The 102,245-nt window shown below is 37.7% G+C and overlaps 23 protein-coding genes and 2 non-coding genes across 36 annotated transcripts; 13 read left to right on the top strand and 12 right to left on the bottom strand.

The window, feature by feature from the left end:
- Window positions 1-5,401: 5,401 nt before the first annotated feature.
- On the bottom strand, window positions 5,402-9,160 carry LOC130495105 (uncharacterized). The gene is made up of 2 exons (XM_056986216.1): window positions 8,683-9,160; window positions 5,402-7,739 (listed from the first exon to the last, which is right to left on the bottom strand). Exon 2 carries the CDS (start codon window positions 7,737-7,739, stop codon window positions 5,418-5,420), a length of 2,322 nt encoding a protein of 773 aa, XP_056842196.1. The 5' UTR covers window positions 8,683-9,160; the 3' UTR covers window positions 5,402-5,417.
- A 1,800-nt stretch (window positions 9,161-10,960) lies between these two features.
- LOC108858988 (receptor-like protein 46) lies at window positions 10,961-13,520 on the top strand. The gene has a single exon (XM_018632825.2). The coding sequence runs from the start codon at window positions 11,003-11,005 to the stop codon at window positions 13,439-13,441; it is 2,439 nt and encodes an 812-aa protein (XP_018488327.2). The 5' UTR covers window positions 10,961-11,002; the 3' UTR covers window positions 13,442-13,520.
- Window positions 13,521-13,779: 259 nt separating this feature from the next.
- On the bottom strand, window positions 13,780-15,826 carry LOC108861581 (5'-adenylylsulfate reductase-like 5). Its single transcript, XM_018635483.2, has 4 exons — window positions 15,474-15,826; window positions 15,126-15,310; window positions 14,614-14,738; window positions 13,780-14,494 (listed from the first exon to the last, which is right to left on the bottom strand). Exons 1-4 carry the CDS (start codon window positions 15,645-15,647, stop codon window positions 14,070-14,072), a joined length of 909 nt encoding a protein of 302 aa, XP_018490985.1. The 5' UTR covers window positions 15,648-15,826; the 3' UTR covers window positions 13,780-14,069.
- On the bottom strand, window positions 15,825-15,896 carry TRNAW-CCA (transfer RNA tryptophan (anticodon CCA)). The gene has a single exon. It is a non-coding gene; the product is annotated as a tRNA-Trp (tRNA).
- A 5,514-nt stretch (window positions 15,897-21,410) lies between these two features.
- LOC108856816 (protein EMBRYO SAC DEVELOPMENT ARREST 30) lies at window positions 21,411-25,799 on the top strand. 3 transcript variants are annotated; one of them, XM_018630708.2, is made up of 11 exons: window positions 21,411-21,702; window positions 21,808-22,013; window positions 22,114-22,198; window positions 22,451-22,521; window positions 22,614-22,702; window positions 22,832-23,078; window positions 23,290-23,402; window positions 23,706-23,796; window positions 23,938-24,066; window positions 24,295-24,848; window positions 24,977-25,799. In XM_018630708.2, exons 2-11 carry the CDS (start codon window positions 21,846-21,848, stop codon window positions 25,404-25,406), a joined length of 1,977 nt encoding a protein of 658 aa, XP_018486210.2. In that variant the 5' UTR covers window positions 21,411-21,702; window positions 21,808-21,845; the 3' UTR covers window positions 25,407-25,799. The 3 variants fall into 3 exon arrangements, with proteins under 3 accessions (XP_018486210.2, XP_018486212.2, XP_056866773.1); XM_018630710.2 differs by having other exon boundaries at window positions 22,835-23,078; XM_057010793.1 differs by having other exon boundaries at window positions 21,819-22,013.
- A 257-nt stretch (window positions 25,800-26,056) lies between these two features.
- LOC108863130 (5-methyltetrahydropteroyltriglutamate--homocysteine methyltransferase 2) lies at window positions 26,057-30,242 on the bottom strand. Of its 2 annotated transcripts, none has more exons than XM_018637449.2 (11): window positions 30,095-30,242; window positions 29,237-29,613; window positions 28,904-28,991; window positions 28,695-28,822; window positions 28,089-28,480; window positions 27,852-28,015; window positions 27,691-27,771; window positions 27,444-27,610; window positions 27,264-27,369; window positions 26,738-27,190; window positions 26,057-26,661 (listed from the first exon to the last, which is right to left on the bottom strand). In XM_018637449.2, the coding sequence occupies exons 2-11, from the start codon at window positions 29,584-29,586 to the stop codon at window positions 26,293-26,295; spliced, it is 2,298 nt and encodes a 765-aa protein (XP_018492951.1). In that variant the 5' UTR covers window positions 29,587-29,613; window positions 30,095-30,242; the 3' UTR covers window positions 26,057-26,292. The 2 variants fall into 2 exon arrangements, with proteins under 2 accessions (XP_018492951.1, XP_018492952.1); XM_018637450.2 differs by lacking the exon at window positions 30,095-30,242 and adding an exon at window positions 29,941-30,078.
- A 3,083-nt stretch (window positions 30,243-33,325) lies between these two features.
- LOC108863007 (probable inactive leucine-rich repeat receptor-like protein kinase At3g03770) lies at window positions 33,326-37,120 on the top strand. 3 transcript variants are annotated; one of them, XM_056985971.1, is made up of 10 exons: window positions 33,326-33,506; window positions 33,593-33,629; window positions 33,882-35,277; window positions 35,377-35,510; window positions 35,591-35,831; window positions 35,924-36,129; window positions 36,206-36,249; window positions 36,327-36,438; window positions 36,572-36,884; window positions 36,992-37,120. In XM_056985971.1, the coding sequence occupies exons 3-10, from the start codon at window positions 33,912-33,914 to the stop codon at window positions 37,012-37,014; spliced, it is 2,439 nt and encodes an 812-aa protein (XP_056841951.1). In that variant the 5' UTR covers window positions 33,326-33,506; window positions 33,593-33,629; window positions 33,882-33,911; the 3' UTR covers window positions 37,015-37,120. The 3 variants fall into 3 exon arrangements, with proteins under 3 accessions (XP_056841951.1, XP_018492796.1, XP_018492798.1); XM_018637294.2 differs by lacking the exon at window positions 33,593-33,629 and having other exon boundaries at window positions 33,326-33,561; XM_018637296.2 differs by lacking the exon at window positions 33,593-33,629.
- A 9-nt stretch (window positions 37,121-37,129) lies between these two features.
- LOC108863009 (LOB domain-containing protein 20-like) lies at window positions 37,130-38,258 on the bottom strand. Its single transcript, XM_018637298.2, has 2 exons — window positions 37,958-38,258; window positions 37,130-37,627 (listed from the first exon to the last, which is right to left on the bottom strand). The coding sequence occupies exons 1-2, from the start codon at window positions 38,255-38,257 to the stop codon at window positions 37,235-37,237; spliced, it is 693 nt and encodes a 230-aa protein (XP_018492800.2). The 5' UTR covers window position 38,258; the 3' UTR covers window positions 37,130-37,234.
- Window positions 38,259-44,975: 6,717 nt separating this feature from the next.
- On the bottom strand, window positions 44,976-50,329 carry LOC108805250 (polyribonucleotide nucleotidyltransferase 1, chloroplastic). Its single transcript, XM_018577247.2, has 23 exons — window positions 49,948-50,329; window positions 49,744-49,812; window positions 49,519-49,625; window positions 49,396-49,438; window positions 49,235-49,318; window positions 49,002-49,066; window positions 48,745-48,901; window positions 48,601-48,657; window positions 48,303-48,416; window positions 47,947-48,210; window positions 47,756-47,830; window positions 47,563-47,676; window positions 47,358-47,450; window positions 47,015-47,193; window positions 46,754-46,937; window positions 46,620-46,667; window positions 46,444-46,516; window positions 46,295-46,368; window positions 46,111-46,218; window positions 45,941-46,035; window positions 45,753-45,870; window positions 45,629-45,670; window positions 44,976-45,547 (listed from the first exon to the last, which is right to left on the bottom strand). Exons 1-23 carry the CDS (start codon window positions 50,206-50,208, stop codon window positions 45,251-45,253), a joined length of 2,721 nt encoding a protein of 906 aa, XP_018432749.1. The 5' UTR covers window positions 50,209-50,329; the 3' UTR covers window positions 44,976-45,250.
- A 2,144-nt stretch (window positions 50,330-52,473) lies between these two features.
- LOC108862910 (peroxidase 28) lies at window positions 52,474-54,884 on the top strand. The gene is made up of 3 exons (XM_018637176.2): window positions 52,474-52,748; window positions 53,175-53,641; window positions 54,411-54,884. The coding sequence occupies exons 1-3, from the start codon at window positions 52,545-52,547 to the stop codon at window positions 54,709-54,711; spliced, it is 972 nt and encodes a 323-aa protein (XP_018492678.2). The 5' UTR covers window positions 52,474-52,544; the 3' UTR covers window positions 54,712-54,884.
- A 172-nt stretch (window positions 54,885-55,056) lies between these two features.
- On the top strand, window positions 55,057-55,951 carry LOC108857792 (ribosomal protein S2, mitochondrial). The gene has a single exon (XM_018631805.2). It carries the CDS (start codon window positions 55,160-55,162, stop codon window positions 55,820-55,822), a length of 663 nt encoding a protein of 220 aa, XP_018487307.1. The 5' UTR covers window positions 55,057-55,159; the 3' UTR covers window positions 55,823-55,951.
- A 29-nt stretch (window positions 55,952-55,980) lies between these two features.
- On the bottom strand, window positions 55,981-59,693 carry LOC108857791 (uncharacterized). Its single transcript, XM_018631804.2, has 10 exons — window positions 59,410-59,693; window positions 58,916-59,303; window positions 58,191-58,385; window positions 57,895-58,098; window positions 57,736-57,802; window positions 57,442-57,660; window positions 57,077-57,168; window positions 56,791-56,973; window positions 56,566-56,702; window positions 55,981-56,329 (listed from the first exon to the last, which is right to left on the bottom strand). Exons 1-10 carry the CDS (start codon window positions 59,526-59,528, stop codon window positions 56,131-56,133), a joined length of 1,803 nt encoding a protein of 600 aa, XP_018487306.1. The 5' UTR covers window positions 59,529-59,693; the 3' UTR covers window positions 55,981-56,130.
- A 666-nt stretch (window positions 59,694-60,359) lies between these two features.
- Window positions 60,360-63,896, top strand: LOC108857227 (uncharacterized). 4 transcript variants are annotated; one of them, XM_018631182.2, is made up of 19 exons: window positions 60,360-60,750; window positions 60,874-60,961; window positions 61,035-61,115; window positions 61,188-61,247; window positions 61,323-61,427; window positions 61,490-61,600; window positions 61,678-61,719; window positions 61,813-61,914; window positions 62,039-62,190; window positions 62,269-62,402; window positions 62,476-62,582; window positions 62,659-62,701; window positions 62,771-62,862; window positions 62,934-62,982; window positions 63,072-63,142; window positions 63,226-63,345; window positions 63,439-63,524; window positions 63,611-63,656; window positions 63,734-63,896. In XM_018631182.2, the coding sequence occupies exons 1-19, from the start codon at window positions 60,698-60,700 to the stop codon at window positions 63,764-63,766; spliced, it is 1,575 nt and encodes a 524-aa protein (XP_018486684.1). In that variant the 5' UTR covers window positions 60,360-60,697; the 3' UTR covers window positions 63,767-63,896. The 4 variants fall into 4 exon arrangements, with proteins under 4 accessions (XP_018486684.1, XP_018486685.1, XP_018486686.1 ...); XM_018631183.2 differs by having other exon boundaries at window positions 60,361-60,750; window positions 61,816-61,914; XM_018631184.2 differs by having other exon boundaries at window positions 60,361-60,750; window positions 61,038-61,115.
- A 734-nt stretch (window positions 63,897-64,630) lies between these two features.
- Window positions 64,631-65,923, top strand: LOC108861409 (RING-H2 finger protein ATL51). The gene has a single exon (XM_018635265.2). It carries the CDS (start codon window positions 64,728-64,730, stop codon window positions 65,730-65,732), a length of 1,005 nt encoding a protein of 334 aa, XP_018490767.1. The 5' UTR covers window positions 64,631-64,727; the 3' UTR covers window positions 65,733-65,923.
- Window positions 65,924-66,082: 159 nt separating this feature from the next.
- Window positions 66,083-67,686, top strand: LOC108857320 (peroxisome biogenesis protein 19-1). Of its 3 annotated transcripts, none has more exons than XM_057011265.1 (5): window positions 66,083-66,268; window positions 66,397-66,436; window positions 66,706-66,997; window positions 67,108-67,424; window positions 67,520-67,686. In XM_057011265.1, exons 1-5 carry the CDS (start codon window positions 66,226-66,228, stop codon window positions 67,563-67,565), a joined length of 738 nt encoding a protein of 245 aa, XP_056867245.1. In that variant the 5' UTR covers window positions 66,083-66,225; the 3' UTR covers window positions 67,566-67,686. The 3 variants fall into 3 exon arrangements, with proteins under 3 accessions (XP_056867245.1, XP_018486795.1, XP_018486796.1); XM_018631293.2 differs by having other exon boundaries at window positions 66,110-66,268; window positions 66,694-66,997; XM_018631294.2 differs by having other exon boundaries at window positions 66,111-66,268; window positions 66,697-66,997.
- A 938-nt stretch (window positions 67,687-68,624) lies between these two features.
- LOC108857099 (cytochrome P450 89A9) lies at window positions 68,625-70,508 on the top strand. The gene is made up of 2 exons (XM_018631031.2): window positions 68,625-69,862; window positions 70,073-70,508. The coding sequence occupies exons 1-2, from the start codon at window positions 68,695-68,697 to the stop codon at window positions 70,414-70,416; spliced, it is 1,512 nt and encodes a 503-aa protein (XP_018486533.1). The 5' UTR covers window positions 68,625-68,694; the 3' UTR covers window positions 70,417-70,508.
- Window positions 70,509-70,582: 74 nt separating this feature from the next.
- TRNAE-CUC (transfer RNA glutamic acid (anticodon CUC)) lies at window positions 70,583-70,655 on the bottom strand. Its single transcript has one exon. It is a non-coding gene; the product is annotated as a tRNA-Glu (tRNA).
- Window positions 70,656-70,724: 69 nt separating this feature from the next.
- LOC108860571 (polcalcin Bra n 2) lies at window positions 70,725-71,253 on the bottom strand. Its single transcript, XM_018634436.2, has one exon. It carries the CDS (start codon window positions 71,140-71,142, stop codon window positions 70,891-70,893), a length of 252 nt encoding a protein of 83 aa, XP_018489938.1. The 5' UTR covers window positions 71,143-71,253; the 3' UTR covers window positions 70,725-70,890.
- Window positions 71,254-72,971: 1,718 nt separating this feature from the next.
- Window positions 72,972-73,479, top strand: LOC108861180 (uncharacterized). The gene has a single exon (XM_018635006.2). It carries the CDS (start codon window positions 73,081-73,083, stop codon window positions 73,462-73,464), a length of 384 nt encoding a protein of 127 aa, XP_018490508.1. The 5' UTR covers window positions 72,972-73,080; the 3' UTR covers window positions 73,465-73,479.
- A 151-nt stretch (window positions 73,480-73,630) lies between these two features.
- On the bottom strand, window positions 73,631-75,596 carry LOC108860927 (protein OXIDATIVE STRESS 3 LIKE 3-like). The gene is made up of 2 exons (XM_018634767.2): window positions 74,345-75,596; window positions 73,631-74,113 (listed from the first exon to the last, which is right to left on the bottom strand). The coding sequence occupies exons 1-2, from the start codon at window positions 74,500-74,502 to the stop codon at window positions 73,813-73,815; spliced, it is 459 nt and encodes a 152-aa protein (XP_018490269.1). The 5' UTR covers window positions 74,503-75,596; the 3' UTR covers window positions 73,631-73,812.
- Window positions 75,597-75,735: 139 nt separating this feature from the next.
- On the bottom strand, window positions 75,736-76,348 carry LOC108863139 (uncharacterized). The gene has a single exon (XM_018637462.2). The coding sequence runs from the start codon at window positions 76,253-76,255 to the stop codon at window positions 75,863-75,865; it is 393 nt and encodes a 130-aa protein (XP_018492964.2). The 5' UTR covers window positions 76,256-76,348; the 3' UTR covers window positions 75,736-75,862.
- A 245-nt stretch (window positions 76,349-76,593) lies between these two features.
- On the top strand, window positions 76,594-78,509 carry LOC108863140 (late embryogenesis abundant protein At5g17165-like). Its single transcript, XM_018637463.2, has 2 exons — window positions 76,594-76,794; window positions 78,136-78,509. The coding sequence occupies exons 1-2, from the start codon at window positions 76,691-76,693 to the stop codon at window positions 78,383-78,385; spliced, it is 354 nt and encodes a 117-aa protein (XP_018492965.1). The 5' UTR covers window positions 76,594-76,690; the 3' UTR covers window positions 78,386-78,509.
- Window positions 78,510-79,758: 1,249 nt separating this feature from the next.
- LOC108863137 (D-xylose-proton symporter-like 1) lies at window positions 79,759-88,288 on the top strand. 2 transcript variants are annotated; one of them, XM_018637460.2, is made up of 14 exons: window positions 79,759-80,046; window positions 80,414-80,514; window positions 80,706-80,784; window positions 80,959-81,018; window positions 81,132-81,198; window positions 81,292-81,416; window positions 81,547-81,648; window positions 86,578-86,946; window positions 87,024-87,071; window positions 87,163-87,225; window positions 87,297-87,377; window positions 87,478-87,576; window positions 87,655-87,792; window positions 87,861-88,288. In XM_018637460.2, exons 1-14 carry the CDS (start codon window positions 80,002-80,004, stop codon window positions 87,990-87,992), a joined length of 1,509 nt encoding a protein of 502 aa, XP_018492962.2. In that variant the 5' UTR covers window positions 79,759-80,001; the 3' UTR covers window positions 87,993-88,288. The 2 variants fall into 2 exon arrangements, with proteins under 2 accessions (XP_018492962.2, XP_056866790.1); XM_057010810.1 differs by lacking the exon at window positions 79,759-80,046 and adding an exon at window positions 80,157-80,275.
- Window positions 84,706-85,561, bottom strand: LOC130512633 (uncharacterized). The gene is made up of 2 exons (XM_057010811.1): window positions 85,106-85,561; window positions 84,706-84,815 (listed from the first exon to the last, which is right to left on the bottom strand). Exons 1-2 carry the CDS (start codon window positions 85,557-85,559, stop codon window positions 84,781-84,783), a joined length of 489 nt encoding a protein of 162 aa, XP_056866791.1. The 5' UTR covers window positions 85,560-85,561; the 3' UTR covers window positions 84,706-84,780.
- Window positions 88,289-89,676: 1,388 nt separating the features above from the next.
- Window positions 89,677-93,898, top strand: LOC108862230 (D-xylose-proton symporter-like 1). Its single transcript, XM_018636293.2, has 14 exons — window positions 89,677-89,990; window positions 90,713-90,813; window positions 90,977-91,055; window positions 91,283-91,342; window positions 91,463-91,529; window positions 91,621-91,745; window positions 91,900-92,001; window positions 92,111-92,479; window positions 92,562-92,609; window positions 92,701-92,763; window positions 92,928-93,008; window positions 93,091-93,189; window positions 93,271-93,408; window positions 93,481-93,898. The coding sequence occupies exons 1-14, from the start codon at window positions 89,946-89,948 to the stop codon at window positions 93,610-93,612; spliced, it is 1,509 nt and encodes a 502-aa protein (XP_018491795.2). The 5' UTR covers window positions 89,677-89,945; the 3' UTR covers window positions 93,613-93,898.
- Window positions 93,899-102,245: the final 8,347 nt, after the last annotated feature.

The raw sequence follows: 102,245 nt of genomic DNA on the forward strand, positions 1-102,245 counted from the left end.
CCCTAGCGCCGCCGATTCCTCTAAACCTAGCGCCCCCCTTCCACTATTTCCGAACAAACGTCGCCCTCGCCACCGTGCTCACCAACGTTCTCACCGCCCGCTTACTCTAAACACTAGCTAGCACCGCCGTTTTCTTCTCAAACCCTAGCGCCGCCGCTTCTTCTCTGTAAACCGTAGCGCCGTTTCTCTGTAAACCCTAACGCCGGTAAGTCATCAAACTCTGAAAAGATGAACATAAAACGTTGTCTCTTTCAATTTACTCATTCTCACCGTTTCACGTTTATTTTTTCAATCTATAACCACCAATGACGTTACTCGAACTCCTTCTGCGACTAATCAGGTCCGCTTGAAATTTTTTCTACTGGAGACTTTAAGTAAGTCGTCTGGAAAGTCTTCAACCTGGACGACTTAGTACGTCCATTTGGAAGACTTTCCAGACGACTTAATATAAGTCGTCAACTAAGTCGTCCCAGTTGGACGACTTTCTAGACGACTTATATTTAAGTCGTCTACTAAGTCGTCTGGAGTAACAATTAAGGCGTGATTGATTTAGCTTGTTTCTGACTTCTATTGTTGTCTTTGATTATTTTTGCAGACAAAAGGATGGATATTCCAGAACTCCCCCGTAGGTTATTACACATTAGGGGAAGAGCCAGAACCCCACAATAGCATTTCGTATCATACGGATAACACGAAGTTGCATACTGCTCTCTAGGGAAGCTCTCACTGATGCTGAATTTGAAGAGCTCAAGGAGTCGAGATTGGGAGTTTTCATCAAGTTCAAGGAGCAGGGATTGGTTGGGCTTCAAGGCTGGTTCACCATTTGCTCGGTTTAAAGCTGGACATTAAGAAGAAGTACGAGATGTGGTGTCTCGTTGGTCCAGAACCTGCGAGTTTTCACTGTTAGAGTTTGAAAACATCACTGGTCTAAACTGCGACTACATCGAGACCTTGAGACACCAGAATGTGAAGTTACCCCACAGATGGTTTCTTTCTGGGAGATGATGGGAGTTCATCGGAAGCTGGGCCAAGTACTGATCAGATAATAGCAGCACTGAAAGATGCGGGATTGGTCCAGGGAAGATCGCAAGCGACTCGCGTACCTTTCCATCTTCACTGGATTCATTGAAGGGAAAAAGTTCTCAAGCGCTACACGAGCTACTCTCGCAAGGCTAGTGATGGATTTAGAAAGGTTGAGAATTATCCATGGGGAGAGTCGCGTTTTAAGTGCTGATGGACTCTTTGTGGAACAAAGATATTACTGGCTGTTACACCGTGGATGCTTTATACAAGTTCTTCAGGTCTGGGCGTATACGAAGCTATTCCGGGATTGGGTGCTAGTATTGGTCTACCCAGAGCAAACAGTCCGTCTCCACCGATTCTGGCTTACGACGGCAGCAGAGCCGCAGATTCATGAAAGCTGCTATCTTGAGTCAGGTACCTTTCCATCTTCACTTAATTAAGTCGTCCGGAAGTCTTCCAGCTGGACGACTTAGTAGACGACTTATTATAAGTCGTCTGGAAGGTCTTCCAGCTGGACGACTTAGTAGACGACTTATTATAAGTCGTCTGGAAGTCTTTCCAGCTGGACGACTTAGTAGACGACTTATATAAGTCGTCTGGAAGGTCTTCCCGGACGACTTAGTAGACGACTTATTATAAGTCGTCTGGAAGGTCTTCCAGCTGGACGACTTAGTAGACGACTTATTATAAGTCGTCTGGAAGGTCGTCCAGCTGGACGACTTAGTAGACGACTTATAATAAGTCGTCTGAAGGTCGTCCAGCTGGACGACTTAGTTGACGACTTATAATTAAGTCGTCTATTTAGTATTTTGTTTCAAATATCTAACTCGATTCTTCTTCTATTTACTGCAGACCCGCGTGATCAACTTTGTTGAGAAGGACATTAGTGAATGTGGCCAAAATGGGACTCTGAGGTTGATGACGCCCCCGGAGAACATCATTAAATGATGTATGATCGGAGACCGTGGAAGTGGACCATGGATTGCTGGGAAGTCACTGGTACAAAACCAAGTTTGTGACTCCATCGAAAAGAGCCAAAGAGATGTTGTGGAGGAGGTGGAGGAAGACAATCAGAGACTCGGAAGAAAGCTCGTAAAGAGCTCCTAAAGAGGCTCCTAAAGAGGCTAGAGAAGAGGGCTCCTACAGAGGCTACAGAAGAGGCTACAGAAGAGGCTAGAGAAAGGCTAGTTGGGTGACCAGAGGAGTTAGAAAACATGTTCAGGACTTAGGTGACATGATGAAAGAGGGGTTTAAGAAGTGCATCAGGAGATTAGGAAGATCTCCGATAGATTGGGAAGCTGTGGAGAAGAAGGTGTGTCACCAATCAGGCTACCCCTCAAGCCCCAGAAACCGGGTTAGTAAAAAACACCCTACCCCCAAGCCCAGAAACCGGGGCTAGTAACAAACAGACTACTCCTCAAAAGGATCAGCCTCCACTTCAAACCAATCATCCTACTCCTCCCACCAGACAGCCTGCTCCTCAAAAGGCAAAGCCTACTCCTCAAAGGCGAAACAGCCTGCTCCTCAAACTAAACAGCCTGCTCCTCAAACTAAACAGCCTCTCCTCAAACGAAACAGCCTGCTCCTCAAACTAAACAGCCTGCTCCTCAGACGAAACAGCCTGCTCCTCAAACGAAAACCTTCTCCACAAAGAAACAGCCTTCTCCTCTGCCCAAAGAGGTTAATATCAAATCTTTAAGTCGTCTGGTCTTTGTGATAGATTTGTAAATATATAAGTCGTCTGGAAGGTTTTCCAGCTGGACGACTTACAAATAAGTCGTCTGAAGTTTTTCCAGCTGAAAAACCTTCCAGACGACTTATTTGTAAGTCGTCCAGCTGGAAACTTCCAGAAGACTTACAAATAAGTCGTCTGAACTCCAGCTGAAACCAAATCCTCTCCCAACTTTTATTTAAGTCGTCCAGGGTTAACTTGTTCTCTTTTATTGCAGAGATTGTTGCCGGAGGATACAGCAGATGAGGCGATCTCGGTATATAAGATCTTGCCGGAGGATAAAGCAGATGGTGTCACCTCCAAAGAGATTGTTCCTCTCACTTCCACTGACCAACCGAGCTTCGCTTCCAACGATCAACAACCGAGCTTCGCTTCCACCGATCCAGCTTCAGCTTCAGAACCGAGCCTGTTTATTGGACCAAACAGCTCCCACTGCTTCTGTGTGCAAGGAGTGAAACGAAGAACCTGCTCCCACGCAGATATCTCCTTATACGGCAGAGAGAAGGAAACTCCTTTAGAGTGGAAAGTATAATCCATTTCCCACACTAAACAGACCTAAGATGAAGGAGCTCGCTGATTGGTTGAAAACTGATCCGTAAGTGATTGCTTTACCCATAATAGCTTGATTTAGTCTACCCAAAACTGATTGCTTTTTTGTTTGCAGTGATTATTTCACTAAGGAAGGAGGACAAACCACGTACATCACCAACTTGGTGGTATCAAAAACTCCGGACATCCAAAGCATGGCTGGAAGACGTAGTAAGTCTTCTGCTTATTTAAGTCGTCTGGTAACTTCTTTGTATAGATTGTAAATATATAAGTCGTCTGGAAGTTTTTCCAGCTGGACGACTTATTTGTAAGTCGTCCAGCTGGAAACCTTCCAGAAGACTTACAAATAAGTCGTCTGGTAACTTGTCTTTGTATAGATTTTAAAATATATAAGTCGTCTGGAAGGTTTTCCAGCTGGACGACTTACAAATAAGTCGTCTGGAAGGTTTTCGAGCTGAAAACCTTCCAGACGACTTATTTGTAAGTCGTCCAGCTGGAAAACCTTCCAGACGACTTATGTAAGTCGTCTGGAAGGTTCTAACTTGTATTATTTTATATGCAGCATATAGATGCTTGGATGAATGTGCTGAGGCAGAGGTATAAGGAGAACCCACCAATGTTTCCGGAGCGCCAGCGAATGTGCTTTCCTGGATCACAACTTTACCCAGTCTTGAGAGAACAGTATCTGGTCTTCAAAACATCGTCGTCTGATCACAATGGTTTAGGAAAAATGCTACCTAGTGGGGCGGCGAGTTTGTATGACGGATCAATGCCTTCATTTTGCCAATCAAACAAGAAGTGGGGGAGGACATTATGATATCTATGCGCCACTGAACTTGGACAACAAACATTGGGTGCTATTTGGAATCGATCCCTAAGAGGCACATAGTCGTCTGGGACAGCATACCTTCAACTACCATACCAGAAAGATGGGATGAGATAATGGAGCCTTTTCTCGAGATGGTCCCTTATCTGATTGTGGAGTGCGGAGACCAGATGCATGGGTTGGAGCGATACACTTATGAGAGACTCCTCAAAGATGTACCCACGGCCAACAATGGTGATTGTGGCGTGTACGCTGCAAAGTACATTGACTGTCATCTTTGGGGTCCCTTTAGCCCTAAAGACTTTGCTAGGTCCAATGCGAAGACTATGAGGGATACTATGGCTTTGCATATGGACGGAGCTTGTTGATCAGCATCTGAAAGATAATGAGGATGGTGGTATGTTGTAGCATGTATGATTTAGATACACAAATCAATTTGTATAGATTTTTAACTTGTATAGATTTTTTAACTTGTATAGATTTTTTAATTGTATAGATACACAAATCAATTTGTATATTTGAACTATTTGTTACACAAATCTATTTGTATATTTGAACTATTTGTTTACACAAATCTATTGTATGTGTGGGCATGTATGATTTATTTGATTTCTAACTTGTATAGATTTTCTAACTTACAAATAAGTCGTCTGGAAGGTTTTCCAGCTGGACGACTTACAAATAAGTCGTCTGGAAGGTTTTCCAGCTGGACGACTTACAAATAAGTCGTCTGGAAGGTTTTCCAGCTGGACGACTTACAAATAAGTCGTCTGGAAGGTTTTCCAGCTGGACGACTTACAAATAAGGTCGTCTAAAAAAAAAATAGGTAGTCTAAAAATAAAATACACTGGACGACTTACAAATAAGGTCGTCTAAAAAAATAAGGTAGTCTAAAAATAAAATACACTGGACGACTTCGTAAAAGGTCGTCTAAAAAAAAATACACTTGAAGGGATAGTAGAAGGTAGTCTAAACACTGGACGACTTAAATACACTGGACGACTTAAATACACTGGCGACTTCGTAAAAGGTCGTCTAAAAAAAAATACACTTTGAAGGGATAGTAGAAGTAGTCTCTAATACACTGGAACGACTTCGTAGGTAGACGAAACACTGGACGACTTAGAAATTAGTCGTCTGACGGGTAATCAAGACTGGACGACTTATATTTAGGTCGTCTGGACAACTAGTCAACTGGTTGTGTACATTGTTTCGTCTATGGCCAGTTTCCTTGCAGTTTGAGCATCTCCGTGCCCTGTGTTCTTCCTGGGTTTGTGTCCCCTCATCCTAGATAGCTCCAACCAAGATTGCCATCTTTGATTTCTTCTGTCTCCCCGGACCACGCTTTACGTTTGGAGGAAAGCATTCTCGTTCCTCAATATGTTGTGACACGATAGGATATATATTCTCTGAGTATCCTGCATACAGATGATTCTTTGAGTAAAGTGGACATACAAGTGTGTCGATATGCACACCAGCATGTGTTCCAGCTGCTATAGCATGAGAGCAAGGTATTTTCTCCACTCCATAGACACCACAACCACACTTTACATGTTCCAAATCAACCGCACAGTCCATTTTGCCACCTTTGACAAAGAAACGCCATCCATCAATTGGTTCGACCGTCATCGTATCCGCTATCTCTGATCGAACAGCAAGCAAGTATTCAACACCCCGGCTATGTACAGTTGGGAGACTCAAAGCATCTTGTCTCCTTTTCCAATACCATTTTCCTAACTTCTGCCTTATGAACTCCAGCAGGAACGGAATCGGAAATCCTCTTGCTCGCTTCAGTGCGGAATTAATAGATTCAGCGATGTTGCTTGTTTTTATGTTGAACCTGTTCCCCTTACAATAAACCCTTGACCATAGCTTGGCGTCGGCCTTCTCCAAATACGTTGCAAGTTCCGGGTTTGCACTCCGTATCTCAGCCATGTACCGGTTAAAATCGTGAACCGTGTGCGCATAAGCAGCCCCTTTCACCAAGTACATGAGATGTTTCCCTTTAAACTTTTTGACAATGTTATCTTGAAGGTGATAATAACATATTCCTCGGGTTGCCCAAGGAAACACCTTCTCACACGCACTTTTAATGGCCGCGTGCCGGTCAGAGACTATCACCAGAGGCTTGTCATGAGATATACAACTAGCCAATTTTGTGAAAAACCATTCCCAAGAAGGTTCATCTTCAGCATCCACGATCCCAAAAGCCAATGGGAATATCTGAAAATTGCCATCTTGTGCGGCTGCAACTAACATAACACCTCCATACTTTCCACTTAGGTGAGTTCCATCCACCACAATGACCCTTCTCTGATACTTAAAACCTTTGATAGAAGCTCCAAAAGAGAGAAATAGATACTTAAATCTTTTCTCAGAATCAAGTTCTATAGCCGTGATAGAATCAGGATTTGCAATGGAGATTTGCTCGAGATATGAAGGCAGACGCGAATACCCTTCTTCTGCTGATCCTCTCACCAATTTCTGTGCATATAACAGTGCTCTGTATGAAGTGGTGTAATCAAGCGTCATGCCAAACATGTTCTTCATTGCATCAGTGATATGCTGTGGAGTTATCCCATCAATGATCCCAACACGATCAATGAAAAGACTACCAACATACTTTGGAGTACAGTGTCTCCGCTGAGCGATTCGGTCTCCAATTGAGCATAAATGTTTTTCCACATACTTTGTTACCCAAAACGTGTTTGACCCATGTTTCACACTCGCTCTGATCTTCCATCCACAACCGCTAACCCGACATATTGCCACAAGGAGAGTTTTTGTTGATTTGTATATTCTGAAAGAAAACCTACCCCTCACTGCTGTCAACCGCAGCTCTGAAAGCAGTGCATCCTTGCTAACAAAACTCTGGTTGACATAGATGCTGGTACAATCCGATTTTCCTCCTTCGATAGCATTTGTCTTAGCATATGTCTTTTCAATTTCTTCAAAACAAATATTATCATCATCTTCCTCGTCCTCATCTAGAACCTTTCCATAAAGACTGTAATCCCCACCATTCTGATCCGTTTCACCAACAATAGTGTTATCAGCATCCTCCTCCCCATTTTCCTCCTCCCCATTTTCCTCCTCCCCATCTTGATTTTCATCTTCAACAGACTCATTATCACCAACATCTTCAAAACATTCATCAGCCTCATCATTATCACCAACATCTTCTTCCCATTCACCAGCTTCATCATTATCACCAACATCTTCTTCCCATTCACCAGCTTCATCATTATCACCAGCTTCTTCTCTTTTCTCTGAAACCGTTTCCACCTTGCTGCGGCTTGATACACAAAGACATACTCTATGCGTTTTGAGTATCTCGAGCAAGTTTCGAACTTGTCTATCACTTGTAACATGAATGGGAGGACTGCTTGGAGTCATCATCATTTCTGCTGGTAATGAGTAGCTAATCTCCACAGTCACTGATCTCATGTCCAGGTTATAATCTTCTTGAGCCATTGCAACAAGTTCAGCATGTGTTGAATCTTCATTCAATAAAAACAATCTTGCTCCTTTGAGATCATCAACCACAAAATCCCAACGGAAATCTCTCAACAACCATTCTCCATACACTGCATGTAACTTAAAAATCATCTGCAAATATTCAAAATAAAACACATTAGTAAACATAGAGAAAATGAAGAAGTTCAACAAACATTATCGCAGACGACTTAGATTTAAGTCGTCCAGAAGACTTAAAGGTAAGTCGTCTAAAGAGGTCACTTTTGCAATTGAAAATTAAAAGGGACGACTTAATTCTAAGTCGTCCGGCTTTGTTTGTTAAAAAAAAAATTCAGACGACTTATATATAAGTCGTCTACGAAAAACGGGCTAGTTTTGCATTTGACCGAATCGTGTCAGATCTTTGACTATTTCTGGACGACTTATAAATCAGTCGTCTCTGGAAAGTAAAAATTTCAATATTTTATTCAAACTAGACGACTTACACGTAAGTCGTCCCAGGTTAGTTTTGTAATTGAAAAATAAAACTTGAAATTTAACTTTCTCCAGACGACTTAACTAAAAGTCGTCCAGCTAGACGACTTAATTTAAGGTCGTCCGGGATAAGCAAGGTTTGGACGACTTAATTGGGAAAAATTCTGGACGACTTTGCTTTCCCCGGACGACTTTAAATTAAGTCTTCTGACGGGACGACTTTATATTATGTCGTCTGGTAAAAATTAAATTATGAAGTTTTATTTTTCAACTACAAAACTAACCTAAGACGACTTACACGTAAGTCGTCTAGTTTAATAAAATATTGAAATTTTAACTTTCCGAGAGACGACTGAATTATAAGTCGTCCAGAAATAGTCAAAGATCTGACACGATTCGGTCAAATGCAAAACTAGCCTGTTTCTCGTAGACGACTTATATATAAGTCGTCTGGACTGTTTTTTTTCACCAAACAAAGCTGGACGACTTAGTTTAAGTCGTCCGTTTGACCAGAAGACTCATCAGTAAGTCTTCTACATACAGATGACTTACTTGTAAGTCTTCTACGCGAACAGATTTTGAAAAAAATTCAAATTCGTACCTTCAACTAGGTGAGATGACTTTGTTTGCACACAGGGTCTTCTCCAACCACCCAGAACCTCAAACGAAAGCAACCGTAAGTCAAAACGAAAGAAATATGGCTCCAAACAATTTTGAATCAAAAGCTTCAGTTTTTTGGATGAATATGGAGAGAAAGTGAAAGAAATGTTGTTTTTAGTTCATAACAATTGAAACAGAGAGAGTGTAAAGAGATTTACGTGCATTAAAGGGCATTAAAAGCTCCAAACAGTTCGTACAAGGTTGTTCCCACTATTCATGGCAGTGGCAATATTGTAAATACTTGAAGAAAATGAGGTTGAGACAGTAAAGAAGCCATTTTCGAAAAAAAAAAAAAAAAAGGGTTAATGGCATTTTCGTAGATAAAATGCAGATGTGGGGTTAAAAACTCAAAAAAAAAATGAGTCAAAAGAAAAGGTTAGTTTTCTGTTTGAATTCAAGTTTTGAGTCACTTTTGCAATAAGCCCAAAAAATTTAAGAAACCCAAAATAGTTTTAGCCATAATGGTGCTATGAGAGTCTTATCACAATGAGTTTGAGTTTGAAGGAAATCATGAAGCCTTGAAACCTAAGAATAACAAATCAAATTCAACCATTTGGAGTCTATAACTTATGTTCAAAAGCCACTAAGAATAAAAAGTTCTGTTCACATTTGAGCTCTTGTATTTTCAACCAAACACATTTAAATTTGTTAATATCATTTATATAGTAAACAATTCATTTCTTTTTTTCCTGTCAACAATGGTAAACAATTGATTTTTTTGTTAAAATAAATTAAAGGGAACCGCTGAAATTTTATATAATGGTTTGTAAATGTAATCAGTTTCTACATACAAGATTTAACTGATTTTCTTACCCAGTAAAATTACACATACTAATAATCTATCTTATTAAATCAGAAACATTAAAACTTCTTCTAGGTGGATTTTAAAAGGTGGACCTCATATATTTAAATTAAATGTCTCATTCTTTATATATAATACATACCATAGTTTAATTTTACATTGATGTATTTCCTTAAATACAATTCCTCTCTTTGTCCATATTCCATATATGACTTTCACTTTTATTACATGTCGATTTAAATAAGATAGATACTAAGAATACTAAAAAATTAATCGTACTAGAGTTACTCTATACAATTCATTTTAAGTTGATCAGTATACTTTCATTGGCCATATTGATTTTATTTGCACGGATAACATTAGGTAGATAAGTCATAGACACATACATAAAGATATGACTATTCTTTAACTATGTTGAGTCTAATCTACTTTTTAAAACAAACAACACATAGCTTTATATATTGTATAGAATATAGTAATATTGTATAGTATTATACTTATACAATAATACTAAAAACAAACCAAACTGAAATATAATATATATCGAAAATGCTTTGAACCATTACACACAAAATATATTACACCTCAGAGATAAAATTCACTTTGAAATTATGTAATAATTAGTTTTAAAAACTAAACTTCGTAATGTAAAAAACATAAGTTTTATATCAAATTTTGTGTTACAATAAAAAGACACAATTCGCGCTTGCAAAGTGTTATTTTTACATACGAAAGACAGTTTTGATATTGTTTTTTAAACACAAAATTGAATTATACAAACTCGATACTACATAAAACTAAACAATATAGAATACATTTTAAAAATAAAACCCGTGCGGGTGCGCATGGCCTTTGCGAAAATCGTAGATATGTTTATATAATATATAAATATATTATATTACAAATATTTTCATATAAATAATACCCCAATATAAGTTTTATATGATAAATGTTGAAAATACAAAATATATAGCACTATATATTTTAAATAATATATTAAAAATCTACTTTACGTTATCATAAAGTTTAAAAATCAAATTTAGTAATTAAACACATTGCTTGTTTAAACACATTAGTACATACTGTTATTTATCAAAATTTTATATTAATACACATTACAATCATGAATCATGTATAATATTTAGTAAAAAAAATAAAATAAAAATGATTTCCGATCGGTCGAGCGGGTCATGATCCAGTAGAAACTTTAAAACCTAAGCAGAGTCACCAACTTGAGGTCGGTAAGGTGAAAATTCAACTGTTTATTTTAAGGATACAGACAGAAAGAAAGACCTTAAAAGTCAACTCGTTTTCTCACTTAGTGCGTACAAAAAGATTCCACAATGAACAGAAACATTGTCGATAAGCTAAAGTCTTTTAAGCAGTATCTCTTGTATTGTAATTTGTAACTATAAAACAAGACATGAAGAAGAGTGAGTGACACAATTCAAAAAAAAAAATGCAGAAATCATGTCTCCTCTCCTGCTTCCTCTTCTTCTTCTTCTTCTTGATTCCACAACTATCTTTCTCTTGCCCACCAGACCAAAGACAATCCCTTCTCGAGTTCAAGAACTTACTTACTCAGGCCATCAAGAACCACTCCACAGCAGACTTGGGAGGTTTAAAGACCTGGAGGCCAAACTCAGATTGTTGCAAATGGCAGCTTGTGAGATGCAACACTCGTTCACTACAAGTGATTGAGCTGAACCTGAACTCCCTTGTTCTCTCTGGCTCAGTGAGCTCAAGCCTTCTGAGACCTGTTATGCGTATAAACTCTCTTGCAACGCTAGATGTCTCGTCTAATTACATGCAAGGAGAGATTCCCGGTGATGGTTTTGCCAACTTGACCAGGTTGATCTCTCTTGACATGAGCCGTAACAGCTTCAACGGCTCTATCCCTCCTCGGCTTTTCTCCTTGAAGACTCTTGAGCGCCTTGACTTGAGCATGAATGTTATTGGTGGTACGTTGAGTGGTGAAATCAAAGAGCTCAAAAATCTGCATGAACTTGTCTTAGAGGAGAATCTCATTGAAGGAGAGATTCCTCCAGAGATAGGTAGTCTCACTGAACTGAGGAAACTATCATTGAAGAACAACAAGTTCTCTGGTCCTATACCTTTGTCCTTGTCAAAGTTAACGAATCTTGAAGTGCTTGATCTTCAGAGCAACTCTATCTCCTTTGGGATTCCGGAGGGTATTGGGAGCTTGGTCAATCTCTCAACTCTGTCCCTGAGCAGGAACAACTTGTCTGGTGGCATTCCATCGTCCTTTCAAAAGCTGGCTAATCTCAAGACCCTTGAGCTTGAGAATAACCATGGCTTGTCAGGTGAGATACCCACATGGCTGTTTAGCCTTGAGAAGCTGAAGATACTGCGGCTAGGAGGTAACAAACTCCAGTGGAACAAGAACGGCTCTGTCTCTGCACTCTCTAAGTTGACACATCTGTCACTTAGATCATGTGGCTTAGAAGGGAACATTCCTGATTGGCTCAAGAACCAAACATCTCTTCTGTTCCTGGATTTGAGCATGAACAGACTTGAAGGAAGTTTCCCAAAGTGGTTGGCTGATCTGAAAATTGGAACCATAATCATGTCAGACAACAGGCTCTCAGGCTCACTGCCTCCTAGTTTGTTTCAGACTTTCAATCTGTCAGTTCTTTCCCTATCAAGAAACAACTTCTCTGGTCAGATCCCTGATACTATAGGCGAAACCGCGGTCATGATACTGATGCTGTCTGAAAACAACTTCTCAGGACCGGTACCAAAGTCTATTACAATGGTCTACAGGCTGCTATTACTGGACTTGTCAAAGAACAAGCTATCAGGTGAGTTCCCAAGATTTAGCCCCCTTTCATTGCTCGCGGTTCTCGACATATCTTCAAACGAGTTCTCAGGGGATGTCCCAGCTTCCTTTGGCGTTACCACCATAATGCTCTCCATGAGTCAGAACAACTTCAGCGGCGAGTTCCCTCAGGACTTCAAAAATCTCCCATTCTTGATGCATCTTGACCTTCACGACAACAGAATCTCTGGTGGCATCCCATCAGGGCTATCTCCATCACTAGAGGTGCTTAGCCTGAGAAACAACTCCATCAAAGGTTCAATACCAGAAGACATATCAAACCTCACAAGCCTCAAGGTCTTGGATCTCTCTGACAACGAGCTTGATGGGTCTCTCCCTTCATCTCTTGGGAATCTCCCAGGGATGATAGTATCTCCCACAAGCAACTCTTCCTCTTTTAGTTTCGTACTCAGCTTCAGTATCGAGATACAAGACTTGGCGGTGAACTGGAAGAACTCAAAGCAAGGTCTTTCCAACAGAAACCTCTACCTCTACACACTCTTAGACCTCTCCAAGAACAAGCTACAAGGAGAACTCCCAGCTTCTCTAGGCAATCTCAGAAGCTTAAAGCTTTTAAACCTCTCTTACAACGACATCTCTGGATTGATCCCAAAGAGCTTTGGAGGTCTTGAGAAGATAGAGGTCTTAGACCTTTCACACAACAACCTCTCTGGAGAGATCCCAAAAACTTTATCCAATCTCGGTGAGCTGAATACTTTGGGGTTGAGTAACAACAAGCTTACAGGTCCAATCCCTGAGAGTCCTCAGCTAGACAGGCTAAATGATCCAAATATTTATGCAAACAACAGCAAACTATGTGGAATGCAAATCCAAGTACCATGTTTTAATAATGCAACATTGACAGAACCAGCAGAGGAAGAAGAGGAAGATGAATCATTCTTCTCATGGAAAGCTGCACTCATAGGTTGTCCATGTGGGTTTCTTGTGGCGGTTTCGGTAATGTATCTGGTTGGCTATTTCAGCAGACCACCACCACCTCCACGGAGATCTCTCAAGAACAGAGAAGGGTTTAAGAAAATGAAAACTTCGTCTCCTTGAGACCCAATGTGAAATTACTATTCTGGTGTTGTAGTATTCAAAAAAGTACGAAATAAAACAGTTTATGTGAGCAATGAAATCTGCTGCTTATCCAACCAGCAGCAAGAATTGAATCTGTTTGAGCTTTAAGTTCTTGTTCGGTTTAAATGCCAAACCAAACAGCTGTGTCCTAAGTTTCAATAATATTTGAAAAATGGTTCAGGCTTGTAGTAAACCATGAAACATTCATAAAATGCTACGCGATATCCTCTGTAGTGTAGCATGCACATGATAATGGCTTACCATACCATATGTAACTATCATCGAGCCAACACAACTCATCAAACATTATAATAAGATTCAGAGAAATGTTAGCTGAAATAATCAAAATTATTCTCGAGTCAGAGAAATGAGGTCAAAACAGATATCTCAGATTTATAAAAACAAAACAAAAAAACAAAAAACAAAAAAGAGAGAAAGATATTCACAAACAGGAGCGAAGCTGTTCCTGGATTTACATGCTTTGGTTGCAGACAAGTTAACTCAAAAGTCAGTATAACATACTATGTAAGGGAACTTTTCCAGAACACACTTTAAAGCTTGTCTCTTTCAAATGCTGACAAGATAACTAGAAGGATCTCTCAAGGGATCAGGATTGGTCTGATGAAGTTTGGCCCAGAGAGACAGACGCGAGAGATGAAGCCCAAGCTTGTGCGTTCTTCGCCCTTTCATGGAAGTTCCTTGTTTTGACGAGTCTTAGTTTCAACCATAGCCTCCTCACATCGACCATGTGAAGAGCACGGCTGAACACTTGGCTTACCTCTCCAAATCTTTCCAGGTTCAGATTGGGAACATAAGAAGCCCATAATGCTTTCATGCGTGATTCTGCTATTGGGAAGACGAGGATCGCCATTCGTAAACAGAGAAACAGCAGAGAGAGTACCAAGAACGGATCTCGTTTGAATATTTCACTAATAGATGCCCCATTGTGTAACCATGTGATCAGGTTGTCATTGGTAGTGTCTAAGGTGGTTGCTGGTTCCGCTTCAGCCACGTACTGGACAGGTTTGAGACCTGTAAAACCATAATAATCATCAGTTAATATTTTGATTGATTTTTTTTCAAACAGAGATGTGCCAGCCAAAGATTCGACTGGAATATAACACACGCAAATACGTGGTGTGGTGAATCACCTGTTGATTCTTCATAGAACTCAATCAGGGAAGTAAGATCCTTCCGACCACGGTATCGCGCCTTAAAAGTTTGGTTTACCATCACGATTGAAGGTAAGCTATGGATACCATACCTTGAAAATACACTGCAACAAATCAATTAATAAAACCAGTTAATAAACAAAGGCAAAGCCCAAAAAAAAACATGATGAGACCTATAAGTAAACGGAAGAGGCAGCCACTAATGAGACAATTACACAAGTAAGACAGGGTAATGATGTATAGCAAACCTAAATTCATGATCAAGAAATACAAATCAAATGAGTGTTTATCAAGGGAATGTAAGATAAAGTAACAGCAAACACACATAGCCTTGTAAGTAAAGACACTGATCCTATCTCAACAGAAAAGGCAAACTATGAGTCAGTCATTCAATCCATTTCCTTTCTATACTAAGTAGAATAGCTGATGGAATAACATAACTATGTAGTGCTTTCAACAAGGAAGAGTAGTAAGTAAACAAGGCTGCTTACGATGGTAGTGCTTGAGAATGCTCAACAGATAGGTGCTGTATCTGAGGGAACATGGAACTCAACACATCAAACTTAGGTCGCACAGCACGTGAGAAGGGGCACCAAGAAGCATAAAAGAGCACAGACATAAAAGCATTTCCATCGTGGTTCAAAGCCATTAACCTGTCCAGCGAGTCCCCATCTACCTGTCGTATTGAAAAATCAAAACTTTAAGATCCAATTTGTAATTTTGCAACATCATATTTCAGGACAGAGATATTAGACAACAATTGGTGACGCTTTATTACACAAACTCAATTAATCTAACTCATGAAAGCCAATACAAACCCTAGAAGTAAGTCACAATACCTTTATAGGAGGGCTTGGATGGAGAGAAAGAGGGCATTTCGAGTGTAGATCGAACCGAAACAGCTCGAATTCGTGATTGCAGACGGAGAAGTCAACGGGAGATGAAGCGAACCCAGAAGGAAAGCATGAGACAGCTATCACACAGAAGAAGAGAATTGGAACATGGAGATCCATGGAGCTTTGATTGCAATTCAAAGAGCGAGGAGAAACAAAGGTAGGATGGAATCGAAGGATTGAGATAAGATCAAAACCTAATTTCTCAAGAATCAGAACATCTATTAGGACAATTTGGGGCAAATCGTAGATTCGAAAAGGTTAAAAAAAATTGTTCCGGAGATATTTTCGGGGTTTTGAACCCGACGTGAATCGAACACGCAACCTTCTGATCTGGAGTCAGACGCGCTACCATTGCGCCACGGATCCGGATGTTTCTATTGCCTTTACGACGTAATTAACTTTATAACTTTATCTAAATCGGATCTAAGGATGACGGACCGTTGACCAAAAAAAAAGGATGACCGACCGTCAGTAGAAAACGATGAAGAAAATAAAATTCAAGATAAAAACTTTTTATTGTATATAGATTTACAAAAAATTTGTTCCATGACATAAGATATTTTGATGTGAATACTAGTTTTTGGTCTAAATGTTAAGAAATTCTTAAAATTTTATGTGTTTATTAATTATTAACAATTAATATACTATCCAAAACAACAATTAATCTCTATATACTAAAGCACAAGTCACTTGGTCAATCAAATCTTGACATGTGGCATGTGATTCATAATTTTTTTTTTTTAAAAAAAGAAAAACAAAAATTTTAATTGCAAAAACAGTTTCGTAATTCTATTTATTGTTTTCTACAAAAAGAAAAACACTAATATTTCTCAACTATGTCCACTATCTAATCGATCTAATTGTAACTGATAACAGTTTTCAAAATAACTCACACTACTATAAATTTACGTTTGTTTTTCTACTAATTACAGCCAAAATTGTGAATTCCTAAATTCTTTGTAACTACTTCAAACTTCTAAATGATGGTATCCACACACTGCCGAATCTACAATTCTAGATCCAGATAGAAATACTTTTGTGTCAGAAAAAATTCTTTCAGTGACAATGAAATGAGCACAAGAAGAACACACGTATGCTACGATTGATATTTACTTCAAAGATAGCAGATGAAGGTTAAAGCTCAGGTTAGAGAAACTAAAAACGCTTATTCTTTTTGCTCAATAAAATTATTTTAACCTATTTGTAATCTAATTATATCTTTTTCATTTATGCTCTCTAGAAATGGCAAAAACTGCATATTGCGTCCTGGAAAAAAGTAAAGGTAAACCAAAAATGTTAGTAACATTTTCAAAATGGTTTAATAACTTTGATTAATTCTCAATTTGCTTCACTATGTTTCATTTGTTGTCGTGGTGATAGTTCAGGAAATAAGCATAATAGAGTCTCACCCAAAGAGTAAGAAGAACACGTACAAAGCCCCCACAAAACTTGAAAGCATCACAAGACGAGAAAAAAGAAAGAAAGAAAATGTCACCTAATAAAGTAAGCTTCCTTATTGTTTATTTATGTTTGTATGGAAATATGGTGATTTTTTTTTTGCTTTCACATCAATATATATAGGCTTTTGATTTTGTAATTTTTATTTGTAGATACTAGATACTGTTGGAATTAATTTAGTTGATCAAATATAGCATTAGAAATAAAGAAATGTAAGAGAATATCACAAAAATATAAATATACATAAAAAGAAAGATGCAAAAGATATTAACGTCCATTATCTACAAAATTAAGGTTAGTATTTTATTGTACTATGCTTTCCCCCAGTTTGATATTTCATATATAACGAGTTTTTTTTGGTTTGGTAAAGATAATTAATAAATTAAGGTCGTTTTGTGTTTATATTGGACTGTTATAAGATATAAAGTAATAATAATATAATCTTCAAAATATAAGATATTAATTATTAACAATTAATATACTATCCAAAACAACAATTAATTATTTATAAACCGATGAATATCTAAAGAAAAGCCAGTAATCTTCAACATCATATAGTTAGTTACTAGGGCGAGCCCGCGCTACGCGCGGGATTTGGTGTTCCGATAATATAAACATAAAATCATTGTAAACTTATCTCTATTTCAGTTGGCTGTGAGTGCAAGTATGTGAAATGATTAGTTTTGTCAATACCACATCCCAAATAAATAAGCTTAAATAATATGAGGACATTCTCGGTATTGTGTATGATTGTATATTGTTATAACACTCATAAATCGATCTAATTTATATGAGATTTTGTTTTTTTAGTATTTTTATGGGTTTCGCTCTTTTGATTGGGGGTATTTAATATAGGGAGAATGAGGTGCTTAAAATTTCAGTATTATTTGTTTTTAACAATTGTTATTGTTTTTGATATTTATGTCATTCTTGAAAATGATCGGTTAAAACCAGAAGTTAGAAACACTATTTATATCATATTTGAAGATGACCGGCTAAAATCAGAAGATAGAAACACTTAGGGAATCTCTAACAATGATATCAAATTTGGTGTAGTGTTTTGGTATCAAATTTGTTTTTGTCATTTCCAACAATAACACTAAATTCTACACCAGAAATAATATTATATTATTTGATATTTTCAATTTTAGTATTAATGTTTATATTTTTATTATATGTGATTAACAAATAATTATTTTGTGAAATTTAGATATTAAATTTTTGTACTTTGATGTTTTATAAAATTTATTTACATTTATATTTTTGTTTTAACAATATTATATTTTATGTATATATTAATAAAATATTAGTTATATTCAAAATTACAGACTATTAAATATCAAAAGCACATAACAAAATAATATATTTATTTAATAAAATTTTGTATTAGTTTGTGATATAATTTTAACTATATTATAAAATAAATATAAAAAAAAATATTTTATGTTTGATACATTTAGTAGTATTACATTTTTAATATGCATTTTTGTTAATTATTATTCACTATTGAAAATAAAATTTAATATGCTTTTATAATCTTATCCAGATTATAGTATTAATTTATCCTTTTTATAAAATACTAATTAAAATTTTATACTATTGAAGATAAAATATAAAAAGTTTATGATATTTTATTTTTTACAATATGACTTAAATGATACTCCCTTCGTTTTCTTTTATAATTCGTTTTAGAGGAAATTTTTTGTTCCAAATTATGTGACGTTTTCGGTTTTTATGTAAAATTTATTAACAGTTAACCTTGTATGACCAATGATAATATGTCTTTTATTTTTCCATTGGTTGATTTGTGGTTATGTAAATAATTAATGATGTTTTTGTTTAGAAAATATAAGAAATTTATGGTTTTCTTAATCTATATGTAAGATTTTAAAATGACTTATAAAAGAAAACGGAGGGAGTAATGTTTAGTGAGTGAATTATAGCTATTGTAGCTGTTGTATGCATTCATTATATTATAACATAGTTTTTGGGGTCGTTTTGTTTTTATATATTATGTAGTCGTTTTGTTTTTATATATAATGTAATGTCACATGACCTGGTGGGATGAAGGCATCGTACTGTGAGAATCTATATAACACGCGAATATGAGACTGAGCCCAATTATAACACGCGAAGCCCACTAACGAACGGAATAAATGAAACGATGCGCTTCATATAAATGGACAGGTGTCGCGATGTCAGAGCTCGAATTTCTTAGGTGGAATCCTAGGTGTCAGCAGGTGGGATACATCTTTCTTTTATAGATATAGATACTGTTTATTATAACACCAAACCGATGAATATCTAAAGAATTATGTCGGATATGGAATCTCTATCTACATCTTTCAATTTTTGTATATTTTCGTTCGTTCCAAAAGAATAGAATGGGCGGTCGACGCTTTGACAAAAACCTACCTTTGTAACTAGAACTCTTCACAGGTGTAGATCCTTTAGCTTTTATAATAAATGAATTGTTCCTTAAAACAAAATATTTCTCTGAGTTTTCTTTTTTTTTTTTTGGCTAAAATTTGGGATTTCTCTATGAGTTTTCTCAAAACAATATAGAAATGTAATATTATATAAATGAACACAACCAATGTCTCATAATTTTTTTTTATCAGTATCTCTTATCAGTTCCATTGCACACAAACATGAAGAATCAGCATATACAAACACAACGAATAACTAGCTGAATGGGAATACAGCTCACATGACACCCTTCCCTACACTGAAAGTCTTGTGGTTTCACAACTTGCGGAGAAGCTTCATAATGCACCACAGGAGTTTGCTCCGGTAACAGACGATTTGCCTCAACACTTTGAATTGTTATAGCAAATATCACTACAATACCAAAAGTAATATATTGTCATATATATAAACATGTAGAACAATTTATTTCTTTCATACAATAAAACTTACAGCATGCAACAGCTAAAAGGGCAACGAAAGCAAACTTTACTGATAGCTTCACCATTGTTTTACTTGTAGAGAATAGTATTACAACAGGTGTTGGATATGTATAAGAGGATGGATGTTTTAGCTTTTGTGAACATTTTATAGAATAGATAATGGTGTATCGAGCGTTTCAGTCAATATTTATCAAGTCAAGGTCAATGTAACCGATTATAAGGAATAAAATCATACTAATTTATTAGCACTTTTGTTTGATAAAATTTATTACCAATTTGAACAGAATCAAATCTGATATCCATCCAAATTCTAGTAGATAATAAGACCAAATTAACGTTTACCAAACTTAATAAATATATTTGTTTATTTTCATTTTTCTAACCAATATAGACTAACAGGATAGAAACTTAGATGTGAATGAAAAAACTTAGATGTGAATGAAAAAAAAAACTTAGATGTGAATGCCATTTTGGTGTAACTAATAATTACAATTACATAATGAATTCGGATTCAAATGCACTACACTACACTTTCAATTTGCGACCACCCGAATATGAAATCATTTGGGACTTCATTTGAATAGTCAGAATAAGAGTATATTTGTGGACTGCACATCTCCTTATAAACTTTAAAAAACAATTACAGTGACATATTGCATGAGTTTTGCATGGTGACTCTTTAGCACGAACCAGTAAAGCAACTTCAGCACTAAAAATGTTTCTTGCGGTGCACGTCACTAAGAGCCATTGGAAGCAGACATATATTGCGCCAAACTCGTACTTGACCCAGCCTTGCTTTTCAGATTTATCTCAGTAGGGCTGAAAAGGTTTGGATTTGATCATCAAACTAGAGATGCATAGTTATTACGTGAATATATTTTTAATGCTACTCGTTTCTTATTGAAAAAAGACCAATGGATCGGAAATTTCAATGTAAATGATAATTAATTTTGCGTAACAGAGACCAAATCAGTACAAGTTGCAAAAGCTTGTTTGCTGAAAGATAAAAAAAAATTCAATGTAAATGCATATATATATTTTGTGTAGTGAAAGATGGATTCAAACAAACAATATATAACTTTTTTTTTTCAAATCAGATTTGTTTATTAAGAGTTATATACTACAAAATCCAAAACATTTGTTTCCACAGAATTAGAGAATCATGATAAAATAAATACCCAAACCGGGTTTAAATACATAAACCACCACATCGTGTGGATTTAACAAAAGTAACAGCCGGTATATTTGGGTTATTAGGGAAAATATATCGGTTTCTTACAAACTTTCCGACGAAACTAATTGAACCGGGAAAACAATTTGGGCTCCAATTCCAGGATTGTTTGTTTATCGGTTCAAACCGTAGAGAACCGAAGTCCAAAACTGAGAACAATGTTTAAGTGATACGATTGGATATTGGTATGCAGCTTAAACCGAGAATAGTAAACCGAAATCTAAGCCGGTTAGTAGAACTGTTCTTTGTCTGTTAAGAAAGCAACCATCCGTCCTCTCTCTGGCAGCAAAATATTTTTTCTACGTCTTCGAATTCTGGGAATGTGTCAGTGAGTTGTCTCCTAGAGCTCTCTCTCTCGATCTGACTCTCATTTAATTCGAACTACTTCTTCTCCCTGCTTCCACGCACGCTCGACGTTGCTTGTTTGCTTTCTCCATGGGAAGTTCGATTCGAGAAATCACATCGCTCTGATCAGATCCTAAACGCTCTTCGTTTTCTCGTGCATTGCGTTGCTGTTGCAGCGACTAATCTTCCTCGATTGAACCTGGATCTCGTCTTGAATTCGTCGTATTGAGTATGTAATTATAAAAAAATAAAATAAGGAGAAGAAGCTCGTTCGTTTGTTTGTTCGTTATCAGTGTTTGAGATTCCAAATTGATGTTGTGAATTTTGAATTTAGGGGTTGTTTAGCTAGGGGGGAAGGAGCTCGATTATCGGATGGTGTTCAGATCGAGGATAAAATGGATAGCGCTGTTGGTGCTCATATTATCAGTAGGATCTCTCGTTGTTCATCTTTCGATTACAAAGTCTTCAGGTGTACAGTTGGCTTCTTATGCAAGAGATTCTTCCCTTTGGCAAGGTTTTGATTCGTTGTTAGGTGCAAAGGTAGAAAGAAAAAACGAATTTTAATTTGTTTCTTTTTTAATTTGAAGAATATTGTTTTAACTTTTGTTTGGTCTTCTCTTTGATTTCTTCACTGTTGCAGGATTTTAGAAATAAGCACTTATGGCGGCCTGTCAAAGCACTAGAGACCTTGCAGCCATATGCCAATCCAAGAACTAGTTATCCTGGTACTAACTCTATCTTTGTTTGTTTGTGATATGTTATCTGTTCTGCATTTTGATCATTGCTGTCTATAAGATGCTCAATCATTTTCAAGTTAGAGAGATTAATCTGCAGCACTGTTTTTTTTTTCCATTTTTGCATCAAACCATTGGGAGCCATTATTGATGTGTTCGTTTGTGTTGGATACTTACTTGTTTGAGCATGAAAAAGCCTCTTGGGGTCTTTCGTAATTTTTTTTTGGTACTGTGTCTTTGCAGCGCCCAGTTCAAAAAACAATGGATTCATTTATGCAAAGATATTTGGAGGATTTGACAAGATCAGATCTTCTGTATGTATCACTTGACTTGATAGTTTAAAATTCGTTTTTTTCTTTCTTTCTTTCTTTTATTCATGTTGATAACATATTTGCACATTTTCTAGATATGTGACCTTGTCACCATATCCAGGCTTCTAAATGCTACTCTTATCATTCCAGAGCTTCAAGACAGTCTTCGCTCAAAAGGCATTAGGTACGCCTAACTCTATCCACTACGTGGTTCGTTACAGTTTTTCACGTTTCTTCATTATCTTCCCTTAAACCATGTTTCTTTGCCTTGGTATCAGACTCGTATTTACTCTAGTGCATTTTTATATGCTAGCAGCAACAAGTTCAAGAGTTTCTCCTATCTTTACGATGAAGAGCAGTTTATATCCTTTCTTAAAAATGATGTTATCATTGCCAAGGTCCTCCCTGAGAACTTGAAAGCCGCAAGGAAAAGGAATGAGTTTCCTCTGTTTAAGCCCAAAAACTCTGCATCACCAAATTTTTACCTCGAGGATGTATTGCCAAAGTTAAAGAAAGCTAATGTTATTGGATTGATCGTCTCTGACGGGGGATGCTTGCAGGTAATGCGTGTTTTTTCCCTCTCCTTTAGAGTGATATAGCTTGTACGCAGTAACTTCGAAATCTGTAGAGATCTTTGGCTAGATATCTTTCTGCTTGAAAAATACCATCACTTGTTATATCACAGTTTGGTTATTATACGTTTAAATGTAATAAGTTATTATGTGAGTTAAACAATGCGCTTTATCCTCAACAAAGTTGTATTGTTTTCAGTCAACTTTGCCTGCTTCAATGCTTGAACTTCAAAGACTAAGGTGTAGAGTTTCTTTCCACGCCCTCCAGCTTCGTTCAGAAATCCAGGTGCTTGGCAAGAAGATGGTGGACAGGTACTTGTGATACTTTCAAATTAAAAATTAAGTTGGCGAAAACAGGAGATAGTTATGGCTTTCGATTGTTAAGGGAGGGAAACAACATTGCATGCTAAGCTTTTGTTTCTTTAATGATAGAGTACTTAGCTGAGAAGTCTAAGAAATAAGTGGCCGGGGTTGCTCTTTTTTAATCTAGCTTGGGATCTCTAGGTGGAGTACTATGCAACTAAAAATGATTTACGTATAGTCACGATTTGTCTATCAACCCCTAATAATCGTACGTCCTTGACATAATTGAGTTACGTATTTTACCTTTGTCAGGTTACGTAAATCAGGTCAACCCTTCCTAGCTTATCATCCTGGCTTAGTGAGGGATAAATTGGCATATCATGGTTGTGCTGAGCTTTTCCAGGTAAAAGTTTCCAACCTTCTCCATCCGTATTCTTTTATTAAACAACCAGATATGCTTTTTCCCTGTATAACCAATGTGCTCGAGTTACATGGAGAAGAAGTTTCAACTGTCTGACTCTATTCTTCGTTTCAATCCTTAAAGGATCTTCACAGTGAACTTATTCAGTATCGGCGGGCCCAGATGATTAAGCAGAGGTTTATTTCAGAAGAACTGATTGTAGACTCGCGCTTGCGCAGGGACAAAGGTCTATGTCCACTGATGCCAGAAGAGGTAGAACCCAAAGCTTTCTCAAAAATTGCTTATATGGTCACATTTTTATATCACGATAAGTTTTTTACATTTATGTGTAATTCTGATGTAACACACTGTTTACAAGCCTGAACACCCCTTATGCTGACATTCTAATACACCAATTGGATCGCTTCCCTATTGCTGTTCCTATGGAACTGCATTAGCTTTTGTGATGCTTAAGAGTTTATTGGTACTGAAATTTCGCAGGTTGGAATTCTTCTGAAAGCACTGGGTTACTCTCAAAAAGCGATTATATACTTAGCTGGTTCTGAAATGTTTGGCGGCCAACGTGTTTTGATCGCTCTGCGTGCCATGTTCCCTAATTTAGTGGATCGAACTTCTTTATGCAGCACGGAAGAATTATCAGAATTGGTTGGTCCTGAGACACCTCTTCCAGAAAACACATTTGAAATGCCTCCTCGAAAAAGCGATAAGCAGCTCAAAGAAGAGTGGAACAAGGCAGGTACTCGGCCTAGACCTCTCCCTCCTCCTCCAGACAGACCTATCTACCAGCACGAAAAAGAAGGGTGGTATGGTTGGCTTACAGAGAATGATACAGAACCAACCCCTTCACCCATGGATCTTAGGAACCAAGCACACAGGTTACTGTGGGATGCACTTGACTTTGTTGTATCTGTAGAAGCTGATGTGTTTTTCCCTGGTTTCAACAACGATGGTAGTGGACAGCCAGATTTTTCAAGTTTGGTAATGGGTCAGAGGCTCTATGAAAGACCGTCCTCACGAACATATAGACCAGACAGGTAAGAAAGTTTATTACTCGACATTGAATGAAACCCTATCTAGAGCTTGTTGGCATTACCTCACTACTCCATGGAGCATCTTTGTCGCAGATTAATCACTGGCTGTTTACTGATTTTTTCTCAAACAGGAAAGTTATTCAAGAAGTTTTCAACATTACCCGTGAGGACATGTACCATCCCGACCGTAACTGGACTTTTCGTGTGAGAAAACATCTCAACTCAAGTTTGGGTGAGAGTGGGCTTATCAGGCAGTCAATGCTGTCGAAACCCAGGTTGTTTCTTTCGCATCCACTTCCTGAATGCTCATGCAGAACATCGGCCCTCGAGGATTCCAGACAAATACGAAGTGATGATGGCAGATTTCTATATGGAGGTGAGGATGAATGCCCTAAGTGGATAAAATCAGCTGGGGTTGAAGAGAGTAAAACTGATGATGGTGATCAGGCTGATTATGAACATGACCTTCTCACTGAACAGTCAGAAACTGAAGAAGAGTTTGCTAAAAGTAAGGTAGCTTCAGCTTTTGACCAGGATGAAGAATGGGATCCCAATGACTAGCATTGTGACAACGATGCAGATTCTGCCGTCAAGTGTCATTTGATTGTTCTATAGTTACCGGCTTTTCTTTTCTTTTCTGAGAATAAGTTTTTTTTTTTAAGTTTCATTCTTTTAGTTGCATACTCTTTATACGTCAAAAGCCTTCCGCCTCCAAAGCGCCCTTATGCAGCAAAGGACGACCGTTATGGTTCATCCTTCTCTAAGGTCTCCCGTGAAGCTGGAGGTATCTTTTTTTTTTTCTTTTTTTTCCACATCATTGTAAATCTGATAAAGGTTCATTCAGATTCTTTTTCTCGAATAGTTTTTTTTTCCTGTATTTGTTTGGACATACTACAGATACGAAAGATAAAAAAAAGTAAATTTCAATCAGAGTTTCAATATTCATTTTCTGTCTCCTGATTCTCTCCACATTCGTATTCATCTAGACTGGGATGCTCACTGAAATGGTATTAGAGTTTGGCCCGTTGTATAATAGTTATACATAATTTTCATAGTGACATTGAAAGGATGTCGTTTGATACAATTTATACTCGTGTATACAGAAGCAGGGCAGAGAGAAGTGAACCCTTAGAACTATGTTTCTGTGTCCATGGTTTGAGAACAGAGACAACGGTAATGATGATGATGATAAGAAGATTGAGTATGTCAAATACACAACAATTTCCTTGAATATAAAAATCGCCATTCTCATTCAAGTGGCCAGAGAAAACAAAGATACGTACATAATATAACATTGCAAAAGAAAAAAAAAACATTGCAAAAGAAAAACAGAGAGGTACATATTTCATCAAAACCTAATTTTGGCTACTATATTTTCTTGGAAGAAAAGTTATTGAAATCAAGCAAAAACACAAACCATGAAATATAATGTCTTCTTCAAGCCTCTTCACTTGGCACTGGAGAGCTGGGAGCGGATAAGCTTGGCCGCATCAACCATGTTCTTAAGTGCTGGCTTAACCTCAGTGTACTTCCTCGTCTTCAGACCACAGTCAGGGTTAACCCACAAGACGTTCTTCTCAAGAACCGCAAGCATCTTGTTGACCCTGTCTGCAATCTCATCCGCGGATGGGATTCTCGGCGAGTGGATGTCGTAAACACCAGGACCAATACCTGCACCGTACTTCACTCCTTCACGGAACACAGAGAGAAGCTTCTCATCTGAACGAGAGTTCTCAATGGTGATAACATCAGCGTCCATGTCAATGATGGAGTGGATGATGTCATTGAAGTGTGAGTAGCACATGTGAGTGTGGATCTAAAGAAAGACAAAAACAACCCATTAGTAGTTAGTTACAGAAACACTCAACACTGTTTGAGATAAAGATCTTTACCTGAGTGCTGTCTTGAACACCACAGTTAGTGATTCTGAAAGAATGAACAGCCCAGTCCAAGTAGAAAGAGTGTTCTGCTTTCCTAAGAGGCAACCCTTCTCTGAGCGCAGCTTCATCGATCTGAATCACTCCAATACCGCCTTTCTCTAGGTCTTCCACTTCATCTTTGATAGCCAAAGCGATCTGGTAACACGTCTCGTGCCTAGGCTGGTCGTTTCTGACAAAAGACCAGTTCAGAATCGTGACTGGTCCTGTAAGCATACCCTTCATGGGACGTTTGGTCATGCTCTGTGCTGTTGAAGACCAGAAGACTGTCATTGGTTTGGGACGGCTCACGTCACCGTAGATGATCGGTGGCTTCACACAACGAGATCCGTAGGATTGCACCCATCCGTTTGCTGTGAATGCAAAACCTGACAACTGCTCTCCAAAGTACTCAACCATGTCGTTTCTCTACAATGTTGTTAAAAACAGAGTAAGAGACAGAACGTGTCATGATTAGTTGATTAAGTGTTAGACGACTCACCTCAGGCTCTCCATGGACAAGAACATCGATATCAAGATCCTCTTGGATGTCAACAACTTTCTTGATCTCTTCCTTGATGGCCTTGACGTAATCCTCTTCAGAGATTCTAGTACAAGAGAGGCAGTTAGCAAACTACTTAAAAATGAACAATGCTCAACTGGTTTAGTTCAAGAGACTAACTTCTTGGCCTTGTACTCACGGCGAACCCTCCTGAGTTCCACGGTCTGTGGGAAGGAACCAATGGTTGTGGTTGGGAGGATTGGTAGGTTAAGCTTCTTCTGCTGAGCATCTAGTCTTGCGGTAACTTCAGTAGCACGGCGATGGTCTGATCCCTTCAAATCAGCAGCCTGGGATTAAAAGAATCACAAATCATCAAATACAAATACAAACATGACCGTTCAAAGGACACTGAGTGTGAAGAGCTTACAGCCTTCTGGACAGACTGGTTGGTGACTCTTGGAGAAGACCTCCTTGAAGACAAAGCCTCTGCGTTGGCAGAGAAGAAGCTCTGAAAGAGTGTGTGAAGTGTTAGAGAGCTGTAGTGTTTAGGGTTTCACTAGAGAAACAAGTTTATTTTTGTTGCAATACCTGATTAGTCTGACCAGCCAAAGCCTTGGCCAATGCATCAACTTCAACGACCTTCTGAGCAGCGAATGCTAGCCAAGACTTGATTTCAGCATCAAGCTTAGTCTCGTTAATAAGGTCAACAGCAGTGTGAAGAAGAGAGCAAGAGGTTGAGACAACAAGCTTGTCTGCACCAAATGTACAAAGAACATAACCAACGAGTTAAAAAAAACACACTTCTAAGTGAGTGGTTGACAATACCTTTACCAACAACACCCTCAAGTGACTGCAAGGTGATGAGAGAGGCAGCAAGGTCATTGGCCCAGATGTTCCTTCCATCAACAACACCAGCAAAGAGGTACTTGCCCTGGGGGAAACCAGACTTGATCAAGTCAATGGTCTTGGTTCCACGAATCAAATCAAATCCAAAGGCAGTCACACCCTTCAAGGAAGTAAGGGTCTTGAATGCTTCAGCAGGGACATCAGCGAAGTAAGTCTCCACAAGAACATTCAGACCAGAGAGAGTTGATTCAAGCTCAGCATAGGCACCGCTGAAAGCCTGGAGTTTGTGACCCTCTAGATCCATGACAAAAAGAGGCTCATCAAACTGAATCCATGTGGCACCAGCTCCCTTAAGCTCCTCAATGACTTCCCTGAGCACAAAGGCATGTCAGAAACACATTTCATAGCCTCAAATAGAGCACTTGATTAAAGTTGTGAACCGCCTAAATATAGAATTAGATAAGAAGCAACGTAAAATAAACCAAATTTGGTATCCCGCTGTTCTAGCTAATTTTCCATCATTTACAAATTTGATTATTATATTATGTATGGTCGTGCCAAAAGGCATATAGATTAATTACTTACTTGTAGATTGGGAGGATTTTGGGGAGAAGGGAGAGAAGATCAAACGACTTGTCTGCACCCTTTGCAAGCTTGGAAAGAAGCAAGTAAGAGACAGGACCAACAAGTACAGGAACGGTCTCAACACCAAGCTGCACAAACAACACCGCATAGTACTCTCAAATATCAGAATAAAAGAAGCCTATATTCAAATAGGGAGTAACGGTACGTACAGCTTTGGCCTCCTTGTACTCATTCACAGCCTTGTGAGATGCATAAGAAAACTTCACGTCAGGACCCAACTCAGGGACAATGTAATGGCTGCAACAAAATATTTTATAAGGTTATGAACATTTTTTAGATTAGTCTTAATAAAAAAATATGACAGTAAAGACCTAAAATTCCTAATAATAAACCAAAATATTTGAGGTTATAGAACCTATGCATAATAGCTCTTTAAAATTTAGGGAACATGGGCAAGGACAATACGAATGTTTCATCCAGATGTGCCCATAACCGGTCCTAAATATGTTACATTGGAGAAGAGAAAGGAGTAGAGAACTCACTAGTTGGTGTCAAACCACTTGGTCATTTCCATGGCTGGAACAGAGGCGTTACCTCTAGCCATGGAGAAGTAAACATCAAAACCAATCTCACCACTGTTCCATCCGTATCTAGGAGGAACAGCACCGAGCATAGCGGTGGTGTCTAGCACCTGGTCATAGTAAGCAAAAGTGTTGCTTGGGATGTACTTAATCCCAGCTGCAGACATCTGTTTCCAGATGTCTGACCTGAGATCAGCAGACACCTTCTTCAAATCCTCGGCAGTGGTCTTGCCATCCCAGAAAGATTCCAACGCGAACTTGAGCTCTCTCTTAGGTCCCATACGAGGGTATCCAACAATGTGTGATGCCATTTTCTTTGTTCTTTTTTTTTTTTAAAACTACATTCAACCAAAAAAATCAAAATCAGACACAAAATCAAACATAGTCTTAAAACTGCAAGTCTTGTACTTATAAAGTACAATGCTATAATAGAAAATAATAAAAAGGTAAATAACTTTTGCAGGTTTTGTCGTATGTATAGAGACAAAAGAAACAGAGTGTATAAGAGTTTGAAATATCAAACAAACGATGTCCGAATCATAGGTAACATGATTCGATCATTAGAAGATGTCAGTGAGAATCATAAGTACTCAAACAGAGATCCAAGAATCTGTAAACATGAAATAACTGAAGATGTGTGTATTGTATTATAGAAACTCACTCACAGGATTAGATGATCTGAGTATTAAAAACACAAGGCGAAGAAACGAACTTCAAGAATTCAAAGACGAAAAGAAAAGGGACGAAAGCTAAATAAGAGAGTGGGAAGGCAAAGGACAGGAATAGTCATGAGGAGGCCATGGAAACTCGGAGGCGTACCTTACGGAGAGACGTGGAACAAGTGTTTAGAAATGAGTGAAGGAGATGGCAAGAGACGCGACGATGGAGAGTGCCTCTGTTACCTTATTTATAGCCATAAAACATTTATTATACATTTTTCCTTTCTCTCACACTCTACGGTGGTGGCTGATTATTTTAAACTCTGTTTTCTTACAAAATTAAATTTAAATAAATATTGAGTGATACACATGTTGATTAGTGTATAATAATATCATTATATGGATTTATATTAGTCTAATATAGAAAGTAATATACGTATTTCCATGTATTCCGCACGTTTTAACTCTGCTCCTCTAACTGTTAGCTTGAAACTTTCAAATTCATTAAGGGCATGGTCAAGTTTGTACAACTTTTGACATTTATAATTTAACTCTGCTCCTCTAACTGTTATAATAAAACAAATGTATTTACGGCGTGTCACTATGTTACTTGGGTAAATTAGTGTACTATAGTAATTAATTTAAAGGGTTAACTAAGGCATTAAAACGTGAGGGGAGAAGGAGAGTTGGTGTGTCTACATTGAGGAGAATGGAGGAAGCGGGACTGGTGGGTGGGATCCTACAATGGGGTTGGTGGAAAGATTCACAATTAAAGTTTGTTTTTCCAGCAATACAACGTCGTTTTTTTGGGGTCAGTATCACACTGTGCCACACAAACCAACGGAGAAAATTTATTTGGTAAACAAAGTAGGTGAATGATTATGATATGATATCCACGTCCTCTAGTAGATGAAAAGCACTTATTTCAATAGATTTTAAATACAAGTAGTATTTGTCCAAAAAAAAAATACAAGTAGTATATTGTGTTAGATCGTATAATCACAAGCTTCACACATTAGCGGGCCTACACATTGGTGAGAGCAACAAATGAAACTGAACCGTTTAAAAAGATGCCCTTTAGCCCAACATACTAATGTGATGTTCCTTAGCCCGACATTCTTTCTAAATTCCTGGATCATACATAACAGAGGGCACTTGTGAAAACAAGTATGTGTAGATATCAATAAGAATTAAGAGAACCTCTACCTCAGCAAGAAAGCATGACTAAAACGTTTCTGAGACCTATCTTCCAAACCTCAGGTAACTTATAAAATGGTTGCATCTTTTTTTACATACCGATAAAAACTCAAAGCAGTGATGGCTTGCTAGGAGCTTCAGTTATCAAGAGGGTGGGGAAGCTTGCTATTATAGCTCTTATCATTCCAAGGGAGGGAATGACACTTACTGACACAATCTTCACATATAGCTCCATAACTTATATAGATAACATCACAGAGATCCATAACTTATAAAGAAATCAAGTATTCATTCAGAAAGGGGAAAGTTCTATATAGCCTATACAAAGTTACAAACAACTCCCACAGCTAGAGATTTCGTTTCACCATTTTGGCATTTTGTTGTAATAATTTAAGCTAGCTACTAAAATAATTAAAACAAGAACAATACAGACAAAACATCTGTCATGGTTTGTAACGAATCATAGACCAATAATAACACATGCATGCTATTTGCGACAGTTGCACACAAAACGTGATATGTATATTTAAATTTCTTTCGATTTTTTTAATGGCTATCATGTACAATATAACACTTTGGATTATACCACAAAATGAAAAAAATAAATTAAAGATCGATGTGGTTGATAACTTAGTAGATGGTCACTTGACAATTACGACTCACAACTATAGACCATATTAATCTAAAGCGCTGAACGAACCATCTAACCTAATTTATTACAACACAAGGCGAAAATGACCTCACCTCTAACGTACGTCTTACTTAACCTAATGTATCTTACATGTTACTCTCTCTTGCTTTCTACTAATCATTTTATATTTATTATTTTTGATCTAACTGTTAAGAATCATTTTAGATATGTACTAATCTTTTAAAAGCAGACGCAGTTAGCAAATACTAGATAACTCGTATCTAATTTGTTATAGTATTTCTTCAAAAAGAAAGAAAATTAAAGGTAGAACGTAGAAGATGGAAGGGTGGAATTCACATGTGTCACTTTACAAAAAGTCTGATGTGACCCTTCTGATGGATGCCATCGTGCGAAAAATACATAACAGTCTGTGCCACAACCTCACTTTTTAATTTTCATCTTAATAAACTATTTTCATCTTGATAATTTATGGTTTGGATCTATCTGGTTTGTTTCGGTTTGGTTGCTTCTGATAAAAATCACACGTGATTGTAATGCCATTTTGGTTAATTTAATTCACTTTACATTGATTTACAAGTTTTTTATTTCCAAATTTTCCATTCCTTTGTGGCCTAGTAGTAAAAAAGTGTTTAGTAGACATTCACACATTCGAATTCAATTCTTGTTGAAAAAAGTGTTTTTGATAAATAGATGAAACCCATCTTTTCTTTATCAAAAAAATCTCTAAAAATAGTATTTACATAGTTTTTTGTAAGAAGACTATTTCAATAATTTTATTCAGCGTATTTAAACATTTACATCAAAAATTTATCAACTAAAATATTTCACTACATATATTTATATTTAGTTTTAGAGTATCTAAAAATTAATAAATTTATGTCAAAAAGTGATGCTTTTAGTTATTTTTTGTTGAGCATAGCCCATTAACAGAAAACTAGATATAGAGACTTTTGTCAGTAAAGTTAATATGCACATGAAATTTTAGAATATAACATTGAAGACTTTTAGTATTGGTAAATGGTAGACCACACCCTAAAGCTCTAAAGAATATTTTCTTTATTTACTTTTTATCCCCTTTTTTGCCACAGCTTTGGCCCGAGTGGGTTCTGTCTTTCGTGCTTGTTTTTTTTTTTTTTTTGAAAGTGATGATAAAATATGAACAATATTTAGAGCTGAGAAAATAATATTGACGGTGATTCAAAAAGACAGTGATTCAATCCAAAAATAAAGTAAACAGAACAAACTGTCGGGCAGAGCTGGTGGGATTCGATATTTGATAGTAATGCATGTGATCAATTTCAATATTATTGTTTTCTTAATTCTATTTTTACTACATTCTACTCTTCGTAATAATCTTTTAAAATTCTTCTTGTTGTCTTCTTCTCGTGATAGAGACTAGAGAGAAGGACCAGACTCACTGTCGTCAGCTAGTGACAGTTTACTCAATTGTATGGTTGCTATAATGTTTTCTTTACATTGATTTTCACAACTTTTTGTTGTCTTAAAAATATATATATTTTGTAGGGTTTTATATTGTTCTCATAGTATACTCTGTTTTTTTATCCTTACAAAAAACACAACCACTCACTCTGTGAAAAAATCTTGAATGTTTTCATAACTCCTTGAGGAACTTTCCTCTGTTTCAGGGGATTTTCTTGGGAACTCTCTTATAAAAAAAATAAAATCAATATTCGTTTCACAGTTGCTTCATAAGTTTGCAAAGGTATTTCTTCATCTAAAAGGAAACTGATTTTTTCCAGGAAAATAAAATTCCAAAGGTAAACATCTCTTTGGCTCAATTTTTTTCAGCATTTCCTCTTCCTGAGGATAATCTATAACACAGGTGGTGAGTTCTTCCTGTCTCTCAGGAATCCACATGCAAAAAAGTATATATATTATTGTTGTTATCTGTCAAATGATCGCTTCACTTAGCCTTAAATTTAGAAAATGTGTATTTCTAACTTATCTACTGTTGTGTATATACTCTGAATGAGAAAAGAGTAAGAATCAGATGTCTAGATTCAATTTTTTCTCTCTCTGTTTCTCAGTACTTTGTCTATAAATGTGATTCATGAAGTTATTGTGTCCCTCTTTGCAGGTGTGTGATGATCTTTGCCTAAGTAGTTGTATGTGTTTTATGGCCTTGTGTGTGGCTATGGAGAAACACTTTTGTGGCTTGCCATTACTGCTTCTGGTTCTGCTTTTAGCCTCCATCGACGGATCAACACAGCTTCAATCATCTCAATCTCAAACCCTTTTGAGGCTGCAAGAGTTTCTCCACTATCCAAATGTCTTAAGCAGCTGGAACAACTTCACAGATTTCTGCAACTCAGAGCCAAATGCCTCTTTAACCGTTGAATGTTATGAAGATAGTGTAACGCAGCTCCACATTATAGGAGACAGAAAATCCCATATGTTACCGAGGAGTTTCTCATTAGACTCATTCGTTACCACTCTTGTTAAGCTCCCTGATGTTAAGGTTCTCACCTTAGTGTCCCTCGGTTTATGGGGTCGGTTACCTGAGAAAATCAACCGTTTGTACTCATTAGAGATTCTCAATGTGAGTTCTAACTTCCTCTTTGGACCCATTCCTCATGAACTCTCGTCTCTTTCCAGCCTTCAGACACTCATACTCGATGAGAATATGTTTTCTGGTCTGTTACCGGATTGGATTGGTTCTTTACCGAGTTTAGCTGTGTTGAGCTTGAGAAAAAATGCATTCAATGGCTCATTGCCTTCTTCACTGAGTACCTTGTCAGGTCTTAGAGTACTAACTCTGGCTAATAACCGGTTTGATGGAGCTTTACCTGATCTAAGCCATTTGAGAAATCTTCAAGTGCTTGACCTTGAAGGAAACTCTTTTGGACCGTTGTTTCCTCGGTTAAGTCACAAGTTGGTTACTCTTATACTCAGCAAGAACAGGTTTAGGTCTGCAGTATCATCTCAAGAAGTGACTTCTTTGTATCAGCTTCAACATTTGGATCTTTCATTCAACACATTTGTTGGTCCCTTTCCTACTTCATTGATATCTCTCCCTTCAATCACTTACTTGAACATTTCACACAACAAACTCACCGGGCGGCTTTCGACAAATCTTTCTTGCAACTCACAGCTGATGTCTGTGGATCTCTCATCAAATCTTCTTACAGGAAGCTTGCCTGATTGTCTTAAACCGAGTTCCGGAACTAGCAGAGATGTTGTCTATGCAGGTAATTGTTTAGCTACTGCAAATGAAGACCAGCGCCCAGTTTCTTATTGTAGCAACGAAGCTCTTGCTGTTGGAATCATACCACAGACTAGGAGAAACAGAGTTTCCAAGTTGAGTATTGCCTTAGGAGTAACCGCAGGCCTTCTCGGGTTGATTCTCCTTGCTGGTGCATCGTTTGTGGTTCTCAGGAGAGTTAATGCTAAGAGAAGAGCAACGAAAGCTTCACCAAGATTAATCAAAGAGAATGCTTCATTTGGATACACATCAAAGCTACTCTCAGATGCAAGTAAGAAGATCAAAACATCTCTCATATATTGTCACACATTTAACATATCCAATGAGTTAAGTATTGGTTGCTTGTGGCTTACGGCAAATACTTTTATAGGGTATATCTCGCAGACAATGAAGCTAGGAGCACTAGGTCTTCCATCTTACAGGACATTCTCACTGGAAGAACTTGAGTATGCTACAAACAACTTTGAATCCTCTGCTTTCATGGGTGAAGGTTCTCAAGGACAGGTAATAAACTTCACGCTCTCTTATGTGTTTTCAAGTTCTGAAAAATGTGATTTCTCATCTTTTTTTCTTGGTCTATTCAGATTTATAGAGGGAGGTTGAAAGATGGATCATTTGTGGCAATTAGATGTATGAAAATGAAGAAAAGTTGCAGCACTCAAAACCTGATGCATCACATTGAGCTCATAGCTAAACTGAGACACCGTCATTTAGTTAGTGTGCTTGGACACTGCTTTGAGTGCTACTTAGATGACTCAACAGTCAGCAGAATGTTCTTCGTCTTTGAGTATGTCCCAAATGGAGAACTTAGGAGCTGGATCTCAGGTATAAAACTGAAACATGATGTCCCAAGGATCATCATTATTATATCTTTTGATAACTTCACCAGAAAGTTATTGTTCTTTTCTATTTTTAAGATGGGCATATGGGAAGATTGCTTACTTGGGAACAACGCATAAGCATAGCCATAGGTGTAGCAAAAGGGATCCAGTTCTTGCATACTGGTATTGTGCCTGGTGTTTATGATAACAACCTGAGAATAACAGACGTTTTGCTTGATAATAACCTCGCTGCAAAAATCAGTAGCTATAACCTTCCATTACTTATGGAAGGTCTGGGAAAGGTAAATGATGTTACACTCTAAACCTTGTTTGTTTCTTGAATGCTTTTGTTGAATCTGTTTTACCTTCCTTTTAAAGGTGGGGCAAGTAGTATATCGAACCTGTCCCAAAGGCACTCCAAGGTGTGTTTAAATCTTCTTCGTTAGATAATTTATCTTAAACCAACTTACATGGTTTAGTTCTTTGTCTCTCTCATCAGCGTCAAAGAAGATGATAAAATAGATATCTATAACTTTGGAGTGATCTTGCTTGAGCTAATAGTTGGAAGACCTTTGAGAGCAAAGGGTCAAGTCGATGTTCTAAAAGAGCAGGTAACACCATTGAATATATGTTGATTATGTACCACCGGTTTGAGTTTCCAAATTGGTGACTAATTCAGAGTAGTATAATTATTACTGGCCCCAAAAAAATAAACTGTATATCTTTTCTCATTATATTTTGTAGTTACAAGCAAGCATCTCAGCGGATGATGGAGCGCGTAGGAGCATGGTGGATCCAACGGTCCACAAAACTTGTTCAGACCAATCACTAAAGACAATGATGGAGATATGTGTAAGGTGTCTCATCAAAGACCCTTTAGAGCGGCCTTCCATTGAAGATGTCCTGTGGAATCTTCAGTTTGCTTCTCAAGTCCAAGAAGGTTGGCTACAAAATAGCAATCCTCCGAGCATTCGCGGCTCGCCTTCTCCTGCAGCTTCCTCTCTTCCTCCTCCTTCTCGTTTGCACATAACAACAATCGAATCTCCCCGAGATTCAGGTACTTTTAAATCGACACTGCACCACCTTTTATGAACAACTGGTGAGATTGAATGAGTTTCTTGATGTGAGATTCATATTTTGTTTGTGTGTGGCTGTTTATTGCAGGATATGAAGAACATGAGAGATAGGGAGACAAGAGTTTTGGTTTGGTTAGTTGCGTGCTCTTTCTATGTAGAGGAACCTAACAATAAACTGGTTATCGCATTAAAAAAATAAACTACCGAACTCTACATATATCTTGGTATACCGTATACTGTTGATTACTATATATATTATTCTCCTTTTTCCAATATTATTGAAAAGGAGATATATAAAATTATAAATTAAAGACAAGGCCTAGTTATATATTCATATCCGGTGAAAACCCTCCGCAGCCACCGTCGTCGAACCAACAGCCACCGAAAAATCAGTACCGTTCTCTTGCTCATCATCCTCATGATGATTTATTGTAACTTGCTGATGCCGTGGCATAGGCTGCAACGAATGTTTTAAGTTAGCGGGAACCATGACGTCATAGCTAACGGCCGCTGCTGCTGTCGCGGTGAAGCTGTTCATGGTTGATCCGGCAAGAGTGGTGGAGGCGGATGAGTTGTTGGAGTATTCGGTTTGTTGCATAACGACTAATTGTTGTTGTTGGTGGTGGCTTTGTTGTTGTTGTTGTTGCATAACGTTGGCCATTGCGACTCTACTATTGATTAGTTGTGATTGCACCAGCGATAACTCAGCTTGTAGCGAGGCCACCTGATATATTCATGGTTACAAAATCACTTCTATTTATTGTTACATTTGTAAACTAACTTATGATTTTCTTAGCTAACAAAAGAACTTGAGAAATATTTATCAAAAATAAGAATTGATGTACATGAATTTACAGGTCTACAAAACATGTATATTTCATTTCCTAACAAAAAAAATATCATTAATTAATAGTAATTAAAAATGTATAGTAAAAATCTAAAATAAATTTAATTGTAAAAAATTATTATAGTTTAATAAGCGTGAATATTATAGAAATTCTGGATGAAATATGTATTTTATGTAAAATAAACATAATTAAAAGAATTAGTTCACCTGTTGTTGGAGGGCAAGGATAGTTGAGACGCAGCCATACACAGGATCAGAGAGCCTAGCCTGAGCCTCATATGAAATCGTAACCACTGCGTCGTGACGACGGTTCACCGGAATATGATGCAACAGTTTAGACACGTTGCTGGCTCCAAACACCTTATGGACCGCCGCGAACCTAGCCGCTCCTTGGTCCGACCCGAAATGTGGAGCGAAAATGCATCCACTCGCACACTTCCTTCTCAAGAACTTGCAAGCCCCACAAGGCGAGGCCGTTCCTGTCCCCGTCGTTGCAGTGGCCGCCATGGCTCCTATTGTTTCAACGCTTGTGTATGAACCAAAGATTATAAGAACTCTCTTCTTATTGCTTAAGAAACTTACTCAAAACTTAAGCTATTACAAACCCTCAATCACCACACCAATGCCATTAACTCGACAATGGTATATATAAGACTACACTTACCCTAATCCTGATAACAACACAATTATTTAGATAACTCCTAAATAAACTCATCTTTATCTCTTAATAAAAACATAAACTCTTTTAGGATTAGGATGTCTTATTTCTTCAGTCTTCTTTCAAGCTTACTTCAACAGTCTCCTCCTTAAGCTTGAACTTCATATCCTTTAAGTCTTGAACTCCAATCAAGTCTCTCATCTCCTTGTATTTTAATCTTCCCAAGGCCTTAGTCAAGATGTCTGCCTTCTGCTTGCTTCCCGGTACATGCACCACTTCAATTATCTCTCTCTCAACACACTCTCTTATGAAGTGATACCTTGAGTGTATGTGCTTACTACGTCCATGAAATACTGGATTCTTTGAGAGTGCAATCGCAGACTGGTTATCTATCTTTATGACTGTTCGATCATATGACTTCCCAAAGATTTCGCCAAGAAGATCTCTCAGCCAGATAGCCTGCCTTGCTGCCTCAGTTCCAGCCATGAACTCAGCCTCACAGGAGCTTAATGCAACTGTGTCCTGCTTTTGTGAGCTCCATGTTATTGGACTGTCGCCAAGATAAAAAATATGACCCGTTACACTTCTGCCATCGTCTAGATCAGTATTGTAAGAACTATCACTGTAACCAACCAGTTTAGTTCTCTCCTTCGATCGTCCGAAAGTAAGTCCAAATGATGTAGTCCCCTGCAAATAGCGTAAGCACTGTTTTATCGCAACTCCATGCGACTCCTTTGGATTAGCCATGTATCTACTCAGAACTCCAATACAATAGGACAGATCCGGCCTAGTGTGTAGCAAGTAACGAAAACACCCAATAATCTTCCTGTAAGCAGTTGCATCAATATCTCTTTCAGCCTCTGACTTTGATAACTTAAGTCCTGCATCCATCGGTATCTGAACAGAGTTGCAATGCTCCATTCCAGCTTCCTCCAGTATCCTCAATGCATACCGATTCTGACACAGAGTTATACCTTCCGCATGCTGATTTACTTCAATACCAAGATAGTAACTGAGCCTTCCCAAGTCACTCATCTCAAACCTCAATGCCATCTCCTCCTTAAATTCTTTGATCATCTTCAAGCTTGTGCCGGTAATGAAAAGATCATCTACGTACACTGCAATAACCAGAAGATTCTCTCTCACAGCTCTACGATATACAGACGGCTCTTTCATACATCTCACAAATCCCAACTCCATCAGACATGTGTTTAGCTTATGGTTCCACGCTCTAGGCGCCTGCTTAAGCCCGTATAGTGCTTTCTTCAACTTATAGACTTTGTTCTCGCTTCCTTTTACAACGAAACCTTCAGGCTGCGTAACATACACTGTCTCCTTGAGCTCTCCGTGCAGGAACGCCGTCTTAACGTCTAAGTGGTGGACTTCCCAATCATTTGAAGCTGCGAGGTTGATCAAGAGTCGAATAGTCTCAATTCTCGCTACAGGCGCGAATACTTCTTCAAAATCTATCCCATACTGTTGCACATAGCCTTTTGCAACCAAACGAGCCTTGTATTTATTGATACTCCCATCTGCATTGCGTTTGATTTTGAATATCCATTTTAAACCAATCGGTTTAACTCCGTGTGGAAGATCAACAAGGGTCCATGAGTCAAGCTTGGTAATAGATCGTATCTCCTCTTCACAAGCAAGTATCCATTCCTTAAGCTCCTTTGCTTCTTCGAAGTTTCTAGGCTCACTGTTCAAACTCAACAGTAGCTGTTCTCCTTCGAACTCTGCAAGCAAAACGTAGTCGTCAAGATAAGACGGCTTTGTACTCTGTCGTTGTGACCTTCTCAGCATTTGGTGATCACCATTATCTGTAGACACTGATTCTTCTTCACTGTCTGTATCATCTTCTTCCTTCACAACAATCTCTTCCTTTGGAACTTTATTATCTTCCTGTTGCTCTGTTCCGCCTTGTTCTGTTTCCTGCAATCCATGATTACCAGTCTCTCCATATATGACTTTAAAGCTCCCAACTTGATTCTTCTCGGTAATAGATTGCTTCCAATTCCATCCTTTAGCCTCATCAAATATAACATCGCGACTGACAATTATCTTTTGGCTCTGTGGATCAAACAAACGATATGCTTTAGATCCTGGTTCTGTTCCAAGATGAACTAACATCCGTGACCTATCATCAAGCTTTTTTAACATCTTTGAATCTATCTTTGCATAACAGATGCAGCCGAAAGTTCGCAGATGAGAAATATTAGGCTTCTTTCCTCGGTACGCTTCATATGGAGTTCGATCATTTAGAGTTCTAGTGGCCACTCGGTTTAGCAAATACGTGGAGTGTCTTACTCCTTCTCCCCAAAGATAGTTTGGAACAGACATGTGCTTTAGACAGCTTCTGGTCATCTCCATTAGAGTTCGGTTTCGTCGCTCAACAACACCATTCTGTTGAGGACTGTAAGGCGCCGTGAGATGCCTCTTAATACCCTCTGATTCACAGAAGGCGTTGAAAGCTCTTGATGTAAACTCTCCTCCTCTATCTGTTCTAAACGTCTGTATTTTCATCTTCGCCTCTGCTTCTACTCTGCTTTTGAACGCTTTGAACTTCTCAAATGCTTCGCCCTTCTCCTTCATTAACACAGTCCACATATACCTGGAGCAGTCATCAATCAACACAAATATATATTTGTTTCCAGCGCTTGTACTTGGAGTCAAAGGGCCACATAAATCTCCATGTACAAGTTCAAGCAGTGTTGAAGCTCTGTAAGATGTTGCTTGAGGAAACGATTTCCTCGCTTGCTTCCCCATCAAGCAAGAACCACACACGCTTTTCTCTATGCTCATTTTAGGAATTCCAACTACTAGTCCTCGTAGCACCATAGATCTCATTGTCTCAGGATTGATATGTCCCAATCTTGCATGCCATCTGCTGGATTCACTTGTCGTTGTGGTAAGCAAAGTCATCACATCTTTAACCTTCATGCGTACTTTATACAGTCGGTTCTTTGATCTAACAGCCTTTGCTATTAACTTCCCATCTTTGTCATGCATCGTTAAATACTCACCCTTCATTCTGACATCACATCCTGACTCAGTGGCCTGTCCCAGTGATATGATATTGCTTCTCAAGTCCGGTATAAAGTATACATCTAGTATCTTTCTCGGTTCTCCGTTTCTGTCAATGAACTCAATAGTCCCTTTTCCCTTTATATCAATACGTGAGTCATCTCCGAATCTGACTTTTCCTGTAACAGACTCATCAATAGCCGAGAAATATCTCTGATCTCCACTCATGTGGTTGCTAGCACCATTGTCGAGATACCAGATGTTATCTTCTTTATTATCAGCTTCAAACGTGGCTGGAACAACCTTCTCCTCATTTAGATATACTATCTCATGAAGCATGAGTTCATCTGCCTCTTGAGTATCAACATTCTCAGTCTGCTCTTGTGTTTCCTGTAACTTGAGGAGCCTATCAGGACAGTCAGAGGCATAGTGTCCTACACGATCACATCTATAGCACGTAACCTTCGATATATCACGAGGAGTGTTGTATCTTCCTCTACCTCGTCCCCTGTTAAGGTATCTTCCGCCACGACCTCTGCCTCTGTTCTCACCGTTAAAGCCACGGTTTGATTGTGACTCTGCAGTAGCATACATCAGCTTGCTCTGATCTTCCTGAGCTTCTTCCTCATCTTCAACTCGTTCCTCATATACCTTTAAACGACCTACTATATCTTCAAAAGTAGTCGTTTTAAGATCTAAAACCTGTTCCAAAGCTGCTACTATATGAATATATTTCCTCCGAGGCAAGCACTTCAGAAACTTTTTAACCAGCTTTGCTTCTTCAATATCTTCTCCTAGGGCACTTGACTTTGAAGATATCTCAGATAACTTACCAGAGAAGTCATCTATTGTTTCTGTCTCCTTCATCCTAAGTCGGTCAAAATCTGCCATAAGAGTCTGGAGTCGAGCTTCTTTTACTCTCTCTGCTCCCACATATCTTGTCCTTATTGCGTCCCAGACCTTCTTTGCCGTACTCAGTTCTCCTACTTGCAAAGTCAAACTCTCAGGTATAGATTGCAGAATTAACGCCATAGCCATATCGTTTCGTTCATCATTCTCTGCCTCAGTCTCAACGATTTCCCAAACTTTGTGAACCCTAAGCAGAATCCTCATCCTCATAGCCCACACAGTATAATTTGTCGCGGTTAGCAGTGGGCACTTGATGGAGGAAGATCCTCCTTCCTTTGTTATCGGTTTCGCTGCAACAATGTCAGTCATGGTATCCAGATCTCGAAAAGAACTCAAGCTCTGATACCAAATATTGTTTCAACGCTTGTGTATGAACCAAAGATTATAAGAACTCTCTTCTTATTGCTTAAGAAACTTACTCAAAACTTAAGCTATTACAAACCCTCAATCACCACACCAATGCCATTAACTCGACAATGGTATATATAAGACTACACTTACCCTAATCCTGATAACAACACAATTATTTAGATAACTCCTAAATAAACTCATCTTTATCTCTTAATAAAAACATAAACTCTTTTAGGATTAGGATGTCTTATTTCTTCAGTCTTCTTTCAAGCTTACTTCAACAGCTCCTCCTCCTCCGGAAGAAAATGATGATGTTGTAGTACGTTGTGAGGTTCGTTTCCCGGCTGCTGATTTGCGACGAGAATCTGAGGTGTTGTGGTTTCGTTGCTGATCAGCCATAACTAAACAAGTATTAATTAATTAGGTTTAGTTGATGAGAGTTTCTTGTGAACAAATGATATCTATAAATGTATTTTGTTATGAGTATATATGTACATGTGTGCATGTGGGTATATAAGTAAAGAAAAACGGAGGAGGCCACGTTTGTTTCATGAAGGAGGTCGCTAGGTAAAATGTGGTAATCTTTTCTTTTTCCCCATTTCTTATTCAATATTTTCTCTTCTTCGGAATACTTTCAAAATTAACATGATATAATTATAGCAATATTGCCATATTATCGGTTTAATATTTCTGTTTTTCAAATTCTTTGTCTACCAAACGGTAGATAAACATTGTACACGTACACGTTTTGTTATATCATTTCTAAAGTTCAATATGGTTGCATCTGATAGCTTTTCATAAACTTTACAGGGAGTACATTTTAAGTCTTTCACCGATCTACTCATAACTAAAATTTATAACGTTTAGAATAGTCAACGCGAAAAAAACGAGTATAAAACATTGTTGACCGATGAAAACGAAGTATTTAGTTTTAACTACAAAAATGTAGTCTAGTAGTACAACGGACTTGAAATAGTGTTAAGTATCATGGGTTCAAAATATACCGTCTCAGATATGTCCGCTTGTGTGATACGATATGTATATTTTCTTTTTGCGAAGAAAAGTAATAAAAAACGAAGTAGTATATTGCTCATACCTTATAATATACATTGGTAGCAAAAATCACATTATTAATTAATAGAACAATGGTAAAAGTACTAGAGTATGGTAGCTAGTTCTTATTACATATTTTACAAGGTGTGATGTTGAGTTGCACGTGTACATGCAAAAGAGAATGTCTTGTCCAGCTAATATTCATTTTCTATTACTGGTGGTAGTATTTTCTTACGTTTAATATATACTTTATTTTCTTACATCGTCTCTGTACGCATAGATTATGCTTAATATATATATTTATACCATAAAAGATGAGCAATAAAATACGTTTCCAAAAAGGGAAAACTTTTGGAAGTTTTTTTTTTTTTTTTTGAAACTAAAAAACTTTTCGAAGTTAACATGAGATGCATGGCTGGGGCTAATTAATTATGGGGATTGCTTACGTATATTAAATTAAGTAATTCTAACCCAAAAGTATACTCAATTGCTAGGAAAAGAGTATAGAAATAGACTTCTATTTCATTGAAAATACATGAAGTACACGATATCATTTTGTAAACAATCAATCATACATCAATTTGGATACGTACATGTTCTAATTATGTTAGGTTCGTTAATAGTTGATATAGTACTATATATAAAAGAATCTTTTTCGACGAGTAGTAACACCATCTGATTAAATATCGTATTCGTCTAGCCGTCTAGATACCTACGTATGTATGATGTATATATGTTTATGTCTGAGGGAGGAGAGGCACAAGAATCGTGTTGACCATTTCGTGTGGAGTTCTTTGGAAGCTAACCAACCTTCATGTCTCTCGTGCTCCTTTTCTTCACAACATTCCACTTCCCTTTTTATTTAATTTCCTAACTTTCTCAAAATTTATTTATATAATTTTATGAATCTTAAGGTATATGTATCTTATACTAACATTAATTTAAACAATTCTATAAGGCTACTAATTAATTACCTAGATATGTATCAAGACAATTCGACTAAAAGAGCGTAAGAGAAGGATTGTGTTGACCTGAGTTTGTCGTAGATATTTTGACGTCTACGTTCTTCCTCTGTTGTCATCAGCTCACCAAAGCTCGTGCTGAGACCTTGTTACTTAGTGTTTCCATGGTCAGATGTCGTGGATGAACAGACCAGAAACAATGATCCTAGGAACGGTCTAGTGTTTGTTGTTTTCTTTTTTGTGTAGGTAATAATCGGATTCATTAGGATAAACTTAAACACTCATCATCAAATATAAGACAACAAAAAAAAGAAAGAATTTCATGTCTGAGAATCTCCCAACAAAATGTTATACTCCTCCACACTGACTTGCCAACATATATATCTATAAAACATTAAGAAAAGCTATCTGCTACTAGCGTCACACCTTGCAGTTCCCAAACAAAAACAAGAATCAAGATTCATCAAGTCTCACTTGTGGTTATGTTGGAATAAACTCTTATCACAAAGAAACAGATATGGATAGTGATCCTGTCTGCATTTACTAGCTGATTGTAGCTTCCCCATTGACTAAGCTGCCTCTATCTTCTTCATTACTACTGCTTTTCATTGGCTTTTCACCACCCGATGCCCTCCTGACATCTTTCTTCTTCCAGACAAGTTCATCCCCAGATGCAGCTGCACGGTCACGGTCCTTCGACGAAGGATTTACATATTTCCTCGGTGAACCCTTGGCAGAATCACCAGTTGGGGTTGGTGGTTGTTTCTGACCGTCTTTGTCTGACTCTGATTCCGGAAGTAAAGCTCGTACACTAAGCCGAAGCTGACCTTTTTCATTCACCTGCATTACCAATGTCTCTTTTGTTCAACAACTCATTCAGTTATAAAATGTCTCCCTGAGTTACAGAGACGCATGACTGACCTCTATTAGTTTGACATCAATGCGGTCTCCGATATTATAGGCCTGAAAAGGTCACACGATTAACGGGGAATATAAAAGATGATACTTTCTACAAAAGGCAAGGGATCAAATGTGTTATGCTCACATCTTCTGGTTTTGCAAGCCATTCAGCACTTAGCTCACTGACATGGCAAAGTCCTTCTCTCCCAGGTGCAATCTCTACGAAGGCACCATAAGGAGCCATTGATTTGATTTCACAATTCCTGATAAAGAAAAAAATAAAAATGAGACTCCAAATGCAGATTCCTAACAAGGTGAAGAAAAAAGACATGCCTATAGATATCACCAACGGCTGGAACCATTGTCAATCCACTGATAATCGCTTTGGCCCTCTCCAGACTCGCTATATCGTTTGCCATAATTTTGACCTTGACAAAAATGGAAGGTTAAGATGATGATGAAATGAAACACCCATAAAGAAGAATAAAATCCTGAAATCTTACAGTTCCATCATCTTGCATATCAATGGCTTCAACACCTGATTCTTCAATGATGCTCTTTACTTTCTTCCCACCAGAACCAATAAGAGAGTATACTTTGCTTGGATGGACCTACACCACATGAAAAAAGCCAACAATCTTTTTAGTTCAGGACAATCTTTAGACTTAGGGTCAAGCCACAACAAACCTTCATAATATGTATCAACGGAGCGTATTTTGAGAGACTCAACATAGGAGGTGGTGAGCACTTTGCCATTTCAGCTGCATACAGAGTACAAAAATTAGTAAAATTACATCTTCAGAAAAAAAAAAAAGAACTTTCTAGAAATTTCTTACCAAGAATATGGCGACGCCCAGCTTTTGCTTGCATCAGAGCTTTTTCCATTATCTCTAAAGTGATTCCTCCTACCTATTTCATGATTACAGAAAGAAAAAAGACACACTAGAAAGTTACTAACATACTCATCTATTCAAAACTATTCAGTAGTGAAAACTGAGAAAGGGATAATAACCTTAATGTCCATCTGAAACGCGGTGACACCATCTTCATTCCCAGCAACCTATTGTCAAACAAGTCAGCATTCAAGTTCAATGCAAGGACCTTGAAGAATGAATGAATCCTTTATAATTTTTTTTTTATTCTGACCTTAAAGTCCATATCACCAGATGCATCTTCAGCTCCAGTGATGTCAGAAAGGATAAGAGGAGATCCATCACCGCCAAATTCTTCTGTATCCCAAACCATTCCCATTGCTATGCCAGCAACAGAGCATTTGACTGGAACTCCAGCATCTTGCAAAGCCAAGCAACCGCCACAAACAGATGCCATGCTGTTTATAGCAAGCAAAAATCAATCACTGAGACAAACTTGGCACATGCAGCCAAGGAAAGAAAGATAAAAGCTGACCTTGAAGAACCATTGCTTTCAAGTATTGTACTCTCAACGCGTATAGTGTAAGGAAAATCATCATCACTAGGTAATATGGTCTCCAAAGCTCGCTCTGCTAGTGTCCCATGACCTATTTCTCTTCTACCAGGTGCTCCAATTCTTCCAACTTCACCAACTGACGATGGAGGAAAAGTGTACTGAAACATCAAAAGGAAAATCTCTTTAAGCTCAACAAGAAAATGAAAAAAAAAGAGACTACCCATTGAAAATTCTCAAAATATTTATGTTAGATGCTATGTATTGTTCTGTAAATAATATTTAACAAGAGTGAAAAAGAAGGTTAAAATATTGAAGAAGAGACCTGAAGATAAAACCTCTTGTATTCATCAGAACCCTCAAGGTTGTCAATTCTCTGTGCCATCTGTTTATCACCAAGAGTAACAACTGCCAGCGCCTGAAAGAATCATAATAAAAAAATTGTTCCTTGCCTCAAGCATATGAGAATAACCAACTTCCTTAGACATAAATTATAAGCCATGCAGGAATACAACATCCCTCTTTTTTACCTGTGTTTCACCACGTGTGAAAAGAGAGCTGCCATGTGCCCTTGGAAGCAGCCCACATCTAGAGTTAATTGGCCGAATCCCATCCAGAGTTCGACCATCACTTCTTTTACCTCCCTATGGACAAGAAAGAAATTAAAATTGAATAAAAAAATGTAAATTTATTAGCAGAGATACCACCAAATCAGATGTATACCTCAACAATTCGCCTACGCAGGAGCTTTGATGACACTTCTTTGAAGACCAGCTTCACATCTACTTCCGAAAACAGCTACACAATGGCAATCACATGTTTGTTAGTAGCATAAAAGAAAGAAAGAAACATGAATAAGATTTAAAAAAAGCTCAGTTTCAAGCTACCATGTAGAAAAATGTTAAGTGACTCACCAAAGGAATAGGTTTCCGAGGGATGGGCCTTATATGAACATCGCCTTGGTCTACCTCACCTTCAGGAACAACTTCCTCGTCCTCGTCTTCGTCCTCCAACAGTTCCGGTTGCGCTTCTGTGGTTCCAAATGCTGCCTCATCAACGACATATCCCTTCTCGGTCAGTATCGTCAAGACCTTTTCTTCCAGTGAAGTTATTGCTTTCCTTCTTGGTATTTTGCTCTTAATCTGTAGCGCTTTGGACAATTCCTCACCAGCAAGTTCCTGTGTGCGGAAAACAATCGATTTGAACACTAAATTTACAAGCTAACATCACTGCAATCACATTCTTGAAAAACAAAACAGAAACAACATACTTTCACATGCTTGTATAGCTCAGGAGGTGGTAATCTTATAGCGTCAACCATTTTCGCTTTTCCATATTTCTTTGCCAAAGCTTCAATAGCAGTGCATGTAGCTTGTACTGCATCCTGGTAAAAAAAAATAGAAAATCCTCACATTCAGTACCAATCCAGCAATCTGGGCACAGCCGTATGAAGCATTGACCTTGGCCGCCAAAAATTTTAAAGGTTATATACATAGGCATAGGCTCCCAAAATTATTTAAAAAAAAATATTAAAGTTCAACTTTAATCACAAATATAAACTGAACTACCTGTCCAACTTTAACAGCTTTGACCAGCATTTCCTCAGGAAGAAAATTACTATATCCCTGCAATGAGCAAGAGCTAAGTCAAGACAAAACCAAACCGGAGAAAATGTGCAGATCTTGCAATCTCAGGCATAGATTGAACTTGACCTCTATAGTTAAGATTGCAGTATCTGTACCAGCTAGAAACAAATCTAGCTGTGATTCTTCCATCTCCTTAACAGTTGGATTGACAATGAATTCGCCTCCAATAAGACCCACCCGAACTGCTGCAACAGCCTTTGAATTTGGGACTTCTGAAAGAGCTCTGTGGTAATTAATTCATTACAAAGCTATGTTAATGTCGCCAAACAAAAAAAAAACAGCTTCACTAATATTAAAAACGGAAGCAAGATGATCCAACATACACAGCTATTCCAGCAGATGTAACAGCCAAAGCATCAGGTGCGTGTAGCCCATCGTAGCTCAAAACCTGAAACCACAAACAAGTAACGAGTCAATTACAAACAATACAGAATCCAATGAAACGAATACATTCATCTTCCTATATGGTCTAAGTAGTAATAACGATGCAAGTCATTATCATGAAAAAAAAAATCACAAAACAAGAGAAACCATCATAGAGAGCAGAGGAGCATACCCAGGATAATATCTGAGTTTCGTTGTAGAAACCTTTGGGCATAGTGGGGCGTAGAGGTCTATCGATCAACCTACAAATCAGAACCTGGATAAACCCCAAAGTAGAAACACGTTAACAAGGATGAAGAAAGCAACCATCATTTAGCATTAGAAAGTAAATACCTCGTGATCTTTGGTTCTCCCTTCTCGCTTAAAAAATCCACCACTGTACCATAAGAAGTTTCATTTACGCTATGATCTTTAGTACGTGACTCAAAGATTACAAAGGATTGAAAAAAGGCTTACCTAGTACGGCCAACAGCAGAGAAACGCTCCTGATAGTGAACATAAAGGGGAAGAAAATCTGATGGCTCACTAGGTACATCAGCTAGACAAACGGATGTGTAGACAATCTAAACAGTAACAAGTAAGACACAGTCAAAGAAGCTAAACACAGAAGATTATAAAATGGACAAAATAGTGAAAAGAGTATATCAAACTTTGGCATTTGAACGAAAGAAACAGACTTACAGTTTCTCCATCTGTAACCGTAACTGCAGAACTCGCTTGTCTCCCCATAAGACCAGTCTCAACCAAAATCTACACATTACCCACACAAAAAAAGGAGCGAGCTTTGCTTATCAATTATAGAGAGATAAGGGTCTCAAATACTATAAAGTCTCTCACTTTACACGACAAATCATCTCCTAATCACAAAAAGGAAGAGACTTTTACCTCTCTGTTTCCGAAAGGGATTTTGACAGAAACGTGGTTAGGAAACGGCAGGCCGTCCTCGGAAGCATCTGGTCCAGCTAGAGCTCTCACGCTTAATCTTCTCGCGCCACTTCTTGCGGAGAGGAGAGAGAGCGAGCAGGAGTTTCCTCCGCCGGAGTGGGAACGAGGGAAATTCCGGGAACGGAGAAGAAGCCTGCTCCGGCGAATAGGCAAGAAGTGTGGAGTACTACTGTGAAGCGCGTTACTGGGACTCGTCAGCATCTTCACACCCAACGATAGAGAGAGAGAGAGAGAGAGGGAGAGAGAGGGAGAGAGGGAGAGAGGGACTTTATCCGTTCTTTTACAGACGCGGGAGCGACTCTCTGTGACTGTGTTTAGCTTTCAGGCGTAGCTACTTTGCGAGTCTTTGTTTAAACCAAACCGGTTTATTGTACCAATTTGATTTTTTTACATTAAATGCGGTTTAACCGGATATTATACCGGTTTGATACCGGTTCGAGAGGCATAACAACAAAACAAAAACACTCTTCACCAATCGTTGCAGGTGTGGCCACGTAACATACTAATAGCTTCTCTTTGTGTCACTTATTGGCCGAGACAGGAAGAAATTCCACTCACATGTTTCTGCTTAGATACGCATTTCAGTGTTCTATCCATTCCATATGGCGGGAAAGGAATGGCAGAAAACATGGTGAGACGCATCAATCATCGAAAGCTTTGCTTAAGTTCATTGATAAAGGAGTGAGAAACCGCATCTCTTTTCTGCGAATGGGAGGAAGAAGAAGCTTTTCCAGAACTTTAATGGTCTGGTTTGATACGAGAAGTTAGTGGAGGGTTAAGTTGATTCTTTTCTCAATTTATACTTACACAAACTCAAAAACAAAGGCGCACTTGTTGTAAAAACGTTTTTTTTATTTAAATAAATCTAACATTCTTAAAAAAAAAAAAACTTATCTTTGTGATGGTGGAATCCCTTGCCTAATAAACGGATCACTACCCTTATAAAATGCAACTTTACATGAGGTAGGGAGAAACGAGTATCCACATTCATTTCTTAACTTGACTTTTTGGCATATGAACACAGTTGAATTTTGCTTTCCTATCAATAGCATGTATAGTCTTGCTTGAAGAAATAAAAATTCTCGTCTCTCCCTCCCTCCCCACCTCAAGCTCTCTGCTATAATCATACCGTCAAACTGGTATGATTTTAACTAGGACTAGTCCATTTTATCGAATAGCATTTTTCTACAATGGAGGATATAAATATTTAAAATGTTGGTCTGCATTGCTGAGATAACAATGAATCTAACCTAAATAGTCTACATACCCTTTATTATTATTTGCATGGTCACGCTATTGTAGTAGTTTAATATAAAACCGCTAATCAAATTGCCTAACAGTAGTAACTAAACACAACATGCAGCATGTACACATATAACAACGCCCAACCGGGTAGATCAAACGGTTCATTTCCATAAATACAAGCCATCGCCAAACACATGAAATAAAAGTAACTACATCATCAACTTGAGCAATTAATATATACACGTACCCAATTGAAATTATTGCAGGAAAAAAATACCTTTGAAAGCGAAAAGAATTTCCATTATCAACCTTTAATAGCTGTAATAAATGAGCATGATGAAATTACACCTTGTTTTTTTTGTTCGACGACAACTTCTTTAAGCAAAATTTCTACGAAATATGCGTCGGTCTTATAGCTATGTGATGAAGTTTCATATAATAATATCTTTACAGTCAACCTCGATGTTGCTTTCTTTAAGCCATTTTTTCTTCTAGTTTTCCATACTTTTTCTCCCTTGATGACAAGTATTATACTGTATATGTTTAGGGACTTAAGAACGAGTCTTTGCACTGCAATTATTTAACTCACAAGTTGATTTACATTTAATCGGATGATGGCACATTTACTTTCTTCTTAGTACACTTGTTAATATTTTACTCCTTAAATCCGATTGTTTGTGTCGCTGACTTATATTTGATCAATCATACATATATTACTACTATATTAGTACACGGTTTGTCTAAAACTATAGCCTATGTCACTCAAGAAAACTTCAAAAGATCTATATCTTAGAGGAAGTAGGTTAAGTTAAAACTTAGCCTGATGTAATTTACTAATATACAAAAATATATACATTTTCTGGTCTATTCATCACCAAAATACAAACAATTTTCCAACACTTGCAATGGCCTTATTAAATACTAGTCAAGCAACTGAATCAAAAAGATATCTACCTATAAATTTACAATTAGCTGAAATAAAACTAAAATTGTATGCACCACATAAATAAAACTCTAACATCACCTACACCTAGCTACATTGATTCTAGTTTCTCAGTATATATGTCGTATGTAAATAATTAACAATAAGGCACTAGAATATTTCAAAGTAGTTGGTACTTGCGCCTTGAAATTTTATATAGATTTATCTCTTAAATTTGATTGACCTGTTCTTTGTAGACGTTCCATTTTGGCGCATCTATATATAGTACGGCTTGATCTCAGAAGTCTCATAACAAGCCATCCCACAAGAACTAGCACAACTAAGTCAGAATACTTAGCACAACAACAAGATGAAGATTGCAAAATTTTCTATTCTTCTCCTGGTTTTATACATTTTTCCGGTCGCATTTTCCCAACTGAGAGTGGGATTTTACAGCCAATCGTGCCCTGATGCAGAAATTATTGTACAGAACCTAGTCCGCGAGCGGTTTGGTCGTGACCCTTCAATCACGGCTGCCTTGACTAGGATGCATTTTCATGACTGTTTTGTTCAGGTATGAATCTATCAGATCAAAGTCTTTTTTCAGTTTTAGCATCTCTTTATTAAAAAAAATATAACCACAGAGAACTTGGTCTGACCAAACAAAAAAAAAATCAAACAGAACTAGGTAAGAAATTATCAAATCGACTTATTCATTTTACAAGTTGAATCAATGGTGGTTTTACCTAGTAATAATCTTGGTAGTCACATATTCAGATTTCGTTGGAAGGATATACTAAATAACATATCTAAGCTTGGTCCTAAGTAAGAATAAGGACTAAAATCTCAGTCATAAAATACAAAATAAATGTTTGAACTCCATCTATTTTATTTTTGAAAAACCAATAAATTTTTAAAATATATAATAGGCTATATATTATGGTTGACGTACGTAACTTGAAAATGCATAAATTTACATATTTATCGTTGGTACTCTTAGGGCTGCGACGCTTCTCTCCTCATAGACCCAACGACGACTCAACCATCGCCGGAAAAGACCGCCGGGCCAAACGGCGGCGTGAGAGGGTTCGAACTGATTGACGAGATCAAGACCGCTCTGGAGGCTCAATGTCCCTCCAAGGTCTCTTGCTCAGATATAGTCACGCTCGCCACACGTGACTCGGTCTTCTTAGGTGGAGGACCGAGCTACGTGGTCCCAACCGGACGACGTGATGGCTTTGTTTCGAACTCTGAAGACGCGGAAGGGATCCTCCCGGGACCAGGCCTCCCAGTCCCAGATATGCTAACGTTCTTTGGGAATAAAGGGATGGATGTTTTTGATGCAGTGGCTCTTTTGGGTGCACACACGGTTGGGATTGGATCTTGTGGTAATTTTGTGGACCGACTCACCAATTTTCAAGGAACCGGACAGCCTGATCCCACTATGGACCCCGGTTTGGCTGGCAGGTAATTTTGTTGTTGTTGTTTGCAGACACATGCAAACACTACTGAAAATCATTAAATTACAAACTCGGGTCGGTCGAAAAAATTATAAAAGGTACTCTTAACCAATGAAGATTTTGTAGTGTTTTCGTCCGATCTGGTCTCGATACTTAGATAATTATCTTGACAAGAAAATCTGGTTCGGGTTTATAAACTTGTTTGAAATGTTTTAACAAAAAGAAAGAAAAACTTGTTTGGAACGTTTGAAACTTTGAAACAGGTCTATATAAGTATGTTTTTCTTTTTAATATCAGCAATACATATATATAGAGTTACTAAACTCCTAATGATCATTTTATCCGGTTTGATGATATGATTAAGTCATAGGGTTTTTATAATTTGAAAAATGGAGTGAGTCATTGAGAAGAGGTGGAATTTTGAAAACCATGAAAACCTTTAACCCACTTGTCTTTTTAATTGATTGTATTTGTTTTAAAATTTTGAAGTCTATGGCTTAATCAACTTCAGTTTATTTTTTTGTTTTATTTTTAAGAAACTCTTTAGGATTTTTGGATAGAGATGTTCGTACCACGACCCCCATATCCATAACTTTAGTTTATAATTTTCTTTTAAGAAGAGGAAGACGAGAATGTTCACAAGACTATCTATGTTCCTAGTTTCAATAACTGGAATAATGAAAAGACTGATTTACATGCTATAGTTTCTTATTTGATTTCTTTTTGGTTAAAAAAAACCTCTCAAATATATATTCACTTGATACTTCTCATAATAGGCTAAGGAACACATGTTCAGCTGGAGGCAGCCAATTTGCAGCACTGGACCAGTCGACACCATTTGCCCCATTCTCATTTGACAACTTGTTTTTCACTCAGATCAGAGAGAGGAAAGGAGTCTTACTACTTGATCATCTGCTCGCGACACACCCATCCACTTCTGATGTTGTGTTTCAATATGCGGTCAACAACGAACTATTCAAACGCCAGTTCGCAATCGCAATGGTGAAGATGGGATCCGTTGACGTACTGACCGGCTTAGCTGGTGAGATCAGGACGAACTGTAGAGCTTTCAACTAATGTCTCATTAACTCGTTTCAAAATCTGATTCTTGAATTGTGAATGGTGATTACTTGTTTACATAATAATTATATGTATATGTCTATCTCTTAAATAAGATTTTGTGAAGGGATTTGATAACAATAACATGTTATGTTGGAACCAGATTTTAAATATAAAAACATATTCTCCCCTAGAACGACTACATACAGCTTTGTTGCATAATGCATTGCGTTTATCAAAAGTTTTAGTCGTATGGGGATGTAATGATAAATGATGTATAGCAAAATGGGCCAATAGTTATGTGAAGTTCATAGCCGACCCAGCCCATTTACCGACGCCAGAATCATCCATTTTTCATCGTCTCCCAGTCCCCACCACATCTGATTTCAATCTGCGAATCTCTCTTAAACCCTACAAACCTCTCTCCCTCCCCGTCCGGTAGCATTTTCCCCGATCAAATCAAACAATGACGCTCCACGCCGCAGTAATCCAGAAGCTTCTCAACACCGGCTCGCATCTCGGCCGTCGCGCCGCCGAGCACCATTTCAAACAGTACGCCTACGGAACCCGCAACGGGATGACCATAATCGACTCGGACAAAACCCTGATCTGCCTCCGCAGCGCCGCCAGCTTCGTGGCGAACCTCGCGCACATGAGAGGGAACATCTTCTTCGTCAACACCAACCCTCTCTTCGACGAGATCGTCGAGCTCACTTCACGTCGCATCCAGGGCGACGCTTACAACCACAACCGCTCGATGAACCTGTGGAAGATGGGAGGTTTTTTGACCAACAGTTACAGTCCTAAGAAGTTTCGGTCGAGGCACAAGAAGCTTTGCTTTGGTCCGACCACGATGCCTGATTGTGTCGTTGTGTTTGATACGGAGAGGAAGAGCTCGGTGATACTCGAGGCCGCCAAGCTTCAGATTCCGGTTGTTGCGATTGTGGATCCGAATGTGCCGTTGGAGTTCTTTGAGAAGATCACGTATCCTGTCCCCGCTCGTGATTCGGTTAAGTTCGTTTATTTGTTCTGTAATGTGATCACCAAGTGCTTTGTTGCGGAACAGATGAAGATGGGGATCAAGGATGGAAGCAGCAAGGAAGATATGATCAAAGATTTAGCTGCATGATTTGGATTTTCGAATCATTGTTTCTTCAGCCTTGTGGTTTTCTTTACTCATTTGGATGATTTTGCTAGTATGATTGTTATAAAGCAACAGTTTTTTTTTTTTAAATGAAGATACAGCAAAGCCAATCAATCATGTGTTGTTCTGTATGTATCACACAATTTCACACAGCAAAATGTAATTAAACCATAATATCAAAAGAGGTTCGGTCGTTACACCCCAACTCTGGAACTATAGTTAATCCCTGAAAGGGAAATCAAACCGAGGTTACCGATTTGCACAAAGAATTGGTTCTACTCTTAGAGGAAGCTTTAGAGCATTGTGATATCTTGAGGTAAAGTAAACTTGTTTGTCCCACCAAATATACTGGCCATCTGAAACACAGCGGCTTGAACGGCAGGAGCGACTGGTAATAGAGATTCCGGGAGAGACGGGAAGCACTCTGGTTGGTTTTGTTTGTTGTTCAAGACCGGAGAGTATAGGGCCAAGACCGCTCGACAAAATATGAATCTGCAAACAACACAAGACGAAATTGGAAACCACAGAAACATAAGATTAAAAGGTTCAGAGAGTTCAACAAACTTCAATAGACTAGACCAACAATGTTTATGGGTTCTAGTTCCTACACAATCTATGTCCAAAAATGAGCCTCCAATAAATCAAAGGTTTTGTAGTTTCTGTACTGATACTGGGATTTTAGGAGATCTTGAAGATGTCTTAGAGCTTGGAAGAGAAGAAACATTTACCTTAGGAGAAGTCGTCTCAAGAAGGGATCTTTTAGTATCTGCGACCAAACGGGGTGAAGGGTATCTGATGCTGCCAAAGTCGAAGCCCATTCATTCATAGAAGAGGAGAGGACCCTCTCAGCCTTAGTAAAAACATCCTGAACACATGACAATAGTCAGCATGCAAACAAAACGAAGAGAAGACTAGGAAGTATAAAGCGAGTATGAAGATTTATCTCTACCTACCGTGTCCAAATCAGAGCCTGAAATCCCGATTAGTGAGCAAAATGCTTGGACTGGTGCGGTGAGAAAAATGGTGAAGAGGCTACCACTAGGCTGACGAGAGAAATCAGCAGATATAAGTGGAGGGGTATGTGAGGGAGATAGAAGCAACGCGGCTGGTTCTCCTTTCTCTGCTCCACAGATATTCTTCAAAATTTGAAGTGAATAAACATTAGTATCTTCTTATTGTACAAAACAAAAGTATTGAAAATATAGATCTTAATAGGAAAGAGGAGTCCGGTGAACTTACTTTAAAAGCTGTGCTGTTATCACTATCGATAATTAGGAAAAGAGGTTTCCTTGTGAATGGAACTAAATCAGAAGGATAGATGCAGCTTGGTCCTGGGGGAAAGACAGATGCCATATAAATTTAAGAGACTTACCATGAAAAGAGTCCAGAATCTCTAGTTCGATTGATCACACAATGGTTCAAGTTTTTCCAAGAATTTTGTAAGTGGTTTCAGCCCTCCACGAGATATTCGAATATTAACAATTGATATCTCTCACTATTTATAGAGGACATTTTATGTAATAACCTCCCACGTGCATATCTCCTAATGTGATAATATCATATGTATGTTTACATGAAAGCTTCAGGGTTTCTGGAGTGCATACCTGTGAGTCCGTGACTGCCAAAAGACAAACCATGCTCCACTGTGTCCTCACTGATTTGCCTTAAAGACTGAGCAGGTCTTTCACCAGATGCCTTTATTTGAAGTGATGGGTCTCCGTCTTGTTTGATTGCATGAGACTCGAAGTCTCTCAAAATATTCTCGTCAACACTAGTTACACTTCTAGCACCCAAAGGAGGTAATGAACTCTGTCCAGTCTTTCCTGAATGAAAAGGTAAACATGTTAGAAGCTAAAAACTTGATATATTAACCAGAAGAAACATAATACAAACATTACCAGAAGCAGAGAGATATATTAAAAGTACACCATTAGAAGGAAGCTCCTCACAAATGGTTGCCAAAAGCTATCAAGATAAAACAAGGTCTCAGTTATATCCGCAAAAATCGCAGATCTAATTTGTGGAAGAGAAAAAATCACAAAAGTAAAGTCGCCTACAGCCAAGAAATGTGTAATGGATGGACGATAGAGGACAGCTTTGCGAGGGTTAGGCGGCAAAGTAGGATCAGTTATGCGAGAAGCTCCGGTGGGAGCATTCGGACCCATTTTAGGACCAGCTGATTGATATAAAGAACCGCTCGGTTCCCACTCTAAGCATTGAAGCATCCTGAACGAATCAAGCGTGAGCTCTGAATACTTGACCTGGGGGTAATCACACAGAAATATTTCAAATTTTAGAGGGTAAGAAAATCATTTAGACATTCAAAACAAAACATGAACAAGTAAAACGCTACCTCATTGTAGTGATAACTGCTCAAGATTGCATCCGTCAGCCTTAAAGACCTACTCGCACGAGGTGTACTAGCATCCAGATTAGGATCCAGAACAAGACTGTATCTTAGAGGCCTGATGTTCATGAAAGCAGTGTCAGATTTCAGAAATCTAACTATCTCCTGCGCCACCACCTTCCATTCTTTAAAATCAGTTTCCTGAAAAACATAAAAAGATGTTTGTATAACAGAAACTAGTCAACAGAGATGCACGAGAAAAGATGACATCTAACTTTGACATTCGAGAAGCATCTTAGCTCACTATATATATCAAGTAGCATAGACGATTACGTCAACCAGAGCTAACCACATATTTTCCTTAGATCTTTATGATATTCTATCACTCCATGTACAAGCTATGATTATACCTCGATTCAAATTCATGCTGCACTACACTATTTTTGAACCACTACAAATTAAAGTTTTAGCAAAGAAGAAACTTCTGTCTTTGATTCTAGCAATGTGAAATGCCAATAAGAAAACACTTAAGGACTACTATTGAGGTATAATCAATAGCATGCATGTGTGAAATGCCAATATAAAACACCAAAGATAACTTGACAGAAGGTAACAAAAACCAATACAGTCTAACCATCTTCCCTTATAAGGCAAACAAACTGCTACTACAGAAAGTGTCATCATTGGTCCATTAAAACAACAACTCTAAAGCTCATGAAGAGAAACAAAACCTGGAACGTCCTCTTGCACTCATCAATCAACCGTCTAAACTGCTCAACGAGTTGATGCACCATCTCTCTACGGCCTAACACCAAACAAACCATAAGAAACCTAGCAAGAAACCGAAGCTGCTTGTTCGCAATATTGAGATCCTGAAACAATCCATCTTTAAAATACTCTCTAGTCAGAATCGCTTCGTAGAAGACATAGGACTCGGCCAAGTAACCAGCATCGCTCGTACGCATGTAATGCCCGTAGTAAAGCTGCGCGATTCGAGAAGCGATCTCTCCAATCTCCCATCTCTTGAGTCCAGATTCCACGAGCTTCTGGCGATTCTCTTGCTGAAACTTCCATAGCTGTGTGTACACTTTGAACACCTTGAAGAAATAGTTTTCATACCTGTGGAAACACATTTAAACATAAATAAACACGTGTCGAGCGTCGATTCGATTCTCCAGCAACTCTCTCTAATCCACAATTGCGTATGTAAGCAACGATCTAGTACCTGCTGCGTTCGTAGAAAGGCAAGTCTCTGATCTTGGAGAATTTTTTGTCGGCTTTGTTGACGAGAGACCAGTAGACTTCACTCAGCGGGATGTTGTTTCCGCTGATTAGCTGTGACATTTTCTGAGAAGCCTTGTAGGTCACGACGAAGCGGTGACTCTACGGTGAGGGAGGACTGTTCGCTGTTCCTATAATGCGATCGAGTTGTTGTTTGTCGTCGTCTTCTCTAGATCGGCGAATCGGCTTTTTCGGATAATTGAAATTTTGTACCGAGCGGTTTAGACTAGTTAGTTTGACCAATGAAATGTGCAATCGATTTTGTATTTTTTTTTTAAAGTTGGGCCACTAAACCTATAATGGGCTGGCTGGTTCGGGCCAGGAATGGTTGGTGAAATATATTAAATTTCTTAGAAAAATCTTTATTTTCTCCAAATTAATTAAAATAAAACCAAAGTAACAAATAAAAATAAATATTTATTTTTTCTTAAAATGTGTGAACACTTTAAACATTTTAATATATAGAGGAAATATAGTAAATTTTAGTTTTCTTTGTTGTACTATACTAATTATATTCCAATTTTGATATATTAGTATTCTAGTCATGTTCCAATGTACTTTCTTCTTTAGGGAAAAACTTCTAAAAATACAATAAATTAGGGATATTTCATTTTGAAGTTATCTTTTTTGTGCTAATTTCCTTCTCTTTTTTTCTAACCAGCACGTCGTGCAGTTTCCATGGTTTCAGAAATGGTTAGGTGGTATAGTTATGAATCAAAGTCAAGTATAGACTTTTCCATGGAATTGACGCAACAGATTTTCAGACCCATGTCTCCAATGAAAACTAAAAGTCAACTAAAAGACTTTCTGTTGGAATTGAATGAGAAGTTTCTCAAGTCATGTTCTTCCCACTTTATAAGACAAAGTATAGAATGAGCATTTCAAATTATTAAAAAAAAAAAAATTGAGCTAAAGCTACTTTTTATAGTTAGTATACTACTATAAAACTTTCTTCTATCATCATTCATGTTATTCTAGAATTTTTCCAGGTTGGAACTAAAGAATCTCAGCTTGGATTGCTTCCTATCGGTGTTTTAAATTTGTGTAAATAGATTTATATAATCAGGGCGAGGTTGTATGAACCATTTTCCGTAGTTCGTGGGTTATCGTGTAAAAATTGATTAGTTTGAGGGGCTTTTAAAAAATTGTTTGTGGATATGAAAATTAGCAGTTGATGATAGTTGGGTTCTTGAGATATAGATAGAGAGAAAAAAAGCAAAACACCAAATCCGATGTCCTTGAATCCGAGCTTCAAACAAGATCGAAGTTCTGATCCAACCAAAAGGTATGTGTATTGTTCTGTCTTAAAAAAAAAACAGAATCGTTTTTGATTGATTATTAACCAGTTGTTTAGTGATTAATCTCGATCTGTGTATGTATCGTATCTCTCTCTCTAATATTATATTAGGCATGAGACTGAGAAAGAAACTAGTGCTTCTAGGAAGCTAGAAGAGAATAATAATAATTCAAAGTCAATTCAAGATCCTGAGGAAATGGTACTGATTCATTCTCTTATCTCACTTTTTTAGAACTCTTTTATTATTGATTGAGCTTTTTGAAAAAAAAAAGCAGGCACTTTACTCAAGAGTGAGATCACAGGAGGAAGAGATTCATAATCTCCAGGAACAGATTGCTGCTGCTTGTTTGAAGGTATGTTATTAATAATAATAACATCATGAATCTTTCAAATCAGAGAAAGTGAATTGCATCTTTGGTTAACAGGATATGCAGCTGCTGAATGAGAAGTGTGGGTTAGAGAGAAAATGTGCTGATCTCAGAGTGGTTTGTCTTTTCTTTTTATTGAAAAGTGATTGAAAGTGTTCATCTTTGACTAAAATCTGGTTCTTGTTCCTTCAGGCTATTGATGAGAAGCAAAACGAATCTGTTACATCGGCGTTGAATGAACTGGCTCGTCGAAAAGGTGATCTTGAAGAAAACTTGAAGCTGGCACATGATTTAAAGGTAACTCTAACTTCATTAATGCCTTCTTTTTCTTTATTACTTCACTCACTTTGTATCTTCAGGTTACAGAAGACGAGAGGTACATTTTCATGACGTCCTTACTTGGTTTATTAGCTGAGTATGGTGTTTGGCCTCGTGTTGCTAATGCTACTGCTATATCCACCGGTATAAAGGTAGTTTCTTTCACTACTTCTTTCTTCAGATTGTTACACTGAACCATCTTAATGTGTAAATTTTTCTTCCTATGTAGCACTTGCATGATCAGCTGCAATGGAAGATTAAAGTTTGCAATGTAAGTGTATTGTTGTCTGCATCTCTCCTTTTAGACCATCTGCAGGAATGGGTTTATTTTGAACTTGTCGTGACGAGTTTTTTAAAAAAATAGCAGGATAGGATTAGGGAAATGTCATCAGGAACAGAGTTTACTAGTAAAGACAACCAACATGATCCCAGAATCTCGAAAGGTCAAGCTTCTTATGGATCCACGGTAGTCTCAGATCATGGTACTAATAATGATTACCAGATCAATGGTTTCTTAGGACTTTTTCCTAAAACCATTTGATATCTTCTTACTTTGTGTTCTGTTTCATATACCAAAACCTTTGTTGCAGGATCATGGTACTAATAATGATTACCAGATCAATGAACAGCTATTGCCACCAATGGACAATGTTACTAGAAACCCGTATCAGAACCTTACTCAAGACACTGAATCTTTGAGGTTTCATAATCAGATTGGTGGTGGATCACAGCAGCCGAAAAGGTATGGTATCATTTCTCACTTTTTAGAACCTGTTCCATCGGCTTCTAACCAGAGTATATATAATCTCTATTGTTGTAGGGAAAGTTTTGGATATCCTCTGAGTAGTGTGGCGGGGAAGGAAATGATCAGAGAGAGAGAAGAGAAAGCTGAGAGTTCTTCCATGTTTGATCCTTTTAACAGGAATGAAGAATACGCTTCTCATGTTTATGAAGGTTTCTGAAACAACACTCTTTAACACTCTTCTCATGTTAGAGATCTTAATCTGATTTTTTTTTTTGGAGACAGATGGACCTGGAATAGATGGATTTCAGATTATTGGAGAAGCAATACCTGGAGAGAAAGTTCTTGGTTGCGGGTTTCCAGTGAGAGGAACCACTCTCTGTATGTTTCAGGTAAAAGTCTTTTTTTTAATAAGAGTGTTTGAAAACAAACATCAGGAGTTAATGTTTGTTTCTTCTTGAATAAAAGTGGGTTAGGCATCTCGAAGATGGCACAAGACAATACATTGAGGGTAAAGATTTTGATTTATTTGTCTTACTCAGCTACTCAGAGACTGAACTATGTGTTTAAAACTATTCAGGAGCCACACATCCAGAGTATATAGTAACCGCGGATGATGTAGACAAACTGATTGCTGTTGAGTGTATTCCAATGGATGATCAAGGCCGTCAGGTAAAACACCAATATTGATAGTATGTGTTTTGATTCAGTTGTCTTAGATTTTTATATTTTTGATTGTGCAGGGTGAATTAGTGAGGCTGTTTGCTAATGATCAAAACAAGATTAGATGTGGTAATGTATTCAACAGAAAGAAGCAGACACAGTTTTTGCTGTAGTGATTGCTGAAAATGTTTTTTTTTTGTTTTTGCTTTTTGTAACAGATGCAGAGATGCAAACAGAAATCGACACGTATATATCTCGAGGTCAAGCAAGCTTCAATGTGCAGCTCCTGGTAAAAGCTTGAATCCACTGTCTTGGATTTTTTTAACTCAAGCTGTGGATTTAATAACTGAGTTCTGTTTTTTTTTTGTATAGATGGATTCAACAGAGAGTTGGGAGCCTGCGACTGTTATTCTGAAGAGGTCTAGTTACCAGATTAAAACCAATAACGGTGAAGCTGTGGTGATCTCAGAGAAATACTCAAAGGAGCTCCTGGTAAAAAAAAACACATCTCTTCACATTGAAATTTAAACAGACTTAAAAACTTTTTTTTGGTTGTTAACAACGTATCATGCAAACAAATTGCAGATAAAAGTACCGTGTGGAGAGTCGACACAGTTTGTTCTGATAAGTTATGATGGATCTTCACATCCTATTAGCACTCTCAACGTTCGGTACGTAAATAACATATTTCTTTCTTTTTAGCTTTTCATTTTTAACCTCAATTCCAAAAGGTTTATGATTTTTTTTTGCGTATCAGCATGCGTGACACGCTAGTCTTGACGATGAGAATGCTTCAGAGCAAGGTATGTATTTGAGAATCAGTATCTTATTTCATGTTGGTCATGATATAATATAATAAACTTGTGTTCTCGTGAGGCAGGCACTGGACGAACGCAGAAAAGGACGAGTTTGAAGTTAGTGTGACTACTGACTACAGAACAGATCCATCCTCGATTCCTTCAATTTTGTGATTTTATGTTTTTAATTATTGAGCAATAATTGCTATAAACTATTGTTTCGTATGTTATTTTTGTCGCTTAGTTCTCTGTTTCTTTTTCTTAAGGTAAAAAAAAACATACAGTATTTGTAAAATTTTTAACAGATGGTGACATTCAGTTCATATACAGTTTGTATAAGGCAAATGGTGGAGAGTTCTTATCAATCAAGTTCGTCCCACGAATAATATTTATAGAATAGTTCTGCAACAGTTTGCAAAGATTCATGTATAAGGCAAACGTAATTGTGTTTTATACTACGACATGCTACGTTGATACTTTCGTATACACACGATATAACTGTACTGTATTTTTTCTGACCACAAAACTATAGATACGTGGATAACTTTGTCATCCATGCGGCCCATGTTCAGAGTATTCCACCTTCGTCAACACTTCACCAACCGTCAGTTAATATGCCTTGAATAAGACTTAACCCTATCTTCTTTTTCTGGTAAAACACTAACGTTTTGTTTACTCAAAATAAATAAAATCAAACATTTACTGCTTTTAGCATATAAAGAGGACCGTATGATATAAGGTAATCAGTGCTTAATCACTAAACCCATTTCTCAAGGTAAGCATTGTTTGTTTACAAAAAGATATAACAATTAGGATCTAAAAATGTAAGCATAAGAGAAAAAGTTAAAGAAGAAACAAATAAAGCAAATTATGCACCTTTAGTTATTTCTTCTAGATTTGATAAGAAGAATATTCAGTTAATTAACTAAATTAGTAATTTAGTATTACCATCATATAAAGCTATCATAAACATGGGTCACTTAATTTAATCATTTGTCCCTTTAATGATATTTAACTTCACCGCTCTTCTTCCTCCTCCTCCTCCTCCATCTCTCTCCCTCTTCTCCAACACCATCAATGGGTTCAACAGGAAACCCTAATCCATGGGATCAATACGATTCATACAGAGACTGCTCACAAGGAGTATGCAGCGTCTACTGCCCTCAATGGTGTTACATCATCTTCCCTCCTCCTCCCTCCTTCTTCCTCGACGACGAAGACTCCTCCTCCTCCTCCTCCGACTTCTCTCCTCTCCTCATCGCTCTCATCGGAATCCTCGCTAGCGCCTTCATCCTCGTCACATACTACACACTCATCTCCAAGCACTGCCACCGCTCCTCCACAACCTCAGGAGCTGTCATCTCTTCCTCCGTCACCACCGACACTTGGCGGCAGGGAAACAACGGAGCTTCGAATCCGAACGGAGGTGGAGTCGATGAGAGTCTGATTAAATCGATAGAGGTTTACAGATACAGAAAGGGAGATGGATTCGTGGAATCTTCGGATTGCGCTGTGTGCTTGAGCGAGTTCGAGGAGGAGGAGAGATTGAGATTGCTACCTAAATGCAGCCACGCGTTTCACGTGCCTTGTATTGATACTTGGTTGAAATCTCACTCTAACTGTCCTCTCTGTCGCGCCGGGATCAGCGTAACCGTCGTCACTAACGCCGTCGAATCCAATCAATCGATCGCCACGGAGTCTGCAGAGATTCAATCGGTTTCGATCGATTCCGTCGTCGTTAACTTAGATCTGGAAACCGGATCTCGGGATGAGACGGTTGTTGTTGCTAACATGAACGGTGGATCGACGCCGAAACCACCGGAACTTCGGGGAACTAGAGGCGGAGAGCATCAAGTGAATCGGAACTCAGGTGACGTGGTATTGATCGCGGATATACTCCGGGAGATCGAAGAGGATGAAGAATCGGGGGGTGTAGTAGGAACCTCTCGGCGTGTAGAAGATGGGGAAGGAGAGAAGACGCCTCCGCCGTCAGTTTCGGCGGCGAATCAAGCTGCTGGAGGAATTTCTAATTTTCTGGCGCGGAGTTACGGCAGAGCAAGGAATTACCGTTTACCGAGTTGATAAAAAGAAGATTTACGATTAGGAAAATTTGAATTTTAGTTATAAAAAGTCAAAATGCGAATTGGCTTTTACTGTGTTGGTTAGTTAGACAAATTTATACGGTTGGTAATCTTATACCGGTAAAACCATTCTACCCTTTTATGTAAAACGCTTGATGAGCTTTTATCATAGCCTCTAGCCCACTTTGATAACTTGAGGCATTCGTGTTGCAAAACACTTTATGGGCCTCAGAACCTAACTCGGTAGCTGTCGGAAAACAATTAAAATGTGAGAAGTGATAGCATCCGTTGGATCGAGACATTTAATTTATAAAGTGATTACAGCCGTTAGATCGAGACCTTGAAGAAGCGTCATATCAATGACATCACACACCGTCTAACTCTAAACAAGGCAAAACCAAAAGGTTTCTTCATCTGTCAATCTTCTGAGATTCCTGTTCCCAATCTGCGAATTGCTTACACACACACAGAGACCAAACGCTGTAAGAAAGAAAATGGCGAGCAATCACACCGATGACTTAGACGAGCTTCTCGATAGTAAGTTTTTCGTGATTCATCGACCAATATGCCGTTTCCTGGAATTCTATGCAATTATGTCTCTGCCCATCTCTCCTGATTGTTGCTTTGAGATCTGTATTGATTCTCTGTGTGGTTTTGTGTCTCAGGTGCATTGGATGACTTCAAAGATCTCAATCTTGCTCAAAGGTTACTCCTTTTATCTTATTACTCTTTCTGTTTCTAAACTCCAAAGTCTCGACCTTTTATGTCTTAATAGCTCTGTTTACATGCTTTGGTTGAGTGAATTCATTTATCTAACTACTTCGACATGAAATTTGTCTTTCTCATATGTTTCTAAGCTCCAAAGTCTCAACCTTTCGTCTTAGTTTCGGTTATGAATAGCTCTGTTTACATGTTTGGGGTTTCCCTTGTGTTTGATTTGTTGTGTTGGGGATGTGATGTAGTAGAAACCATAGTGAAGACGAAGAGGGGAGTGAGAAGAAGAAGAAGAAAGAAGAGCCGTCTCCATTGCCGAGTGGAGTTCAAGGACTTGGGATGGGGTTACCTGATATGAGAATCAAGAACAAGGGAAAGCAGAAAGTCTCGAAACAGGATCATGTCGCAGAAGCTCTCGACAAGCTTAGGGAACAAACTAGAGAAACTGTGGAATCTATCTCTTCCAAGCAGCAGCAGCAGTCAGCTTCTGGTGATGAAGATGCTATGGTTGAGGATTTTCTCAAGCAATTCGAGAGTCTCGCTGGATCTCAGGTAAAACAAAAAAACACCCTGAAACTGAAAAACTTGAAAGTAATAATCTTTTAGTTTGTGGTGATAATGTTTCTGCTTTTGTATCTCCTCTTGTTTTTGTTTTTGCATAGGACTTGGAATCAATAGTGGAAACGATGATGCAACAGCTACTGTCGAAAGATATTCTCCACGAACCAATGAAGGAGATCGGTGCAAGATATCCGAAATGGCTAGAAGAGAACGAAGGCAGTATAAGCAAAGAAGACTATAACCGCTATTCGCAACAGTACAAACTGATCAAAGAACTCAATGCGGTTTACGAGGATGAACCAAACAATTCAACTAAGATTATGGAGATCATGCAGAAGATGCAAGAGTGCGGACAACCACCTAATGATATTGTTCAAGAGATGGATCCAGGGTTTGATTTCGCAAGCCTAGGCCAAATGTGAGTCCCCCTCTCCTCCTTTATATCTCATTTTCTCAGTTGCTTTTTTTCTTAAGAAAAAAAATAATGTTTCATGTGTTTATTATAATCCACAGATCTCCAGAGATGCTTGAGTCTTCACCAAATTGCTGTATAATGTGATGGAATCACTTTACGTCAAGGAACCAAAAAGCTTCAAGAAACTCTGTGTGATCAAAAGATATGATTTATGTACGATTGCATTTTCACCCATACAAATAAATGTGAGTGTCCTTTTTTAGAAGAGCCAACCACATAAACCTCTTCCAAAAGGGTCATTACTTAGTCAAACCCAATGTTGAAAATATCATAACAGTAGAAGACTTAAACGTGTTAAGCCATTGGAAGTGGACACAACGAGTGCTCTCAAGATCCTTTTAGAGACCAACAAGGAATAACATATCACGTGCCTCTCTTGTATGTTTCTAGTTTCTAGCGACCAACTAGTTATCGTCACCATAATAACTGGTGTGGACCGATAAAAGGATAATTAGTGTGGTTGCATTCTTTTCATGTGATCAAGAACACAACCTTTTAGTCGTGAGTAGACTTGTTTAGGGTTGGCCTTTCTAAACCGGAACTTGAAACATTGTTATCAACGATTGTAAATTGATAAGAATGAAAATGCATGCCAAATAATTGCATGAAGACACTTAAGGTACAAACTTCCAAAGTAACTGAAATTGTTACACGCAAATGCAACGGACAAGAAAAAAGAAGCAGAAGCGTACACGTTACTTACCGTTCCTCACTTAGTCACTTGTCAAAGTTCCTTCCACTTCTATTCGGCTAGTTTTGTTGTTGTTATCCGCATATATCTTCATTTAACTAAAACGTTAATGGACAAAAATTTAGCCATTATGCAAACTCTTTTGTTGGTTATATCTGCATGTCTGAGTGTTCCTTTTCCGATGATCCCACTCTATTAAATGAAGTGACCACATATTGCGTGGACAGTTGAGAGAAATATCTACTTCAAAAAGTCATGCGATCATTTTAATCAACAATCAAGAAAATGTAAACAAGGATGAAATGACTAGACACCTGTTCGATAGTGATTATTACACATGAATTCAAATGAAGATGGCCCATTAAAGAAACATAGGACTACTTGACTACAATCTCAGCCACAGAAAATAACACATCTTTTACCGAATCTCTATGGTTATTTAGTTTCATAAATTTTTCTTTATACGTTATATAAGTAGTAACTCTTTACCTTCTTTTAGGTTCACTTTGAAAGCAAGCAACAATGGAGATCATCACAATCATCTTCCTCACCACCATCTCTCTCATCTTCATCAAACTCATATTCTTCTCACCTCCCCACAAACTCCCACCAGGCCCACCTAGTTTCCCTGTGATCGGAAACATCATCTGGCTCAAGAAAAACAGCTTCTCCGACTTCCAAGGCGTTCTCCGCGACTTAGCCTCACGCCACGGACCAATCATAACACTCCACGTAGGCTCAAAACCTTCCATATGGGTCACCGACAGAAAACTCGCCCACGAAGCTCTCGTCCAGAACGGCGCCGTTTTCTCCGACCGTCCTCTCGCTCTCCCCACGACAAGAGTCATAACGAGCAACCAGCACGACATACACTCCTCCGTCTACGGCTCTCTCTGGCGAACCCTCCGCCGGAACCTCACCTCCGAAATCCTCCAGCCGGCCCGCGTCAAGGCCCATGGGCCGTCGAGGAAATGGGCTCTTGAGATTCTCGTCGATCTGTTCGAAACGGAGCAGAAAGAGAAAGGCTTTGTCTCCGACGCCTTGGATCATCTCCGACACGCTATGTTCTGTCTGCTGGCTCTGATGTGTTTCGGGGAGAAGCTGAAGAGAGAAGAGATCAGAGAGATCGAAGAGGCTCAGTACCAGATGCTCATAAGCTACACCAAGTTCAGCGTCCTCAACATCTTCCCAACCGTCACCAAGCTCTTGCTCCGGCGAAAGTGGAGAGAGTTTTTAGAACTCCGTAAGTCTCAGGAGAGCGTGTTGCTCAAATTCGTGAACTCCAGGGGGAAAGAAACAACCGGAGATGTTCTCTGCTACGTCGACACGCTGCTGAATCTCGAGATTCCGACGGAGGAAGACGAAGGGAAGAAGAGGAAGCTGAGTGAGTCGGAGATCGTGAGCCTCTGCTCGGAGTTTCTGAACGCGGCGACGGACCCCACTGCGACGGCGATGCAGTGGATCATGGCGGTCATGGTGAAGTATCCGGAGATACAGAGGAAGGTGTACGAGGAGATGAAGAGTGTTTTAGAAGAAGGAGAGGAGATCAGAGAGGAGGATTTAGGGAAGCTGAGTTATCTCAGAGCTGTGATCTTGGAGAGTTTGAGAAGACACCCTCCTGGTCATTACTTGTCTTACCATAAGGTCACTAACGACACCGTTTTGGGCGGTTTCCTCGTTCCCCGCCAAGGTAACTTACCGTTATTTATGTGTAGGACTAGTATAGTAACTATGTTTCAAATCTTATCACTATAGGTAGGCCAAATGCAATTTAGTAAGAACTATCGATATTTTCTTATAAAATAAATTTAGGAGTTATATCAATGTATATTAACTCAAAAAAAAAATTCAGAGGCTCTTTGTATCATCGTTGTTATCTGATTTGTGTTGGGATTATTAGGTACTATAAACTTCATGGTAGGAGAAATGGGACGTGACCCGAAGGTATGGGAGGATCCTTTGACGTTCAAGCCTGAACGATTTTTAGAGAACGGGGAAGCGCATGGGTTTGATATGACCGGTACTCGTGAGATCAAGATGATGCCGTTTGGAGCGGGACGAAGGATGTGTCCCGGTTACGGCCTTTCGCTGCTTCACCTTGAATACTATGTCGCTAATTTGGTTTGGAAGTTTGAGTGGAAATGTGTGGAAGGTGAAGAGGTTGATATGTCTGAGAAGCAACAGTTCATCACAATGGTCATGAAAACCCCTTTCAAGGCAAATATGTATCCAAGGAGAAAGTGATGTTACTTTGGTTTGAATGTAAAATATATAATTTGTCTCGTTCACATATTATGTAAGTATTACTAAAAACTATATTATCACCCTTACCACAATTCATGCGAGTATAATCTTAACAAGACTTCATTGACTTGAAATGTTAGAACGTAAAATAAAAATTCAAAAACTTCTCCGTCGCCGGGACTCGAACCCGGGTCTCTCGGGTGAGAGCCGAGTATCCTAACCAGCTAGACTACGACGGATTTGTTGAACATGTTGTTTGATACAGTATAAAAACGTAATCTAAACCAGTGAAACAAACTACTATCGTCTAGAACCAAATCTTTTTACCGTTTAAAGAATCGAGAATTTTCAATTATATCATTACAATCCATTACATGAAAGAAAAACATAACAAAAACATACTTAATCAGATGATTGTCATTAAGAAAACAAATTAAACATGATTATCTCTCAAATAAAATTTGATAATATCGTTTAGAAAATCTTGGCCACATCTTTCATGAGACCACGGTTGGCACTTGCGAAATCAGAAAATTCTTGATACGATATGTATCCATCACCATCCGTATCAATCTCGGCCATCATACGCTTAATGTCGTCGTGTGTGACCGAGCCAAGGTTCTTGAGAGCATCTCCAAGCTCGGAGGCAGATATTTTTCCATCTCCGTTAGCATCAAATTTCTTGAAAACACGGTCGTGCTCAGCTCTTTCTGTTGCGTCAGCCATTGTTTATAGGTTTGTGTTCTTTTGGTATCGGAGGAAGGAGATGATCGTAATGAGTTATATAACGAGACTTGAGCGTAAGAAGCTGAGGCTATGCTTTAAATTAGGCCAATCTAAGGAGAAACTGATGTTACCAAAATTAGAATGTGACTCGGTCTTACATTAACGGTCACCTTTTTCTATCAGTTTATATTACTAAGCGTCCTTTAATTTGATGTTATACATACTACATAGGGTTTGTTTTTATGAAATAAGGATAATATTATCTGGTAAACATATTTTATATGACTTGTTAATTTGATAGTGGTTCTAATGTCGTCAATTTAGCAAAAGTCAGCAGCACCAAATTCATTTTTATTAACATCCAAACACCCAAAGCTTTAGACACTAGTGTATATAATCCATAACTCGAACATACATTGTAATAGTATGATATGAATAGCACATTTCATTTAGTTCGGACTTTGACACCCTTAATAGCATTTTTATCACACATTTATAATAGCACCAAACCACCCCACAATTACTATAACTAGAAGAGACTTAATCGTATTCTTGTTTGCACTAGAATAGTAGCCCCACTGATCAGGTTCGGTCCGGTACAGTTCCCCTGGTACACCAGTTATATACATGTATTTAGACGGAGGCGGCGGTGATGAAGACCTTCTGCAGTAAACCTTCTTCGGTGGTGGTGGCTGAGCACAAGAGCTAACGCAAGATTCTTGAACCGGTGTTTCGGTGTTTTCGAGGGGTGAACCGGAGTTGGCTTGATAAGTGAGACACTGTAAGACGAGGAACATGGAGAAGACCATAACTAGAGGTTTGGGGTTCAACATGATCAATATGATGACTTTAATAGAAAACGCCTTTTAATTTCAATACTTGGAAAATTAACAATGACCTGGAAAATTAACAATGAAGAATATCATAAACACATGCATATTTATAGTATAATGCAACGACGCAGCGTCATATATTTACATCACTTATATGCATTTGGTGAAGACCAGATCATAAAAATGCAAAAGGTGAGGGTCTTCGGTTTTGAATGAGTCTTCAAATTAACCAAAAAAGAAGAAGAAAAGAATGAGTCTTCAAATTTTATAAAGGATAATTATTAGTATTTTCATTGTGATGGACTGGCCCGGTATTCCGAGTCCAAACTCGTTTTGGTCTTTGGTACTCGACCCAAAAACATATACATCTGGTGAAGCGACCCCAAAGTTTTTCATATACCTATTTTTAGGTCCCATCATCATGCAAAACAATTTCCAGAAACCGTACTTTTGGTTTGATAATCTGTTGAGAACTTCTGACTCTAATGCCACGACGTTTCCACCATACAAGGGTATTGTTGCTTCAAGGCCCATTTGAATTGATAGCCAAATTCAAACTTTAATGCAAATGGGATATAAATAAGTGTTTCTCTTACTCTCTAAGGGTACATCACAATGGACTATGGTCATAAACTCATAATAAATAGATCAATAATCTAAGTTTTTACATGATATTTGAAGGCATGCGATAGGTAAACGTTGGAGTAAAATTCATATAGTTTTGTTGGTGGATGTTTTCTAAAAACGGTAGAATAATGCACCCGAAAGATCTCTTTCTTTTTTTTAGTAGATTAATAATCTGAATTTTTTACATGATATTTGAAGACATGCAATAAGTGAACGTTGGAGTAAAATTCATACAGTTCTGTTGCTGCATGATTTCTAAAAACGCTGTAATAATGCAACTTAAAGATCTCTTTCATATTTTAGTGCAACAAAAAGATCTTCATATCTAAGATTTTTTTTATTTCTTTTCTCACTTATAAATACAGAACCCTAAAAACTATCTTAAGGCTTTACCAAGATCCAATCATCAAAACCACCCCCTCTCGCATTTTGTTTGATACATCATACTGATATTTGCATTATCATTATCATCATCATCATGAAATCAGTTTCTCTCATAGTCGTTCTTCTTCTCTCATCCTCTCTTGCACCTCAAACCATAACATCATTCTCCTTATTCCCCTTTCCCTTTCCGATTCCATTCTCTCTTCCATTTTCACTCCCTTCTATAGTTGGTGGAATTATCGCTAGAGATAATAACAGCGAGCTAGCTAGGAGGTGTTTCCCTGATCTAGGAGACGGCGAGGCCTGCATGGCCGAGATATTTGGTTCATTCTCCAACCGTCAGATTACTATAGGACCGGAGTGTTGCAAGGCCATTGTTGAGGTTGATGAAGACTGTACACAAGCTGTTTTTAAACAGTTCAGCGATGCTTTATTTACTAGTTCCGTCCAGCAGTTTTGCTCTTACATCAATAGTTAATGCAAACTCTGTTCATGAATAATTTTTTTGACTTTTTGGTGTATGGAGGGTTAAATTTTGGACTTATAGTTTTGTTTTTAGTTTATTTCTATGATTTCATGTTTTGGATTACATTTTTATTATAAAACATTGATGTTCTTTTTCTTAAACAGTTTATAAAAGATACGATTAGTGTAGGCAACTAATCTAAAATAAAGAGAAAATTACAATACGATCAAAAGAGTCAAAATATGAAAATACTTATAATGTATACATTCACATACAACTTAGACAACGTAAGCTACAAGAAACATCGTCCCAAACGAAACCTAGTTCCTTTAGAGAGAATAATCTAAAAAAAGTTTTGGTTTAGCTTCGAGTAACCAAAGACGATAAATGAGCAGCCGAGAGCGTCTGGGCTCTAGGCGGTCTGTTACCAGAAAGTCGCGGCGGCCTGTCATCTCGGGTGAGGAAATCGTCGTGGCCGCCAAAGTTTCGCTCTGATGCGCCGCCACATCCGGAGAACCGTCGGCAGTGAGGGTTCTCCCGTCGCTGCTTCAGCTTTGCGTTGAAAGGATTCTCGGGCTTCGCGAGATCCTCTACGGTAAGCGCTTCCGACAACGAAGTGAATGACTGTGATTTACCTTTGTAATGTTTGGACAGCCCTCTCCTGTTGTTAAAATTTCAAAAACATTAAAATATGCGATAAATTTCAAAATAAACAAAAAGTTCAGAACAAGATCAAAATATAATTTTCATATATCAGGTAATCACAAGTATTATAAGTACTGAATCCCCCTGAAAATAAAACGTTTCGTATTATACCCCTAAACTATTAAATTTCTAATAAAAGCCCCTACCTCTTTTTTTTTTTGAACACCAAAAAAAGCCCCTACCTTACCTTAAAGAAGATGAACCACGACGGTCCAAATCGTCAGGAGAGTTTGGAAAAGAAGATGGAGTTATAAAACCTTCATCTGCGTCTGCATCCCTAACGCAATTTCCGCGTCTGCGTTCTTCACCTAAGATAAGAGACTCCATCTGTTCTTGATAGTGCATGTTTTTCTTCAAAGCCGCTTCTAATTTATCGAAAACTTGATAACAGAAACCGTGGCTTTTTATACAAACAATTTATTATTATTATGATTAACTTGTACATATGTAGTCAGGCCGTAATTAAAATTAATTAATAAACTTAAGCATACTCTAATTATTGGTAGATTTTTGGTCTGATATGTTTAATAAATGCATATTTTATCTGAAATGTTCTAATTAATTAAAACATTATCTTGTGAAATCTGTTTCTCAAGTAACATGATCACGCCCATGAACATGGGTTCTGGTTTGGCGGTCGTTATATAATAGTTTTCTGGTCGGGATATGATATTTGTGGAATGGTTGTGGACGATAGTGACAGATGGAAAGAACTGAGAAATGGAGGGGAGACTGGATGCATGAACGTGGTCGGTGAAAGCAGATGACACGAACAACGAGGTCACTGAATCTCAGTGTGATGAACCTAGAGATACGTGCCGAACTACGTTGAACAGATTCAGAGACTTTTGGCCATGACTGAGATTAAACAAACTTTATTTTGGGTATTTATAAATGGATCGTAGACCGGCCCCGTAGCACATGATCAATTTACAAACCAAATATAAAAACATAATGAAATTATGAGCTACGCGAATCGAATCAACTGAAGTCAACTAAGAATGCAATGCAGTAAACATAAAATAAAGTGTGTCAATTAACATATGCAATACCACACCTGTAGCGGTTTATTTATAAGAAATATATGCTACAACATTATGCTAATGTTACACAAATCATCTTCTCAAGTTATAAACACTAACACAAAAAGATAAAACTGTTTGATGAAATCTTTAAAACATAAGATATGCATTCCTGCTCAGGTCTAGTATGGTTATGTGTTAAGTTACTCTCCCTAAGATCTTCTTTTCTATTTTTTTGGACAGAGAAAAGAAATGGACATGAATCGTAAGATGTTCAATACACAATATACGTTATTCCTAAAATCTATCAAAAACAGTCAAGGTTCGTCTATTCTACACCATTCCATCATCTTGTAAAGAATGTCGACTGTTCAGTAATGGCCAATCTAAGATTCATAATCTAATCAAGTATCTGTTAATCACATAGAACAAAACCAAATAAAAGAAGGTTCTATCCTCTGATTTTACCAAAACTGCATCCCAAGTGTTCTATTTCCTATACAGAATTAGCATGAAAGTGACTAGAGTGTAACATAGGATCAATGAATCACTCATGTGTCATCAATGCTTGTCTTGCATAGAAGATTCTGAGTTAAATCAAAATTCAATTTTAATCAGTAAAAAACAAACAGTAAACAGTTTCAAACAGAGAAACAGTAAAAAGAGACTCGAAGGAAGGACGATTAATCCTTGTTGTTGAGCCTCTCGATCCGCTGGTTAAGCTGCTCGATCTTAACAACCAGACTGGTAACAGAGAAGAGGATCCAGTAGAACACGAGCGCCGCCGCGATGAGAAGCGCGTTTCGCTGGGATTTCATCATCGATTTCTGGTGACGGAGGTGCTCCGACGGCGTGCAGGAATCTCCGTCGCACGATGGCATCGTCTCGTACTTCCAGTAGATGTCCATCAACAGGAAGAGGCAGAACGGGACTATCGACAGAAACGGTTTCAGGAGGTTACGCGTGACGGCGACCAATCCCTTGCGGAGTCCGTCGAGCCCCGGCATCGTCAGAAGGATCACCATGATCGCTTCGGCCGCCGCGGCGTAACCTAGCACAACCCATTCGAGAGCCATTCTCACTGATCGATCAAAAGGTTAGATCTGAATCTCTTCTTCGCAGCTTGAATTTTCAGAGAGGGAGAGGTTAAGGAACTTAGAACACGTGTGCACGTTGTTCATAAGATGTGAAAGACTTTAAATGGGCCAAGATTAATGTCAGCCCAATAGTTACAAATTTTTTGAAGATAATATAGCCCGTTTCTTTAAAGCCCGAGAAGGCCTTTATTCATCCACCGTCCATCTGTCAAGTAACGGCGTCAGGAGAAGTTGAAACGGCGACGTTTGGTAGGTGAGACACGCGGATCAGACTGGGCTTTGTCTCCTAATCCTCTTTTCAGAGCCATTTATATACGTAGAGAATACTAAACCGTGTTAAGTCATCATACTAACTATCACAGACACACACAAAAGGGACAAGTTCTCATCTAAGATTTGGAAAAACTGAGTTGTATGGCAACCAGATCAAAGAGCTTTCAATTGATCACCGGCTTTAGGAAGCACCTCGTTGACGCCGTCGTCCCACGCGCCATCGCGTCTGCTCCCATCACTTCAAGGTATCAACCATTCTATTTCTCTCTCTTTGAAAACTTTTCTTCTTGCATATTATTTGATGTTTCTTCTTGCATATTAGTTAAAAGATGTATAAACATTACTGACAGAAAATGAGAAAATACTACATTTTCTCAACAGTGTATTAGTATAAAATTTTGATTTTGGTGAAACTAATATAAACATTCTAGTTATTTTTTTTTAATCGTCAAGCATATTAGAACAGAGGTCTGGTGAAGGATCGTGCAAAAAAAAATTAGAGGTTTGGTGTTTGACTAATTCTCTGTGTTTATTATAATTGATTCGTTGGTCTATATATTTCACTCTTCAACTTCGTTAACTTCAAGATACTGTTCCAGTAATCCTAGATCCAGATAGTTTAGTATATCTGAATTTGCTAAGGATTCAGATCAGTCATATAATAATTTTTTTATTTTATAATTTTCATTGTCATATATTTGAACCCTTCTCTTTTTTCTCTTTCTAAGTACCATATTTGCTTAGTTTTCACGAAATGGATCTGAAAAAGAATCATGTGATTTTGGTCCAAGTGTATAAAACCTTCAAACTTTTTGAAAAGAGATCTTTATACCTTTTTCTACAAAGAATCGTACAGAAAGCATAAGCAATGTACAAGTGTACAGTGCATGATAAATATGGCATATGCCTTTTGGCTTAAACGGATAATACCAAAGCATGTATCCTGATTCAGCGTCTGACACATGACTTCTATAACCTTTTGAATTTTACCACCACTTTTTGAATCCTTCACTTGACTGAAACAAAAGTTAGATAACTCTAACTGTAGCCTAATGACTTTCCATCTTTGATTCTTTATATTTCTTTCTGTCCGCAATTTTCCATTTTTTCTTAAATTCAATTTCAAAGCATAGTCTTAGTTATAATTTTTGGGACAGTCGCGACGTGGCTGGTTACTTTAACATCGTGAGATTACGATAAGATAAGAATTGGACCAACAGCTTTGAAGATGTCTGACCATGACATATTCTGACATTACTTTCTATCTTTAATGATATACAAAGACCAAAGAAAACAAATTTATGAAATGGACCCGTCTTTATAAGAAGAATTCATTTCTTTTTTGCTTGTTGTGTGTATTTTTGTGGTGGCAATGCCTCACCTACCCAGCAACAATCTCCCACCCACTAGGATAATAGTACTGAACATTATTGTACTACAAAAATAGTACTGAGGAAACAAAACTTTATTTACATATATATCCAAGTTGTGGTGCGACTAATTTCGTTAGAAACAAAGTTCGTTTAAATATTATACTTTTGTTTCAATCAAATAATAAATTTAAATATGAAATTTTATTGTAACAGAAGTTACTCCTCGGGGTATGACAAGAACGTGGAGGACGAATTGCAGGCAAGTGCAGTTCCTGATGATGTCATAAAGCCAGATTCTGATAAATATTGGTCTCCTCATCCTCAAACCGGAGTCTTTGGCCCTTCCACAACTGAGCACAGCCCAGCAGCTGAGGCTGCTCGCCAAGACTCGGCGGTGCTAGAAGAGACTGCTTGGTTTCGTCCCACAAGTCTCGAGGACTCGGACAAGACTCACCATGTTTAAGTCTATCTCTCTTCTCTCTTTCTGTTTGTTGTACTTTCTGATGTGTAATGTTGTAATAAATCTCGAAGTAGACAAACTGTATCTCAAGCAACGTCCTGGAAAACTAAATTAAACCAAAACCAAAGTGAGCTGAAACTAACCAACCGGTTTTTGGGAAACACGGATAAGTAAATACTATTATACTCCCTATATAAAGTCCTAATCAATTTAGATATAAAAATGATAGCATGATGTTGTGGGAGAAGATTCATACGAATTATAAAGTTTGATATGAATGGTGAATTATGATATATATTTGAAAAGATTTCAGTTTATTCACATTTATCAAAGCAGGCCATAAGCCATGGCGAGCCACTGGCCCACGAAACTATCAATCTAGTTGAATCATGTAAAAACATCAAGCCCAACAAATCGAAACGGAACGTTTTAGCAAGTAGGTTTCGACATTGAAATCGAACCAAGGGTAGCAGACTCCGAGTGAGAGAAGTAAAGGAAAAAGCAAGTAGAATGTTCAGTTAATATGCCTTTACACTGAAACATGGAATCACTTGCTAACAGGTAGACACAGATGGGTCGAGTACTGGAGATGAGTTAATAAATACAACCGATTTCAAATATGCTATAATCAATAAGTTAATACGTAACTTGAAAGAAAATTCAATGTTTCTCTCTCTCTGTTTGAAGCTATTGAGTCAGAAACCTAAAAGGTATGGCATTGAGCATAAGAAGAACTTCTCTGGTGAAGGTGAGGCATATACATTTACCATTTACTATAAGATATTGAGCTCTTTGAGAATCTCTCCAAGTGATTTGCTGTTTTGTTTCCATCTCTTTGAGAATCGTATTGCGTTACTTAAGCTTCTTTCACCTATGGAGAGGAGAGTACATGATTATGGATTATGATTTTGAAAAGTAGTTTAGTCAAATCTAATTTTATGTAACGGCCTTCAAAATCTAGTGAAAGATATTGAAGTCTTATTTGATTAGACAAGTAACTTGATGGACAAGGATCTAGAAGTCCATAGCAAAGATTAAAGGGTTTCCCCATCCTCCATGTTTAAACCCAAATATATAATTTCTGTTTTAAAACAAAGAAAAATATATCTTTTTCATCAACAGATTAAATTATACTGCTCACTTTGCTGGCTTTACAAGGTAATTATTTTTCTATTATCAGCACATGAAGCAAGTTTAATAAAATATCAATATGATTGCGCAATTGGCTTTACAAAACAATATACATACATGTTTGTACTTTGTATTATCCGCACAGAAAGCAAGTTTAATATTTACTATTGTATGATGGATTAGTATAGAAATCATGTTAAATAGGAAAAAAATCAAATTTGGTTGACCAACAGAAACGTAAAAACAGAGAATAAATCCTCTTTCCTAATTTGAAATGCTCCTTAATTGACAGTTATGATCACCCTGGCATATACTATTTGTCTTTCCCTCTCTCTTCCTCCATTTATCTCTTCTCTGCGATTTCAACGCACGTTGAGACAAGTCAATTGTTAAAACGTAGAGACCGAGATCTTTAAGTTTTTGTCTCCTTTGAGGCTTGAACAAACCATACTCACAAATCTCGGGATCCATATCAGGCTACCACAGCCATGGTGTTTGATGCCGAGAAGACCCCGATCGTTTCTGTTGGACAGGTTCTCTTTTACACATCGTCTTTTGATATTCTCTCTTCCCTTTTTTATCTGTTCAGCTTTGGTCGCTGATAAAAAAATGTGTGTACTAACGTTTGTATGTTTGATTCTTCTTTTCTTTTGACTAATCATTTATCAATCACAGCAAGATCTTATGCGAACGTCTTGACCGTCGCTGTTTGATTTGATTCTTTTCTGATCAAATTGTAGGCTTATGAATGCAATATATAGGGTTAGGGTTTGGACATTTTTTTTCCTCTGCATTGGAGAATTAATTTGAATATCAAGCATGAGATTAGACGTTAGCCATTTGGATTTGGAATAACCATATATTATCAATCCTGTATCTTAAATTGGTGTTCTTTCGTAGGTTGGTGATTCATCTTCAGCTGGGATGAGCTCAATACAAGAACCTCTGATAAAGCAGAAGCATAGCCAAGAAAACTACTCTGTTCTTGCAGCCATTCGCCCGTGAGTTTTTCTATCTGTCATTTTCATGTGTGTTGGTTGTCATTAATACCAACTGTGGTCCCACAAAGATTTGCTAATTCACAGTTTATTACCAATCTTTCCGCTAAAGACAACGCACGTGGGGAATCTGTCGGGTTTGCACATGATATAGATCTTGTCTTAAAGCTTACTAAACAAGTCATTTATTGCAGGTTTCTCTTCCCAGCTCTTGGAGCCTTTCTTTTTGGTTATGAGATTGGTGCCACGTCTTGTTCGACCATTTCTATTAAGGTAATGAATGGTTTAACCCTTGTGTAAAACTGTGCATAGCTGTTTATATAAATTATATTGGACTAAGATACTCCTACTTACATGAAATTGTTTCATAGTTCACACCTGGACCTGCAAAGCCATTGTACAACTACTCTGTTAATTACTCTGTTTTTTTTTTGCCTTTTACTACAGTCTCCTACGCTAAGTGGAATCTCATGGTACAAATTGTCTTCGGTGGATGTTGGTATCATTGTGAGTCTATATTTCAACTTTTTGTTATTTTTTCCTCCCTATAGGAGCTATGACCTTTCTTGTGGTAAAAGCAAATAAATTTGCATAAAATATTTTCCAATTTTTTTGTGCAGACTAGTGGCTCACTGTACGGTGCCTTGATTGGATCCATTGTGGCATTTAGTATTGCCGACATTATAGGTTGGTTTCTTTAGACTTTCTTCATCTTGTTTACATATATAACAGCGTCTCCATCTGAAAGAAATCAAATTGTTGGATTATTGTTTTTTCAAGGAAGAAGAAAGGGGCTGATTACTGCTGCATTCTTATACCTTATTGGAGCCATTGTTACTGCAGTAGCACCTGTCTTTCCTGTCCTGATCATTGGACGGGTTGTGTATGGCATTGGGGTTGGACTGGTAAGAATTTTTTTTTTTTTAATCTTACCGTTAGGTTAAGTTGTTTTTCTGCATGTATGAATCCATGCAGGAGTACACTTTTTAGCATTCTTCTTTAACTTGTAAGCTGATATGTTCCCCATGTATTTAGACAATGCACGCGGCTCCAATGTACATTGCTGAGACTGCACCAAGCCAGATACGTGGACGTATGATATCGCTAAAGGAATTCTCCACCGTCTTTGGGATGGTTGTAAGTTGTAAACAAGAGATATGGTGAAGAGTTCTTGTTATCTTATTATTCACAGTCACAAGACTTATATACTCGTTACATTAGTTGGATAACTACACAAGGTGATAACACCAAATCGGAAACAGAATATACAACAACATATATTCTCATCTATCTTATCCAACCGAACTCAACAAACCGAACGTCCATAATATCTTCTCGTCGGTCCACCTAGACCTCCTTAACACTCCCCCTCAAGTTGGAGAGTGCAAATCACACACTCCAAACTTGGACAACAAGTAATGGAATGAAGAAGACCCCAATGCTTTTGTCAAAATATCAGCTAGTTGCTCGTTAGTCCGAACATGAACCGTGACAATAAGCTTGGCTTTCACTGCATCCCTCACACTGTGACAATCTTTCTCTATGTGTTTCGTCCGCTCATGGAAAACCGGGTTCGCTGCAATGTAGATAGCAGCCTTACTATCACAAAATAACTCCATTGGTGTCTCATGCTTAACTCCAAGATCCTCCAACAAACGCTTCATCCACTTCAGCTCCTTTAATGCATCCGACATAGCACGGTATTCAGCTTCTGCAGATGAGTGTGATACTGTGTCCTGCTTCTTCGTTTTCCAAGCAACAGGCGAGTTCCCAAGCAAGACCATATATGCTGACAATGATCTCCTCGTGAGCGGGCAAGAATTGTAGTCACTGTCACAGTAAGCTCGTATCTTCAGATCACTGTCTGATCTCAACATAATCCCCTGGCCAGGACTTCCCTTCAGGTACCGTAGGACTCTCAAGACCGCATCCCAGTGTGCCTCTCTTGGTTCATGCATCACCTGAGAAAGAACATGAACTGCATACGATAGGTCCGGTCTCGTTATAGTTAGATACACTAGGCGCCCTACTAGTCTCCTGAACCGTATAGGATCAACGCACAACGGACTCTTATCTCCCAGCAAACGATGATTCAACTCCATCGGTGTACTCACTGGTTTACTTCCAAGCATCCCGACCTCGTTGATGATGTCAAGACAATACTTACGCTGAGACAAGAACATTCCTTGTGGCCCTCTCGCTATCTCTATCCCAAGAAAATACTTTGCTTTACCCAAATCTTTCATATGAAAACAGTCACTCAAGTATTTCTTGAACTTCACCATCATATCAAGATCGTTGCCCGCAACAATCAAATCATCTACATAGATGAGAACTCGCACACTCTTATCACCCTTGATGTAAGTAAACAAGGAATAATCTTCATACGACTGCACGAAACCAAACCCCATAAGAGCCTTTGTCAACTTCTCAAACCAACATCTAGGAGCTTGCTTCAAACCGTATAAAGATTTACGCAGCCTGCACACTTTGTTGGGATTATCCGAACTAAATCCTGGTGGCAGTCTCATGAATACTTCTTCTTCCAATTCTCCATGTAAAAATGCATTATGGACGTCCATCTGATGCACTTCCCAGTTTCTTGCCGCAGCAACCTCTAGAAGCGTTCTCACTGTGTCCATCTTGGCTACTGGTGCAAAGGTTTCCTCATAGTCTTCACCCTCTACTTGGTGATTACCACAGCAAACCAGTCGAGCCTTGTACCTCTCGATCGTCCCGTCTGCGTTATACTTAATTGTGAACACCCATTTACTTCCAATAGCCTTCTTTCCTGGAGGCAAATCAACCACATCCCATGTTCTGCTCAGTTCCAACGCATCTACTTCTACTTTCACTGCCTTCCTCCACTTCTTATCTTTGAAAGCTTCCTTATAGTTTTTCGGTATCAATCCAGCACTCACCGCCGCAAGGAAGGCTTGATGTTCATCTGAAAACAGAGCATCACTAACATAATCATGGATAGGATAACGTGTTTTACCTGGACCATTAGTCGATGACTTGACCGGAGACTCGGTTTGTGGGATGGTGTTATGTTTATCAGTAGAGCTTTGTGCATTGTAGAGCACAAAATCACGAAGCCGAACTGACTGTGTCGGTTTTCTCTGTCCTCGTCCCAACACTTCCTCTGCAACTTTCGGTTCTGCAGTTACTTCGTTACTAGGAGTAATCTCAACCACCTCAGGCTCCTTGCTTGCACTCCTCTCGTTCTCATTAACTCCGACTGTCTCAACACTCCCCCTGTCTATGATACTCTCATCATCGCTCTCTAAACCGACCAACAAGGGCACCGGAGTTGCAGTATCAATCTTCTCTGCGTAAGGAAAGACAGTTTCATCAAACGCCACGTCACGAGAGACAAAGAACTCCTTTTTCTCCATGTCATACAGCTTCCAACCCTTCTTACCGAACGGATATCCAACAAAAATGCACCTCCTACTTCTTACACCAAACTTGTCTCTGTCTCTTCTTGCTTGATGTGCATAGCTCAGACACCCGAACAGCTTGATTTCTTCATACCTCGGTTTCTTTCCATACAAACACTCATATGGTGTCTTTCCCTTTAGTACTTTTGATGGCGTCATGTTGATGAGGTGAGCCGCAGCCAACACGCTCTCTCCCCAAAAACGAACAGGCAGACTCGCCTGAAACAAAAGTGATCTCGCGACATTCAAGATATGGCGGTGCTTTCTCTCCACTCTTCCATTCTGTTGAGGCGAGTTCACACACGATGTCTGGTGTAGTATCCCTTCTCCAGCAAAGTACTTTGACAAGCATGTAAACTCCGTACCGTTGTCACTCCTAACCGTCTTGACTTTTCTTTCAAACTGTCGAGACACCAGAGAGATGAAGTTCGGAAGAACTGTTTTCACCTCACTTTTCTCAAGTAAAAGATGTATCCACACTGCTCTAGAGTAGTCGTCGACGATTGTGAGAAAGTACACTGCACCACAAGACGACGGTGTACGATATGGACCCCAAAGATCAGTATGTATTAAATCAAATGTGCCCAAGCTTTTATTAGAACTTTCTGAAAACAACTCTCTTGTTTGTTTGGATTGAAAACAAATATCACATCCACCAAACTTATTCGACACATCTTTAACACCAGAAATAAAAGGCAAATAACTCAAAACACCAAATGATGGATGCCCCAGCCGACGATGCCACAAAGTCTGATCCTCTGACGCCTTGACTCGATGACCTCTCCGAACTGTCACATCTCGATAAACATAAACACCATCTTTCACTTCACCGGCTCCAATCAGAGTCCTCGTAAAACGGTCCTGCAAAACACATAGAGTATCAGTAAACATGGCCAGACAACCTGTCTGCCGAAGCATCTTCGCAACTGATAACAATGTACAGTTCAGATTTTGAACATAAAGAACATTAGACAAGGTAAGCTTCTCAGACAACTTCAGGCTACCACACTTGGTTGCCATAACATAACTACCATCCGCAAAGTTCACAGGACAGGGTATCATACTCCTAACTTCAGAGAGTAATGTAATATCCCCTGTCATGTGATGCGATGCGCCCGTGTCTATAATAACTTCACCCGTTTGCACTGTACCATTCAACTTGTCCGGTATCGGGGCCTGCTTTTGACGCTCCAGAAGTGAGGCAAGAGATGCCCATTGCTCGGCACTGAAAGGTGGAACACCAGAGCTTTGGTTCGATCCAGCAGAGGCTGTAGCAGCTTGCACCGCATTCCCTTTGAGATTGTTACCTCTGCCTCGTCCTCGTCCTCTGCCACCTCTTCCTCCTCGTTCATTAAACCACTCCGGAAACCCAACGAGTTGCCAACACTCCTTCTTCTCGTGACCCGTTCTCCCACAATGACTGCACACGATCGATCTCCTATCTCGAGCCATAGCAGCCATTACTGCACCAGACGTTTGCTCCTCTCCTACAGTCGCGTTAAACCCAACTGGTGCTTCCTTAGGCTCGGGTCGTGAAGCTCCAATCCTACTCTCTTCACGGATTACTCGTTGATACACTGAGTTGATATCAGGCAATGTCTCCATCCCAATAAGACTTGTGCATACATTGCCATACCGTGCATCATCGAGCCCCATCAAGAACTGATGTACCTTCTCTTCTTCATAATCCTTAGCATACACCTCTGCTGCTGCACACGTACATACCGGAAGAGGCTTGCAACTCAGCAGCTCTTCCCACTTCTTAGACAGCTTCCCAAAGTACTCCATCACGCTAGCACCTTCTTGTTTGCACGAAGCCAACTCCGACTTGAGTTGATGAACACGCACCGCACTTCCCACGGAGAAGCGCCTTTTAAGCTCACTCCACATCTTGCACGCATCAGGGGAGAACGGAACGGTTGAACGTATGGTGGGAGAGATCGATGCTCTTATCCACCCCACTATCATCGAGTTCGCCGTCTTCCACAACTCCGTCTCCACTGGATTCTCCTTCTCATCAGGACACTTCAAACCACCATTGATAAAACCAATCTTTCGTTTGGCTCTGATTGCGTTCTCCAACTCTGAAGACCACTCCGCATAATTCTCCCCCGTCAAGATCACAGGAGAAATACACGTTCCTGGATTGTCAGAGGGAGCAAGGTAGTATGGCGACAGCCTATCTTCACCAACAGGTCTCGATGAACTCATGATCGCTGTTTTTTCTGTTTTTTCTGCACTCATATTTCTCTCTTGTTAAAAAATTTCTTTGATTTTGCCGTGTGGCTCTGATACCATGTAAACAAGAGATATGGTGAAGAGTTCTTGTTATCTTATTATTCACAGTCACAAGACTTATATACTCGTTACATTAGTTGGATAACTACACAAGGTGATAACACCAAATCGGAAACAGAATATACAACAACATATATTCTCATCTATCTTATCCAACCGAACTCAACAAACCGAACGTCCATAATATCTTCTCGTCGGTCCACCTAGACCTCCTTAACATAAGTTCCTCACAGCTCTGTGGACTTCAGAAAATTTAGAGTCACTTCTCTGTTTTAAAATTTTTTTTGTCCACCAAGCTAAACTGATACACATAATTTTTGTGAAGGGAGGATATGGAATCGGTAACTTGTGGGTTACGGTTATTTCTGGTTGGCGTTACATGTACGCAACAGTGATTCCTGTGCCAATTATTATGGCAATTGGAATGTGTTGGCTACCAGCATCTCCTAGGTGGCTTTTACTGCGCTCTCTCCAGGGAAAAGGAGATATGGAGAGCCTTCAAGAGGCAGCAATCAAGTCTCTGCGCCGCCTTAGAGGGTCTGTTGCAGTTGACACAGCAGCTGAACAGGTAGACGAGATTTTGGCTGAACTTTCCTCTGTGGGTGAGGATAAAGAAGCTACAATTGGTGAACTGTTTCAAGGCAAGTGCTTGAAAGCTCTCACTATAGCAGGAGGTTTAGTCTTGTTCCAACAGGTTGGTGCAGTCAGTTCATCAAATGTACTTGGGAGAAAAGAACAATAACTAAGTATTGTTTATTTTTCAAATGGCAGATAACTGGACAACCAAGTGTGCTTTATTATGCACCATCAATACTACAGGTTCTCTTTTCATCTCTGTTGAAGTTGGATTTTGTTTCACTTGGAGGGAACCCTAACTTGTTTCCTTGTACCAATATACATTACATGTTAGACTGCTGGCTTCTCTGCTGCAACTGATGCAACTCGGATCTCAATTCTTCTCGGTCTACTGAAGGTATTCGTTTTCATCCGAGGAGGTTGTACATTTCCTTTTGGAAGACTTAACGTGGTTCTTTACTGTTGCAGTTGGTTATGACTGGAGTTGCTATTGTAGTGATTGACAAACTTGGAAGGAGACCCTTACTTCTTGGCGGTGTTAGTGGCATGGTTTGTCCTCTGACTTCTTCAGTCTATTCAAATTTATGAGATAAAAAGACCTAAATGATTCGGAAACTTAGCTTCTTTTGCATTTTTGATTGTGTAACAGGTGATCTCATTGTTCCTCCTGGGGTCCTACTACATCTTTTATAATAATGTACCAGCTGTTGCTGTGGCTGCATTGCTACTCTACGTTGGCTGCTATCAGGTTAAAACTTTTTTCTCATCGAACTTTATTTTTGGCAACGTTAAGTTGTGATCTAAAGATTTACCATCAATCTTGCAGTTATCCTTTGGCCCTATTAGTTGGCTGATGATGTCAGAGATATTTCCCTTAAAACTAAGAGGTCGAGGAATCAGCATAGCAGTGCTTGTAAATTTCGGCACAAACGCACTTGTGACATTCGCTTTCTCACCTATGAAGGTAAAGATTCTAAAACCAAGAAAACTCCTTCAAGTTTTAGAGGTTTTAGCTCACCTATTTATCTGCAGGAGTTGTTAGGAGCTGGAGTTCTGTTCTGTGGATTTGGAGTGATATGTGTAGTGTCTCTCTTCTTCATATACTTCATTGTGCCTGAGACAAAGGGTCTGACTCTTGAAGAGATTGAAGCCAAATGTCTCTAGAAAGGTTTCTCATCTTAACTCCATTTTAATTGCTGCTTCATTTGAGGCTCTGAACGGAAAACGCAGTAACCACAGATGGCGTCGCCATTTACCATAGAGTTTCACTGTTTGGTCAAAAAGAATTGGTGCAGTGAAGCTCGTGGCAAAAGTTTGGTGCGTTGGACAACTTCTAAAATTTGACCGTTTTCTTAATATGTTTTGTAAAATGTAAGAAATGCCTCACACATTGTTGGACCACTGATTGAACCATGTTCCAATCATTTTAAATAAATGAAGGCAGGATAAGTAAATTATAAGAGAGAAGCATTATTTGATTTCATAAGTAACTTGCTGAACAAGGATCTAGAGGTCCATTGCAAAGACTAAAGGGTTTTCCCATACTCATTGTTTAAATTCATGTAGATGCTCTGTTTCAAGAGATGAAACTATATACTGTTCACATTGCTGGCTGGCTTTACAAGACAATTTATTTATAGTTACAAGCGCATAACAACAAGGTTAATAGAAAACTAATTTGATTGCCCAATTGGCTTTACAAACTAAAACATAACAACAAGGTTAATAGAACACTAATTTGATAGAAAACATATATATATATATATATATATATATATATATATATATATATATGTTTTTGTTATTGGTAGCACAGAAAAGCAAGTTTATAGAGAATTTTTTTTTTGATAATCCATATAATAATAATAGTATTAGTAGAGAGAATGCACGTTTAATAGGAAGCTAAATAGGTTGACCAAGAGAGATGAGAAACAGAGAAAATCTTCCTTCTTTTGGATAAAGATGAATAGGTGTGTTAGGTTGGGTCCAACCTTATCGTGTCTGACCTAACAACATATATATCTCTATAAGGTCTAAACTTATCTCTAAAAATAGATATAAACTTCTTTTTTGTGCTACAAAAATATATATAAACTTAGAACACCAGCAGTAATGGTTTGTTGCTGAGTCTCTCACATATAAATAGTAATACTTTTATAAAAATAAGAGAGAAATAAAAAAAGAGATATATCAAAAAAAAAAGAAACTCCTGGCAAATGGTAAGAGGCTTAATTATGTCATTTTATTGTTTTTTGCTTTATATTTATTTAATTTAATTATAATGACAAAATCATATTATTATTAAATTGTTAAGAGACATAAAACTATTATAAAAACTATTAAATTATTAAGATATATATATTAGTGCATTCACAATGTATTTTTTACCAAATTATCTCAACATAAAAACTAATATAAAATTTGAAAACAAGAAAAAAAAAAAGCAAGAAATGAAAGTGACGTCTCTGTGGAAGAGACTTTTCATTTGCGTTGGGAGACTAGTTCTACTTCTACACAACACTACATATTTTAACACATTAACTTTTAATTGTGTAATTACTTTATCTCTTTTTTGAAAACTGTAATTACTTTTATCTTGAAATATTAATATATTTATTTTGAGAGAAGTTGGTATATTTAGTGGTGTTAAACTATTGGATTTCTCAAAAACTAATAAAATATTAGCTTTTTATTATGTAACTATGTTTTATTTTCTTTTTAACAATTGAAAGTATCTTGCCAACTACTAGATTCTGACAAAACAAACGGCTCTTTCCAACTTTTTCAATATATATATATATATATATATTTATTTATTTTATTTTATTTTTTTTGTGGGAAAATACCTACTGAGGTACTCCCATTGCAGATGCCCGCCCTAATGGTGCTCTTGTTAATCTTATGACTTTATCTAATACCTTCCTGATTTGAACTGGCAGTTAACTTCCCCCTCTTTCTTCCACAACATATCTCTCATCTGCGTATTCAACGCACGTTAAGCTCAAAATTCAGACAAAGTCAATTGTATTAAACATAGAGACCGAGATCTTGAGTCTCTGTCTCCTTGAGCAAACCACGCTCACGTATCTCAGGAATCAATATCAAGCTACCGCAGCCATGGTGTTTGATGCCCAGAAGCAATCAATCGTTTCTGTTGGACAGGTTAAGGCGCTTCTCTCTTGCACATCGTCTTGAGTTTTGTTTGATTCTTTTTTTTTTTACTATTTTTTATCGATCACGGTAAGAGATCTTGTGTTATTACCCGCAAACAAGAAAGAACATGTAAGGTCTATCAGGCTCGTCTCCAGGCCCGGCTCATATATATGTACGATGGACCCTGTAAATCAGTTGGTTTTTGAGGACTTTTTCTCTCCAAAAATAGACCCTAGGAAATTTTTGGTCAAAAAAGTGGACTATGTGCTATTGCTCCTTTGGCACATGCCAAGAGCCGTCATTGTCCGTCTCTAGGCATGTGCTCAAGGTGCATTTGTACAGGGTCTATTTTATTTTTGCAATATTTTAGTTAGAGTTTAAAGTCTTTTACTAGGGTCCGTTTTTACAAATCTTATGTACTGCTCTTCTAATTGCACATAACCCAGTAAAAGATTGAGACGGACCTGACTGTCATTGTTTGTTTGATTATTCTCGGCTAAAATTAAGGGCCTACGAATGCAATGTAGAGGTTACGTTAGGTGTTGGCTTTCTTCTTCTGCATTGAAGAAATAATTTGAACTTACATGTAAATGTGTGCAACGTGGTGAAATCATGATTTGGAATATCAAGCATGAGATTAGACCTCTTTTTTTGAGATTAGACCTTAGCCTTCCTGTGTTTGGAATAACCATATTATCAATCCTGTATCTTAGATTGGTGTTCTTGTGTAGGTTGGTGATTCATCTTCAGGTGGCCTTAGCTCAGTACAAGAACCTCTGATAAAGCAGAAGCATAGCCAAGAAAACTACTCTGTTCTTGCAGCCATTCCCCCGTGAGTTCTGTCATTTTCATGTGTTTAATACCAAGTGCGGTCCCACAAAGACTGCTAATTCATAGTTTATTACCAATGTTTCTGCTAAAAAGAAAGCAAAATGTTGGGTTTGCACATGATATAGATTTGTCTTAAAGCTTACCAAACAAGTCATTTATTTCAGGTTTCTCTTCCCAGCTCTTGGAGCGTTTCTTTTTGGCTATGAGATTGGTGCAACGTCTTGTGCAACCCTTTCTATTACAGTAATGGCTTTAACCTTTTGTCTGAAAATAAAGAGTGCATAGCTATTAAGGTACTTACGTTTGAATTTTTCTAAGCTGCTGTCTCCAAGCTTATATATTATTTAGAAGATATCCCACTTACATGATAGCTATTTCATAGTTCACACCTGCACGTGCAGTGCCGTTGTGTTCCCTTCAGACGTTCACAGTTTGTTAATTACTCTGCTTTTCTTTGGCCTTCTGTACAGTCCCCTACGCTAAGTGGAATTTCATGGTACAACTTGTCTTCAGTGGATGTTGGTATCATTGTGAGTCTATATTTCACCTTTCTTGCTTCTTCTACGTACATGTTGTTCTTTTTTCCTCCTATTAGGATCTCTGACCTCTCTTGTGGAAAGAAAAATAATTTTGCTTACAATTTTGTGCAGACTAGTTGCTCACACCACGGTGCCTTAATTGGATCCATTGTGGCATTTAATGTTGCCGACACTATAGGTCTGTTTCTTCAGACTTTTGGTTTTGGTCTTTGTTACATAGCAGCGTCACAAGCTGAAAGAAACTCAATTTGTTTGATTTTTTTTTCAAGGAAGAAGAAAAGAGCTGATTACTGCTGCATTCTTGTATCTTGTTGGAGCCATTGTGACTGCAACAGCACCTGTCTTTCCTGTCCTGATAATTGGACGGGTTGTCTATGGCATCGGGCTTGGACTGGTAAGATTGGTCATGGATTCTTAGTGTTTGCCTGCTAAAACCTGTGTGTTCCAGGGTGATTTTCCAGATATATATGTATGAATCCATGCAGCTTGGGAGTACACTCTTTAGCATTCTTCTTAACTTGTAAGCTGATATGTTTCTATATGTTTAGACAATGCATGCGGCTCCAATGTACATTGCTGAGACTGCACCTAGTCGGATACGTGGACGTATGCTATCACTAAAGGAATTCTCCACCGTCTTTGGGATGGTTGTAAGTTCTCACATTTCTCCGGACTTGGGAAAAACTACTGCTCAGTTTCTCCTTTTTTGAAATATTTTTTGTCCACCAAGCTAAGCTGACACACGTAATTTTTATGAAGGGAGGGTATGGAATCGGTAGCCTCTTGATTACGGTTGTTTCTGGTTGGCGTTACATGTATGCAACAGTTATTCCTATACCACTTATTATGGGAATTGGAATGTGTTGGCTACCAGCATCTCCTAGGTGGCTTTTACTGCGCTCTATCCAGGGAAAAGGAGATGTGGAGAGACTTCAACAGGCTGCAATCAAGTCTCTTTGCCGCCTTAGAGGGTCTGCTTCAGTTGACTCAGCAGCTGAACAAGTAAACGAGATTTTGGCTGAACTTTCCTCAGTGGGTAAGGATAAAGAAGCTACAATTGGTGAACTGTTCCAAGGCAAATGCTTGAAAGCTCTCACTATAGCAGGAGGATTAGTCTTGTTCCAACAGGTTGGTGCAGTCAGTTCATCAAATGTACTTGGGAGAAAAGAACAATCACTAAGTATATATATATTTTTTTTTCAAATGGCAGATAACTGGACAACCAAGTGTGCTTTATTATGCACCATCAATACTACAGGTTCTCTTTTCATCTCTGTTGAAGTTGGATTTTGTTTCACTTGGAGGGAACCCTAACTTGTTTCCTTGTACCAACATACATTACATGTTAGACTGCTGGCTTCTCTGCTGCAACTGATGCAACTCGGATCTCAATTCTTCTCGGTCTATTGAAGGTATTCGTTTTCTTCCTTCTAGTTTGAATTATTATATAGAGGATTGATATGCTTTCTTGTACAATCTCATGTACAAGTATTAATAAGTGTATGAATGATTTTTAACACATTTTAAACCATTTTATCATTGTAAACTTACTTAACGTGGTCCTTTACTGGTGCAGTTGGTTATGACTGGAGTTGCTATTGTAGTGATTGACAAACTAGGAAGGAGACCCTTACTTCTTGGCGGTGTTAGTGGCATGGTTTGTCTTCTGACTTCTTCAGTCGATTTTATAAGACATCAAACCTAAATGTTTCAGAAAATTAACCCATTTTGTATAACAGGTGCTCTCATTGTTCCTATTGGGGTCCTACTACATCTTTTATAATAATGTACCAGCTGTTGCTGTGGCTGCATTGCTACTCTATGTGGGCTGCTATCAAGTTAAAACTTTTTTTCTCATCAAACTTTATTCTTGGCTACGTTAAGTTGTGATCTCAAAAGATTTGCCATCAATCTTGCAGTTATCCTTTGGCCCTATTAGTTGGCTGATGATGTCGGAGATTTTTCCCTTAAAACTAAGAGGCAGAGGAATCAGCATAGCAGTGCTTGTGAATTTCGGCACAAACGCACTTGTAACATTTGCTTTCCCACCTCTGAAGGTAACGATTCTAGAACCAAGAACAAGTTTTAGAGGTTGTAGCTCACCTGGTATTGTTTTTTTTTGTTTGCAGGAGTTGTTAGGAGCTGGAGTCCTGTTCTGCGGATTTGGAGTGATATGTGTACTGTCCCTCTTTTTCATCTACTTCATTGTGCCTGAGACAAAGGGTCTCTCTCTTGAAGAAATTGAAGCCAAATGTCTCTAAAAAGGTTTCTCATCTTAGCTCCATTTTCGTTGCTGCTTCATTTGCTTGAGGCTCAGAATGGAAAACGCAGTAAACCACAGATGGCCTCGCCATTTACCATAGAGTTTCACTGTTTGGTCAAAAAAGATTTGGTGCAGTGTATCTCGTGGCAATAGCTTGGTGCGTTGGACAACTTTTTTTTAATATTTGAACTAGATAAGAACCCGCGCTGTGCGCGGATAGTGTTTCGTAAAATCTTCATTAAAGTTATTCAGATTATATTATTCGATTTTGAAAATTTCAGTTTTATTTTGTGTCATATAATATGTGGATATAATATTTTTTTTTGACATCTATATAATATATTATCTTTATAAGTATATATTGATTTGTATTATAACATTTGTTGTACCTAGTATTAATTTGTAATGTTTAATTTTTATATGTAGTAGGGGTAGGCCTTCAAATACTCATTTTGGTTTACTTAAGGTTTCCTCAGTTTTGGGGTTAAAATTTTCAACTCAATTCGAGTATTTATAAATTATGGGTCGGGTTCGATTTGGATCTTTATAGGTTTGGTTCAGGTTTGGACAACCCTTTTAAAATTTATATATGCTTAAAATTTTTCAAAATCTAAAAATATAATAATATATTATATGTAAATTTGAATAATATATGCTGAAATACCTAAATTTAACATATAAATTAGTTTGACTTATATGTTTGGATATATCATCAATAGATATTTCAAATACTTTCAGTGTTTTGAATATTTTTGGCAATTTAGACATTTTTGAATATTTTTATATATTTTTAAATATCTTGGGGAATTCCAAAATATCTTATATTTTAGATATTTTTATATATTAAGCCTAAAAAAATTAATACATTTAAGTATATAAATATATTTTGGATACATTCGGATATCCAAAGTATTTTAGTTTGAGTCGGGTTTGTTTCGGTTCTCTAAATATCAAAATTTGAAATCCACGCAGATATTTAACCAATTTATATTCAGATTCGATACTACTTTTTCAGGATAGGATTATGTTCGGTTTTTTGGATTCAGAGTTTTTGTCCTGCCTATTACTTTAGTGGTTTCCCTTAGGGATAAATTGTGATATTAGTTTTCTTCTATTTTAAAATTATATTATAAAAATAATTTAGTTCAATTAAACACAATTTACAATAATTTTAACCAAAATAAATTTGTTTAATCTAATTTATTAATTCCGGGTTTATTTACATTTTTTAAAGTTGTAGTTATTAAAGTGTATTATAGAAAATATACATGCCTAATTGTGCTTTAGAAAACTATGTAGATTTACATGTGTAATTGTGCTTCAGAAAAGTATATAGATTTTATGTAGATATACATGCGTAGTTGTAATTTAAAAAATAAATAAATATATATATATATCACAATTCTTAGGGCTATTTAGGTTACATTTTGTTTGAAAAATATTAGACACATTTATTCCACCTAATATCAATTGACAGCCTTTTAAGATCTACTACTTGTCCAATAAATAATATTTGGAGAGGAATAAGAATATCATATTTTTGCTTAGATGGAACAAAGGTTTTATATGTACTTTGATCAAAAATTTGATCAAATCATTAAAACATAGTTTACTAACAAATGATATTGTTTTTGTTTAAATGTTTGATATGTATTTGGATAGGAGTAAGACACATATTTTGGTTAGAAGATAGATAGCATATTTTTATTTCCATATTTTAGAGGATCTGTTATAAGAAGTTAAGATATCAAATCTCAAAAATGTAGATGTGAAGTTGATCGAACTCAAAATATAAGTGAAAATATTGAAAATTACAAATTAACTTTTCAAATCTAACAGTTTAAGGAAAATAAATAAAACAAAATTAAGTTTATACATGATATATTGTGTGAAACACACGTTAGTGTAGATTTGATAAAATGATTGTACGTAGATCATTATTAGATATACAGATTTTAAATTCCAAATACAATATAAATAAATGAACCGATTGTTATCCAAACTATAAGTTATAGCTAATATTATATATGGTATGAATTATATAATGTGCTATGATAAACAAATGTCATAGCATTTTGTAATGTAACCTGTGAATCGGATCTAATTTTTTTTTTTTTTTTGTAGACTGAATCGGATCTAATATATTTATGATTTTTAATATTGTACATGCTGACAATATTGTGTTCTTAATGGCAGGTTAATGTAAGTCTTAACAGAAGAAAAAATGATTTTTTGGTTTAGATGCATATAAGAGATACAAATGTAAAGAAAGGAAGAAGCTCAAATTAATGTACGAAAGTGTATTAACCGGACATCACGTAATTTAATGTTTAGTACGATGAAATTGATTAGTATACGAATAAATTTATGAGACAATTAGTTGGAAATACCAAATCGAATGCAAAATTGGCAAAATACCCCACACGCTCTAAAACTAAAAATACTGTAGATAATTTCTACTGTCCTACCATGTTTGCCCTTCATTTAGTTACACGTATGATCATTTTCGATCAATTTCAGATTCACCAAAAGATTGCTTGTACTATCACAGACTACTATTTTTCTAGCTCTGTGCATAGGTTTTCTCCTCCACATATTTGTATTGGATTTCGCGCTAGTCAGCAGAGAGAAATCTGGCAATAATATGATGTCAAAATCTACAAGAATATCCGCTTGTTATAGTATATATGGCGGGATGTAACTGATAACATGATTCCTTAAGGTGTATTATATGAAAGGAGTTACACATTTCATGTAGCAAAGTAACTCTATATGATAACATGCAACTTAAAATTTTACGGGGTACATGTACTAGAATGTTAAGAACATAAGTGGACTGCAAGCATCTGGGTAACCTTAGAGTTAATCATGTATTCATGTTATTATTATTTTTTTTTTTTGTAAACTTATTCATGTTATTATTTGCTAAGTTATATTGTACACGCTATTTATTTGTTATTTCCTTTACATGTGATTCCCTTACAAAATAATTGTTCCTAACACATTTTTTAGTGACTACTACATCACTTAGTAGACACTACAAAGTGTTAACCTGAAAATATATCATTTAACATATGGTATATCAGTTGCCTTTGGTCATACATAAGAATATATCAAATAAAAGATAATATATGCTTACTTATATTGTTAACGGTTACTAGTATATTTAGACCACTAACATTGATTATATCATCAAACATTAGAGTCTGTGTATTGTTGGGAGTTATTCTTCTGAAGTTACGTATGACTGATGGGGACTAAATATACAATTTAACAAATAGTTTATTTCGTAGTTAACATTTTGTAGCACCACTAAGTGTTACAGTAATCAGTAAGATATGTGTTAGAGAAGTGTATTTTATAAATGATTACATGTTAAAGGATAACAAATAAGTAATGTGTCTAATATAAAACTTAGCAGATAATCACATGTATATCTAGTGTCTTAGCGAGACATCCATGTTCTTCCGATGTAGCTTTCAACAAATCATTCTTTCCGCCAGCGAGTATGATCCCAGCATCAGTCATAAACGATAACTTATATTCTTCCTCTTTATTAACTAGGAAATGCGTGCATAGTTGTGATTTTGTCCACCCACATTCTCTTTATTCTTCCTCCTGCACAAGTCCACAAAAATACATACTTCCATGGACATAACATAACACAAACATAATTCACGTGGGTTCATATAGATGACTATTTTCAGGCGGAGAGATTTTTACCTTTGAAGCTTCACTTTGATAAAACCAAGGAATGCATGTGACAAAGGCAGGATGAAGAGTGACAAAGTGATGATTTCTACTAAACTTATTTCTACATCACCTTCACGATAGGACATGTAACAGTATATATATATATATATATCATGGTTAAACTCTAAGTAGAAATCGTAGCTGTTAAAGTACAACTTCCCAGATAATAAAACAAGTTAACATGTTACAATACCAGTTGCCACCTAGTAACAATTTTAACTGTTACAATACAACTTGCCATCTAATAAAAACTGTTAACGCCGAGAGTATTTTCTTAACATACATAATCTATGATTAGCAGTTAACACCCGTTTGAAAAAGATATCAACATTGAATACAATGCAGGATATGAGTCACAAAGATATTAATCATTAAATAAGTAATTTGAATCAAAAGGCCAGGGTTCTTTACCTTCCGGTGACGGTTGCATCAAACGTGAAGAAGACAAGAAATGTATCTGATGCAGTGCGGGAACTTGATGAAGTTATCTTGGGTTCATGTTGCCAGAGATGGTGATTGTAAAGGAAGTGAAGGAGTCACCGTTGGAAGCGTATTGCTCTGCCGCCTGTGGCGCTTACCATCGCGTCCGAGTATACTGTCACCGCCGCGCCCACCCTCACCTCACCTCCGCTCATACCATCTTCTTTCTTATCTACTTCTTCTTTCTTTCTTCCTTCTTTCATTTGTTTTTTCTCTCGTATCTTTCTCTTCACTGTCTCCCATATTTTTCTCTTTTACTATTTTTTTTTTCAGTATACAGGTACTTGGGATAAAATCGTATCTTTTGATAGGATTTTGTAGCTTCACTAGTGGATAGGGGTAAAATGGTATTAACAAAAATTGCACAGTGACAAAACATGGATGGGGTAGTTTCTTAATATTAGTTTGAAATGTGTATATCTATCCTAATTTCTCTAAATTTATTTAGTATTGTTCTTCTATTAGTAGATAACCGAATGTACCTTTAATGAGACATTGGTTTAGACTATGCTCCGCTGGTTTAATTTAAGTAGTCTAATGCGTATTATATAAATACCAATTGATATTATTGTAACATTTTGAAAGAGTCCAAAAATTAATAACAACTTCTAACAGTAGATAAAAATAGGTCTCTATTTAATAGATTAGATGTCTTCTAAATATGTTCTGTAACGTGTAAGAAATTCGGATTGCTCACACATTGTTGGACCACTAATGATTTGAACCATGTACCAATCATTTTCAACGTGTTTTCATTTTAAAATTTTTAAAAGTAATAATAGTTCAATAACAAAAAAAAAAAAATTAAATTTAGATTCAAACGTTTTTTTTAGGGGAATTAGGGGACATAACCATTACTGGAAAAAAACTAGCTATATAACCATTATAAGGCATATGCTATGATATACCATATATTTTCTACAATATATACAAAATTGTCCTCATCCTTTATCATTTTGCACACGCGCTTCTTCTTCTTTTTTTTTTTTTTTCTCATCACAGATATCACAGAGGCCTTTGATTTGGCAACAAACTTTAGAAAGGATCCCAATTTTCTATCAAAGGAAATCAAGCTAGTTCCGGTGAGATTGAACAACAACTGATTAATCATAAGATGAAACAATTGATCACATGATTACTTTTTTTCGTATATTTGGTTGGCTTTACACCTTTCTTACTTTTCGATACATGTTGATTACGAAACGGAGAATACGCAAAACCATCGGAGAAGATAAACAGTACATGTTGCATTCTACTATTCTATTTTATAAACATAGTATAGAAACATTTTTTAATGTTTTCTACTCCTTCCCCCTCCCCCTCCTCTCCTTCGCGGCTCTCCTACCTCTCTCCCCACCCCCCCCCCACCCCCCCCCCCCGCCCCCTCCTCTCCTTCCCCTTTATCGCGGCGAGGCATCACTGTCACTCTTTCTTAATCTATAAACGATTTACATTGTGATGTTTCTATGTATCATGTTCTCTATACTATTTAATTTATATAGTATAGTATAATGTGTTAGTTATGTATAACACGTTCATGTGTTGTATCGAGTATTCCATACTATGTTGGAATCTTGTATAGTATAGTTACTTAACAGATGAAACCCAACCTTAGAACTAGTTGCTCTCTCTCTCTCTTTCTCTCAACCTTAGAACTAGTTGCCGTTTCAGTCTATACTATTTATTTACTATCTATAGTATAGTATAAATAACTACTTCAATTTAAGGTGGATTGAAATTGTAAAAGTAGAATTCTCAAATTTTCAGCATGAGATGTTGGCGGAATCGCAGTTTAGATAACTAATGCTTATGGGTCCCATACATTTTCATTTTTAGTAATATTTGGATTTAGAGTTTACGCTATAGGGTTTGGGTTTAGAGTTTGGGTTTAGGGTATATGGTTTGGGTTTGGGGTTTAGGGTTTGGGTTTAGGGTATATGGTTTGGGTTTGGGGATTAGGATTTGGGTTTAGGGTTTAGAATTTGGGTTTAGAGTATATAGATATTTGGATTTAGAGTTTACGCTGTAGGGTTTGGGTTTAGGGTATATGGTTTGGGTTTCGGGTTTGGGTTTAGGGTATATGGTTTGGGTTTGGGGTTTAGGGTTTGGGTTTAGGGTTTAGAATTTGGGTTTAGGGTATAGAGTTTACGCTATAGGATTTGGGTTTAGAGTTTGGGTTTAAGGTATATGGTTTGGGTTTGGGGTTTAGGGTTTGGGTTTAGGGTATATGGTTTGGGTTTGGGGTTTAGGGTTTGGGTTTAGGGTATATGGTTTGGGTTTGGGGTTTAGGGTTTGAGTTTAGGGTTTAGGATTTGGGTTTAGGGTATATGGATTTGTGTTTGTTTGTTTGTTTGTCTTTGCCTATACTATATGATATTAGTAAATAGTATATAACAAATTATGGTATGGGTTTAGAGTTCAGATTTTAGGTTTAGAGTTTGAGTTTAGGGTTTGTGTTTAAAGTATATGGTTTGGGTTTAGGGTTTATATTTAGGGTTTAGGATTTGGGTTTAGGGTATATGGATTTAGGTTTAAGGTTTATGATTTGGGTTTAAGGTTTGGGTTTAGGGTATATGGGGCAACCAATAGATATGATGTGTACTAGACTATAATGTAACGGCATATAGAATATATCACCTACAACGACCCAAACACATCATTCTTCTACCCCGCTTTTCTCCTACATTGCTTATATTGGACGATGACAGAAGACCTTGTTGTGACCTTCGCCTGTCAACAATATTGAAATCCATAATATTGAAGCTCTCTCCTTAGAAATGTGCACGTGTCCGATGATCAAATCTTGTATTTAAATATTTTCAGTTAAACTGTACTACATAAAAAGGTAAATAGAATGGAATACGTAAGATGCATTTACCTATTTTATGTGTCACGCGCGGTCAGGGAGCGAAACGGAAAAACGGGTGTATAATTGTCCCATCCAATAAGCAATACTGTGCAATGGCTATATTCTTTATTAATGGACCTACTATGAATATTCAGCAAATTGCCCCTTTTTTTAAGAACAAAAGGGTTAAATCCGAGTTAATGATGACACAAGCCTAACATCCGGGTGGAGGTACAGCCCACGAATAAACCCTTTTCTGGGCATTCAAATGAGCCGAAAGTAATAACTCATATCCGTGTGGTCGGTAGGGTTTGAACCCGGATTCGTCTTATTGGATTTTTTAAATCTCTCAAGCGCCACTACGGTTAATTCAAACGTTTTTGCAGACAGAGATCATAGACATTATATGTTCAACTAATTTATCTAACCTTTGTTCTTCTTAAACAACTCTAAAAGCCAGTGTTTTTAAAACCGGACCGGCGAGCGAACCGGAAAATTTTTGGGTCATGGGTCAATGTGGTTTGACCTGGTTCGATCGGGTTTGATGTATTAAACTGAATTTAATTATATTTTGTATATAATATGCATATTTTAGAAAATAGCAAACTAAAATGTAATAACAAAAATAAAAAACTTAATAGTTCAAATCCAAATCAATAGAAAAAAACACAATTAAAGTTTATTCTCTAGGTTTTTATCACTACAAATTTTTATCACTTTTAAAAAAAATTATACACATTAGTACAAAGTTGCGACGGTTGTTTATTTTCATTGTGACAGTTATTGTTTTTCTGTGTTTGAATTTGGTGGAAATCATATTTATTGATAATTCTCTTTTATTTCTTAGTACATCGCAAAAGTTTTACAAAGACATCAAAGACACAAAAGTATAAAATACCTTGTGAATTGCAGTCTTGTAGAGACGTCAGAGACTCAAAAGGAAAAAAACGTCAAATATGACAATACTTTATGAATTACAGTTTATCACAAATCCTTTTTTTAAACTAATTATTTTATTAAACTTTTTTGTTTTCTATACGAACCAGGGTTTTGCCGGTTCGTTGGGTCGTCGGTTCCAGAGTTTTAACGGTTCAATATGAATTTTAACCGGTTCAATGTTAGTTGGGTTTTAGCGTTAACCCAACCCGGCTTGGTATCCGATTCACGGTTAAATCCGGTCTAACCGCCGGTTTGGTCCGGATTTAACAACACTGCTAAAAGCACTAACTTTGTTGTTTTGGCATTTTCACTTGTTGACATCCAAAACCCGGAGTGGGGCCTCAAGAGGTGAATTTGAGGATAAATTATTCATATTGACATTATATATATATATATTTTTTTGGATAGTCAATATTTGTTGAGAAATTAGGCGTAATAACAAAAAAAAAAACAAATTTGACCCAAAAAAAACCAAAAAACAATAATTTAATTTTGTTCAAAAAAAAAAAACAATAATTTATTAACTATCCAAAAATCCACCCTTTTTCCTACTTTCTCTTCCTATCTCTCTACTCTCTCTCTCAAAATCTAGTTTCTTTTTTTCTTGGTTA

The sequence above is a fragment of the Raphanus sativus genome, chromosome 5 (assembly GCF_000801105.2).
Source record: "Raphanus sativus cultivar WK10039 chromosome 5, ASM80110v3, whole genome shotgun sequence".
In the NCBI taxonomy this organism is placed as follows: Eukaryota; Viridiplantae; Streptophyta; class Magnoliopsida; order Brassicales; family Brassicaceae; genus Raphanus; species Raphanus sativus.

What these genes read in the sequence shown, in the direction of transcription:
- LOC130495105 (XM_056986216.1), bottom strand. Translation starts at nt 7,739, where the DNA reads ATGATTTTTAAGTTACATGCAGTGTATGGAGAATGGTTGTTGAGAGAT.
- LOC108863139 (XM_018637462.2), bottom strand. Translation starts at nt 76,255, where the DNA reads ATGGCTCTCGAATGGGTTGTGCTAGGTTACGCCGCGGCGGCCGAAGCG.
- LOC108863130 (XM_018637449.2), bottom strand. Translation starts at nt 29,586, where the DNA reads ATGGCATCACACATTGTTGGATACCCTCGTATGGGACCTAAGAGAGAG. An exon ending in AAAATCCTCCCAATCTACAA is followed by an intron (nt 28,481 to 28,694) that starts GTAAGTAATTAA and finishes CTTTGTGCTCAG; the next exon opens with GGAAGTCATTGAGGAGCTTA. An exon ending in TGAGGGTGTTGTTGGTAAAG is followed by an intron (nt 28,016 to 28,088) that starts GTATTGTCAACC and finishes CATTTGGTGCAG; the next exon opens with ACAAGCTTGTTGTCTCAACC.
- LOC108857320 (XM_018631293.2), top strand. Translation starts at nt 66,226, where the DNA reads ATGGCGAGCAATCACACCGATGACTTAGACGAGCTTCTCGATA. An exon ending in CTTAGACGAGCTTCTCGATA is followed by an intron (nt 66,269 to 66,396) that starts GTAAGTTTTTCG and finishes TTTGTGTCTCAG; the next exon opens with GTGCATTGGATGACTTCAAA. An exon ending in TTCGCAAGCCTAGGCCAAAT is followed by an intron (nt 67,425 to 67,519) that starts GTGAGTCCCCCT and finishes TATAATCCACAG; the next exon opens with ATCTCCAGAGATGCTTGAGT.
- LOC108863007 (XM_018637294.2), top strand. Translation starts at nt 33,912, where the DNA reads ATGTGTTTTATGGCCTTGTGTGTGGCTATGGAGAAACACTTTTGTGGC. An exon ending in ACTTAGGAGCTGGATCTCAG is followed by an intron (nt 35,832 to 35,923) that starts GTATAAAACTGA and finishes TCTATTTTTAAG; the next exon opens with ATGGGCATATGGGAAGATTG. An exon ending in CGAATCTCCCCGAGATTCAG is followed by an intron (nt 36,885 to 36,991) that starts GTACTTTTAAAT and finishes TGTTTATTGCAG; the next exon opens with GATATGAAGAACATGAGAGA.
- LOC108863009 (XM_018637298.2), bottom strand. Translation starts at nt 38,257, where the DNA reads ATGGCGGCCACTGCAACGACGGGGACAGGAACGGCCTCGCCTTGTGGG. An exon ending in TCCTTGCCCTCCAACAACAG is followed by an intron (nt 37,628 to 37,957) that starts GTGAACTAATTC and finishes TGAATATATCAG; the next exon opens with GTGGCCTCGCTACAAGCTGA.
- LOC108862910 (XM_018637176.2), top strand. Translation starts at nt 52,545, where the DNA reads ATGAAGATTGCAAAATTTTCTATTCTTCTCCTGGTTTTATACATTTTT. An exon ending in TTCATGACTGTTTTGTTCAG is followed by an intron (nt 52,749 to 53,174) that starts GTATGAATCTAT and finishes TGGTACTCTTAG; the next exon opens with GGCTGCGACGCTTCTCTCCT. An exon ending in GACCCCGGTTTGGCTGGCAG is followed by an intron (nt 53,642 to 54,410) that starts GTAATTTTGTTG and finishes TTCTCATAATAG; the next exon opens with GCTAAGGAACACATGTTCAG.
- LOC108858988 (XM_018632825.2), top strand. Translation starts at nt 11,003, where the DNA reads ATGCAGAAATCATGTCTCCTCTCCTGCTTCCTCTTCTTCTTCTTCTTC.
- LOC108860571 (XM_018634436.2), bottom strand. Translation starts at nt 71,142, where the DNA reads ATGGCTGACGCAACAGAAAGAGCTGAGCACGACCGTGTTTTCAAGAAA.
- LOC108861180 (XM_018635006.2), top strand. Translation starts at nt 73,081, where the DNA reads ATGAAATCAGTTTCTCTCATAGTCGTTCTTCTTCTCTCATCCTCTCTT.
- LOC108861581 (XM_018635483.2), bottom strand. Translation starts at nt 15,647, where the DNA reads ATGGATCTCCATGTTCCAATTCTCTTCTTCTGTGTGATAGCTGTCTCA. An exon ending in ATCCAAGCCCTCCTATAAAG is followed by an intron (nt 15,311 to 15,473) that starts GTATTGTGACTT and finishes TCAATACGACAG; the next exon opens with GTAGATGGGGACTCGCTGGA. An exon ending in CATTCTCAAGCACTACCATC is followed by an intron (nt 14,739 to 15,125) that starts GTAAGCAGCCTT and finishes GATTTGTTGCAG; the next exon opens with TGTATTTTCAAGGTATGGTA.
- LOC108857791 (XM_018631804.2), bottom strand. Translation starts at nt 59,528, where the DNA reads ATGTCACAGCTAATCAGCGGAAACAACATCCCGCTGAGTGAAGTCTAC. An exon ending in CCTTTCTACGAACGCAGCAG is followed by an intron (nt 59,304 to 59,409) that starts GTACTAGATCGT and finishes GTGTTTCCACAG; the next exon opens with GTATGAAAACTATTTCTTCA. An exon ending in ATAACAGCACAGCTTTTAAA is followed by an intron (nt 56,974 to 57,076) that starts GTAAGTTCACCG and finishes CAAATTTTGAAG; the next exon opens with AATATCTGTGGAGCAGAGAA.
- LOC130512633 (XM_057010811.1), bottom strand. Translation starts at nt 85,559, where the DNA reads ATGGAGACATTGCCTGATATCAACTCAGTGTATCAACGAGTAATCCGT. An exon ending in GATACCGGACAAGTTGAATG is followed by an intron (nt 84,816 to 85,105) that starts GTACAGTGCAAA and finishes TGTGTTTTGCAG; the next exon opens with GACCGTTTTACGAGGACTCT.
- LOC108862230 (XM_018636293.2), top strand. Translation starts at nt 89,946, where the DNA reads ATGGTGTTTGATGCCCAGAAGCAATCAATCGTTTCTGTTGGACAG. An exon ending in TTCTTCTCGGTCTATTGAAG is followed by an intron (nt 92,764 to 92,927) that starts GTATTCGTTTTC and finishes TTACTGGTGCAG; the next exon opens with TTGGTTATGACTGGAGTTGC. An exon ending in TTGGCGGTGTTAGTGGCATG is followed by an intron (nt 93,009 to 93,090) that starts GTTTGTCTTCTG and finishes TTTGTATAACAG; the next exon opens with GTGCTCTCATTGTTCCTATT.
- LOC108860927 (XM_018634767.2), bottom strand. Translation starts at nt 74,502, where the DNA reads ATGCACTATCAAGAACAGATGGAGTCTCTTATCTTAGGTGAAGAACGC. An exon ending in CGTGGTTCATCTTCTTTAAG is followed by an intron (nt 74,114 to 74,344) that starts GTAAGGTAGGGG and finishes TTTTAACAACAG; the next exon opens with GAGAGGGCTGTCCAAACATT.
- LOC108857792 (XM_018631805.2), top strand. Translation starts at nt 55,160, where the DNA reads ATGACGCTCCACGCCGCAGTAATCCAGAAGCTTCTCAACACCGGCTCG.
- LOC108863137 (XM_018637460.2), top strand. Translation starts at nt 80,002, where the DNA reads ATGGTGTTTGATGCCGAGAAGACCCCGATCGTTTCTGTTGGACAG. An exon ending in TAGTATTGCCGACATTATAG is followed by an intron (nt 81,199 to 81,291) that starts GTTGGTTTCTTT and finishes TGTTTTTTCAAG; the next exon opens with GAAGAAGAAAGGGGCTGATT. An exon ending in TTCTTCTCGGTCTACTGAAG is followed by an intron (nt 87,226 to 87,296) that starts GTATTCGTTTTC and finishes TTACTGTTGCAG; the next exon opens with TTGGTTATGACTGGAGTTGC.
- LOC108863140 (XM_018637463.2), top strand. Translation starts at nt 76,691, where the DNA reads ATGGCAACCAGATCAAAGAGCTTTCAATTGATCACCGGCTTTAGGAAG. An exon ending in TCTGCTCCCATCACTTCAAG is followed by an intron (nt 76,795 to 78,135) that starts GTATCAACCATT and finishes TTATTGTAACAG; the next exon opens with AAGTTACTCCTCGGGGTATG.
- LOC108856816 (XM_018630708.2), top strand. Translation starts at nt 21,846, where the DNA reads ATGGTGTTCAGATCGAGGATAAAATGGATAGCGCTGTTGGTGCTCATA. An exon ending in TTGACAAGATCAGATCTTCT is followed by an intron (nt 22,522 to 22,613) that starts GTATGTATCACT and finishes CACATTTTCTAG; the next exon opens with ATATGTGACCTTGTCACCAT. An exon ending in GTTGTGCTGAGCTTTTCCAG is followed by an intron (nt 23,797 to 23,937) that starts GTAAAAGTTTCC and finishes CAATCCTTAAAG; the next exon opens with GATCTTCACAGTGAACTTAT.
- LOC108857227 (XM_018631182.2), top strand. Translation starts at nt 60,698, where the DNA reads ATGTCCTTGAATCCGAGCTTCAAACAAGATCGAAGTTCTGATCCAACC. An exon ending in GGATCACAGCAGCCGAAAAG is followed by an intron (nt 62,191 to 62,268) that starts GTATGGTATCAT and finishes CTATTGTTGTAG; the next exon opens with GGAAAGTTTTGGATATCCTC. An exon ending in AATACTCAAAGGAGCTCCTG is followed by an intron (nt 63,346 to 63,438) that starts GTAAAAAAAAAC and finishes AACAAATTGCAG; the next exon opens with ATAAAAGTACCGTGTGGAGA.
- LOC108805250 (XM_018577247.2), bottom strand. Translation starts at nt 50,208, where the DNA reads ATGCTGACGAGTCCCAGTAACGCGCTTCACAGTAGTACTCCACACTTC. An exon ending in CGGTTACAGATGGAGAAACT is followed by an intron (nt 49,626 to 49,743) that starts GTAAGTCTGTTT and finishes GTTACTGTTTAG; the next exon opens with ATTGTCTACACATCCGTTTG. An exon ending in GGAGAACCAAAGATCACGAG is followed by an intron (nt 49,319 to 49,395) that starts GTATTTACTTTC and finishes GGGTTTATCCAG; the next exon opens with GTTCTGATTTGTAGGTTGAT.
- LOC108857099 (XM_018631031.2), top strand. Translation starts at nt 68,695, where the DNA reads ATGGAGATCATCACAATCATCTTCCTCACCACCATCTCTCTCATCTTC. An exon ending in TTTCCTCGTTCCCCGCCAAG is followed by an intron (nt 69,863 to 70,072) that starts GTAACTTACCGT and finishes TGGGATTATTAG; the next exon opens with GTACTATAAACTTCATGGTA.
- LOC108861409 (XM_018635265.2), top strand. Translation starts at nt 64,728, where the DNA reads ATGGGTTCAACAGGAAACCCTAATCCATGGGATCAATACGATTCATAC.